This window comes from Anopheles merus, chromosome 2L (genome assembly GCF_017562075.2).
Source record: "Anopheles merus strain MAF chromosome 2L, AmerM5.1, whole genome shotgun sequence".
Taxonomy (NCBI): domain Eukaryota; kingdom Metazoa; phylum Arthropoda; class Insecta; order Diptera; family Culicidae; genus Anopheles; species Anopheles merus.
Window position 1 is genome coordinate 42,412,388 of NC_054083.1, and position 144,179 is coordinate 42,556,566.

A 144,179-nucleotide genomic window follows, 5' to 3' on the forward strand; every position below is an offset into this window, starting at 1 on the left:
TAGGAAGAGGCCTTTTTAAAGGAGGAAAGGAGGCAGTGGAGGTCCTCCCGAAGAGGTCCCTAAAAGAGGATGGAAACGGGTTTTTTAGAATTACATTGAACTTTTGCATAAATCTTGGCCGGCACGAATTGTTCGCTACGCTGTTTTGGAAGGGGTGTAAGAAATGTGTCGTTTGGCCCATTTGTCGGGCACCGAAATCCACCCTTTTCTCTTCCTCCTCTCGAAGATTACGACGAGGCGCGCGTACAACGTACTGCGGGTAAGAAAGTTGCGCCATCCCAACCTCCAATTTCACTATTCAGCATTGTGGGTCAGCAGTGCAGTTGATTCCGCCCCATACACCCACCCACCCACCCCGCTGTACCGCGCACGTGCGGCTGGACTCAGCCACACACACACACACAGCCGCACACACACGCTGGCGCACTGGCGGAAGTATTTATAGTCCCGCTGAAAGGCATAAAAATAAAGTATTCATTCGTGCAGATTAATTTATGTAATGTAATCATTCCGGCGGCAGATTAAGATGTATGCAATTGGCATTCCCAAGGACCGGATCGGGTCGGGTCGGGCTGGGCTTGGCCCGGTGTCTGGTGGAAGGTGGATGATGATGGTGTGCAGAAGATTCTGCTTCGTAGTCAGCATGCCACAGCACGGCCGCTGTGTTTATTGCCGGGCCACACCACTGCAGTGAGCAGTTGCGTTTGCGGGCGCTATGATTTGATTTAATGCCGCATACGCGTGACACACTTCACTTATCATCGCTCAGCCAGCATGCTTAGCGGAGCGTCTAGCGGCAGTGGTGCAACTGTTTACTATTCGACGCTGCCGGTTGGCAGTAAAAGTAAAGGGAAACAGAAATCTGGCTGTGCGATACGAGCAAAACGCAACATAAAAATGGAGTTTCGATTCATCCCGAACAAAACAAAAACAAAAACAAAGTCAGCAAAAACAGACAACGGCAGATCCGATTGCTTGTGGGCAGCCAACTGAAGCAAAAGTTGGTCGTATGTTGAAAAGCGACGAAACACACACACAAACACAATTACCGAACCGAGAACAAAAAATAAGAAGAAAATTGCATCTGTCTAAGGCACCAGGTGAAGGGAGACAGATACAGAGATGGCGAGCGAAGAAAAGCGCTACCGTGCACTCACACACACATACACACATTTGCAGAAAGTTTATTCATTTTCCCGATGTCAATCATGAGATTAGTTGGGCGGAAGCGAACGGTTGCAAAGGTGGAGCTGGTAGTTCGGCCAAACAGTGACAAAACGTACGCGGAAAGCCAAACCCAATGCCAGCAAAACTTTTCGTCGCCATGCTGTTTGTGGCTTTTTTTTTGTTTTTTTGTGTTTGTGTTTGCTCCACGTTCGGCTGAGGGATGTATGATCGGGGCCTACACAGTTTGGGGAGCATCCGAAAGAGCCACAACCCCTGCTGGCTATTTTTCTGTGCAATTAATTCCGTATTAATGTGTGTTTAAAAGTTTGGTGCAAACAAAACAAAGCGAATCATTTAATACATCTGCATGGATCGGTTGCTTAAAGTTGCGGTTATATCTGTACGAGAATGCTCGTCATTCTCTGTGCGCGATGGTTTACGCTGTGTCAGTGCGGGCTTCAGAAGTGGCAATGGCATCGCCAGGGTGCCACTCCCTGGCTCCCTGGCAATGGAGCAGCTTCTTAGCGCGGTAAGCACACGCTCGGAATACGTAAACAGCTTTGCCGATGGTGGTGCTGCTGATCGAAGATTGAATATGGAAATTTTTGGGAACACAAGCTGTGCTGCGGATGTGGTGGGAATTGGGACTGAGGGCAGGGTTTTTGGGGAGAAGTTTTCTCACAAACTTTTGTCCGTTGATTAATCGCATTAAAACGACGTGAGAAATGCGTGTGCTCTTCCGTGTCCTCTTTTCAGGGGGTTTTGCACTAAAGTTTTGTGGCAGTTACTGAATGGAGTGAAACATTCTCCTTACAGCTAAGATACTACTACTACTACTACTACTACTACGCTAAACGTACTTATAGTGATGGTAGTACCAATGATGGTGGTATTGCACTAAAATGCGCCCCGTACGATAATTTAATAGAAATTAAGTTGTTCAAGTGTAAGTGTGAAATGGTCTCTGGTCTTTTAAAAAGCGTTTAAAAGTTTAGCGGACTGGCACCGCGTTTCATAGTGACCGAAAAATCCATTATTTTGTGAAATGTGTCAACTTTTTTTTACAAAATCCTTAGGATTTCGAAAGGACCCATATTTTTGTTATTTGTTTAAATGATCACATAACAATGCATTTTTTCCATTTATTTTATGAAATCTGATTGACCATTTGACTAATATATTAGAATATTTTAGTATGTTTTAATAAAGTGCCATTATAGGTACACGGAACAGGCATGATCCTATAGTGGTTATAGTGTTTAAATCAGTAAAAAATAGGACATTCAAGATTTTTTCCAGGATACTTTTGACGGGTCGTATTGTTTTCACTAAAATTGCAATGATTTTTCTATATGCATTTTACCAAAAAAAAAAGGTTAAAAAATTGCATATTTAGCTGAACGAAAAATCGACTTCAATTCAAATACATCCTTAGGCGTCATCCATTAATTACGTAACGCAAAAATTGCAAATTTTTGACCCCTCTCCGCCCTAGTGTAACAAACTGCAACGTTGGAAGAAACCCCACCCTCTCCCAAATTACGTAACAGATGGATCCCATTCCCTCACTATAGCTTAATTTATAGAACAAAATATGTGTTTTTTTGAGTTGTTCTTTTTTGTACTTTATTGTGGTATATTCACTTTTTTGAAATTAATCAAAACAATTACATTGTATTTCATATAAAGAAAGATTGTCTCATGCAGCAATCAAATTCAAAAGGATTCTAATATCTTTCTGATCCTCTATAAATGTGTCCATATTTCCAGAAATGTTTCTTTAGCTTTAGATGTTATATCAGCATCAAATTGATTATTCTATTTCACATAACATGTGATGTTTCATATGTTACACATGTATCACAAATTAAGAACAAAATCGGTAGTGTTTGTAAGAGTTTCGGCTGCATTTTCGATGTATTTAAAAAATAACGACCAATGATGAACTCTGACGAAAAAAAAAACGGCTGACTGCATCAGCTCCATTTCCAATTTGTTTGAAACAAATTGGGTCTGTATGGAGCTGGATTGGTATTACACAAAGCGTTACAGTTGATTCTTGTGCCATTTTCTCCCAATCGTGTTTCATCGCTTGCGAATCGCTAGCTACCATCATCAAATGCCTGCCTGTACAGGCGAGATCTTTTTTAGGCCAGCATAACCGTGAAGGTTGTGAAGTCACGAAGAAGAACGCTCGTTTATTACTGATTTGGTATTCAAAAAAAAAAATAAAAATTTGATCATTTTGTTTTGAGATACGTAACAAAAGTTTAACTCCCTCTCTCCCCTAAGTAACAAATCGTAACGTTTGACGACACCTCCTCTTCCCCCTATCAGCGATACATAATTGATGGATGACGCCTTACCGTGTGTGAGTTGACTACAATTGTTATACAGCTTTTTAGTAAATTTTTTGATCAATCAAATTTTTACGATTATTCAATGAAATTAGATAAGAATCCAATGATATGGTAGCAAGCCTCACTATCCAGATGAAAATAGCTTCTACAACTAAAGGAACGCAATACGATTGATATAGGAGCTATTCCACCATTTTAGGTACAATGAAGCAGTCACAAAAATATGTACTTTTTCGTACATTTGTTGCAATGTGTTAAATTGGTCACATATTTACTTTCCTCATTCTTTAAATTAATTAAATCACAGTTGTAGCACTACAAATTGCACCACTTTTGGTAAATACCCTGTTTAAAAGATACAATTCAAGCAATAACATGGTGTACATAATCTTACCCTCAAAGCTACGCTCTGCCCCTTTCTGTTCAGTATTGTCAAAAACGAAGCACTTCCTCCCTGTCGTTTTGTGCCCAAATTAAGCTCAAACCTTGCGTGCGTGGCGTGCTGTAATGAGCCGTCAGCCTCAAACAATTAGGTGTGTAATTTTTGTCACACATAAATGGCTAATTTGAGAAAAAGATTGGCATCGTCAGAACGGGAAGCAGCCAATGGGAATGTGTGTGTATGGTGGGGTGCAAAATTTTGCTCCAAAACTTCCCAGAACGTGCTCATAATATTACGCGCAAAAACCCGTGCTGGGTTTCCTACGGCAAGCGTTTCCCCTTTTTCCCCCTCTTGGGTGCTTCGCTGCATTTCGCAGGTTCGTAAATTTCAGACAAGATATTTTCTCATTATCCACCTCCCTGGTGAAACTTAACGAACCCGCGCGGAATAGTAGATAATTTACTCGACACCGCTGCCACGTTAGAGGGCACGATACGCGCGCCCCGGTGGTGCCTCGAGAGCGTCCAGGGAACGGTGCAGAGTGTGTGGCATGTGCTCGGTGGGATAAAATTATTTCTTAATAAACCCAATCGCTATCGAACGGTGTGTCTGTATCGGTGTGTGTGTGCGCGCTAGGGATTGGAAGCTTTGGGTAGAACGCGCGACCTCCCTTAATCTTAATTAGAACCCATTCAAGCCATGCTTCCGTTCGGTAGCGCTTCCTTTTTAGCAGCGCGCCAACATTATGCCCCTGGTTTTGGGATCGATTTACTAATTTTGTGCTCTCTCGAGCAGGGGGGGGGGGGGGGGGCGATGGTGGTGGGACACAATATTACACCCATTGTAGCGCCCAAGTGATTCGGTGGTTGTGGAGCGAGAAAGCACACTGCGCCGGATGAAAGATCTTTCTATCAAGCGAATTAAGGGTGTGCGGGGTGCCGTCTAATTGTGTGCAAGAGGAAATAGACACAGAATGCCAGAGGAAGAGAGAGAGAGAGAGAGAACGAGAGAGAGAGAGAGAGAGTAAGAGAGAGAAAGAGAGAAGAAAACGGCAAATTTACCCATTTGCGCATTGCCGCATCTAGCAAGCAATAGGCAACGGGTAAATAAATAACACGAGCAAAAAGAAAGAACAAACCCAAAACCAAACCCCTAAAACGGGAACCTACGGAACGGGTGAAAGATCACGGTGTGCACAAAACACATCCATTGGCGGTGCGTTCTACTACATCACAGGGTTCCGCATTCGCTAAGCTGGTAAACCGCACCGCAAACTTACACAGCTCAGCTCGATTTTCCACTCCCGGCGCTCCACAGTGCGCTCGGTTCGCCACTGCGATGCAGAGTCAGCCGTTGGCAGTGTGCACCTTACCTCACCTTACTGAGCGGACGCGAGCGCAGTGCTGCCGGTGAACGGCAAAAGGTGATGTAAAATATTCATTTCAAGCGCTTCGTTTTTCGCCCCACACCCCTTAACGCCCGGGGAGCGATGGCGAGGACTGGCTGTCAAAATTGCTGCCGCTGCCGTGTTTTATCGGTTCATTCATTCTTTTGCCGCTCATTTGCGCACGGAGGCAGAAGCAGTGGGGCAGCAGTTCTGCAATCGAGGTTTTTGTTGTGCAAAAAAGGTCAAAGGTCGTGCCGGTTGGTGGAAGTGTGCTTGCAGGAAGTGTAGGTGAGATGATTTGAAGGGAGCCTTGGTGTGTGAGTGTGTTTCAATTGTGAAGTAATGTTGTATTTACAGTTGGAAATAAAGAGATGGATGTTTTAGTTTTCGGTTCTAAATCAAAAGATGTTTTTGCAAAAATTGAAATCGATCTAAAACCGACCTAGAATAACATGCAAAAGTAATAATTTAAAGATTATGTTAAATTAAGGGAGCAATTCCATTTTCCCCGTTAATCAACCAGGTGTTTTAATGTGCAAGTTGTTGAGGTAGCACTGTTTAGACACTCTTTGCTATTCCCTTTTTGAAGAATTAAATTACTAGAGTGACCTTCACCGCGTTTGGGCTTGTTGTTGTGCGATAAATCCCTCGGAAACTTACTCCGCCGAAGACTTATCTGGCGAGAAAATCGAATGTAATCAGTAAAGGTTTCATCCCGTCCCATTGACTCCCCCTGAGCCTTCACAAGTAAGTGTGAGCTGGAAGTGTTCCCCTTGCCAGTGATGGGAAACAGGGGAAACATAAAACCAATGGGGGTGGGTGGAAGTGGAAGTGGCTCTTTCTCTCTCCCTCAAATGTCTTTCGATTCCAGACGTAGGTACGGCACTTTTAATAACTTTCAAATATTACCACCGAGCATAAATCATATTAATAATAATTTATTGCTAATTATTATCGCTGCCGATAACCCCGGGGAAGGGTGCCAGTATGTGTGTGTGTGTGCTTGTGAGTGAGAAAGAGAGAGAGAGAGAGAGAGAGATACAAGGGAGCTAAAGGGCACCAGGGTGGGTGAGTGTTTTTGTTAGCAAGATGACACAGTGACAGCTTTATCGTTTTGGGGGTACGGCGGGGAACGGGAGGAAGGGGGAATGATGGTATAAAATCCAGTCCCTCGGTCGCTCACACACAGCCTCACTCACACAAGCCAGGGCTGTGGGGAGGAAAGTGACCAAAGTTTTGCTGTTGTTTCATCGATTCGAGAAGTGTTGTAGTTTCTGCGATGATGGAGAAGGCGAACGCCTTCTCCGGTTATTGCTTCTCAACTTACCCCCCCCCCGTACACCTTCCAAAACCATCACGTAACTTGAAAGATAGGTCGTAACGGGAACCGCTGCCAAAGCGTCCCCGCACATTCGCCGTAAAGCACCGGGCGTCTCCACCGGGGCGTTCACCGTGCGCCCCGCTTTGATGGCAACCGTTCCCGGGTACCCGGGGTCATTAAGCGTGGCGATTCATTTGAAAGTTTTGGAATAAATTTGCCAAAAAAGCCGTTTTTGGTTTTCATCAATTTTTAAAAACTTTCCCTTCTTGCACGGCACACCTCGCACTGGGGCAGGTTTTTGAGCGCGACACAAAAAAGGTCACAGGGCTGTGGTGGGAGACGGGCCGAGAGTTACGGCAGCAACATCAACAGAAGTGCGTAGTAAATGCGCAGTTCGATTGCAGCATCGCAGCAGGAACCCTTTCACCCTGCACGGGCAGCACTTAATTAATCTTTCAAGTTGTCGTGGCAGTTAATTTGCCTGCCTTTCCTATTTATTGTTCGTACACGTTTTGATGATTTACTGGCAGTACTGTATTCAAAACAGTTCAATTTGTTTCGTGCTATGAAATACAAAAACCACTTTGCACTACTTTAAACTGTAACGTACGATAAAAAGCGGCAGTTTGACGATGTACATCGGTTCAAAGTTTAATGTTTAATGCTGAGCCGCGAACCTCGTTATCGTTGCTCGTAACGCGGCCCGTCAATGATGAGCCCGACATCAACGGAGCATTTATTTAATCTGTTTGTTGAATCACAAACCGGAAGCTGCTTGTTCGTAAAGCAAAAGGAGGATGGGATGCGCGGTAACCAGCACCAAAACCAACCAACCAACCAACCAAGGAGCAGCACCAGCAGCATAAAATTCGCTTAAATCCGTTTTATTTACATCACACCTTTGAGCTAGGGGAAGCAATGAAAAGCCGTGCTGCGGTTTGAGGCATTACTGCCGGTGCCGTAGATTTCCAGCCACAGCTTCCCATTCCCCTTCTCGATCCCATGTTTTGGGGTCACCCGGGGAACGTTTTCTTTTTTTTTTGCCCGATGCCCTGCCCTCTATCCTGTCGGCAACGCTTCACCGAGGTGGGGGCAGGTGGAGGGTTTTTAATATCCTGCCCTTATTAACCATATTTTTTGGCATCAATAATGAAAAAGGCTGTAATAAAATGAAGGCCCCGATGCGCTGCGGATGCGGGGATGCCCAGAGCTTGGTGGGTTTATGCGCTGCGAAACCAAAACGCTTCGCGGACGGTGTGGTTGTTGGTTTTTTGTTTGTTTCTTGTATGACCGATCTGGTTGGTTTGGCGATGGTGAAGATTACATTATTGCAGCAAATTCGGGCAAGAAAGTGTTCGGGTGGATAGTTTTTTTTGAGGTTGGGCACGATTCACAAGAAGCTGCAGACTACTGCGGTGTTGTGATCGTGGTTTTAGCGGCTGCTGTACTGCTGTTAATGGGTTGAGCGCGGTATGGATAGAGTTTGTAGAAAGATGCTTTGAGAACAACTAGAAATACCTAAAATTCCTTTAAGCTTTGTTTTGTTATGCTTTGTGACGAATTGTTTCATAAAAATGCAAGTCAAAGTTAATTTCCTAAACGTAAAACGAACCTAAAATGAAACCATCAGTTGCTGCTTTGCTCCAACGGCCAAAGGTTCCCAAGTAAACCTCGAAATAAACCGAACCACTCCACTGGTCGTCAGCAGTGATCGGTCCAGTTATTTATTGCTGCTTCAAATCGACGAACGTTGGCTGTAAAACGGTACGAGGAAATAGTCATCTGCCCGTTGGACTCCCGTGTACCCACGGCGAGTGGGGCCGGGGTCGGGCTCACGCAGATTTCCCCCGACGCTCGTCACGTCGAGCCGGCTAATATTGGGCTGCCGGCTCCGTCACTGATGGCTGCTGGCGAAGAGGGGGAAAGAGTGAAACCGATTGCTCGTTCAACACCGAGAGTTCGAGTGCGCACAAGTTGTGGGGAAAAGTGTGAATTTTGTGACCCTTGAAGGAACCAAAAAACCAGCAAAAAAAAGAGCTCCTCAAGCTTTTGCGACCCCGCATTTGAACGTCTCGCGTAGGTTGACAGCCAATTCACCAGGAGCAGGAATCCCTAGGAAATAACTCGTCCGAGCCATTTTGCACAGTGAGCATTAAAAGTGAGCCCCGCGCTCCGTTGTTTGGTGTTTACTACCGGGCCGAGATGCTCTGCCGTAAATGAAACAGCCGCTCTCCAGCAGCATCAGCTAATCAACCTCAGACGCACCACGGCAAAAAGGGCAAAATCGGTAATGCTAAAAATCGAGCACCACGGTTTCGGGCACGTCGACCACGGCATTGGACGTTAAACTACAACCCACCGCCCCAGCAAATGCGGAGCAGTGCTGGTTTATGGCTGCGGGGTGAGCGCTGGGTCGTAAAGTAACTTTACAGCAGGTGAGACGAGATGCTGCTGCTGCTGCTGCTGCTGTGTGCGTGAGGCTGTTTGGGTGCGTAGGTGCAGCAGCCAAGGCACCGGGCAAATACACACGCACACGAGCGCAACTGCTCACTCTGCAAAGGACCTCCGGAGCTCCGTGTGCGCGTGTGTTTGTAGCGGTGTGCGAGAACAAACCCCTGGAGAGTAAGAAAAGCAGGGGCAATCAACAACAACAGTGAAATGAAAAGGCGAAACAAAAAGAAACGTTGAGGGGGGGGGGGCGTACAGAACGAGAACAACAATACGAAAGCGCTCGGTCCTCGCAGCGGCCCCCATACCCTACTCCGTGCGTGCAAGAATAGGTCAAATGACGTTTACCCGCTACGGTTAACTTGTGCCTTGCGCCCGTGTGTTCATCCCCCAGCATGGGGCATCCCTGGGATTGAGCAACTCTCTTGGCCTGCGTACTGGCCTTTCTCTACAAGCGCTCGACACACAGCATCAGCAGATTCGGTGTCAGCATCGTTTGCAAACATCCACACACACACGCACACACAGCAAAAGGGCAACAAAAGAGCGCTCCAAAGCTTTGCTTGTTCCGATCCGTTCATCCGCACGCGCGCTTGTGTTTGTGCTGCGAATCTATTTTCTGCTCAATTCCACCTGCCAGAAAAATGTATCCAAGAAGGTTGTATCCCACGGGTGTGTACACACACACACACACACACACACACACACACACACACACACATACACACACACACACACACACACACACACACACACACACACACACACACAGAAGAAGGGAGCATGAACAATGGGCTGGAAGTGCGGGCGCGCGGATTCACTTTGGCTCGCGACCAATGGCGATGGCGCGCCTGCGCTACCCTGGGAATCTTTTCCCTAGAACGCAACCAGGCCTTCCAGCAGGGATGCACACGAGCCAGCATGAGAGCCAGGGCGAGTGAGCGAGAAGGCGTGAGCACGAGCACAAGGTAGACGGAGAAAAGAGTAGTACAAAAGAGAGAGAGTAAGCGTAGGACCGTGAGAGCTAAATCTGGGAGCTTTTTATGATGGATGGAGTAGATGTGTTCTTTTTCTTGCCGTACAAGTTGAAGATTTTCTTACTTGTCTGTTTGTGTGTGTGCTTGTGTTTATAGCACGCACAATAAAAGAGAAGCAACATTATTCTCAGCAAGCATTGCAAAAAAAAAAACAAACAAAAAAAGCTCTCATGCTCTCCATTCGCCTCCACTTGGCACTCATATCGGGGGCGCTCATCCCGGGAAGCTTTCGCACCGTGTGAGTGATTTTGGTTGGCTTCAAAAGCTTTTCCCTCTTACTAAGCTATGTTTGTTCTATTTCTGCACGAGTGTCACACATCCACACCACACACTCACACAAAGCCGAGATAGGAGAGAGAGAGAGAGAAGGAACGTGTGAGAGAGCAAAACAAACAAAGCATGAAAAAGAGGACAAGATTTCTTACGTTTTGTTTACGGTGTATTTGCAAGGGTGTATTTGTTGGTATGTGCGCTACCATGTCTCAGGGGTCTCCGGGAGTGGATGGGATGCCTTTTTGGTGTTGTTTTTTTGCTATTTATTCACCCCATGCTTCGTTGTTTTCGGAGCTTTTGTTGATAGTGCATGTTGTTGTTGTTGTTGTTTCTACTGTGATTCCGTTCGCACAATGCTACTGTTTGACTTGCGTTTGACTGTGTTTGCGGGCTGTACGTCCCCATAGCGCTGCCGAGGTTGTGTCCGAGGTTGACGGTTCGATCCCTCAGGCGTTTCCAATTTCCAAGACGCAGCAGACGTCAGCAGTGCTGCTGGGGCGCTGGCTAGAACGCAAACACTAAACCGTCCCGAGCATCGCAAGATGCGTGCGTGTGTGTGTGTGTGTGTGTGTGTGTTTTTGCTGGCAAAGGGCCTTTCCATTGAACAGTAGCAGCTTGTGTGTCTGTTGGCTCACATACAGCTTCCGCTCGGTACGCCATTCATCGAAACAAGGGGTCGCGTTGGCTAAGATCGAGAAGCAGGGCTGACAGCAGAGGAAGGAGCAAGAAAAAAGAAGAAAAAGAAAAATACGCTCCCCAGCAGTTTATTTGCTGGAAGCTGTTTTTCTTTTCGGGGAGGTTTCGTGCTCTGCCACTCATTTCCACCCAGCACAGCAGCACCCTGCGTGAGGCGGTTAAAGCACGCACTGCTCGGTAGTAGCAGCAGCAGCCCACATCGCAAGTGTTTTTCATCTGCCCTCCTTCCCCCCAAACCCCCGTGTTTGACCCAAGTCGGAACGCGGGCCTTGCGAAGAGGGGATTATGCGCCGCGTATCGCGCGCGCAGCGCATGATGAATTGGAAATTGAACCGCAGTCAACCGCTCCGCGTGCCCCAAACGATGGTCGGGTCGGCACCGGGGGAGAGAGAGACTGAGGGCAGCACCCAGTGCGGGCTTAGGGAATGAATGCTTAAACATATTGTTCACACAGGCTGGAACGGTTGGGTGCGGTAACGGATTGGGGTTCGCTCGGTTTTTTTTCTTCTTCTGTGTTTGTCTTCGCTCGTTGGCGTTCTCTTACGCGCGTTTCTCTTTACGCATTTGTCGGCCAACGCAAGGGTGTCGGCCGTAGGCGCCAATATGTGTATGTAAGTACAGCAACGTATCCTCCTCTCCTTCCCCTGCTACCCATCAGCTTGCTGCCGTTGACAGGGTGGATTTGGCAGTATTGAGGAACGCTTCTCGAATACCCAAGCGAACCGGCATCGTTGGTGGATGTTTTGCTTATTTCGTCGGTTTTTGCACAGCGATTTTTTGTGTGTGCTCTTTTGAGGGCTCATGCTGGGGCACTTTTTTACTCATTGTTACTGTTTCATTTCTTTTCCCTTTTTTTGCGGTGGTCTTTTGCGTGGCATCAATGAGCGCAGCCTCGGTAGTACAGCGCGTATGCGTGTGGAGGTGCGGCTAGCGAACGAATGTGATGTTAAATGTGATGCATTAATTATGCCCTGTTTTACATGTGATTTATTGGTTCCGAGCGGTAAGGTAACGCTAACGGGGTTTGTGTGTGTGTGTGTGTGTGTGTGTGTGTGTGTGTGTGTGTGTGTGTGTGTGTGTGTGTGTGTGTGTGTGAGATTTACATTTTTGTCGTGCAAGTCGATGGACGGATGTTGGGGGTTTGTGGGAATAATTATTGTAATGCTACCGTAAATTGCGCAGTGATTTCGGAAAGGGAGTGTTGAAGCTTCCACCAAGATGATGGATGCGTGCAGAAGGGCACACTGCAGTACTGTGGAAAACAGAGGCAAAGGGCTGCTGGTAATGCAAAAATATTTTCGCTTGCTTAACATGATTGGAGGTATAACTATGTGAAGGATTTTGTTTTACGATTGAATTAATACAGTAATTTCTTTAAAAACATTATTGAACAGTATTTCCTTTTCAAACGCTTAGTAAAATTTAACTTTACGTTAATCATACAAGGAAGCACATATTTAATCAAATGTCTGAAATGCAATCCAATCCAATAACCTTGTGAAGCTCCTGCCATTAGGCTGTCTGCTATCGGATCGGAATTGATTCGGAACTGTCAACTCTCATCGCAGGGCACATCACTCATTGAAAGGGTTGTTTTCCCATTAAATGTTATCCTTTCATCGTTCCGGCACATCGTTCCGGCAAGACAACTCTATCGGCTACACTTTCGACTGCAAACATTAGTGTTAAATGATTAGAATATTCATAAATTCCAGCTAGCTCTGTATTTCGAATCGCACATACCATACCATCACGCCATTGGGTTATCCTTTTTATCATTCTGGTTTAGTTCTTCCTCTGCCCTTTTGGCCATACCGGGCATCATGCGTGCACGTGCGAAATCCATAACTCACGCCAGTCAGGTAAGCAGATACAATCAATTTGTCTAATAAAGTTTGCACAACTATTTCACAGCATTCGAAACGGCCTCAAAGACACACGCACACGCACACTCAGTAGAGCAACATTGAAGCGGAACTTTGCGGTGTGCTGTGTTCCCAGAAATCATTCCCATTCAGAAGAACGACCTGTCTGCTTATGGGCCGAAGCGGTACGAAGCCGAAGGGCTGGTGGGACCAAGGACGAATGGCGTGATGAATGCTATTTGCTTGAGCCTCAAGGAATTTCAGGATTGGCAAAGGAAGAAGAAGAAGAAGAACAAAACCGGGCCAGATACAAATACACAAGCTGAGGGGCAAGCAAAAAACTCCGTATCTTTAGATCGTCCGAAGCCGGAACACCGGAGTTCACGAGGCGCCCGATGGTATGAAACGGAAATGGAAATTAAAGTAGATTTTCCCGGAAAGCTCGTTACTGAAGAGCAAATGGTTTCACACCCATCCCCCCCCCTCCCCCCGGTGTCTCTTCCTAACCTTCTCTCTTGCGTGCTGGGCCGAAGAACGGTACAGGAATGATCAAAAATCGACTAGGCGGTTGTTTTTTGCTGCCGCTGCGTGTGTTTCTTTGGCGCTGTATGAGTGCGCCTGTCTACTGCTGTGGGATCGCACAATACACGCTTGTGTACGGTGTGAACCGGGCCCCGGATGCTGCTGCTGCTGATGGTGGTAGAGGAGGGAGATCAGGAGGAGAAGATCGGGAAACAGTGCCTGATGACGGGCGATGATGATGGTACAGCTGGCGTGCCCGGGCCTAGAGAGTGACGTTGCGTAGGCATATGCGAGCGTTAATAATTAATGTTGGTTATTAATAATTACTGTATCTACTGGAGCATCCAACCGTGCCCCCCCCCCCTCCGTGACCGTGGGAGTTGAGGAAGGGTGCACCCGGTGTTCCGGTGCCACCCGAACTCCTCCCCCCTCGGCGTGTGTCGGCTGTTCTGCAACATTCTGCACGGAAGAGGCTCCATGTTATGGGAGGGCTGTGCGCCCAGTGTGCAGGACAGCCGTCCCCGGATCACACGGTACAGCCGTGTCGGCTCACCGGGTGGGAGCACAGCAGCACTGTTCTCTTTGCTCTCTTTCCTCATCGCGCTCTCTCTATCTCTCTCTGTCTATCTCTTTCCCTTTTTGGAACAGGAACAGGTGGAAACATTGGACCCGTAGATGAAGTGAAGGGTCACCGTGCTTGTCATGAATATATTCAGCAACTTAGTGTAAGCTGCGTGGGGTTCGTGTCCGCGCACTTCACGCTTGACACCTGGTCCCGCATTTTTGCTGAACCCGGCCGCACGGTGGGAGCTGGCATGGACATAAATAAGTTAAAATATAAAAATGAAATAAATAAATTAACGTTTGTTCATTAAGTTGCATCTAACTACTGTACCGTAATTGCATACTTTATATACCTTTGAGTACAGAAAGTTAGCCATGTTGACGTTTGTACTGACCACTGAAGCAATCACGTGGTGTGATATGATGTGTTTCTGTTAAACATTATACCTTCAGTTATCTCTTCAGCCCAAGGTTTTTACTGTTCCGAATCCAGTTTACCTGCCGAAAATCAATGACGGTCGGGCTTTACAACTCAGTGAAGTGGGATGATTTTACGCAACAAACAGTTAACAGTAATGTCACACAAATAGCTTCAACCGATAGTTCAGTACACGAATCCTCACTAAGGTGGGGCATTTTACCGATACTTATTGGATCTCTCAATGATCACCTCGAAGCTCTGGATCAAGTTTAGTATAGCTATGAAGTTACTATGTTTCTATTAGTTAAGAATCTTCTGTTTTGTCGTCAATCTTGGTGTTGCTTCATACTTATTTTCTCATAATTTTTCTCAAATATTCTTGAATTCAGCAACAACACAATGTAGGTTCGAAACCCCAAACGTTTGTTCGATCTTACGATTTCGGATAATCTTTTCTTTCGTGTTTCGGTGTAACTTTTCTAGCGTTCGATATTTACCGGCGGTTGTGGCTTGTTCAGTAGCAAAATTAGAAGAGAGTTTATTTGAAGAACTACACTTATACTTATAAACTAGTCGCCCGTGCCGAAAGCTCAAAGCTCAACGAAACAATCTTCGCATTTCGATAAACACGATTAGATGACAGGGCTTCCATACCTGTGTCTCAACAACGTCAATAAAAAAGGCAAAATTATTGTATCGATTAAAATAACTGTAGCAATCAAATAATTTCCAAATGAACAGAAGCTCCAGAACTCTATAGAATCAATAAAAAAAGTATATGAAGAGCACTCGTTTTGATGAAATCATTCACCAAGTCATAACAAAAATAGTTTTTTTTAACAATCAATAAATTAAAATTTTATAAAAGCATTTAAGTTTTTATTGTAAATTTTCAGTTGTGCATACTGTTTTACTTAAATCAATGAATTTTTTTTCAATTATATAATTTTGAAATCCCCTTAACATCATTCAATGCCCAATGTTTTACCATTTTTTTACCCATAGTCCTACTGCTTGTTTCTCCAATCAGCTTCCCAGCGGCCACTGCCACTATCTTGGCCGGCCTTACATAAGCTCTCACGTTCGCAGCCAGCGGGATAAGATTGAGCAACTGACCAGCACAGTGCTTTGGTGCTGGAATGGTGTTTCCCACAAGAGGCAAACGAAGCAAACAGCAGCATATGCCACCGCCTCATGGTAGGCTTGATTGAAGGAAACAAAGCATTCCGCAAGGTGGCGACGGTGATGATGATGATAATTGTGTGCACCAAAACCAAAAAAAAAGAGAAGAAGGTATAGAGAATGATCGTGTTTGCCAAATAAAAAAAAAAAAAAAAAAAAAAAAAAAAACAAAAAAAAACATGAAACTGGATCAAAGCTCCCAGCACCGCAGCAAGCGTTATGTAGGTGAGCGTGCCTCCTGTGCCATGCGTCTTCGCTGCGGAGGTCCAGGAGCTGGGTGCCGGCACTGGAAGGATGATTTCATCACCGGTTTCAACACACTGGCACAAATTCCCGCGTACGCCTTCCACCGGCGGCCACGTTTCGTTGCGCGCAAGATTATTATGCAGGTTTTGCCTTTTAAAGCGATTTAATTTAACTCTCCATCCCCCGCGTGCCAGCGTGGATGGGAACTGAAGGGAGGAGGAAGAAGGGGGCGGGGGGCAAGGGGATACCCCAAAAAAGGCAACAAAACGTTCGCCCGTCGGTTGCGCCCCAATCCGGGGATGGTTTGGTCGTATCCCCCTTTTTTCAGGGTTGCATGGTTTTGAATTATGAAGTACAAAAGGTGATGTTATAAATTAATAACATCCGGCTGACTTCCAAGTACGCTTTAAGCAAGTGATCCTATTATCGCTGCCCGTGTATGTGCGAGCGCTCTTGCGCTCTCAGTGTGTGTGTGTGTGTGTGTGTGTCTGTGTGTGCATTGGAGTGTGCTGAAGTGTGGGTTTGAAAGTTTGCTGCCGCACTGGCTAGTCGCTCTTCTTGGCAAAAGCATACTTTTGCCGCCACCGCACAGAAAGTGCACAGTGAGTGGCAGGAAAGAAGAGGGTGGAGGGGGGGGGGCTGGTTGGTAATAAGAAGAGATGGGAAGAAGGGGTCGACATCTCGTATCTGCCACGGCGTCTGCCGGTGACAAGCGAAACGAATTGCGAAAGGTCGGTTGTAAGTCGGACGGTAAATTGGCAAGCGAAGGGAGAGCCAGCATGGACTGTGGCATGGTTTTGTTGGGGTATGCTGGTTGGGTGGTGCGACAAGGAGTAGGAAGCAGGGGTAGGTGTGGTCGCTTGCACATATGAGATATGTTTCGTTTGCGTTTTTCGGTGGAAACAGTTGATCATTTAATGTGCCAAGGGAGGCTGGCACCCGGAGGGTACTTCTGTTTGATGAGCATCCGTTTTTGCCTCGGTTGTGATGCTGGTTTTAAAGAAAGCGATGGAGTACAGCTCTGTGTGTGCGTGTGTGTGTGCAAGTTGGCAGGTTGAGTGAGCAAGGGCAAGTGGAGAGCAAGGAGTGTTTTGTTTTCGGGTTTCGGGTGGATGAAATTATCTAGCCTCAAGGAGCTTGGCGCAGCGAAGGACGATGGGGTACAGTGAGTGGTGGTTTTTGAATTACGGTTACGAAAGGGAAGCAATGTGGTAGATAGAAGAAGAACAAAACTCGAACCTGGGAAAAGAGTACTTGTGTTCGTGTGTGTGTGTGTGTGTGGTTGGTACTTTCGTGGGTGTGTTATACTATAATAAGCAAAATGGCTGTTGTTTGTAATTCAAATAATAAAAATATTTCAACATAATCTAAATTAGATCCTTCTTTATTTGTGTCGAAGAAAATGGCTCTACAGATTAATTGTAAATTTTTAAATTCCACAAGGTTTTCTGTCTTCACTAAAGCCCGGGTTACAAATCGAGTGACCGAGAAATTTTCCTTTTTTTGTTATATTTCATTTAATATTGATCACAATATGGCTTATCTTACACCAAAAGAGTTAAAACTCAATTCCTCAACGATTTAAGCTATAACAACATTTTAAAATAATAAATTAAATGAGTTTTTTGTAATATATTTTCTTATTATTATTATTATTATTCTTCTTCTTCTTCTTTTTGCTTTGGCTCAAACGTTGTCGGTCAAGGGCTGCATATACCACATGTGGGTTTGGCTTTCAGCGACTTATTGATCGCCTGGCTTTCAGCAGGAGAATCAGTTCTACATCAGTCTATCAGTTCTTCAGTTCAGTTCAGTATGGCAGTATGGTCCATTTGGGGCATGAAACCATGGCGGGCATGTTGTTAAGTCGTACGAGTTGACGACTGTATTACGAGACTGGCTCCAATTTTCAGTGATTTCTCATTAACCATTATTTTGCACCGTAATCTAAGCGGTTGATCACAAGTAAATGCATTTAATTTATTATTTCAATATGTTTATATTTACACTATTTGGTTGGAGAATTCAATATCCTTTCTGTTAGTGTACGATAAGTCATATTTTAATTAATATTTAACGAAATGTAACAAAATCAAGCCAAATTTCACGTTCACTTTCGCACCAGGTCTAAATTGATCTAAAGAGGTATGTTATTTAAGATCATTTGACAATTCACTGTACCACAAGAAAGCAAACAGTGGATTATGGAATTAAGAACACTGAAGCACAAAAAGTTCATCTTAAGTGAGCAATACGGTTCAATGTGAAGGTTGTTAAATTATTTATGATATAAACATAAACACTGTGGTTGAACGCATTCTTTTTACAATCAATAAAGCAGTAAGAATAAATTGTCCGAATTGGCAAGAAAGAAAAACACTTTAAATTCAATTGCATCATTACAGCTCATTACATATCATTGCAGGCGCACAAGTACAGCCATTACAGTCATTTACAGTCATATAAAGCGGTTTCCCTGTAAAAAGAAACATGATTTACAGTTGGTAAACAATGTTGCAAAAGATTTGATATTTCAACATCCCATTTTTTTTTCGACGGTGTGTTTTTTCTTCTGTTTTTTTTTTTGCTCAACGTTTTTACACTTTCTTTACAATCCATTGATCACTCCCGTTGACTGGGCGAGCTACGTATTTGCATTGGAAAAAAATAAAAAAAAGAAAAGAAAAGCTACAGCATAAACGTGCCTTCGTAAAAATTTCAACATTTTCTCCCCATCCCTTTCTCTGCAAAAAAAAAAACAAAAAAAAATGAATAAGAGGTAAACAGTTTTACGACCCGCTGAAGTGCGGGCCATTCTGTCGATGGCAGCGACCGGGTTTTTGTGCAAAGTGGGCGACATAAAATAAAACCCGTTGCCGGATGGGTTGTAAAATGAGAGCGTACAGTGTACGGCAATGTTTGTTGTGCGCGAACAATTCTTCACGAAAGGTGCAACAAACTTGAACACTTGGCCAGAAGCGAGGGCGCGATCGAAACGCCCGCTGAAGTGCAACAAAATCTTAACGATCGCTCTCAAGTGCACTGGACATTGGTCTGGCATGAGACAGCCGAAGGTCCCAATCTAGCCGCTGTAAGCTGTAAGAGACAGAGAGAGAGATAAAGAGAAAGAGAGAGAGAGAGAGAGAGAGAGAGAGGGAGAGAGAGAGAACTCTGATCTCTGGTGTCAAGAGCCACCGTTTGAAGTGTGGAAATGCTGAAAAAGGTACTCATCATCCACCGTCCAAGGGTGGGAAAGTGGGACGCGCTTTCAATCCATTGATTGGGGTTAATTTTAAAAGCTGCCGGAGGTTTGGATGGCGTCAGCACTTCTGCTGCCGTCCGTCCGCATCTTTCGTTTGGGGATGCCTTGGGAACGCAGGCAGAATGTAAAGCACGCAGAATAGAAGACGCTCCCAGCATCCTACCGATCGGTGACGGTCGGTCAAGCAGCGAGACGAAAACGATGTCCATTTTGATTCCGCGTCGGGTGGGCATCGAGGCATCAACAAAAAAAAAAAAAGGCGCACCGGATCGAGGGCACTCTGTATCGCACGAGTTGAGCTTGTGCACTGTGCACTACCGTCGAGGGGTTTGGAGGGCATTTTACGTTCGTCTATCGTTCGTTTGGCAAGCATTCGTCATGCCTAAAAAGAGCAAGATAAAGAAGAAATGGGTGAATACAAAAAAAGTGTGAGAGAAAAAACCAACCCGAAAGCACTCTCAATTAAACCACCCTCCGGGGGTATGGGCCGGTTCGGTTGGCGTTTTGGATCACTGCCAGAAGTTAATTGCAAAGATGTTCCGCACGGTCCTTTTCGATCCAACTGGTGCCGAGGGAGGATTTCATTTCAAGCCCCCCGTGCTTTGTGCATAAGGCAGTTCGGTGCTCATTTGTAAAGCTGGTTTATTTCCCTCCCCGTGGTCCTTTTTGGTGCTTTCGCCAATCCCTAATTTCCTTCCAAGCTCTTCGCTTTTGCCGCTGAAAGCGTCAAAAATCGTCCCCAATCGTGGCAGGGACTAGGGGGGAGGGGTGAATAATTTAACTCCCAAAAACTGCAACCGAACGAAAGACGCGCGCGTGGTAGGATTTGCTAGCCGTGCTTGTCGATGGTGCGTAAACAATCCACTTTCGGGGTTGAAAATGAAGTGGCAGCGTGCTCGGTGGACGGATTCATCACTCCCTCCCCACGGGCGGGGCGAGCTTTCAGCAAAAATCAACGCTTCCCATCCCAGCAGACCATCACAAAGGAATTGTCATTCAATGGCGGGCAGATGGCGGAGGCAGCAAAGTGGCCGCGGCGGAAATCGTTAGCATTAAATGAGTTAATTTAATTATTACCAATTATCCGGCGCGGGAAGAAGCGCATTTCGACGCCGTTTCGTTTGCGCCGGTTTGATGGTCAAAGTTACTTGCCCGGGTGATGGACCGGTCGACAAATGACTTGGTCTTGATGGGGAACGGTTGAACGATTGGTGTGTGCTGCGGTTGTTAGTCGGTAATTAAGTTGTCCGCTCAATCAAATGATTTCCCAATGAACGACGAAGCGAACGAAACAAAAATGGGACGCGCTGGGCGACGGTGGATGATTGCTGAAGTTGCCAACATTGTTCTTTTATTCGTGGAATTTATGTCAAGAGGTTGAAATTGGTACACTAGGGGAGGAAGAAAAAGTTGTGACATTGACTAGAAACAGGTAGGGTAAGAAGTGTAGGCGTAGAGCATTAATGCATCTCCGTTGAACGTACAGATTGTACTAAATATTGTTGTAGTAATTCATGCAATTCGAGCAAGAACTTGTAGTTTTAGAACAAACACAAAACACGTTGTAAAGTTCAAAAATACGTAGAAATTCTGAATGTAAAACAGAACTACAGTGAAATCTCCCTAAGGTGAATCTTCAACGGACCGTCAGCTTAGAGAGATATCCATGTTGAGGAAAACCGAATAAAGTTGTTGCTATAAAGCTTTCCAAGAAACCACCGAAAAAACTTGACATCCTTGAACGAATTTCTTTGTGAACTGTCGTTTAAAACATTTTCTTAGAGAATTTCGGCTGCCAAATCGCATATGCATCTTGTAGAATGTTCACCTTAGAGAGATCTTCATCTTTGAGAGACACAATTTGTATGGAATATGACGGGACCTTCAAAATATTCATCTTAAAGAAACAATTCAACTTGTAGAGACTACATCTTAGAGAGATTTCACTGTATCACCAAGGTCTTACAAAATTAACTAGAATTGTTTGAGTTTGCCCTTCAAAACTTGTCATATTCACATCTCCAATGACCAAGTCTCCTTTGCACGAAGGCTAATACAAAGCATGTCATAAATACTGCAGTTTGAATACACTATTATTACCTTATGCCTTCCCATCATTTCCACAAGCCACAAATTCGCCGGCGCATGCAAATGAGCTACACCAAATTAGTGGGTTAGTAAATTTGCTAACCATAAAATTACAATACCTACAATACAACTGAACCGTTTCGCACCAATCAGCGATGGAAAATCGCTTTCAGCACATAACCCCCCTGTCCCACAGGCATGAGTCCAGTGTCTTCGTCATGTCTTTATCGCCTCTCCTTGCTTCCAGCTTCCTTACCCTCCGCGTAGCTTTACGACAGACGTAACTGGGCATCGACACTATTCATGTCGATATTGTTCATTCTTGATGATTTGTGTGCTTGGGCAAAACGGTTTTGGTACGGAAAGCTCTCCCTCTCCCTCTATCTCTCATTCTCTCTTTCTCTCTTTCTCTCGTACACGATGTCTATGCGTGCGGGCTCTCTACCATCCGCCGACCCGCCACGCTGATGAAGATTGAGAACGATGAAGATTGAGAACGAACAAACCGTTTTGAAGAATGTCCTTCAAAACTTGAATGGTGTGCTCTTGGTGGTGTGTTGCGAGCTGGCCGAGGGGGGCGAATTGAACTGCTGTACCAGTAAGTCGGTTCGGGCAGGCAAGGAGATCGTGGGCACACGATAGAGATTGTACGAGAAATCCAAATCATCTCCGGCTTGCTAAAACCCAATTTATCACATCCCCGTAGACAATCCATCATGGGTAAGCAAGGGAACGCCGGCCTGGCAGCTGATGGAATGGACTGTGTGTGTGTGTTGAATTTGAGAAATGATTCATTTTGTGCCGTGTTTTTTGTGTGTCTGTGTGCTTTTTCTTTGTTGCTCCTGCGGCTTCTTCAGCTCGCTTTCCATTCCCTTGCCTTGCCGCTGCTTTATTATTGCCGCTGATCTGAGCGAACTCAAACTCGGCTGCCGATGGTGCCGACTGACGATGACGATCCTATTACGATGCGGACCAGGACCTCCCCCTCTCCCCCGTCCTAGTCGTAACCCAACAGAGTCGACCTAATTTTGTGAACTGCGTAGGTTTTGTATCAAACATACTCTCACTCTCTCTTTCTCTCTCCGCACTCGGTGCGTTTTATATTATTGCTTCCTTTCGTTTTTATTTCCCATTTTTTTTTGCTTCTTCTTCCGGTCACCCGCAGCTGACCTCCCTCGCAAAGGAGAATGTGAAGGGCCAACACCCCAAGCACGGACACGTTCATTATTTCACTTGAACAAAAACTAATAGCGCCCCACCGGTGGCGCTACAACAACCACACGCGGTGCCCGCTGGTGTTCTGTTGTGCCTCCGGGAACAGATTTGTGTCGCCATTTTCGTGTTTCGCTTATCTCTTTCTCTTTTTTTACCTTTGGTGTTTTTTGTTGTTGCAATGAAGAGAGATCGTTTGGATGATTTTGGGAAGCAGCTGTCATAATTGCTGCGTCCTTAATATTGCCCCGAAGCAGCCCGCTGTGGTCTAACTTTCCGTTAGCAGCGGGAGAGATGAAAAGCGTGTGCTGGGTTGAAGTTTCGCTTGCAACACCTTGACAAGCGGGAGGCAAAAGAAGGTCGCCGGAACGGCAGCGAAGTTCATCTTCGTTTGACCATTAAATACACCATTAAGGGGTCTCTGGTGAGAGGGAGTGAACAAAAGTGTAAGATAAAAACACACACAAGCACACGCTGGCGCATAGTTACCAAAGGTAAAGGACACGTTTCGAGTGAAACCTCACGCGCCAACACGGTTGGTGTGGAGAGAAAGGAAGCAGCATTTCTTTTAGCGAAATTAATCTTTCACCGGAGGCACGTTTTGATTACTGGAATCTTTTTCGATTCACGTAGTTGTTAAGTTGGTTTGCTGCCTTTCTGGGCAGCTGGTGGAGTGGAAAGAACAAGTTCATTTCATCTACAAGGTGAGCGTGCAGGATCGTTATGGCGCAAAAATCATTAAGGGAAAGCAAATTGTAAACACATTTGCTGTTGTATGGAAATGAAGACCGAGTAAAAGAAGTCGTTTTTCTACTTTCTGTAAAATAATCTTCATTTTCAGATCTGCTGCTTCAGCTCTAACGTTTGTATGTAAAAAACGGATTGTTTTTCGATTTTTCATGGGTTTATCATTACCCACACTAGCGAAACAACATCCCGTAGGGTCTAAAACAGATTGTGTGCGGCATTTTATGAATGTAGTATAAGCTTGTTCCAGCAACTTCAACATCTTGGCACAATTAGACAAAATTTGAAGTATCGAAAGAAAGCCCTGTTTCGAATTGGTGACGACCCCGAGTGACAAGAAGCTGGAAATGATGCTGAAAATGAAGATCGAGGGAAAATCGCATCCTCGCTGCATTTGGCTGATTGGCAGGTCGATGCAACTGGCCATACAGTGATATAGAACCTGGAATTCAAACATATCAGGAAGCAGAAATCGCATCCACTGGATTTGTAGCTGTAAGCAATGACGTCAAAACTAAATGCAATTATTTCAAGCGAATTTCGACACGACACCCAAGTACGCAAACCGGTGCAAAACACCCCAGCTGCGTTTCATCGAAAATTGCTGGACTGCATCATGTTGCAACAGCACAACTCCAACAATTTCTGAGAAGGAATTGAAAAAAAATCGAGATAAAACTTTAAATCATGCCTACACGCCTGTCTTTGTCCACCGCAGCATAAATTCCGAATAATTGACGAAAATCAGCTTGCAAGGTCGAAGATTTATCTTGGCTGGAACCATTTTTCAAAGGATGGAAAGAAATTGTTTTTCTTTGTTGATTTGTGCAGCAAGCCGAAAAAATCTATTTTTTAATGCAAAGGTTAGTCGTGCTTGTTAAGCTTCTAATTAGGTGCGCGTTTTAAGAGATGTATATAGTAAGTAGATTTTCTTATTAGAAGTCACATTTGATAGCAAGATAACTGTCATTCACCTCTAATTTTATCCTTCAAATGAACGTTGTGTTCAGAGAGGGATTTGATGAGCCTTACAATGGTATGAATGCATAATTGCTGCTATTGGTTGCTCGCTCCAGCAAATTGCCCCCTAAAGCTATCAAATTAAATTGAAAAAAAAAAAAAACAACCAAATAAAGCTCCTTTTTAACAACCTTTTCTAATTGAGATTGAACCACGTTGCATGCGAAGCACCATGCTCACCATAATAAGTGGCCATTTACATTCCCACCAAAACCGCTCGCTACCAGTGACAAGTGGACCGATGATAAGCTTAATGTTAGTTGTAGCCATTAAAGGTACCATTTGCTTCGAGCGCCAAACGTACACACGTTTTACAACTTCACTTCACATTCTTCACCTGGCGAACAGAAACGCCAGTTCGCCACAGTTCACTAATTTTCCATCCAGCGCTACTGGGCTTACATGGCAGCAGCAGGGGTGTTTAATTTTATTTGGCCACCTGAACACCTGAACGCCTCCATCTTCATCTCGCAGCTACCAGCTCCAGCTCGTAAATGATGCGATGGTGACATCAGTCTTTGCTACTAACGCGACACGCGGTTTTTGGCAGTACCAGTGCGGCCCACTTACTTGGCCGGAAGTGAAACGGCGTGGCACTACCCCGGGACTAGACTGTAAGATCTCATTCTACCTACAGCAAGCTGTGTGGAAGTTCAGCTTCCGTTTCCACTTTGCGCAGTGCGAGGTCCAGGTACCCTGCTGCCCTGCCGCGGTCTGTACCGAGCGCTTTGTAAAGGAAAACAGGGCGAATGCGCTGATTGTGCTGACTTCCGACATGTTTCAGCACGCGGAGCGTGGAGCCTCAAGCCAAAGGCACATCCTCATCGTCGTTGTCGGTTGGGATGGTACCGTCGTGCGGGCATTTGTTTCACCAAAACAGTGTATGTGTCTGTGTGACTCCAAAAACGCTTGCGAAACACCGGCCCGGTTGTACCTTTTCCCGTGGCGCGACAATTGCGTTTCACGTCACGTTTCTTCCGTCCATGATAAGATATAATCTTTATGTTTCCTTTTCAGTTATTTATTTTCCAATTTCAAACTATCGCTGTGGCCCTGCTGCTTGCCTTTTTTTCTCCCCATCTGCAAGCTACGACCATGTGTGTGTGTGTGTGTGTGTGTGTCGGTGTATGGCTTTTATGGTGCACACCGGTGTCAAGGTGGAGGGTGCAGTGAGAGGAAAGATCTGCGGACAAGACCCCTAAGAGATGGTGGGATGCTTTTTGGATGATGGTTGGTGGCCTTTTTTCCTTGTTGCTGTTGTTGTTTGTTGGTCCACCGCAATGGCCCCAACGTTTCGTAATCCAAACGCGTCACTGATGACAAAGGAAAACATGACGTGAATGACGATAGGGGGACACTCTGAAAGCAAGAATGAAGGAGCAACACAAAAAAAGCATCCACCACGCCGGAAAAGCTGCAGAAAAGCTGCGAAACACCCAAAAAAAAAAAGACGACCTCCCCGCTTGTGACGGTATCTTACAGGGAAAGCCGGGGTTGAAAAGAAAGGTCGTGTTTATGGGTGGTTGCTGTCTAGTTTCTTCCGTTTTTTGAATTGCTTCATCAAATATTGTGGCCGGAGGAGGTGGGCTAAAGCGTTCCTTCGATGCGCCAGTGGGTCGGCTCCGTTCGTCGGTCGGTCTGGCGCGGTGAAAGTGAAAGATAAGCTTTGACAAGGGATCCGGAATCCGCTCTCCCGCTCGCTGGGCGCCTCTCGCCCCGTGAGGTTAGACGCTTGACCGGGAAGCGACCGCGATGAAACACACCATTCCCTTTCCTTCCAGCACGAAAACCCTTTTTTCCATTTCATCGGTTCTAAGCCTATTGCACTTTTCAGGATGGGCTGGGGGTGGTGGTGGTGGTGGTCTACGGTAACGAGACTGTTTATTGAATGTTTCCCCTTTTCGTAATGGGGCTGCGGGTTTTGAGAGGTTTTTTTTTCTTCTTCTCTCATGTTCGCTCCTTTCTGCTTGTGTCTGTTTCCCCTTCTCTTTCTACCAAGCAGTGGGGGGCACGTGGAGAAAGGAAGTGTGTTTTGTTCTATAATTGATGGAATGATTTTTATTCATGGCGCTAACCGTGTTTCCGAGAAGAGTGGTACCAATGCTTCGGGATGTATATTTTATCCGGTGATATTAAGCCCCGGCGCTTGCCTCTTCCCCAATTGCCTTCCTGGCTGAGTGACCGCTGGTAGGGGATACGGATTAGGTATGACGATCGCCCGGTGGTGATAATGATTGCTGTTTATCATAATTATTTAGTGCATCATTAATTCGAAGCGTTGCGATAAACTCTGACGTACGATGCGGTTTGGTGCGGCCCGTCCAGAGGGGCTGGAGCTGGCGCGTTTTAGTAGGGCGTTGTGGGGATTGCTTAGATATGAGCTACAGACACGGGGTGCGTATTTATTGTTTATAAATAAAATATAATGCTTTTGGTGTGTTTTTGATATAGCTAAGTATTTAAGTTATTCTATGTTAAACAAATAAAATGAGCTCAATGGATTATGTTCCGATACAAAAATAATAACAACCCCCAAAACGAAGTGTATCAATATATAGTCAATCAATTCTTTAGTTTTTTTTCGTACTAAAATCCTTAAAGAACAACTTAATTTATTACATTAATTAATTTTTGACAGTTCGCATCAATTTTTGTCTCTTAGATAAAACCTTTTGAAATTGAAATTTAAATTTTGAAATAAAAATTTAGGGGAACCAACCAAAAAATCATGGGAACTGAGCGATAAATCGTGGGAAACCCTGTATGTCTGAGACTTTGTGTTCCAAACTTATGGAACTAATGTTACCTAGTTAAAAATTGCATTAATAGAATTCAATAAATAACAATTGTTTTGCCAATTTTGAAAGTTTACCCGCCAACAGTAAACAAAACCTAATCTAATTACAGAGTTGTCATTAATCCGCTCATAAATTTGTCATGGTTCCAATAAGAGTAAAAAACTAGTAAGAATAAAAAATGAATACCCTAGAGGCAAAAATTGATGCGCACTGTCAAAAATGTATGCTTTAGAGCAAAATTAAGGGGCGACTGTAATATGTAATTCAAGAATCGAAAAAGCTCGCAAAAATAAACAGTTTTATGATATTGTGAAGGTGCTACAGATGCTTGCTGCCATGCAAACTGCATATCATTATGCCACCATCTACAGTCAGCAACTATGCGAAAAGAAAGTTCACTATTGGATACAAGATAGTAGAAAATGGGGTCAGAATGCATAATATGAATGCCTTCCTAGATAAGTGCAAGAGAAATGGTGCACGTGATTTAAAACAACCTTCCCCGGAGCTATTTGTATTTAAATGAAAGTGGAAAGTTTATGCATGGAATTTCTATCGGTAGAAAATGGTTGAGGACGTTTCATGGTACATGAATAACTATTAAACATCTTTCGTTGTTCACAGTTTTTTCCTTCAAATAAACCTGCTTCTTTGCCTGATAAAACGCGTTCACAATGAGGTAGCATATAGGCTCAAAAGCTATAACGGAAGCTTTCCTTGAAGCAAAGCAACATAAAACAGTGCTTTTTAATAGTGCGTAAAGAGGGTGAATGTAAAGAACACCCTACGTCAGACATTGATGGTCAATTATAGTAAGAGGATTAACAAGGAAGCCGCCATCACTTGGTTTGCGGCTCTCATGCGTTGGCCGTACCGAAAAGGGGTCCAAAATGTCACACTCAAGTCGTTAGCGGTAGGCTCTTTTTTATGACAAAACGGAGCAGTGGACGAAGATTCCTACCAATCGAAAGACATGCGAATGGATGCGGTTTTTTATTTTATGTGCATTTCCATTTACTGCAAGCGCGTAAAAGTACAAACTCTCGGCTGTATGAAATGAAATGCTTTGCACGTTGAATAATTCATTTCATTCGCCTAACAGCCTATCTGGCCTATCAGCAAGAAACTGGCTCCGTAAAACCAAAGGCGGAAAAGTAGACACAAATGTACACCGAAACAGTTGATAAAGTTTTCTTATGGAATTCGATTTTATTTTCAAACGATCTCAACAAATTTTCGTAATTTTCTTGGCATGCTTTCGTCACCCATCGCGTCCGTTTCCAACTTCTCGCTTTTCCCCCACACACCACAATCAACACCTGGTGGGGACTGTTCTGTGTTCATGTTTTGTTGTCTATTTTTTGTTCTTTGTTTTCGAACCATTCGTCTCATTTCTTCCTGTTAACTAACGCAACAGTCACATAAAGTTGGCAAAATGATAAGCGTACACTTAACACAATTGGTTTGTTTTTCATCCGTGTGCCTTTTTTGGCACTTTTGATTTCTCCGAAAAGAATAAAAAGTGCTATAAATCAATCCCCTTTCCTGTATAGAACGAATCAATCAGCTTACCAACTAGCATAGTTATTGAACAGTTTTTGTTTTGTTTGTTTTGTTTTGATTCTTCCTTTTGCTTTGCTAGTTTTTCCTTTCTTTCTTTCTTTCTCTTTCTTTTAACTGTTCGGTTTCTCCTCTGGGTATGAAGTATTGTGTGTGTAAGTGTACCTGTTTTGTGTGTTTAGTGTTACAGTCGATCCTTACAGTTTTGACACGCCAAACTGCATCCACTCACCAACATTGAAGTTATTTTCCGCTAAACAGTACCTTTTTCCTTTCCATTTACTTCATTTGTGTGTTTTTCAGATTCTTTGCCGCGTGTTTGTCAGTGTGGTTGGTTTGTTTTTAGGATAAGTTACTAGTTACATGGCTTGATGTGGTTTATTTATTTCGTTAATTTATTCTTTCCTCTCTCTCTGTTTCTCTCCCTCGCTTCCTTTAATAGCTTACGTTTAGTTAATATTTTCTTAGCCTTGCTTACCTCTATACAGATTTTTGATCACTCGCTGTGTGTTCGTGTGTTTTAATGAGTTTAGTTTTGTGTGTTTTCATGGGGCGGCTTAAGGAAACAGTAGATTGCAGTATTTTTACACGCTATTCTTTTCCCCTTTTCTTTTCCGAGTTAAATTTGTCCAATTGTTGTTTCTGCTAACTTGTACGCTTAAATGTTCAAAAGGTTTTCAATTTGATCTCACTCTCACTTCAGCTCATTCAGCGAGTTGCCGGACGTGCTCCGGATGGGATTAGCCTATCGTTTTGTTGAATAAATGTACCCCAAAAAACGGAATCAAAACCATACCATCTCCTAGTACTTTGCTATATGCTGTTCATTCCCCATTTCGATGGGAGGTTTTGTGTCTGTGTGTGTATTTTTTAACTATTTCCCACTGTCAGTGGTGGTTAGTCTTCACGGTTTTTTTTAGAATAGAATAGTTACGGAGAGTTTAGTAAGAGAACGGTAGTTTGTTTTGCACATGCACACAAACACTCGGTTTTGACGTAGCCTTGGGTGTCTTTCCTCCCTTTTTTTACTTTCGTGCGGTGCGCTTTTTGATTTCAGTTTTTCTCGCTTCCCTCAATCAATTTCTTTGCATTAGTTTAAGTGATGATTTGATTTGAGCTGCATGTATTGTACCAAGATAGCTTGAAACGAACTAAGACGGTTGACATATTTTGTTGTTGCTGTTGTTGTTCTGTTTGTAGTTGTTCGTGTTGTGTGTTTGTATTAACTATTGACACTGTTTTCTAGCCGATTTAGTGTACCTACGTTACTGGCGCTGCAGTCTACCATCCCTTCAATGCGGCTCAGTTCTAGGTACCTTGTCCCACCAGCGCCCATTTCGATCTGTTTATGCGTTTGCAGCAAATGCTGATTACATTATTACCTACACCTCACCTCTGCACAGTCCGTTTGGTTTGTATTCTTAATTATGATTTACGATTTAACTACAGAGCAGACGGAATGGGGGGGGGGGGGGGGGGGGACCATTTCAAATTCCTCTTGCCCTATCTGACGCGTCTGGTTGGACTCGCACTGTTCACACTTACACATAATGTCCCATACGTCAGTGTTGTCTCTCTTATCTCTTACTAATTTGATTATCTCGGTAACGAAAAAACTTAACATCGTATCTTGTGGGGAGTGGGTAGTCTGGTGAGGAGTTTGGAATGGAACCGGAACCGAATAAGACTCTAACAAAGGGGTATATTTATGTATTTATCATTCCTAATCTATGTACACACATCACGCCAACAGCTCGCTCACTCATCTTCTTCTAGTAACACTGTGTGGCGTGATTTAGTTTTGCATAAGCTCCCCTGCAATGATATTTGAGCTTTCCACGAGGAGGGATAATAATCCCGTTTCCCCTCACACTAGACATATTGTGCTTACCCGCCCCGGGCGCCCGCACTCTGGCATGCTCATGCCACACGCGTGCCACAGTTTCGCGCCACAGTCCGAGCGCCCGAAACGGTTAAGAAGGAATCTGTGTGTGCAAACTCCTGCACGGGACCGCGGCAGCAGCCCTGCTTATAGGCAGGAGTTGTCGTGCACTACCGGAGGCACACCGCCGGGGACGTTTTCGCGCTTCAGCAGCGTGGACGCATCGTGCCGGCTGTTGGCCACGATCTGCCGGATGGTGGGCGCGTACGGTGGACGTCATAGGCGCAGCTCCGGCGGCTCCTTACATCAAACCTGCGTGTGCGAGTTGGCATGGATCGGGTCCGGGTCGGTGTGCGTGGCCGGCGTGTAGTACTAGAACGGGTACTGCAATTTAGTACGGTCCGGTTGCTGTCCGGGTGTGGTGATACGGGTGGTGGAGGGGATGCGCCTTACTTACCCCGATGCGTCCATTGTCGTACTCCCGGGCCGTCGGGGGCATCGTGAGCCGGTTTTTGGAGTTCGAGTTGGACGTCATCGTGTCGGACAGCGGGATGCGATTGCCCGATCGGTTCGAGCTTTTCATGCAAAACTCGACGAGCGCGACGGCCAGCGCCACCAGGAGGCCCCCGATCAGGATGTAGAAGATGCCGGCCACATTGCTGAGCGATAGCTCGTTGCGGGACGCGTCCTGCTTGTCGTAGTGTTTACACTCCGTCCGGTCGAACCACCATTTGTTGACCAGCTTCGTTAGCTCGCCGTTCTCTTTGAGCGACAGCACGGCTAGGTTGATTGGATCTCTGTTGGGTTGAGAGGTGAAACAGAAGGAGAGATGTTGAGAGGGTTTAGTGTGGTGTGAAGAGCTCTAGGTGTAGCCAAATAGAGCCAAACAATGAAATTGGAACACTTTAATTGGACAGAAAAGTTCAGTTGACTTGGATTATTATACTACAAGAAGAACTTGGGACATTATCCAATGGTTTAGGAATTGGTCGTCGTATCGAATGTTGTCAAAATACCAGGAATAATCTTACTTAATGGTAACTTCTATCCAGAACTATGGATAAATTGATGATAATAATCTTATTATCTCTTGTCCGAAGAAAACGTCTTGAACAAAGATCATGGTGAAGTTCTTATTCCCAACGATAAAGGGGGAAAACAAGGAATCACAAAAGGCTATCCGTCGGCAGAAAAATAACAAGGCACCCGAAACCGACGGAATCGCAGCTGACCTGGTAGAGTGGAGATGCACGTCCAGAAAACGAGATTCATCAAATTGTTACTGAGATGTGGGATAGCGAATAGATGCCTTGTGATTGGAATCTCGGCATCATCTATCCCATATACAAGAAGGTAGTTAGGTTAGACTGCAAAAACTACAGGGGTATTACGGTGTTGAATACCGCCTATAAAATATTCTCCCTGATCCTTCAGGATCGCCTTGTCCCGCACGTCGAAGAGATAGTCGGAAAGTATCAAAGAGGATTCCGAATCGTAAAATCAACCATTGGTCAGATCTTCACCATGCGGCAGATCTTGGAGAATGGCTGAATACAGACACGACCCATACCATCTCTTCATTGACTTCAAAGCCGCATATGATAACATAGCCAGGGTAAAACTGTATGACGCCATGAGCTCTTTTGGAATCCCGGTCAAACTGATAAGGCTAGTTAGAATGACTATGACCAACGTCACTTGCCAGGTGAGGATGCAAAACTCTCAGGACCTTTTGGTACCACCAAGGGTCTGCGCCATCTGGGGAGACTACGTGAACCATCTTCTATAAGTCAACCCAGATCCTGGGATATTCTGATGATAGACATCTTTGGCCTGCGGCTCTCTTATGTAGCAGAAGCCGGATTGCAGATAAACGAGGCAAAGACCAAACTGATGGTGGCAACATCAGCGGGCCTACCAATAAATAATCAGAATCTATGTAGGCGTGACGTACCTATAGGTAAACGCACTTTTGAAGTCGTCCCAGAATTCACCAATCTTGGGCCAAAGGTCAACAACGACAACAGCATGGAAGCTGAGTTGCGCGCAAGGATGCTGGCGGCCAACCGGTCATTCTACAGCCTGAAAAAGCAGTTCACCTCAAAGAACCTGTCGTGACGGACGAAGCTGGGACTATATAGTACCTATATAGTTCTAGAGGAAGATGCTCATAAGGATGCTTGGCCTCGTATGTGTGGAAGGACAATAGAGGAGCCGCTATAATGACGAGCTATACGAGATGTACGACGACCTCACAGTCCTGCAGCGTATCAAGCTCGCCAGGCTCCGGTGGGCTGGCCATGTTGTACGCATGGAAACGGAAGACTCACCCCGTAAAGTCTTCTTAGGTCGTCCACAAGGACAGAAGAGGCGTGGTAGGTTCAAAATGAGCCCCAATGAGCGGTTTCGAACACCCCTGAGAGATGCAAAGACCGCAAATCAGTTTTAGAGCCGGATAAGTAAGTATGTAAAGGAAAAAAAAACTAGGCCAAATTGTATGTCTGAAGGCAAGGGATAGAAAGATATTGGCTTCTAAAGGTAACTTTGAGCAGATGTAGCCAATGCGTTAATATCCTATCTCTTATCTAGCCACTTGAAATCAATATGATCTGTTTGTATCGATCATTTGCACGTCTTAATGTTAGTGATGCTGGAAGTAAACACTCTATTGTTTATAGTTGAAAACTTAGCCGACAAACAGTAACGACCAGTAATAGCATAAACAATCATTTTATAGCCATCATCCACTCTTTGCTGATTAGCTACAAAGAGCTGACAAGCGAATATTTACTCATTAGCTGACCATTGAGCGGCGAATAATGGCACCTGTTCTGCAAATGCTTGTTCCTCAAACAAATTAAACCCGCCCAGTGACACGTTGTCGATGCTACCCCGTGCCTACTTGTCACCATAGGCGTGCCAGTGAGCATTTCAACAGTACACCCCGGAGGCCATGGAAAGCACTATCCGTCATGTTTGCTTTCGCGCCGGTCCACCCGTCCGTCTGTCTGTCTGTCTATCTGTCTGTCTGTTGCCTTTGTGCATGCATATCACGGGCAGCGTGACCCTGTTAGTTCAACGCTTGCACTGGTGGGTCACGTTTCTGTAGTGGCTCTTGTGCTGCGCTTCCTTTCACCTACACTTTACAACGGCGTGCGGTTGTGTGTCTATGTTGATACCGTTTGACGCGTGCGAATGCTTCTTCACTCGAGCACTCGTCCAGACCGAGCTGGCCCACGGGGGATGCTGGGAGTGAAAAAAAGAAACACTTCCAGGTCCAGGATCAGGTGGTATGCAATTGCATCACGGCCATCGTCTCACATGTGCGCGCGCGGCAAGTGTGTGAATGTCAGCCATGGCTTCCGGCATCCATCGACAGTGGGACAACAGCACAGCGGTGTTGGTGTTGCTGTGCTGTCACGGACACTAGAGTACACTTCAGACGTGTACACAATCGAAGGAGCAACATGCCACGCGCTCCCCCCCCCAAAGGCGCGGCAGTTGATCCAACGGAACGGTGAAGATGATTTCGCAAGTGTCCTCTTCCTCTATGACCCAGTAGAAATCACGGCTGTGAGTAGAAAGGAAGCAAGCTGAAGCTGAAGAAAAAAAATCTAAACAAACGAAACCGTTTCTTATTCTTGCCGGCGCACTCTTTCCAGTAAAGGCATGGGAAAAAAAAGTCGTTCCCACCCAATGGGACCGACCGTGCACCGAGCGTGATTGCTAATTGTTTCAAAACACATTTCGTGCCCGGCGTTTGGCAAACAAACCAACGGCGTGCTGCGCCACATCCCATTCCCCGTTTGCGCTGGCGAAACGGGATGACGCTGCGCCTGGGTGCACACTTGCCCCGGCTACTTCATTATGCAGTAGTGAAAATAATGTCACACAGTCTCAATCTTCGTCCTGCCGTGACTGGGTCGTTGAGGTGACCTAGTCGACTCCGTATGCAGTGCCACAGTGCCCTGCCGCCGGCTTTGTCCCCATCTCATCCCTCATACGCTTGTGCGCTTACTGTTTGTCCTACGCCCTATTCTCTATGAGTGCACAGGAGAAGAAGACAAAGGAAAAAAAAACACACACCCGAGCACACAGCACAAAGCGCAATGGAGGAAAATGGGGTCTTCGTGCGGCACTAATGGGACACGGTCAGTTGATTTGTTTGAGCTCGGTGCACACTGCGCTAGCCTGCACGTACACACACACACACGTCCTTGGTTGGTGAGGTTTTTGTTTCGTTTATTCCCAACAGGACTCGCTGCTTTTTTGTTCTTCAGTTGCCTGCTCCATTGCTTCAAATTTTTATCATTTTGTATTTTCATTTTTCCATTGCTACGCTTTTTGTGACAACGTTTTCACATGCATTTCAGCAGATTTAATTTTTTTTTGTTTTTTTCTGTACCCATCCCAAGGGGGAGTTTTGCGTTTAGAGACCAATTTGCGTTAATATTCCTACTTGTTTAAAAAAACCGGAAATTTCACGAAAAAACTGCAGCAATACAGGTTTGTAAGACGCATTGGAGAAACGAAAAGTGGAATTCATGCCAAGAAAGCTTTACGTTGAGGCTTCGTGCCGGCACCGGCATGCCGTTGCTTACAATTTGTCGACCTTCGGGCTCGCGCACAACAACTGAGCTGCAGCGCAGTCAATAAAGTAGAGCAGTAGCAGCAGCAGCAGCAGCAGCACCCAGAAATAAATGCACCCGGTGGAGTAAATATTTTCACTTGTCCAAACTGGGGTGTTTTTTGTTGTTGTTCTGAAATTGCCGGCACCGCTCGCGTGCCGATTGCATTTGCGGTGACGGTGAAGGATTTCTTTTATTAGCGGTTTCATTGCGACAATTCGTCAATTTCGTGACAGTTTTTGAGGAAAAAAAAAGGGTTGCACATCGGAGGTAAAAAGAGAGAGAAAGAGGGTAATGTTGTTTATGTGAAAATTGGTCAATTTGTAGGGAGGAAATTCTTATCCTTGGTCGTAACATAGCAAGAAAGGGCGATGAGAGGGAACGTTGCGAGAAAGCAATTAAAGTGTAGTTTTTAGTTTTGAGCTTTCGAAAGAAAAACAAATGCATTTTTTTTTTGAATTTATGAGCAAAAACCACGCAACAATTTGGATCCGGAAGTAAATAATGGTATTTTGTTTTACCATTATAACTGAGAAATTTCCTTATTGTAGCAAGAGAATAGTTTGTGTTAGTCTTGTTTACAACATCGGTCTAATTTAACGGTCGTTACTGTAAAAAGCTTTTTCTCTTGTTAATCATGGTTTAATCAAACCATCTTCGAATGTAAACGTTGTTATTCACCAAATGCAAGATGTTAATCCAAATCAATCTGATATTTCATTTCCATCACAATAATTTAAATTTTCTTCAGCATGATTTTCAGCACTTCAATGGTCTATTGCCATCGTTTTTTCACCGGATTTTGAAGCCGCATCGCTTTAAGATTTGTAAAATATTTTGCAAATTATTGCTGCATATATGTTGATGCATTTTTACAAAGTTTTTTTTTCCATTTGGAAGAGGTAAAGATTTAGCTTTAGTTTGGTGTGCTGCAGTAAGCGAAAATAACATTATTGATTGCGTTATTTTCAGTTAAAAATTAATTGTTTTTATATAAAATTTGTTAGTGCATGGTTTGAAAATCCTGAAATAGTTTATAAGTCAATTAAATGGCTGTGGTGACGCAAAAAAGATGCATTTAAATTTAATCAATATAAATTTAATTTTTTTTTGTAAAATTTTTTATTCGATGCGGCTTCAAACCCACGGTAAAAAAACGATCGAAATAGACCGTTGAAGTGTAGAAAATCTTGCTGAATAAATTTCAAATTATTATGATGATCTTGAAATTTCAGATTAAGATGTGGATTGACATCCTGCACGCGAAGAAAGGCAATGTTTCCATTCCCAAATGGCTTGATAAAACCTGTAGTATATAAATGAAGCTACCTCAAATGTAGTTTTTTGGAAAAAAATCAATTCGCTCCACAAAGCTGGATAGAAATCATGAAAAGTGTATCTAAACATATATTTAACTTTTACTCTAATCTAATCTCTTCATCCAAAGCTTCAGCTTCGTTTCATGCATGCTTCCTCCCTAAAAGAAGCTTTCGCCAAGCTCCCTAAGAACAACCACAGCTTTAAATCCTTAAGCTTTCCTCAGCGCTACAAGGATCAAAGTTTCGAATAATTTCCATGAGATGGCGCTTCCGGTCTAAAAAACATTCCTCTGCAAGCTTGCTGCGTTGACGTTTGTTCTCCCCAAAACTCGCCGCTTCCCTTTCATTGCCCTACCGCACTGAGCATACCCCACCTATTAGCTCTACCAAATGTACATGTTTACACAGCAGCAAAAAAAAAAAAGAAGATGCCACTCGCTTGTGGCGTACCGCAGCGCAGCACCGAACGACAGCGGCGCGTGCACGAGCTTTGCTTACCTTAGCGGTGAACCCAAGGGCGTGGCAATGCCGAACCCTTTCGCGTCCAGGTTGCGGCCGACCTTCATCGTGTCGCACGGTTCCCGCTCGTTGGTGTACTCGTTCTTCGGCGACTCGATGAGCAGCGCGTACTTGCCCTTCGAGGTGCGCACCCGCCGGATGCCCTCGTCGTACGTCTTCACGAACAGGTGCTTGCGGGAGTTCATGTACTCCCACATGCGGCTGTACAGGGAGATTTGTGATTTCTGCAGCCACACAGAAACACAGCGGGAGTAGAAGAGAGTATTGAAATTAATGAGCTGCTGGAAGCCGGTACCCGGGGGGGCGGAAGGGGTGCGGCCCTATATCACCTACCCGGAAGAAGTCCCAGGTCGAGCCGTGTATCAGCGTGCCGTACTGGACCTCGGTTTGGGAGGCCAGATCCTCCGGGGAGTTGATTGGCGTGACCATGCGCTCGACCGTGAGGAAGGCGGCCAGGTTGGCCGTGTAGGAGGAGATTAGGATGAGCGTGAAGAACCACCAGACCGAGCCGACGATCCGGCCCGAGATGGAGCGGGGCGAGATGTCGCAGCCCTGCTGCATGAAGGCGCCGAGGGCGAACCAGAACGAGTTCAGAATGCTAAACTCATTTACCGTCGCCTGCGGCACTGCGTCCGGTTGCTCGCCTGACATTTCCGTTGGTTGGTGGTCGTAGCAGCAGCACGCCCGTGGATCCGCATTAGCCATAAAGTGTGTCACAAAGCAGCGGGTGAGTGTGAGGTACCGATGGTGTCGTACAAGGGAGCAAAGGGAGAAAGCAAAACATATGAGATAAGTTACGACTTTTGTGTGCTCTTGCACGGGAGATGTGCAGTGTGTTTTCCACCGGAAAGTGCGTTCACAACTCATCCCTAAAAAGGCCCGGAAAGTGCCGAATGGGAACTGTGCCGTGTGGCGCTGCATGTGTTGGGAAAACCTTATCCGGCAGTGCACTGTGCATCATCCCGTGAGGCAACATGGTGTCCGTGGCGCTGGAACAGCGAAATTAATTACCGTTATAATTAACTAGCCGCCATTCGAAGGGTGAAAAGCGTGACACTATGTACAGGACGATGCTGACACCGACGTAGCTGAACAGCACGCAGACCTGGAAGAGAAGCGCGAGAGCAGCAGCAGCAAAGACAGCATTAGCGTGGGATGTGTGTGCGTTTTTGGGGTGAAATGATGCTTAGGACGCGGCTCCATCGAACGGTGGCCGAGTGGTGTTTGATGACATTTCGTCGTCAGGTTGATCAAGGACAACGCAACACCGGCCGGAAAGTGCTGTTGCCTTGTTGGACACGCTTTTCGGACGGGACTCTCATTAGTAGCCCTCCTCTCTCTCTCTCAGCAACTACTTACCCAGATCTCTTTGGACAGTGGATTGAGGAAGCTAAACACACTCGGCTTCTGTTTGACCGGCCGCTTGATCATGATGGAGATGCCGAGCGACATGAACGGTTTGCTAAAGTCGATGACGCGCTCCCGCTCGGACGTGATGGTCATCGGGGCGATGGCGAAGTCGGCCTCCTTGCGCACCAGCTCGCCGACCATGCCGTCCCAGCCGCCCTTCACGTCCGGGTTTTCCGAACCGTACTGCCCATCCTTCACGATGCGCAGCTCGTCTGGTCATTCGTTGGGGGCAAAAACAAAAACAAGAAAATCAATTTGAGCAATGTCGCTTCCCGTTTTGCTCTTCTTCACGGGATGGTAAGCGTGTTATTTTTTTTCTCTGCGGGTCAAACATAATGTGGATGGAAATCGGCAAGCGTGAAAAGAGTTTTGTCCCCCGTTTGGACCGCGACAAAAAAGATCTTCAAAAGAATGGGAGGGGAAATGGAGGAGCAAGAGCGGGCATTAAACTTCAAAAAGGACATCCGACCTTCTCGGAACGTTCAGCTCGGGATTGTGTACGCTCTCGCCTGTCTGGAGGGGCTAATTTGAAAGTTTTCAAATATAAAGTTTTTCATTACGGAAGCATCCGCATTTGCCGGCTCTGTTCCGCTAGGGTGAAGGATTATGGTTAGGTTTGGAGTGTACGATTGCGGTCAGTTCTAAGGCAACCCGGAGGGGGAAACTATCACGATTGTGATAGACAAAAAGCATTTCTTGGGAAAGGTTCACCGTTCAAAGGAACCTGCCAAATTAACCTTAATGCCAATAATAAGCAAGATTTCATGACATTTGGGTAGGAGTATTTCAGGCGAAAGCTTTAGTTGTTTGTGTAAGCTTCGGGAAAACATAACCATGCTCAGCACGCTTTGATGTTAGTGGAAACCATTACTCAGTGAAAATACAAATATGGCATTGGCAGCAAAAAATGCGAAACCATCGATTGTGTTTGTTTTAATTAGCATCACGGCACGCATTAACTGAGTTCCGATTGCACAGTCAAGGGGGAGCTTCGTTTGAATTGTCAAGCTTTCTGAGCACGATAAATATTGACGCATCACTGCATTATTGTTTCAGAGCATTTGTTGGGATAATCTTCAGGCTATACTGTGGTAGATCCCTGAGAGGATTCAGTTAAACCATATAAAATGTACAAGGTTTTGCAATGTTTAAAATATTATAAATTTGCATAAAACAATATGGACTGAATTGAGCCTCACTGAGTGACGTCAATATCGCTTGGAATGGAAAAAGATATCGGTGCTGTCAAAAGTTACAGCCTTAACATCTTCAAGAACACTAATTACTGCAGCTCTTCAAATGACTAATGAAGAGTCCACCAAGACACCCGGGCTTGTCTTGGAGTGTTTTGCTGTTCGCTTGAATAATGTTTACAGGTCCAACCTCAAGCCGGTACCTTTCCCATCCCGAAAGCGGGTGTTTCCAAATTGTCTCACAAACATGGCCCTGTCAATAGCGAAACATGATGCCCAAGTTTACATTCGCCCCACACCGCAAGGCAGGGCGGGACAGGTTGTACAAGCTGGAAATTATGTCAGCCCATGGTCCCTTTTTCACCGAAAAAGCATAAGACCCGCAGAGGTTAGGTATGTGCGTGCGGGAGTGTGCAGGAGTGTACGTACAGTTGATGCCGAGTTTTTTCGCCACCAGCTCGGCCAGATCCTTGCAGTAGCCCTCGAAGCGCTCGTTCGTCTCGAGCGTTTCGCCCGGTTCCGGCTGCCGCAGCATGATGTACGGCTCCTCGATGATGGTCGTCACGATGTAGGTCTTGTTCCGCTCGTAATGCATGTCCGTCTTGAGGCGGGTGTACTTGGCAACGACCGGCGCCAGTCCGCCCTCGTCCGACCACTCGGCCACCTTCACCATCGCACTGTTGACCGTCATCTCGACCACGTGCAGCGTGTAGTTTTGGCGTTTGCCGTCCTCGTTGAACCTAATATCACCGGTAAGGCCCGATATTTCCACCTGTCGGGAAGCGGGGTAAGTAGCGTAGTTGTCGTAAAACACCGTCCAAAGGTACGCGGCACCCAATGTTGTTTGTGGCGGAGGATGTTGTTTGTGTGTGCGTTGATGGCCCAATGCCACACGATCCATTCGTGGTGGTGGTGGTTGTAGTGGCGGTGATGATACCAATAGACGGAAAGGTGTAAAAGTTGAGCCATTTGCAAGAATGATAAATAGGAAACAGAGAGAGAGAGAGAGAGAGAGAGAGAGAGAGAAAGAGAGAAGGAGAGAGTAAGCGAGATGGAGCGAGAAATAACAAACTGATATTAGCCGGCATTGAGGCTGCGATTTTATGGCAGCAAAGGAAACCAAGCCCGAACACGCAACAAACGCAGCGTACAAGCATGAGGGCATAAATAAAGACTGGCAGCCATAATAATGTATCTCACGGGTTCATAAATCCTGGCTCGATCTGGCTGAGCTGTACAGCGAGTGAGATATTGAGCCAAAATATAGAATTTTATAAAATAAAAACAAGTAAGAAACAATTTCCAATTTTACAATTCCCAATGAAGAATAAGAAATTAAGTAGAAAATGAAATCATCTCTCCCTGCACGTCCTTTCGACCAGATAGGAGGGAAAACAAATACATTTACAGGGCTTACCTTGCGCAGATAGCGTGAAATTTTATCACCATGCTCCCACGGCGTGACCCAACCCTTGGAGGTGTTGCAGTCGAGCGTTCGTGTCCCGTTGGCGGGCAGATTAAACGGCTGGCCCCGATTGCGCATCGTGTACGCCCGGAACTGGTCCGGCTTTTTGCGCATAATCTTGGAGAACGCTTCCACCAGCACGAACACGGCATCGTACATGAGGGCGGCCTGGGCCGAGATCAGTTCCTTGCCGGCGCCCTGCGATGTGGTCGGATCTAATCGCTTCCATCCATCAAGAAACTCCTTGACGTACTTTTTGCTCGTATCGACGATCCGGAAGCCGGTGATATTGATTGCACCGTACTCGATAACTTCACTCTCCCAGCGATCATCCATCACCTGGTGAGAAGGAACAAGAGACAGAGAGAGAGAGGAAGAGGGAGATAAATAGAGATAATGGCAGCAAAACACGCTACGGATGGAGCGACAAGAAGGATGGTAACGATTCACCTAGAGTTCGATTGGATTGCAGTGATGTTATTGCTATTGAGGACATTTCGATTTGAACTTTGGCAGACAAATAAATCTTACCGAACATTGGGAGATTTGGGTGCAAGTTTTGAGAGGTTTTTGGTGATGTTCAAAGTGAGGATTATTTTCAAAATGCTTAAAACAGAAGGCACAGCTTAGAAACATATAGAAAAGCAGCATAACTTCAACAAGAATCTCTCCATGAAACATCATACACATCGGGCTAGAAAGAGAAGGAAGTACAAGCAGTGATTCAGACAGCAGCATCGATATCAAGTTAATGCATGTAGCCGTCAGCAACGTTATGTGCATGAGCATAAAGATAATAGATAGAGCCATCGTCGGATGATGTGACTTGCAAAACTCGATGGTTCGGAACCTCCGATCAGCTGTCAGGCATTTTTGGCAGTTGCACGCGTGGTGGAAGAGGAGAGGAACCGACACGGACGAGCAGACTGTTTATGTTAAATCCTATAAATTGACTGGCGTGGCAGCCACTGTGACGAGGTTCAGTTTCCGGTTCTATTAAATTGGTGTGAGCCCACCCGTTGAGCTTCGAGGCAGAGCAGGTTTTGAGCTGCACACACTTGATTCACGTTTTGATTTTCGATCCAGGTCAATATGAATACCGGGAAACGGGGAATATCTGCTCCCTTCGCCAATAGCTCTTTAGTGAAATACGAAACATCGATCGAATAAATCGCAACCAACATGGGGAAGAGGCGACATGGGCAGCAAAATGAGAAAATGGGCCTTTTTGGAAAACGTTCGAAGCTGGTTTGAATTGATCCAGAGTTCAGGCTTAACATGACTGTGAGAGAAAATTCGGAGGAGCTCTCCAAGTCACGAGCGAAAGCCAGGAACCGTAAAAGTTAGATAAGATGGTAAGTGATAGATGGAATAAGCATACAAGATAAACGGTACATGATCAACGAGATGGGTCGTTTGGCAGTTGTTGGTTATGGCCGTTTTGGTAAAGCACGGTAAGAACCCAGTCCAGTAGCATGATACGCAAGGTAAAGAAAGGAAAGGACAGTAGTTTCGGGAAATACAGAGTTTGAAGAAGAATGTGTAAATAGTAGGAAGCTATTTTTGAATATTTTCTTATTTTTAAACTGTTTGAAGTGTTTCTTATCCACTTATTTTATCTTATCCATGGCGATCCATGACGATCTTATCCATGATGATTATGAGTCAATGAAACTTTTACAACAATAAACAATAAAGATTAGGTATGAATAGAACCAATTCGAAATACCAGGCGTCTCCATATCTCTACGAACTACTAGGCGTCTCCATCAGAAAACAAATGTTTGAAATATCAGTTTTCATTTGCATAATTTGCATAATTTAGTAATTGTTTGACTTTATGGTTAATATTTAAGGATTTATAAACATGCAGAAAAGACAATCAAAAAAATAAAACAGAAATTTTTCCTAGAACTTGGCCAAATTGATCCATAGGACTCTACAGCCTTGAATCTCGAAGACTGCCAACCGTCGAAAGCCGTTAAACATGTTACCAGACGAAATCTTCACCTTTGCGATGCTTTCCAGTAGGAAACGAAATGGCGAAACATCGACCGAAACCTTATTATTCGCCTACAACAGTCGGAATGATTGAGTAAAACATGGTCCCGGTCGGGCTTCGGTCGACATTGATCGCTTGTTGGGCAACGTTAGCAGTCGGGAAACAGTTTGCCTCGCCATGTGTTACCTTTACCAACCACGATGAAAGGAAATCGGGTGTGCTTGGGAAGGGGTGTAGCTCGGTTTGTTTGCGAAGCTTGTTGTGGTTAACCACTTTTGGCTGTGTTTCTGGCTGTGTGTACAAGCACATCGTGACGTGACGGTGTGGTAACGAATTTGGAAAACCCCTTTCGAGTGCAAGGTAAACGGGCGTAATATATTACAGCCGATGACGATGACGATGAAGGTGGTGGCCTTCCGTTTGAGTTGCAGGCGTGATTGCAGCCCAGCAAGCAAACAATAGGTGACCGCTACCGTATCAGTGGACTGATTGGCATACATATTTTCTGAGTGTGTGTGGTTAGGGAGGAAAAAACACTACGAAAGCTTCAACTGAACCACTCGGAGGCAAGTAACGAGCATTAAGAGCTTGAAATACTTATCTAGCCTCAACTATTTGCTGTACAAAACTTTGTTGCTAGCGTACCCTTACTCAAGGACTGCATCGAGATTCCTGCTTTGAAATGAAATGCAAATAACAAATTGAAGCTGAATAAAATTCAATTTGTGTCTAATGCTACCGAGTGGCATGTTTTTCACAGACCACACGTTTTTCTGGTATGACTCAAGATGGAGTAAAAGCTGTCGATTGTACACGTTTACGGAACGAATAATACACCAGATTGGTAGTTCGTTAGCACAAGTGCAGTCATGTAAAATGGTCGAAGGTTTACAGCAAATAATCTGTTTGAATGGTTGAATTTGTTGGACATATTACGGCAAAATGGATGCAAAAATGATTCCTACATGCAATAACCTTTCCCAATTTGCACATTTGTAAAAATAGGTGTCTATCCTATCTAGGTAGAAATCCCGGAATAACGAGAAACCAAATATTCAATGTGAAAATGATGAAGAATAATACAGGGATTACATGGATTAAGAAACCATACACTGCACATATTACGTGGAAGGCAAAAGAACATTGTTCATAAAGCCAAACTACGCTACCGAAAGTCATCCCTATTATCCTCTTGCTCGTGCTAATACTGCTATAAAAAAAGGCCACCAACCTGATGAGTATTAAATTTCATTTTGTGGCTTTGAAATGAGCGAAGAGAGAACGGCATGAGCTTCGGGGCTGATCATCGCATGTAAAAGCTTCCAGCACACATCCACCATGGAGAAGGTTAATGAATGAAGCATCGGTTTCAAGCTCGGTCTGGATGGATGGATGCGGCCAAAAATAGCTACCCGCATGCCGTTGACGCAGTTCAGGAAGAGTAAAACAAACGTTAACAACTCCCGGTATATCCGGTTTCGCATGCATTGCAGGGCATTCGCTTCCCGAAAAAGGTATACTGAATGGGCAGATTTATACACAGAGAAATGTTGACATACGCCAGGAAAGCATGAACGCCCGGCAATGTTTGGTGAGGGAGTTTACTCTTCCCTGGCATTGAAAGCTAGCTCCTTGTTCCAATGACGCCAGAATCACAGGTTTGAATGCAGATTGCTCGTCCAATTTTGTGTTTTTACTGAAAGAAGAGTTATGCAGTGATACATTAATGCATGCAAATAAGCAATAAATGGTTTAAAAATAGAATAATTCATTCATGCTGCTTCCTCGGTTAGAGTATTGCCATGACCTTCGATAATTATGAAATCCAATTGAAGCATCAAATATGACCGAGGCAATTACGAATATTCCTCATTGCAAGATAGAAATCCTTTAAAGACCTCGCAATATCCAGCATAAACGCACCTGTTTCAACTGAAGTTACAAATGGGTCGTCTGAAAACTCAACTGGACACACACAACGCACTCCGACTTTGTATAATATTCTCTTTCTCATGCTTTCATTGATCATTCATGCATTCATCCAATCATGCAGTTTGGATTGGAAGATGTGAAGGTCTTATCTCAAGGTTTAATCGGTTGATCTGTAAGACAGTGTGTCAACGCTGTGTCCAACAGTTTACTTGAGTGATTTTCTCGCCAACTTTAAGCACTCACATCACATTGGACCAATACGTTTGACACGATTTGAACTGTGTATTGAATCAATCGCAAACAATAAATCTTCAACAAATCACATGTAAGCCAGCCACATCAATCCTCTTCAAGCCAGTTGAGATTCTTCTCCAATTCACGAGACAAAATATGTAAAACCAGCCATTGTTTGAGTGGCAGTTTTGTGGTCGACTTTTTGATTGCCACACTCTGCTGGCTGCCATACTGTTGGTTGCACTCTTGGTGTTGCGTTTGTGGTAGAGCTAATCACCCCGTGTCGTGTCGTTCTCATTATGTTGAGCCGAAACAGCTAATTCCATCGTCTTGTGGATGGAAGCAAGAGACGCCAATGTACCTTTAACAGCTTCCACGCGTGCTCCCCTTAGCGAGTGGGTGTGATTCCTCGAAAATGCCGGTACTTATGTCTGATTTTCAGTAACGACACTGAGCGGTAGAAGAGGCACACTAAAATGACAATAACTATTGCTGGCCCCTCCAGAACGCACACCATCGTCGGTTGCTTTCCATCGAAATCGGAGGTAATTTCATGCAATGTTAAACAGGAACGCTGCGCCAGACAGCCAATTGCGTGCGCCCTTCTTCTGCCCAAAAGGTGAAACACTCTGGCAACACACACACACACACACACACACACAGACCAACAATCTCATAAAATCCATACGCTTGATAGTGTTCGCAAAGAGCATTCCCTTCTTCTCATCTTGGTCTGCTTGCTCGTGATGGCTTTACAACGTCTACCGGGTTCTTGCAGCGAAACTAACGCCTGGAAACGCTATAAAGGAGAAAACTGCTGAAAAGCTCTCATCAATGACGTCATCGGGCGTGAAAACGGCATTAAATTTGATTTTGATAGCTTTCAGGGGATGCATTCGCACCGGCAAAGTGTTGTGTCCGGAGTGCTGTAACGGGCTGTATGTGTGTATGTGTGTATGTGTGTGTGCCCTTGAGTAATTTCAACGGTCGGTGGATTAAGCTGTACGGTTGGTGGAAGGTTGCTTAAGTGGAAAAGCACGAAAGCAGTAATACTAGTTTTACTGCCCACTGCCAACACTCGCCAGCTTCTGCTGAAAGCGCCGTGCGGTCGAATGTAAGTTCTCGAGCCTTGATTACCTTCGAGAGCAACTGGATGGAGAGGACTGCAGGGTCATCGAGGGTGTCTTTGGATGGCAGAGAGCCACACCAGAGCAACAGAGCAATCACGGGTGCCATTTCGAATGGTGCATTGCTTCGTTTCATGCCCGTGGGAGCTTGTTTTACTGTTGTGCCATTCCGCCAACATCAACAACAACCCTTTTTCTGGACGAGATTAATTTCACGCCACAGAACGAGGATCGGGGAGAGATAAAAGAGAACAAAAACTAATCACTGCTTTCCATTATTAAATCTCAGTGTACAATCACCAGCTGATGGGTATTGGAAACAGTGCACACTATTCTCTATGGCTACCTACGCAACTTGCCTAAGATCTACAGCAAAATCTGATATGTAAATGTGTTTGGCTTCTAGTGAAAAGAGGGATGCTATGAAACGGACTACAAAAATAACTTCATGCGATTGTAAAGAACGAAACACTTACCAACCCACTCAGCAGATAGTGGTAGGTGCGTTTGCCGAGCGTGATGTCCCGGACGTGACTGACCACGATGTCCTTGGCCAGCTCGGTGCTACAGTCGAGGACGATGTGCTTCCGGGACCACCGGTTCAGCTCCTCGATGGTGCGCAGAAACTCAATCGCATCGCTTACGTTCGCTATCCGCTTGACCGTCTCGACGTGGAAGGTTTCGTTCCCCGGCCGCAGTCCCTGGTAGATTTGTTGCAGCCGCAGCAGGCCTGTACGGGAGATGGGGAGAAGAATTAAGCACGTGAGTGATGGCGGAAACGCATGACGAACCCAAGAGCGCTGAAACCCGCTGAACGAAGGGGATCCTTGTGACCTTTTTTTATCGCCCGATTGGTAGTATTGCTTACGCAGGGAGGAACCGTAAGGTGATGTTAATTGACAAGTGTAAAGGTAAAAGTGTCCTCGGCACCGGAAAAGGCTTCATGTGACCCATTTGGATGCGTATCCCTCCAATCAGCGCCCGATGGGCTTTGCTCCGACACGCTGGGCTTATGGCTCAAGGGTGACAAATGAAAATTGGCATACCGTACGTACGGTGAATAAATTGTATTGAATTAAAGCCTTAGGCTCCGTTGTCTCTGGGACTGGTTCTGTGCCAAGCGGTACAAAACTGCAGAAGGACTGCATAAGGATAAGCTGAAGAAACCAGACAAGAATGAACTCAGCCCACTGAGACTGGATAGAAATAGGTCGGGCAAGGGAGCTTCTTGAATAGCGACTCGGTGTTGCTTCTTTCTCCTTTCGTTCCAAACCCACTTAAACTGACTTGGAAAAGGGAAGGAGAATTGAGAGAATGGAGACTATGACGGGTGACTCCTGGGAAAGCACACAGCCAACCTCCCCGAGATAGCTTAGCGAAACCTGTGCTAGAGTTGTGTAAGTGGAACACTTCTACCAAGGACGGATAAAACTCCAGTTTCAGCTTCCGGAGCAAAACTAGCATCACCGCTCTTGATGATGGTTCTTTTGCTCCTGCCATTACCACCAATGCCATTAAGAAGAGGGAATGGTGAGGGTGAGAGGGACCGTGTGTGCAAGGGAGGAGAAGACAATAGATAGACTTTAAGTATGGGTGGATGAAATGTGGATGAAATGAAGAAATAAAAGAACGTTCTAGAAAAAGGTACAAGAGTGCATTGAAATGTTACGAGCAGGGCTGTTTTCTGTCATGTTTGTATGTTCTATCACCATCTTACAGTGCATATGTTGTGAAAGTTTGAAACCTAGAAGGATTATAGCAAAAATAATGAAAGTAAAAAAAGCCATCACAAGGAGCTGAATTTAGTTCTTGTGTAGCATGAATGAAAACTCTCTAGCATAATGAAACGAAGTTTACTTCCGCCGACACGAAACCGTTCCAGCAGAAGTAATGCAAACTTACACACATAATATTCGAGCCGTGGCCAAATGAAATAAATTAAATGAAATTGAATTAAAAGTTTGCAGAGTACGACAACAGAAAAGGGTACGCGTGGCCTTTACACGGAGAGCTTTTCCTATCTCAAATACTTGTCAGCGTGCAAAGAGAATGTGGTAAAAGGGAATGTGGTAAAAGTAATGAAAGTAGAAAGAAAATAAGTTTAAAGAACAGACCACGTGGGTTTTTCTTGCACGTGCTAGGACAATGTTGACGCAAAGAGGGCTTGCGGTTTGACTGGCAGTGTGAAGGTTGTAGGAAGAACAATTTTAAAGCTTCCTTTTAATGGATTCCACAAATTGAAGCTTTAAGCGACAGCTCTCACCCCGCGAAGAAGCATTCGTTTGGGGATTTCACTTGAATTGTTTTCCGTTCCAAACAAGCGTTTTTTTTTTTGTTTCAATTTCGAAAGTGCAAAAATCTGTCCCCAACATCGGGGCCAACTTAATAATGTGTTTGATGTAGGGGTTTTTCTCAATTAATTAGGTGATTTTCCCTTCAAGAAGGCGACGGCAAACAAACACCAGCAAAAACATCAATCACTGGCATGGTTAGGGCAGGTATGTTTCAGCATGCCGCACGAATGCCTACCTACGTGCGAATGCGAAACCCTTTTCCGAGCTGTGTAATTAAGATGAAATTGATTGAATCGGGAAGCATCGGCAAAAAGGGTGCCCGAATTTTTATCGAGCGTTCCGGGAAGGATGCAAAGAATTAAGCGTGAATATTTGTGTGCGGGATGGTGGGCACCGCGTGGGCAGCGTTTGCGAAATAGTGGGATAGTTGAAGCTTTGCTTAAAATTTTTTCAATTTTCTTGCGTTTTTCTTTCACGTTGTCTTTCCTCTTTTTTTCCCTTTGAGCAAAGTAAAGCGTGAAGGTTTCAATGATTGATGAGTTTCAGCGCACCGCGGGTGGATCAATGTTGATGGTATTTAATTTAAAAAATTCTTTGCCTAACTTTACTCCGGGAAGCCTAAATACTTTGCTCGGGTCCCGGTATCGATCCGATCATCCGTCGATGATTGTTTTTGAAAGGTAGCGAATGGGGGTGCCATTTCCAATCAATTATGTTGTTGAAGCAGATACAGAAGCCTCCCAACTATATAGAGCTGTTTAAGCACATGGTAGATGACAAGTAGAGTTTATTTCTTCTCTGAATGGGAATAATGATTCTGGATAGGAAAAGGAATTGTGTAAATTCTTGTTTGAATCCAAATAGGTGACATATATAGTGTCAAACTAAATCCAAGCATTGGAATATTAACACGCTCTGTGGTGTTGTAATTTCAGGAAATTTGTGCCCTCAAAACCATCCAGCCAACAGCCAAATGTGTATTGAACCATTCGCCGTTCAAGCTTGGCTTATCCGGGAAATAATTTGGAGCCCTTCAATGGCATGTATTTCAGCAACCACACCGTGTAACCGTGCTACAAAAGCGGTCCCTTGGTGAGTCTCATATTTCGTAGGAAAAGTGAGAACACACATACGCAGATCCACAACAGTTCGGCGAACAGGGTGCTCTCACAGTTATGCTAGTGGTTTGTGCGTTCCCCTTAATCCGGCTTTCTCAGCTTTGACACTTCGTTTAACACCTCGACACTAGCAGCGGAGGGAAAAAGCTTCCCTAACGAACGGTCCTCCCAAAACAGTGCGCCATGAGGTGTCAATGATAACAGTAGAATGTGTAAGCTAAGGGAAGAGTATGTGTGTGTGTGTGTGAGAGAGAGAGAGAGAGAGAGAGAGAGAGAGAGAGAAGCAAGCACACAGAAAAAAGTAAAGCAGCACCCCGATAAAGCGATGGGCTAAAGTTTTCGCTCGCAAATTTTCTTTCGTAGGAAAAAGCACACTGTAACGAGGGCTTAGCGTTTTCCTGCCTGCGCGAACTGGCGGTTGGGGGTGTTACGGATTACGGCGAAGAAGTATTGCGGGATTAGGCGTGCGGAGCAAAACAACAGATGAATGGGGATGGGAAAGAGCTTATTTATTCGGTTGGACGACATTCTCATACTAATTACTTCATGCGAAGGGAAAATAACGAGGGGGGAGTGGTCATGCGGGACCATGGGGGTGGGTGGAAACTGTGCCCAGAGCGTCAAACAGAAAGGCGTCAAGGTGTAAGTGTGTCGTTCCTGCATTGGTACGTGTGTGAGTGTGTGTGTGTGTGTGCACGTCCGCTTATTGTGTTCTGTGTCTGCCAATGGTGATTCCGGTGTGAAAAGTTGTCCCTTGTGCTGGTGTGTAACTTCCTGAATGTCGTCCACTATCTCTCTTGTTCTTGCTCTTTCCATCTCTCTCTCTCGCTCTGTCTCTCCGTATGAGTACAGACAGTTGCATATGGTAGCATTGGAGCACCGTTGCATAATGCACACGCCGACCATTGCTTTATCTCGGCACGCTGTCATGCATTAAACAAGGAAATGATGTACGAACCCATTCAGAAGGAGCCCCGGCTGAATGTGTAGTCCAGAAGAGCTTCTATGTTCGGGTGCGTTTTGTGCACAGTGCTGAGAATGTTAAAGTTTCGAAACTGCCACAAACCGGAGATTATGGTCGGTGCCTGTGGTTGTGGCTCTGTCTAACTTTTGATTCTGATCCACCACTGACTGGTATGATGCTCGTAATTTTTGTCGTTTTTAGGCATTATTTTATAATCTATTCTAGTGAAGTGAATTTTTGCTTTTTCCTGACACTGAGCTCCTCTAAGGTGAAAGCAAGGTTCAAACAGCATATTGTCCATTTATGCTAAACCTGTGGGAAACAGCACAGAGATGGTCATTCTTCAGTGAAAATTCGTACGAAAATGTTCCCCATAAATCAAAAAAGCTGTATCATTATCGTTTTAAGCCTTGCAACACAGGTAGGCCGATACACTTACGTAGAAGGAAATAGAGCACCGAGAGCTTTCGTTGCATGCGCTCTTATAATGGAATCTAGAGTAAAGATTAAACACAGCCCCGCAATAGACATTCGGGGTGGAAAGAAGGTGTAATCGCATAAGCTCTACCGTTGGAACAAATTTGCATACCGAGCTGCTGCGTCGAGTATGCTCTACGTTGCATTGTTTTTGTTTCATTTCGACCGCTTCCCACACCAACACGCTAGCAGATGGTTGGTGCGAAACGTTTGAAATGATTACAAAAATATGACAAATTAAACTTAGCGGATCAGTGTGGACTTAGGAGGTCCGGTTGAAGCTTTGTTTGCTTTGGTCCTCTATTTCCCGCTGATGTGCTCTCTTGGTGTGTCTGCCCGAAACGATTATGTTGCAATAGAAGCCGAGCATCGTTTCGTAGCGCAAGTGGGTACGAACCTTATCTCCCAGCGGTTACCCCGTTAATCCCGATAGGTACCCCGCTTGCTCGGCTTCCGGGTTGACTGCTTCCGCGCCATCGGCCGGCGCAAAATGCTTTTCGCTGTCGTTTTCGTTACATTAAATTGAGCAAACGAGCGAAATGTGATTCGTTATCTCGATCGCTTGCTAAACAGCGTCACCCGCTTTGCGCTGGGTCCACCGAAACCATCAGCCAAGTTGCTTCTTGGAAGCTTTTCCCTTTCAAAACGTGTCATCCATGCTGTCAACCGTACGAAAGGAGCATACCATTTTTTTCCATTTTTGCTCTTGTATTTTCTTTTCGATTCACCAGAACCGAACAAGAAAAGAGGGAAATCACATTTCCCCCTTCGCTGGGCTGGGTATGTATTTTCCTTCCTTTTTAACGATTTGTTTTGCAGCATAAAACCGTTAAACCAGATCTGCCCGCTTGTGTTTGCCCAAGCGAAGCAAAAGCCCGTGCGCAAAGGCGCTGCTCATCTTACACTTCCAGACTGCTACGCTGACCCTGACAACTGTGGACCAGCAGGTCATGGGAAAAGGGTCAGCTTATTGCACTCCCAGTTGAAGTAGATGGGGGAGGAAAAGGCTTTTTCGGGGAAAAGAGAAAAGCCGAATGTCAACATAAAATCAACACTCCTTCTCATATCGTCCCACTGGTGGCCTGCGGGGTACACGCCTTTCTCGAGTTTCGTTTTCGGCGGAAAATGTTGAATGTTTTGGGCGAACTGGTGCCGCACGTTCGATATACATTTCGCACGGTCCCATTACCAAGGGGGGGGGGGGGGGGGGGAAGATGATGATGTGTGGTCCCGGGTTCGCAAAACTGAGCTTTGTAGTAGTAGTAGTAGTAAAAGAAATCGAAACCAGCGCGTGTGTGCTCGCTCGCAGCGCGCTCGCATGACCGGGCTGAACAACGGTGCCCCAAAGGCACACGATATTGGGAGCAAAATTGTATCTGGTGCTGAAATAGGAACCGCCACCAACCGCCATTGGTTCGGGATGGACAAACGCGTTTTCTTTCCGGCTTTGTCGGCTGAAGAACGATGATGTCCATCAAGAACGTGCTGTATCAAAACAGGGAAGACTTTTGCCTGGGAAGTGTCCCTTCCAGCGCGGTGAGCCTGCACGCGACATGTGCTTTTGTCCTCGGGAGGTGTCCCTATATATTCGACCCCTCCCTTGCGTTGTGGTGAAACTTTAGCTCCTGTGCTGTGCTCGTACAAATAGTGCCAAATTTAAACAAACTCCAGCATTCTAGGACCAGAGAGACTGTATCTGCAGGACCAGTGGGAGAACACTTTTCACCAGTGGACTTTCGCTGTTTGCCATTCACTGGTGGGTCCACTCGGGTGAAAGCGCTTTGTCGCTTTGAGCAAATACTCCAAACCGTCAGGATTTCAGAAACAGAAGCACCGAAATCGTTGGAAAATCCGACTCCCAACTGCTTGTTACTGGTCCCCTGGGATTCAACAACAACGGCTGTAAGTCTGCTTTTGTGCTGCTGCTGCTGCTGCTGCTGCTGTAAAGTTAAACACATCGTGTACGCTCTGTTGGAATTGGAGAAAATAGTTTTGTAGCTGCACGGCTGTGGGACATTATGGGACATCAGGGTGGAGATCGGGTGGATCCCAGCATCACGTGCGGGATGTTGTTTGATCTACCAAAACGGGGCAGAACAAAAAAGGCTCCACTAGGGCGCAGCGGTTTTAATTAAGTTATCTGAGTGTTGCGCGTTTTCGAAGCCGATGGACGCGTTAATGCACCTCTTGCTCGGGACGGAAGTACACGGTCAACGCTAAATGAGATCCATTCTAAGTACACGGACTATTCTTACCCTGAAACTTACGGCCAAACGTTGGACGGCGTCCGATGGCTCGTTTTATTAAGCGGAAACCCGAAGCTGCATCTTCCGTTGAGTGTGTTTTCTGTTTGTTTTCGATGTGCCTTCCCGATGGCGCTCAAAGACGCTCCAAACAGCACAAAGGAGAGGAAGAAAAAAAAGCTCACTGGGCGGAAATTGAACCGGGCAGGATTTGCAGCAGCACAGTAATGAAATTCCTTTACCGTTCAATTTTGCCGTCCGCAGCCCAAGTGTTGCCATGGACCGGTACGGTCGAACTCTTCGCGCGATGGGATGGGATACGAACGGGGCAGCAAAAGTAAATGAAACGATCAATAATGGTGTAGTGTTTTTGGGCGTCGATTCAGATCAAACGATGCGAAAAAAACACACACACCCATAACCGATATCGTGGTATCAGAGGGAGACTGTTTAGGACCTTAAGAAATGTATTATTTTGCTTTAAATTTTTACACGACTTCAGCGAAGGAATGAAACAGCAGAGCTTTCTTCTCGTTGGCAGTGCATGTGAGGCAACCTTCTTGGAATGGAATCGATTTAAAAAAAAAGCAACAGCAATGTGTTGTTGTTGATGGATAAAGATTGTCGTACAGTTCCGTAGAAAGCGGAATGGATTCCGTGAAAAATGTTTTACACGTGTACAGTGGAGTGCCTATCAGAATGAGATGTACTTTATCAGATCCAATACGATACAATGCCTTGGAATTACATAGCCTTAGTTAGATGCCAGTTATATTTTATTATATCTTGTATACTTTAATTCATTTATGTAATTCTCCAAAGTTTATTTTATACTGATAGGAATACACAGAACAAATGAAGGAAGTAAATAATCTTACGAAACTTAGTATACAAGACAAACAACCATTGGCAAAACAATTTTAAAGCAAAAAACTTTCCCCAATCATACCACCGGCTTTTGTCAACCAGCTCAGTGGCTTTTCTTTTACGAAACATTCGCCCAACTTAATGTCTTGCAAATCCACTATCTCTTCTCCTGAGACGGTGCAACGGATTTGCAAACATTCAAAGTGAATTTGCTATCAATTGGCTGCCAGTTGCATGTTTTGCCCTCACACATGGACCTGCTCCATTTGACTGTTTCGATGTAGTTTCATCGCTTTCTTGAAGGTATACTGAACTGTGTGACGGCAGGCAGAGGCACGTGCGATGTGACACGAGACACTTGCTTGGATGAAGGATGCTCCCCAAATTCTTCCCCTGGATGTGAACCTGTGATGATACATTTCGACACGATGGGCGATGCGGTTGATTTGGTTGATTTAGCACAATTGAGTTATCTTGGGTTTTACTTTTTGTGGTACATTGCATACATTTGTACTTCCATCCACTCGGGTTTTGTATCGCTGTATAGGAGTACCGTGGGGAGATGATTTTGTTTTGCTGCGATCACTGCAGCAGTGAAGGTAGCAGTAAGCACAAAAAACTCGTTGATAATGTTAAACTTGAATGATTTTTGAACGACAGTACAACAACAAAAGGGTAACTTTTTTTTACAAAGTTTTTATATTTGATGTACTTGTGGTGAATGCATTCTTGCTAGCTTTAATCACCTTTTTCTGATGATAAAACAATCGATGTTGGCAGAGGGGGACGTAATTATAAATGATAAATAGGAAAGAACAGCATGGTATGATAAGGCTGTGAAATTAAAAATAGAATATTCGAGGAAAATCCTCTTACATTACAGCACAGCACTGCGAACAACAGTCTACATGTTATTGAATACAGAGAAATTCAAATTGGAAACATGCACTTTTCAATTTAAAAACTGTGTCATTCGAAAAGACATTTCTTATTATTTAAATTAATGAGATAATATTAATATATTTATATTATTTTCATTAAATATTTAAACTCACGCCTTTGTTTAACTTCCTTTCAGGAGAACGAGAAACTTTCTCCAGCCTTTCCAGTTCGCTTCGCTTATTCCCTTTAACCCTTTTTTGCCAGACAATTTCTAGTCGTCCTGCCATCGAAGCTCTCGCGTCCCCTCGCACTCTGTAATGTTTCGTAATTTGCACAACAATTTTATGACATCATTCCTAGCACGGAGAAACGGGTAAGGATGTTCCCAGCCCCCCCAAAACCCGGCTACAAATTTCTGCACACCCCACCGCGTGCGCTACGCTGGTGGAATGCTGGTCCAAATTTGTGTGTGTCCGGTGTGTGTTGCTGTGTGTCGGCGCTTTGTGGCTGTGGCCGAGATCAAAAGCAGCCAGCCAGTGACCAAAGCACGAAGACATCGTTCACATTCATCGACACGTAATCTGGCATCCTTTGCCCTCGGTCAGTGTGGAAGTGTGTCCACATTTTGTTCCTTTTCCTCCGTCTTTTTTTTTGGTTACTGCTTCTGTCAACCGAGAATTTTCACCATCTTGCTGAGACTGTTGCACGTTCGCTGTGAGATCGGTCACAAGAGCACACACACACACACACACACACACACACACACACACACACCTAGCTACATGCAAACTTGGCCATGTTCTGTGCTCCCAGACAAGCGGGTGGGAGACACACAGCAGGGCAGTGATTTATCTAGGACACACCGTTTGCCTCCGCGTGGAGCCGCGTGGTTTTGATCTTGCCCACCGGAATGCCAAATGGGTCCCGGTAATGGGGAAAGTTTACAACGCCCACCGTACCACCTTACACAGACAGCCTTTGCCGCGTGTGTGTGTGTGTGTATGTTCACATTGCCAGCAAGATTGAGGTAGATTGGCAAAAGAAAAATATAGCCTTTCACCAGCGGGGCTGCGGTTTTGTGGCAGATCGAGAGATTCCTGACGCTGTCTCGTGTCTAATCATTCTTGGCCGCTTGATGCTCTGAGGCTTCCCCTGGTTCCAAGCCAGAACAAGTTTTCAACAGCATGGGGGAAACGCAACGTACAAACGGATGCCAACCACGGCTCCTACCTTGCTACGAGCGACCGAAACCCGAAACTTTGCCAGCGCAAGTATGTGGTGGATGGTTCACTCGCAGCGCTCCACAACCCTGTACGCGTTGCTTAACATCAAAGATGTAAAGTTTTCATATTATTATATTTTCTGATTACCCGCCCGTTTCACAATGCCGCTACGCCTGCCCGGGTTCAACGGTTTGCGTGAGGGTTTTGGTACGGCAACGAAGCGGTTGAAAGGCTGAAAGTATTTGTCAATGGGCTCTTTACGCCTTCCGTGCGCGTATATTAAATACTTAGGCTCCTGGGGTACGCTCATGTTCAGGTTTTTTTTGCCGACCTTTTGCTTCAGTGTTGCTTTATGCGTAATGAATATTAAGAGCGATGGTGAAACATGGCAATAGGTACGAAGAGGTTGCAATCGGAAAGAAAAAGGGAGGTTCTTTCCCAGTACTCTCAGTACTTCCTATAGAGCGGGTGTGTGTGTAAGCTTCCGGGGAAATGTTTGTGGAGAAATACATGGCACACAATAAATTGGCATTCTTTTGCGAAAGCGTGCTGTCGGTGTGCTGTGAATAAAAGAGTTTTGCGTAGAAAACTTAATGCTTCACTTGTGCGCACTCATCACGGAAGCGTTTAGCGGAAAATGTGTTTGCCTTAGAACATCCTCCGGAACGGTGTTTGCAAGGTAAAGGTACGCATGTTATGGTGCGCAAATAAGACAGCCCAAGACGCGCTACGTGAAGATGAATCAATTTAACGATGATTTATTCTGCCGCTAATGTCAGAGGATGAAGCAACAGCCAACCAGCAAACCGGTTGGTACTGCGCTATTTGGGCTTATCAGAACGTTAGTTTTCTCTTTTCAAGCACCGCCACAGTGAAGCCACCTCACGGGCGTGAGTTATGGGTGTGGCAAGATTAGGCTGGTGTAAAAATTTGCATAATTCTACACCTCGAGCCGCTCGCTGCTTACGCCAGAAACGTGACGTGAGTGATGGTGACGTGGAACCCTCTCCCGGTCTTATCGGCAAACGGAGCGGAGCAATAAAAGTTATGATATTAAGCACTTCCGGGTAAACCAGATAGAGTAGAGCTTCACACCAACACACTGACGCACAAACAGCCGCATACGGTAGAATGTAGGCCGTCACACAATTTGTAGAAATTGGACTCTATCAGCCACCGATGATCTTGCTGTGTCATAAAGTGCGGGGACGTGTTTTCATTACGCGCGATTTTTCCTTCCCCACTAAAGGGTCACCACCGTTGTGTGGTAGCTTTTTCGTTTATTGAAAGAAAGAGAGAGAGAGAGAGAGAGAGAGAGAGAGAGAGAGAGAGAGAGAGAGAGAGAGAGAGAGAGTTTTCCCCCTGGGTTTTGGGGGGGGGGGAAAGCAGTCAGCTCCTAACAATGTTTTGGGGTGGTACATAAATCATGGCAGTGATATGTTTTACATAAAACTACTATAAATATTGCAAAATGATGGTCTGCCGTCCCACCGGTACTGGGAAGTACTATCAGCGAAACACTCATCGTAACACCGGATTGACTGACTCGTTTCGGGGTAGTTGTGGCAAGTGAGGATTTATGGAATGTATGCTACAGCATCGGGGCGATTTTTTTCACAGCAACTGGTGCGTTATCAATGGAATATCGCTTTTGTGTCTTAACGTTTCAATCCCGACATTGATTCTGGGAAGCGTGTTTTGTCTATAGTTTCACAAAAAAACGAAACAAAAGAACGATTGCAGGAAACTTTTATCATCGGAAAGATGAATGTGGCAGACATTGTATTGACTTTTATAAGGACAGAATGTGTTATTGATCGCAGATTTTATGGTTTTCTGTATTGAAGGTAGTTTATGTTGTAGCTCCTGTTGCTATAATAAGATGGAACGGTATAATATAATGATATTGTAGCGCCTGCAAGATAGGCAAAACGCGCGCAGAATAATTATAGCTAGCTAGGTTTAAATTATACACATATACACTTACACACATACACATAGTTAGATTTTTATTATGCATATATATATTTACACACATACATCTACAATTAAGGTTACACGTAGGTTAGAATAGAATAGCATAAGATAGGAAATAGGAAATAGTAAAATAGGCGATAATTAGGATTAGCCAATGAGGAATAGGATTAAGGAATTTTGGCGCGAACGAGTGAGTATAAATTAAGGATAAGTTGAGGTTTAGGATGATTAACAAAAGTCCGATCTAAGAGGAAACGCTGCCCGAGTTAACATAGAAGAAATAAACTCCAAGTAACTACACAAATTCAAGCCACATTATTCTTTTGGGTAGTTAGAAGATTTCATATCACCACATGGCGACCGTGACAAGTGTGAAACTGTGATGCAAAAAAAAAAAAAAAAAAAAAAAAAAAAACTCGCGTAAATACGAAGTTAATTCGCGAGTGCGTAATATTCCTTCCGGTCAGAAGAATATTCTAGTATCTGCGTTGATGTTTAGCGTGAAAGAGTGAGAGAGTAAAGACGAGAGTGAAGCGCAACGCTACAATTGTACGATAATTCGAACTATCGTTATTCAAACGCAGTGATAAAATATAAGGGTTTCCTGCAAAATCACGCAAATTGCACAAAAACTCCTGTCGGGTATCGTCAACGAACCAAGGCGCAGTGAAAGAGAGAGTGTATCCCGGTTATAAAAAAAAGTGGCCAGGAAAAGTTAAATGAATGCTAACAAACATTCGGTGTTAAAAAAAAAAAAAAAAAAAGAGCAGCGATAGTTAACGGGACCGTGCGTAAAGTGATCTAAGTGCAGTGACCTCGATCGGACAAGATTATCGCACGTACGAGTAAGCCACATTTCGTACCATCGGCGATAAGCATCACAGTTTGAACCGGCATGACCTTTTGCGACAAGTGACCAAGTGTCGTTTGCACGAGAGAGACATAACGTTGTTGCGAGAAGAAGGAAGAAGCGACGGCGAAGCAGTGAACTGTGAGAGAGCGAGCAGCGATTTGCAGTGGATAGGAGCGACGGTGCAGCAGTGTGCTGTGAGAGAACGAGCAGCGATTTGCAGTGGATAAAGCGAGATAACGCTATACTTATCGATCGGGCAGCGGTACACGGAGTAAGGATCAAGCGAAAAAAAAAAAAGAGAGAAAGTAAGGTAGGCTACACACTCAATATAGTTGCAATTTACTCATTTAAATATTTTTTGTAATTGCTCAATTAAATTCTTTTTTATGAAACGTACAATATTACCATTTTCCATTACAATATGCACATACTATTGGGGGAGTTACCATTGGGTTAAAAAAAAATAAAAAAAAAAATAATTAAATAAAAAAAAAGTAATATTACCATTATCTGGGTATCAAAAAAAAAATTAAATAAAAAAAAAAAATATATATATATATAATATATAATACATAATATATATATATATATATATATATATATATATAATTACTATATATATAGCAAAACATCTCGATCACATCTCATTCAATGCTCTTAAAAATTAATCAAAATACTATAAGGCTTAAAAATATTGAAAAAAAATTATCGTGTGATAGAAAGTTTCGCAGATGTTTGCTTGATCATTACAGCGGTTCCGCTAAGTTTTGTTTTGATAAGATCAAGTATTACCTAGATTCAATTCAGGAAACTGAACCCGTTTCAGAGCTAAAACGAATTTTGAAGGAAGCGAGTGACATATACGCCAATATCCAATCGCGCATACAATTTCATCAAACAAACAAAATTCAAGTTAAGTTTAAAACTTTGGCAAAACTAGCTATCGTGTTCAACCGTTGGAATCAAAACAAAATGGAAACTTTCGATATCAAAACAGCCACCGCTTTGGTGCAAATATACGATGGCAATACAGATGGTTTGGAAAATTTTGTGGACTCTTCAAATTTATTAAAGGAATTATGTCCAAAAAATCCACAAATGTTGGTAAAATTTTTAAAAACAAGATTGATAGGAAAGGCGCGTTTAGGACTGCCGCCTAATATTGACGATTTTGACTCGTTAATAAATGATATACGGTCCAGATGTCAAGAAAAACTTAATCCAGATAAAATAATAAGTCAATTGAAATCTATTCGCCAGACGGATACTAAAGCTCTTGTGATGAGGTTGAATTACTCAGCACAAAATTAAAAAACGTTTATTTGCAGTTGCACATTCCCGAAAAAGTTGCAAATGACATGTCATTAAAGCATGGGATTAATGCTCTGATTGAAAAAGTTCATAATCAGGAAACAAAAATTGTTTTAAAAGCAGGTCAATTCGCATCTGTTTCAGATGCTTCAGAGAAAGTATTAGAAAACGAAAGGAATAGCAACGGTTCACAAATATTAGCCTTCAACAGAAACTACTATGACAATAGAAAATTCGTTCGTAATAAATACCCGCCGAACACATACAATAGATTCCAGCCAAACACAAATAATAGATGGTTTTCCAATAGATCTCCTCTTGGTAATAATCAGGCAACTAGCAACAGATTCCAAAACCAAAGATATTCTAATAACTCTTTCAGAAAACAATTTCCAAATACAAATACTCGTAGAGTCTACAATACACAAGCTGCAGAAGAGGAACATTTTTTAGGGGTACCACAGGCGTTAGAAGAAATCATTCAACCTACAAACGATGGTCAACATTAGCGATAAACTTAAATGCTAATAACTTTATCAAAATTAAAGTAGAAATGGCAATGGGTGAAATAAGCATATTAATTATCGACACGGGAGCAGACGTGTCATTGTTCAAAGTTGATAAAATAAAACCAACACAGCAAGTCTACGCGCAAAATAGGATAAACTTAACAGGCATAACAACCGAATCGGTATCAACATTAGCAACTACTAGCACTAATATAACATTCGGAAATGCTTCTATTAACCACACTTTTCATATCATTCCTGCAGAAATAGATATCACAGCGGATGGTATTTGGGAAGAGATTTTTTCACTAAACATAGATGTGTTATAGATTATGAGCACTGGCTTTTAAATTTCAATTGTTACGGTGTTACAATCAGCCACCCTATTGAAGATAGTATCAATGATGGTTTCATATTGCCTCTACGCAGTGAGGTTATCCGAAAGATAAATTTGCCCGACCTCGTTGAAGACTCTATTGTCCTTGCGAGCGAAATATTACCAGGAGTATTTTGTGGCAACTCTGTGGTATCAAAACAAAACCAATATGTAAAATTTGTAAACACCACTGAAAGCAATGTGTATATTGAAAAAGATTCATTTAAACCACAGATTGACCCGCTGAAAAATTATATTCAGAAAAATTTAAAATTTAAAAGCACTAAAGCAAATGAATCTAAAATAAAAACATTATTGAGCAAAATCGATAGTCAGAATGTTCCTAAATATATAATCCCTCATTTAGAAAAAATATTATCCGAGTACCACGATATTTTCTGCACCGATAATGATCAAATCCCAATTAATAATTTTTACGAGCAATCGATACAATTGAAAGATAACGTACCATGTTACATTCCGAATTATAAGCAAATATATTCTCAAAGTGACGAGATAAAAAATCAGGTTGATAAAATGCTTAAAAATAACATAATAGAGCATTCGGTTTCTCCATATAATTCACCAATTTTATTGGTACCAAAAAAATCTGGAGATAACGAAAAAAAATGGAGATTGGTAGTAGACTACAGGCAGTTGAATAAAAAAATAATGCCTGATAAGTTCCCACTACCTAGAATCGATGATATATTAGACCAATTAGGAAGAGCAAAATATTTTACTACTTTGGACCTTATGTCCGGGTTTCACCAGATACCTTTACACAAGAACTCTAGAAAATATACTGCTTTCTCAACTTCTTCAGGCCATTATCAATTTACAAGACTCCCTTTTGGGCTGAATATAAGCCCTAATAGCTTTCAACGGATGATAACGATAGCAATGGCGGGACTTACTCCGGAGAGTGCTTTTGTTTACATAGATGATATTATTATAACGGGTTGCACAATGCAACATCATCTAGAAAACTTAATGAAAGTATTTAACAGGCTAAGAAATTATAACTTGAAGCTAAATCCAGAGAAATGTAAATTTTCCAAAACAATGTAACCTATTTAGGTCACAAAATAACAGATAAAGGCATATATCCCGATGAGTCCAAGTTCGAAACGATAAAAAAATACCCAGTACCAATAAATGTGGATGAAGTTAGAAGGTTTGTAGCGTTCTGCAATTACTATCGCAAGTTCGTTAAAAATTTTGCTGAATTGGTAAGACCGTTAAATAATTTACTAAAGAAAGGAGCTACATTCACGTGGTCTAATGAATGTCAGCATGCTTTCGACACTCTTAGAAGAAGCCTTGTATCACCTACTATATTACAGTACCCAAACTTTGAGAAAGAGTTTATCATTACTACTGATGCGTCCGATGTAGCATGTGGCGCTATCTTATCGCAGAAAACAGATGGTAATGACCTACCTATTGCATACGCGAGTAAAAGTTTTACTAAAGGAGAGAAATCTAAACCGACTATAGAAAAAGAGCTAACAGCAATACATTGGGCAGTAAATTATTTCAAACCTTATATTTTTGGAAAAAAGTTTAAAGTACGAACCGACCACAGACCATTGGTATATCTATTCAACATGAAAAATCCTACTTCAAAACTAACACGCATGAGGTTAGACCTGGAGGAATTTGATTTTGAAGTGGAATTTGTGCAAGGAAAAACGAACACAGGAGCTGACGCACTATCGAGAATTGTCATTGATTCAGACAAGTTGAAGCTTATGCAAAAGAATAATGCAAACGAAACAAATGATAAATCACTACTAGCAGTGAAAACAAGAGCAATGACAAGACTGAACAATTTCAAGCCTCCTCCAGAATTAAACGAAGATGAAAAAGATTCCATAACTAAACCTACACTTTGGCAAACAGAAAACCCAACAGAAGTAAACAAACTTTTGAAAATCCTGTCAAAAACAGAATATGGCAAAATCAAAATAACAGTTTTCAATAATAATTACAACAAGGAGTTAGGAAATACAACAATTCATTGTTATGAAGATGGAAGTCAGGCGCTAGAGTCTGCTCTTCTAAAAGTACAACAAATAGCAAAAGAATACAATCGTGACAAAATTGCAATTTCATTAGAAGATCCCCTATTCAGGCAATACTCTTTTTACACCATAAAGGAAATCGCAGATAATGCCATTTCCGGTTTAGAGATCATTGCTTTTATTCCACCAAAATGGATTTCAAAAAAGGAGGAAATAGCAAATATTTTAGAAAACTATCACATGTCACCTTCGGGAGGACATGTCGGACAGTATCGATTATACCTCAAAATTAGAGAAAAATATAAATGGAAGAATATGAAGGAAGAAATTAAAAATTACGTTAGAGGCTGCAAAGTATGCAAAGTGAACAAAATCGTAAGACATACAAAAGAAAAAAGTGCTGTTACGACTACACCTTTAAAGCCTTTCGAAGTAGTCTGTATAGACACAGTGGGTCCCTTGCCGAAAACCAATAAAAATCATAGATACATCGTTACAATGCAATGTGAACTCTCGAAATACATTGTTCTTATTCCAACAGAAAATAAAGAAGCGAACACGATAGCTAGGGCCATGGTTGAGAACTGCATATTAAAATACGGGAGGTTTCTTGAGATGAAATCGGATCAAGGCCTTGAATACAATAACGAGGTATTAAAAAAGGTAGCGGAGTTGCTGGGGATCAAGCAGACTTTTGCCACTGCCTATCACCCAGAAACCATAGGTTCCTTGGAAAGAAACCACAGAACACTCAATGAATACTTAAGAGCATTTACAAATGAGCATGGTGACAATTGGGATGATTGGCTAAAATTTTACGAATTTAATTATAACACAACACCTCATACAGATACGAACTATAGCCCATACGAATTAATATTTGGAAAAAAAAGCAATTCTTCCCCAAGATTTATGCCATGGTAATATTGAACCAGTATACAATTATGATGCATATTTTAATGAAATTAAATTCAAATTGCAAAAATCAAACGAAATAGCGCGTAAAATTTAATTGAGCAAAAAGAAAGAAGACAGATTAGAGCAAATAGTAATGTAAACCCCCTTATCTTAAAAATAGGAGATGCGGTTTATCTAAAAAACGAAAATAGAAAAAAATTAGATCCGATATACTTAGGACCGTACATAGTAGTAAAGTTAGATAATGTTAACTGTACAATAAAGAATACAAATACAAACAAACTAAGTACAGTGCATAAAAATAGATTAATTAAGGGATGAAAAGCATACGCTTTTCATTTCTAAAGGGGGGAGGTGTAGCGCCTGCAAGATAGGCAAAACGCGCGCAGAATAATTATAGCTAGCTAGGTTTAAATTATACACATATACACTTACACACATACACATAGTTAGATTTTTATTATGCATATATATATTTACACACATACATCTACAATTAAGGTTACACGTAGGTTAGAATAGAATAGCATAAGATAGGAAATAGGAAATAGTAAAATAGGCGATAATTAGGATTAGCCAATGAGGAATAGGATTAAGGAATTTTGGCGCGAACGAGTGAGTATAAATTAAGGATAAGTTGAGGTTTAGGATGATTAACAAAAGTCCGATCTAAGAGGAAACGCTGCCCGAGTTAACATAGAAGAAATAAACTCCAAGTAACTACACAAATTCAAGCCACATTATTCTTTTGGGTAGTTAGAAGATTTCATATCACCACAATATAAAGAACATAGTCATCGTACCAAATCCAAACAATTCAGTGTGGCAACTCACAAGAGGATAGACTAGAGTCGAACCTAGACAATGAATCTCTCAATTTAATCTCGCAAAGCACCAATAAGTAACCCTTAGGTTTGGCATTGAACATAACTCTAGTCGTTTATTTATAGTTGTAAGTAGTGTCGGGTTTCATGACTGTTTCGATGAGATTCATTCATTTGAATATTCAGTGATGAGTGATTCAAATCTTGAATCGACTCTTCAAAGTTTCATGAATCTAAAGATTCTTCTTTTTCTTCTTCTCCAAAGATTCATGAATCTAAAAGATTAATAAGTCCAATAAAATTCGTATATCCTCAGGGATTCATGAGTCTTTAGAGATAGTTAGAATTTGCAAAATAGTTAATTTGCGCGATCTCACCAAACAACATCCTCAACAACTTAAACAACGTCTTTAACCCGTCGTGGCTTTAAGCCGCGCGTGCACCGTCGCCCCGTAGCAAAACAAACTATCCGGCTGCATGGACTTGCCAAGAAGTCCCGAAAGCCTGTAAAACCTCAAGCTCTATGAATTTTTGGAGATGTATGAATCGCATGAGCTTCAAGAAACCCTAGAGATGTAAATCGTTTTAAATTCATGAATCTTTCGAGATTCATATGTGTTTTGAGATTCATTTCTAATGATACAAGAATTTTGATGAATGAAGTTTTGAGATTCACGAATCTATGCAACCGGGACTCAGATTCATTGGATCATTTCAAAGATGAATTAGATTAATCCAACACTAGTTGAACGTATAACCTTACAGCACAGAGTACAATTGTATCTTACTTGTTGTTCATTATCCAATTAATTCCTGTCAGAAAGCACGGTAGTAAACCTGTTTAGCGCCAGCATTTACGACTACGCTGTATCTCCTATAAGTCCTCATCTACGCATTGTTTCTGCTGAAGCGTTAATCACTATCACTCCCCAAGCATACATTTCCCTTCAATTCTCCTCCGACAGCTCCCCCGCCCCTCCCCGTTAAACGTAATTTATGCATTCCTTACGCTAAAATGTTCGTGTACCAACTGGTGACTGTCATCACTTCAAAAGTCATCACACTAGCGACTTGACAGCATCAAAAGGCTCATGCATGAAGAGCTTTTGCAGAAAGAGACACTATAGAGCATCCTTTCAACACTCAGCATTACACTCATTGTAGCAGGCAAGTGGATGCAGATGAATGCGGGCCCGCGGGTGAGGATGAGTGTATCACCCTGTGTTAATGCCATTTGTGTTAAATGCTCGGCACGGTTTCGCGCAAGCTAAAGGCAAGACCAAGCACAAACACAAAGAAACCAACGCCGGAACTGGAAATGTAAAGCGCGCCGCTACTACGGCGTATATGACACACACACACACACACGCACGGACGCACAAATACACCTGGGCAAGCAAGTGTCGTATGCCCGCAGTTTCTTCCACCCAGCGAAGCAACAGTGCACTGCACTTTGCCACGGTCCTGCCCGGTTCGGTGCGCGCATTAATGTTTGCATTTGTTCTTGGGCCGTGTTTTCTTTTCATCTCGTGCCAAGTCTAACAATCCCGGCTCGCTGGGTAGGCTGCGCTCGCGCCTTGAGTCCTTGAGAGTGCTACGCCGCGAATGAGTAGCAAAACACAACAACAACACAAACAAACGGATAAAAGCACCCGGGCTCCATAGCTGTAGTTTTAACATTTGTAGCATGCTCCCTTCGCTTGCAATCCTTTTTTGCTTCCGCGAGCGCGAATGAAAAAATACTTTACACTTGGAGGGGTTTTTATTAAAGATCTTTCTGCCGTGGTGGTGGTGTGATCTTTTTTTGTTTTGCCATTCTTTATGCTGAATTCAGCCGCTGCTGGATGACTTTTGCGTTTGGGGCCTTGGAACGACTGAACTTGGCCAACGAGGATATGCAGCTGCAATAAATTTTATTCGAGTTTTTTTGTTAGTGTGCGCGCATGGAAAGTGCAGAGAGAGAGAGAGAGGGAGAGATAGAAGTGGATCAACACAGCTGAGCCTGGAATGATCCCGCGGAAACTTATCGCTCGAGGATGGATGGTCATTTTTTGTGGTTGGCAATTCAAACAAGAATCAAGCCCGTTTAGTGCTGCGAGAAAAATGCTTCACCAAAAAAAAAAAAAAAAAAACAAAGCCTTGAAAGCAACGAAACAAGTGAGCAGAAGAATCACGAGGCTTTTTGTACGAGGTATTCGTTGTTAAGTATTTTGTTCACCAGTTGTATTTTTTGTTGTTGTCTGCTACTCCACACCTTAAGTTATGCAAAAATATCCAACCTGACCAGCACACATTGAAGCGTTGCTTGTGCCGCTTTCTGGCGCGCGGGGGAATTTAAAAGTTTTATCACCCTGCCCGCACCAGCGCAGCACACGCAGCAAGGCAAAGTTCGTCTGGAGCGGAGCGTGAACAAGAAAGCACACAAAAACATTCCTACTTAAAATGTACGCACCGAGGGCGAGGGCGTACGCGAGGAGGCGAAGTGCAGTGATTTTATCCTGCTGCAAAGCGCAACGCAACTCGGTACAAGCGCAGGCAACGGCAGCAATCGGAACGACGGAAAACGACGTTCTGCCTCTTCCGGGACCGTGTTTCCCGGCGCAGTGGCATTTCCTGCTGCAGCAGGACCGCTTCTATCTTCCACCAACAGCACCTTCTCCAGCAGCGCTTTCCCACTTTCGACAGGGGAAATGAAATTTGTCGACTGACGGAAGACTTGCAAACTTCGGTGTGCACCGGGAACAACGCAAAGGGCGGGGACGAAATTGCAGTAAACCGTGATGAGTTGGCGAAGCGAGTTTCGTAGAATATTAAATCCGTGAACAAGCTGCAGAAAAGGGTGGGGTTGATGAACGGCCATCCCTACCATTTTTTTCCCCCGATGTCCTATCCCAGGTTGTGGCACCAGTGTTCCGAGCGACGGGCTTAACTGGGTCGTTGCAGTGGCAGGAAAAAGGCAGCACGCTTGGCAATTGCAAGAAAATTATGCACCCATCTCGAAGCCTGTCCTCACCAGGCGAGGAACGTTTCTTTTTCCCTTCGTACCGGATTGCAGCTTCTGGTGCGGGCTGGGATTTCATTTCCACTTGCGTTTGCACGTCAGACATATTCTATCAGTCTCGCGAGTCATAATATTTGCACCGGAATGTAGCACAGTAACGTCGGATATCATTCGCAATTAAATCGAGCTAAAATAAGCAATTTCAACCAACCAATTGTTCCAATCAATCGTCGATCTTCTTCCCACAGTACGTAATGGGTGGGCGAAAACGCATCACGAGCGAATTAACCAAATGTTCTCCAAATTGTGATGTAAACTGAAAGCATTCCGAGTGAAACTTGCTGGCATCGTGAACAAATAATTGCACCCGTTAGCGTTCTGGCACCTTTATCCGGAGCCCCGATTTTACTGGCCCGATCGATACTGGCAAAGCTAGTTCCGGGGGGGCAGTGAAATGATGAAACAATTATTTGCTTCTCTCAATGGATTTCACCCTGCCGCACGCAACGCACCTTCCGGGAAATGGGAAAATAAACTTTCGTCGGTGCTGGGGTGTGGTACCGCTCGGTTGCGGGCGGGTTTGTTGATTGTTCGGCAAAAGTTATGCGAGTGCGGGCGGTGGGTACGGGAGTACGGACGGCCGTAGTTTGATCGCTTTTTGCTGAAGGTATTAGAGAATATTTATTGAGCAGCATGTATTTTTAAGGCTTTTGGTGTGGTTTTAGCGCAGGAAAACTTAGCCTCCCCTCCACCCCTCCCCCCCCCACCCCTCCGTCCTCGGTGAAGTTATGCAGGAGTCGATTGAAAGTTGCTCCATTGAGTGGTTTCGTTCGATTGCAATTGGTGCAAATCGGGAGGGGTGCAAATCCAGCTGCTGGATGCAGTTCTGCTGAAGGAAGAGCTTATTTAGATAGGGCAGTCTCTGAGTCTACGAGCACTGCCGCTTTGTCTTTGGCTGTGTGGTGTGTTGAGAAAGGCTGCACATGACATGAATAAAATAAGATATCAATGAAGCGGAGAGCAAAACCATACGGAGACGGTGGTTGATGATGATGAAGAAAATATTAGCTCCATATGATACAACGTGCGCATAGCACGTGCATTGAGTAACATGGAGCATTTGTGATATGTACTTCTGCACTATCAGTTCGGAGAAGTGGCGATGAATCAAACTCTAAACGTTATGGTGTTAAGATGTGTATGCACAAACTGCAAATAATGCTTTGTAGGATAACGATTGGGAGTTTTGATTGAAGATTGGAATTGATTTTCTTAGTAAAACAACAGTAAAATACACACAACATGCAGTTCCTGCGAAGAGCAATGTAAGCAACAAATTTCCATTTAATCTTTTGGTTCATATTTCTCTCCTTGGATTCCTTTTACTATCATCATGCATGCACAATGAACTGAATCAGGTCTCATGTCTACTATGCAAAAGATGTTGTTCCTAAAAAGAGGGTTTTTTTTTTGGAGATCACTTTATTTTGACTGTGTTCGTGAACAAAACGTGTTGTTGTCTATTGCTGATAGCTAAAGTTAAAAGGGCTATCCACAACAAACTCTTGTTTTCTCGTCTAGATGCTTCGCTTTGCGTGCTTTGGATGGTAGATGTTAGAGAGAAGGGTTTTGATTGGCTGCTTCACTTCATAAGACAATGCTGGTCAATAAGGACTACTTTAGAGCTACTGTTCAGAGAGTGAAGATACTTCTCCATAAGGATTCTTTTGGCTGCTAAAGCTATCGAGTTTTTGGATCGTTTAGTACTAGGAAAACTGTGTTTTCAATGCCCAGACAAACAATAAACATGACTTGTTTTGCCAAAGGAATTAGGATTGAGTATGAAAAGGAAGAATTACTGCAGATTGATTTTCTCTAAATATGTTCAATCGTTTATTTAGTGTAATATGGTGGATGTGTGACTTGACGTTCCAAACAGTTGAGTGAATCCACATACTAGCATCAATTCTTCATCAGAACATCACCGTCACGTATTGGAATTTCCCTAAGCTTTCCCTACTCCACCTTCAAAACCATCGCCGGTGAATGGATGGTACGTGTGAAATTGTTAATCCTATAAATTCCTTCCGGAGTATTTTCTGCGACAAGGTTCCACATAATACGGTACGAAAAGTCTAATCGTGGCGAAAAATATCAACCCAACGCGATTGACACGTTCCTTCCCCTTCTGACGAACGACGGCTCCAATGATCCAGTGCAGTTGTCGATGCCCCCGGGCAAGAAATGTTTCCCCAATCACCCCAGCCACATTCACCGAGGCACTTACCGTCATGCGAGTCGTACATGTAGATGATCCGATCCCAGCCATAGTAGCGCACCGTATCGATGATGGCCTGGTAGTAGTCGGGCCGCATGCTGATGGCAAAGTCGAGAAAGCCGGACGAGGGCGTGAGGACCTTCTCCGGGAACCAGGGCGTCACGAACGGCATCTGGAAGGTGTTGCTGTACGAGTGCAGCGTGTCGAAGGAATCCGGCGAGACGGCTCCGAGCATTGCGAACACGCCGCGCGAAAATTGATTGCAAACTGTGGCGAAAGGGAATGATACGAAGTGTTAGTAGACGGTTGATCAATTTACCTCCCCAGCTTCAGTGGGCTGAGGCAGTCAAGGCTGATCAAAAGTTAGCTGAAGATACATTTTGATGCGTGAGTAAATGAAACAACGTGGAAAACATAAAATGAAATGGGTTCTTGTGATAGGTTGGAGCATTTCTTTCGGGTGGATAAGTTTCCGGAGTCTCAGGTGCCAGAGTTATAAGCATACCGGGATATAGGGAGATAGAGCGAGAGAGAGAGCGAGAGAGTAATGTTGTATGACAAATTGAATTATTATGCCAACATAGTCTCAAATGAGGTATTTTCCCCGTACGCAGAATTGTTGTGATCATCAACCTACTTCCATCATCGTCATTGATCACAAAGATCGAATGACGTGTGGAGATGTGTTTTCGTGGGACATTCTCAGAATGTTAGAAACTCGTTGTACGAGCTGCAGTGGTAAAACATAATCTTATTATCACAATCGCGTTTCTCTCACCCATATATTCCGTTGCCGTATTCTGGAAGCGATGGAAGCTGTCGACAATATCATCAACAACATCAAAAAGCCACCATCACACCACATAACGTACTGATGAAACCATATTGGATGTCTCCCGGGCGGCTTCCACCCAGTGCTGCCGATTGGATCGATTTTATCGAATTGACGGCTGTGCGTAATTTGGCAGTTTGATTAGCGAGATCATCATGCCGTAGGCTGGTTAAGGTATATGTTTATGCAAAGATGTTGATGATATTGCATGGGAGTGTTATTGAATTATAATGTAGGAGCAACAGCATCGATGCCAGGATCTGGTTGAAGGAGTTGATGTTATTATTGAAACGGTTGTCTATACAATGTACTGCTATGGTCTGGTACACCAAGAGCTCAGTCGTGAAATGTATAAAAATATACAATAGGAGAAATTAAAATTTTAACTCTTTTGATCGCACCATAGCCTTGAAATAAAACAAAAGAATTCGACACAACTCTCCCTAATTGCGTTTGCTCGGCAAACCGTCCGAATCCTTCCTTCGTGCGCTTGTTATTCAATTAATGCAAAACATGAGAGGCCTTAATTCAATTTCGTTCTCTTTTCCACCAACTCCACGGCGTTTGCGGCACAGCACATAGCCCACACCACGGTATCGGATATTTTCATTGTCATAAAATGTCCTCCGTCGTACGTATGTACGCACGTACGTAAAGTGTGTTGTTGTTACTCCTTTTTCGTGCCTTGCTCGGCCGGTTGCGTTACGCTTCCAAACACACACACACACACACATCCACGCAAACGCAAGACAGAAATTGAAGAATTAAATTTATTTACCCGCGCCTTTTGGCTAAACATTGCCACACGTAACACGCCTTCCGCCGATGGCTCTGCCTTTCCTGACGGGTTCCCGTCCCTCGACAGAGAGCGCCAAATTCTCATATATTTTCATTATTTATTATTGTTTTGTTTGCTGAGCGTCTTAAGGCTGGCGGGCGCGCGCGCACACATGAGAACGCTAATGCTAGCTGCTTCGATTCATTGTGCCGTCTTTCGCTAGCGAACTTGGCGATGGCATTGGATGCTATATTTGGGCTGCGAATGTGACGGTTTCAAAGACAACAGCGGTAGGAGCTCCTGTTTCGCGGGAAGAAAGCGCTTCCCTGTCAACCGTTTCAATGGTGCCGGTGGTGGTGTAATTGGAAGAAGGTTCCCACCCGTAACCAACTGTGTCAAATTCTTGGCAACGCGCAGCTCGCTCGAGGGGATCCTTTTTGCGTAATGAGCCTGCTGGCACAAAATAAAGACGAATATATGTGTGTACATTTACAAGAATGATGAAGATGAAAAGAGGTTGGTATACCGATTGCGCGTCACTGAACACAAATTACGCAAAGAGACAAAGGTGGCGCGTGAGGCTCCACGCTCACAGTGGGGCGGTTGTGCGAATCACTCCAAACAAAATTAGTATTGTTGATTTTCCACCGCTCATCAACATCATCCTCAGTGCGAGAAGCTGTGCCAAGCGTGAAGCCAGCCTGCTCTAGCTGTTGCTTAGTGGTCGATATTAAATGCATGTATTTGTTTGGTGCCGTTTAACGCTCCAAGCGTTACGAGCTATGCACACAAACATTTTGTACTATTTTCGACGCACACTGACTCGCGTTGAAAATAAAACTTGATGCCAAAAGCTCTGTGTCAATTTGCACTCAAAATTATGCTAGAATCGAACACATTATCACCATGCTCTGTGTTTGCCCGCGCCAAACATTTACTTCCCATTGTGCAAGCTTGGTGGCTGTTTGCGTCCCAACAGCGGTGTGTTTTCCAGCCACAAATAAAAGCGAATTGAATTTTCCCGGAAACGTAAAGCACGCCAATTTTGGGAGGGCGGCGTTTCCTTTCCGCTCAATTTCATCGCTGTTGTTCAAGACGGACCCTGACTGTCTTTAGGATGGAACTGGTGTAACAGGAAATTGAATTATTGTTAATGTATTCTGAGTAACTGAAAGGTGAAACACGAAAACGCGAAACATTCGTGGAATGTACTCCACCCGCAATACTCACTCAGCTTGGAGAGCTTGAATGCATCGGCCGTGTTGATGACGTCAACGTACGCCTGCAGCTCGAACCGCCGGGCCGTCACGTTGAGGTTGTGGTTGAGCATCGCGAACTTAAACGCAGACTGTATCTCATCGGTACCCTGCTCGAAGATTGCACCTGTAAAGAGTAAGAAATACAATGAAAGAGAGAGAGAGAGCAAATAAGCGTGTGAGAACAATAATTAGGGACGATCAAACTGAGCGGGCATTAAATCCTCCTCCCTTGGCAAGGAAACCCCTGTCAAAACGGAAACAATTGCCCGCGATGAAAAGCAGAGCACCAGCTATTTGCTGTTAAATTTGCCGAACGAAGGAAAGGAAATTGCCTCCCCATCGGCGATGGCGTCGTCTGTTGCACAGCGTTGGACAGCGCAACGAAGCTTAGCGCGCGGAGCAACGGAAACAACGGCTACAATCGTTCACTTGTGCCCTGTTAATGCTGTAATTGGAATGACAGTTAATTTGATGGTGCCTTCTCGATGGGGGCTTCCGTTGTTCCCGGCACCTAATTTCGTTCATCAGCGAGCTCATTTCCATTGGCGGTGTTTTGTATCTGTTGCTGCTGTAGCTTTTCGTGTTACGCTTTTTGCGATTTCCTGCCATTCATTTCCTGCCCAAAAACACACGGTACGGAAACAATGAAACGCTAAACAGGCTTAGCAGGTCGGGTGGAAAATCTTCAGCAAACAATTACAACAAAAGTCACTGTGTGTGTGTGTCTAAAGATCAGAAAAAAACATACACAAACACACATACATTAGCGAAGTGTACCATCCTTCCCCTCCCCGAGCGGTAGATGGAAATGGTTCAACCGCACTGAAAACAATTTCCGGCTACCCAAATTGAAGGTGTTTTTTGAGGGGTGAGCATTATACGGGTACGGAAATGGGTGAATTTAGGACGCAATATCCTATTACGGGAGGATCGGTTGCGTTCGGTGAGACCGATTGTTCAGCTCGCTGGCAGGTTTTGCGTCGCGTGACTGAACGAACCGGCCCGGAGAGGATATTTGCGTGACGATCGGTTTCACTTTTGGCGCTACAGGTTTTGGCGCACATACATACGGTAGGTACGGTGAAGTAGGCTTTATGGCCATCTGGTTTGGTCGCTTGAACTTGAAAAGGTAGAAGTCGAAAAGGTAGCGTTGGCTGGAATATCAAAGTGACGGCCAGTTGATTTGAAGAGGAAAAAGTTATAAATAATTCATGTTGGCTGATTATAGTTTGATGAAAGTTACTGTTTTATGTACTCTAATGAAGGAGTTTTTACTGTAATACACCTAACATATTTGTTTTAGGTTGGTTTTAAGTTGAGTCATGAACGTAAGTTGAGAACTGAACTATCAGCGGATATGGTAAGGGACATGACTTCTGTTACGCAAGTCCTGATGTCTTGGATTGCCTTAGGTATCTTCATATATAGCTGAATCTTTGAAATTAATTGAAAATTTCGGACAAAGTTATAGGGACGATCGTTTCCGTTTTCTGTTGGTATGCTAAAATGTCAACCTGTCAGCTGTTTGCATTATATAACAGTTTTTGAGCAGCTATCTAAGTCAGTATAATATACTGGTGTGCTTATCCCACGGTGTATGAATTTAGAAGGCTGATTTTTGTTTTGTGTATTCGTCAAGCCCCCAGAAAACTTGTTTGAACAAAAGTTTTCACCCATCCTGCCAAAAAGTGATATTCAATTTTGGCTATAAAAAACATGCTATGAGACCACCTGGATTACATACACTTTGATTCCAGATTCCACCACCTGATCTCTTTAATGCACCTTGGGATAATTGTACACAACACCGTGTTTTCGAGCAGGTACTCGAATCTAATTCTAGCTTTGAGGCTAGAATAATCTAGACTTAAAATTGCAGGCTAGTTTTATGTGTGGTTTTGTATGGAGTGATGACTTGATTTCAGCCTTCAACTGTCAAACTCCATACAAAAAACTGACTAGAATCGTGAAGGGCACAAATAGAAAATGTATTAAAAAGCCAGAGATGAAGTGAAGTTATAAGCTAGGTTTATGGAGAATGCTCTTACCAAACAAGGCTGCTTTATCAAACATAAGGGTTTAGTTTAAGGCTAAGAACACTACTTAGTACCTAGAAGCGCCATAAAAATATGAAATATATAAAGATATTGATTGGAGTTGAGCTCAGATCAATTTGCAATGTAGTGCTGACGACTGACGAGGACTCAAGTGTGCTTTACCTGCACAGAGTTGACGCGTTATAATTAAACATTCAATTTAGCAGCTTCATCAAGCATTAAGTGTGCTGAGCAGTTGCTGAAGAGTTGATAACCTCTAAATGTATAAACAACTGGCAGGTTAACGAGCCTGCCGTAACCGTTCCGTAACGACCCAATCTTCATTAAAATAATCAACCCAGCTGTACCCACCCCGAAACATAATTATTACTTGATCAGTGTAACAAGTTTGTCTGCGAAATGGCACTTTCCAGCGGCAAGCGTCAAGCAGCGGGAGAAGCAGGGTCGGAATTCCAGCAGCGCAGTTTTGGCGATGGATGAACGGGAATCACTCGGCGCGGGTAAACAGCCACAGCAAATGCAGCTCAAACCTTTGCTATTTAGAGAATTGATTAGCTTCTAAGTATGCGAAGCAAACTCGTTTAATCTTCATCCACCATCATTCCCAACGAACGCGGCCACAAACAGAGCGGAACTTTAAGCGTAGCATTGCGAGGGTATTGTTTGAATTGCTAGCAACCGCGCTTAAAATTCCGCTCACATCGACCACAACGATCGACCTTCGGTGTACGCGAGCTCGCTTTTCAAAGGTCGCACACACACACAGTGCACACCGCATGTGTTTGTGTCACGCAGAGGGCGATAATTCACATAAAAATGTCCAGCTCCGTGACCGGCAGTATAGCACTTGCGAGAGATATCCGTTTCCTCGGGGGCAATAGTTTTACGAAACAGTGCACCGAGAACGAGAAAGGGAAATAAAATATGAGAAAAAATGGCGTCCCACGCGCTCCTCGCTTTAAACGATCGTGGGCAGGAAACGGACAGAAATTAATTAAAATTTTATCCACCGCTTACCGGCCCGCCTGATAAAGAATTCAGCTCGAGAAATGGAGGTTCGTTGATACAGATAGCACAGACAGTGCAGCCGTTTTCGTTGGAGCTGGAGACGGTGGTTTGTGGATGATGAATTTTGCAACACAACCACCGTTCGGAGGAGAATCCGTGAGAATCGGTCGGGTTTTCCCAGCAGTGCCGTGGGGTCGGCCGTGACGTGACCCCTTGGAATGGTCCTAGATGAATGTTCTAGGTTCGATGGGAAGGGAACAGGTCGATGGGGAATTTGCGGAAGAGCAAATGGAGTCACGATGCCATCGGTTCGCGCCGGCAGCATCGACAGCGTCCCGCTCGGTCGAAGAGCTTGGTTTGCTTGAAACCCGAAAACCTCCAAGCCTGGAATGGTTATGAAAATTTAAACAGGTCCGCTAAGTGTGCTGGCGCCGAATAATAATTTTGCAATTAAGCCACCATTAAGCGCTAATGCTGCTGAATTGCCTTCGGTTCGTGATAAGAATTTAATTAGTGTACCCCGTTGTGGTGGTGAAGCTTTTCAAGCAGCTTCGGTAGGCTTCGGATCGGAAATAAAAGCGATAAGCTTGGGCTACTACAACCGTTGGGGCTTTAAGATGGAGTCGTGTACTGATCAATATACACATTTAAATTTAAAAGGGAAATACATACTGTTCCAGGTCAGAGACTTCTTCACAGAGCCAGAGTGGTATAAAAATGCTACCTCTTCACAAGAAACACATTTACAGAATTAGGTGTACTTGCTAGCGTCCACTCGGCTTGCTGATTGTCTTAGTACATTGTCCTTCCTCATGCGTTTGCCCCGCTGAGCCCCCTCCAATAATTGCTGTTGTTTTGGAATGTTTAAGAAGATAATTTAATTTCACAACCCTCCAGAGTGCAGCCCTGAAGCCGAGCGAGTCGAGGGGCAGTCGAGAACGAGCTAAATACTTAAGCCATTATCATTATCATTTCAATGGCTGCCGACCAGTTGCTGGAATTTGGTTGCGTTCGAACAAACATTCTGCCAAAAACATCACCAGCAGCAGGCAGAATAAACAGCAGAAGCAGTAGCAGCATGAACAGGACGCTCATTTGCGTGTCTGTATTTGCTTTCGGGATTAGAGTGATAAACCTTTTATTAAGGGTGAATGTAAACAAACGGAGCTCTTAAGCTGCAATTTGAATAACTATTAATTTTACCATTTTCTTCGAGATGGCCTGGGGGCGCGTCCTCGGAGAGAGAGAGAGAGAGAGAGAGAGAGAGAGAGAAAGGGAGAGGCAGAGAAAGAGCTAGAGGTTGCGCAGAAAACGGCCAAGTGGAAGGCAACGTTGGCGTGGCCGTTTGCCTTGCCGTGTCCACTTAATGTTTCGAAGCTTTTATTGTACCGTTAAAGAGCGGTATTCGCAGAACTTTACCATTTTTGACCTGTGTTTGACTTTGGGGACTTTGGGGCGGAGCGTTCTTTGGTGCGAGATGATGATGATGATGATGGTGTTGGAGACTGATTTGCTGCCAGTCACATTCAAATTGTGCTCGTTCGTAGAGTTTACGATCTTTAGCAGATTAATTGTTGTTGGCGAAGAATCATTTGAGAAGTGTCCAGTGTTTGCTGTAACGATGCTTGCTTTAAGGGGGCTTAAAGCTCAAAAGCTATAGTTGTAAAACATTAAGTGACGATTTGCGATATCGCTGTTTTGCTGTATGTATTTTAATGGTTGTCTAAAATTAAATTATAAAAACACTAAACATATACAACTCTCTGTTCAAAAAAATGGAGTGTCGTTCTAATTCTAGCCAATTTCAGCTTCACCGGAGCTGCGTTTCATTTAATTAATAATGTTTTCCCTCGCATTTTAGGAAGCTTCACCACCGTTCAAAACCCCATGCCGTGCCACAAGTGAGTAGCCGCCACGCTCGCCGTAGTAGAAATCCAATTTGCGTGACATCAGCCCAAATGGGTTTCGTACCTGGATCGATAGAACCCATCGGCTGCCCTTCCCGTGCCGCCTCACCAACAAAAGCCGGAAGCTACGGAGCCAATGAGTCACAAACTGACCAAATTTCCTTCCTCCATCGTGCTACCGTGCTACAGCGTGCATGGGGCCAATACTCGGGGCGCATCGCGGGCAGCATCTCACGGTCGCTCCACATTATTCGATTATATCATCTAACGGATGCGCATTTCACATTAGCTATGCTGGGCTGCCCCTGCTACGGTGTACGGTGGCAAGCGAGCTCCCAACCAACCAACAAACTCCGGACGATGGCCGGCGTCCAACGCTGGGGCCCGGGCTCGGATGGCGTCATCTAATTGAAGGTGATTTGTTGAGATAGCGTCCGTGGTTCCGGGCGCGGCTCGAAACGAATACTGGCTCATAAAATATTCCTACCGTATTAGGTATGCCGGGAAATTTCCACCACTAGGAAACAACGAAAAAACACGCACACACACATACACACACATACACATACACTCTCGGGTCAAGCTTAAAGGTTAGTTAGTGTTTCGGCGCTTAAATAGATGCTGCTGTGGTGGCATCTGCCGCTGTGCCGCTGCCCGCGCGATGAGTGATGTGGGGTTTGCAGTAAAGAAACCTGCTTCGTGGATAGAGTTCAAGCTCTCTGTACGCTTTTGTTTTGACGGCGAGTTTTTTGGAGCGCGTGGGCAAAGCCACTTCCACGATAAAATGCTGCTCCTACATTGTTGTCATCGGAGCTTGGCTGAATACTTCATGATTACCGGTGCCAGCGTCTGTGAAAAATAAGCTCAGCTGGTTGCTAATTTAGATTGATGATATTTAATTAGTTGCACACGTCTCTCCCTTTTTGTACCAGCATCATCTGGAGTTTTCATGTTTATGTTGGATAAGCACGTGATGGGGCATCACATGCGAACGGGGCATATGCTATGCTGCTTTGATCTGCTCGGTACACACAAACATGGCGTAGGCAGTGCGTGAATTTGCTCTCAGCTCCTCGGCTGATAAATGCTGCATACTTTTTCTGATTGTGTCCTTGAAAGATGATGATGTGAGTGGGAATTGGGCATCATGTTTTGCTCCTTATCCCATCCGTCATTGTATAATAAAAAAGGCACACAGAGTTTAGCGAATGTGATTACATCGCTTAGAATAGTTTAATCTCCAATCATCAGTAGTTCATTGTCGATGGCTATCAAAAAAAAGGACTGCCATAAACTACCACCAGGCGAGGATCAAAGCTCACTTTATAAAGCAACACAGTGCCTCGCTACATAATAAAGCAGTGAAACACAAACATTGATTTTCACAGTGCCGAAGGTACAAAGTGTCGCAAAAAAGAAAACCCCCGTCGCGATATTTACAGTAAAGTGCTTCAATAGCGGCAACCATTTTTCAAGCGGCAACCATTGTGATTGGAAATTTTCGAAGCTGTGATTTATCTCCCCCGCGATGCAATGAAAGCAGTGGAAGGAACGCGAGGAAACTCGCCCACGAACTGAAGAAGGTGAGTTGCCTTTCCCAAGGTGATGAATTTCATTCGCTTGTGAAAGCTTTAAACTATCGGGTACGATTTTGGGAGCTTTTGAATGCAAGATTAATGGGAGAAATTGGTAACGCGAAAGAAACTGCTTTGCTTTTTGGGCGATAAGAAAGATTGCTGGCTGCGGGTCTTAAATAACACTTTAATAAAGTGGCAAAGTTTTGGGTGTTAGTTTGCAACAAGAGTGAAAAAAAACGTGTCTTTTTATTGCACTGCAGGGCATGCATTTTATGGCAATTGTAACCTTTTTGCGTGAAAAGAAAAAATCGCTACAGTTATAAAACAGAACGAACAGAACGATACATATTAACCACCGGCTCAACATTGAACGTGAAACAGCACACGCTGTGCACGTTTCAAAATCTCCATTGAACGCATCATTGCGGAAAACAAAAGTGATTAAAAGTTTTCGCAATTAGTATTGCGTTTCCTCCGTACTGTTTATCATCATCCCGGCACCCCGCTCCGTAAGCCGCTGGTGAGGCTCTGTTTTGCGTTCGCTCGCTCGCCGGAAACACGTGTTGAGAGCTTGCGAAAATGGGTGCGGGGAAAAGTTTAGCGCACCATTGTGTCAAACATCTTGTCTTATTTGAATCACCGAACGTGTAGAACAAAAAAAAAAAGAAGAAAGAAAGAAATTCAATTTTATGGTACAAAATCCCTATCCCTCCCCCAGCATCCATCTAGCCTGCGCTTGCGCTAGGTCGAAAGTTTCCGCAACGCTTCGGGGCGGCAAGACTTAAATGGCACCATTTCTATTTACGGTACGGACTGTACAGCAAACTGTACAGAAATAAATCGTAAAAACCGGTGGCGGTGCGCGAAAACCGTACGCAAATAAAACGCTGCGGAGCGCAGGAGCACAGGACGAAACAACAACGGCCAGCCAGAGGAAAGGCAAAAACTTCCAGCGGCAGCAAGGAAAATATGAATTAAACAAAATATAAACACTCATAAAACAAATCGCGCTTTGCTGTGGCTGTTGTGAGCGGTGCAATGATGTGACGGCATGACGGCGCCGCTGTATGTCTGTGTGTGCGGTACAGTGGTGTAGGGAAAAATACGACAAATGAACGCAAAAAAAAGAACGCGCGCTTTGTGATGGCATTTTGATTTATTTTTTTTTGCTCCAGTCTGGTCGTTCCGAGTTTTTTTTTTCTTTCTTTCTCGGCTACTTTAACTTTAACGTTCGCTCACGATCGCTCACAAAGCACACCGGTTTGCACTGGGGGGAAGGGTTTTCCACCATCCTTATTCGCTTATTCGCACCGGCACCGACGACTTTTGCCCTCTGATGGCGGTGCAACCGTGCCGGGAGCGAAGGGTTCAGAGCGGGTTAGAATTATTTAAACGGCTTCTCTCCGTCACCTGCTGCTGTTTGGCTGGCGTTTGAAAAGTGATTGAATTCCGTTAGAGATGGCGGTTGGTGAATATTGCATAAATTTCATCACGTTGATCCTTGGGACCGCTGCCACGGTGAATGCAGTGAATGCCATTTTTTGCTCCCTCCTCTGCAAAGGTTTCTTTCGGGGGAAAATCGTCACCCGTCTCGGGGATGCAAAATTTAATTGAATCTATTGAGTTGATTGACCAGCAATTTTCTCGAACCACGTGATTGAAAGGGATTGGTTTTGGTGCGGAAAGACGGGGGGAGGTTGCACGCAAAACCTTGCAAATCATTTTCAATAAATTGAACCGGGTTAAAGCTTTGCCAGTTTGGCTTGGTCGTGGGACTCAAGCACGCTCAATTGTTTCCGTGAATTTTATTAGATTTATCGACATCCGGCAACTCAATTGAGTTGAGGTATTACATGCTGCAAAATGATGAACACAACTTTTCATTTTGAATTCGTGTTTTCAACCGTCTTTTCAATTCGAAATGCATGTCTTTGTTTGTAGCTTAAAATTGAATTTCCATTCCAAATTGGAAAAAAACGAAAGCATGCATTCTTCATTTCCTAAATATTTTCCATTATATTGTTTTTGAAATGCCAGTTGGATTGATTTTCGATTGATTGGTTTATACATTTTTTACTTTCCTTCTCTTTCCCGTTGGAAAACAAAGCGCAATAAAGCGGCTCTGCTGTCTTCCCACACACTCACACACAGAAACCAAAGTAAATCAATGTAATGGTATTTCGGTACACACAGCATCACTGCCCTGTCCCCTCCATCGGATCCATCCAGCGCGACGATAAACAAATCCAAAGAATGTTGGATTTTAGTAACAAATGCCAGTGGCATCCCCCCCCCCCGAACAACAGCAAGCAGACGGTAAACAACCTCGTCCAGCACGTCACGAAAGACATGTCCGTATGCCGATTGTAACCCTTTCTCCTGGCATTGGTATTGCAGCCTTTATTTGGTTGGCTTTTGGAGGGCGGGCTCTATCAACGTCATCTTGCCATCGCATTCCGGAGCGATGTCAGTACCAATGCGGCATTGGCAGATCACTCACACACACACAGAAACAATCGAGAAACAGGCTCGTGAGAATGCGGCCAGCGTAACATGAATACGATTCCGATTGACTGCGATTTATTCGGTCGTTAACGGGCCGTAACGCGGGCCAGTATGTGTGTGCGTGGAGAGAAAAGGAACAAAAGTCGACCTAACTCGTTTACGACAGGGCGGGCGTCCTTTCTTGCTAGTGAGAGATATTTGTGTACTTGTGCAACCAGCTTAATGTTGATATGACAATTGTACTGGCATGGTTGGGCATCGGTGCTTTCCATCCAACACAGCACTGGCACTGAATGCGTGCGAGGAAGTAAAGGTAATGATTATGATAAAAAAGACAAGAAAAACAGTAGGGCCTTTAACGTGTTTGTATGTAAAAAAAGAGGACGGAAAGCACCGATAAAGCAGCACAAAACAGTGCGGAAAGTTAACGCAACAAAAGCAAAGTGTGATCATAAAAACCAGGTTTACAGCAAAGCGCAACGATGAACCGACACCGTTTGAGCGGCTCGACGCTAACCGGGCGCTACACTTTATCGAAAATTGATTGATGTTTGGCACAGGGGCGTGATGGAAATCGCTTAAATGGAAATGCTTTGCTCCATCCAGGTGGAAGGGCCATTCACGCTTTCACCCTCCCCGTGCGTGCGGTACTTTATTTTTAGCACTGCGTGCCTGCAACTTACCAACTACTGGCCAAAGCAAACACAAGCATCGGTTTGCTGGCAATGAGGTTGAAAAGGTTGGTTCGGATAACGATGGTGAAGTGTACAATGGTTCGTTAGCGGGGTTAACGATTGGATCTGCCCGCTAGCGTAGCAGTCGGCGAAAGGGCATTTGCTTTCACTATATATTTTTGTATTGACATTGTGCTTGTTGGTGTAGGTAGTAGCGTAAAACATGTGTGTTTACTACAAAGCAAACAGTCAGAGGTGGAAAACATTAAAGTAGATGAAATTGGCATGCTGTAATCACTGCAGTAGAAAAATAATTTAACATAATTAGCGACTCAATGTGATATTTCAAACAGAATTTTCAAATATGTTTTACTCAAGGACCATATCCAGCAATCTCCTGGGAAAGTGGATTTAATATCACATTTTCCATAGAAAGAGTCTCTTTACGGATAAAAATACTTCTGAAACAATCGTTCCTTTTTGCTTCAAAATACTTTCCTATCTGGTTTGTTTATCCACTGCTATTTTGCGAGCAGCAAACAGGGAGGGATTTTTAAAAATTTCCCATCCAGTTACAAATTTTTGCACACTCTGCCACCCATTGCATACACCCATTACAACACAAAACGCAAAAGCGGAACAAAATGAAACCAAACTAGTCGGGGTGTTTTTGATGTGGAACGTTGGTTCGCGCTGCATGTCCGTAGAAGAAAGTTTTTGTTTTCCACTCGTTAGCCTGTGTGTTAACGGAAAGTAGAGGCAATCCACTGCCAAACACGGTGATAAATAGAAGGATTGAACAAAATGTACGTACCATCACCGTAGCCAGCACTTTAGTGGCGGGGCTGCATTGAAGTATGAGAAGAATGTTGCAAAAAATTAAGCCGATTACTGTAATGTGTAAATCACGTTTATCCGCAATGAAGTACCTCGCAGGACGCACATCATGCGATGTTTCATCCCGAATGTGAGCTGTTTTCCTTTGGAGGAAACGGTATAGAGTGTATTTTAATGTTTTAGGTATTACAAATCGGTTTAACACATGAAGTGTGTGTGTATTAAAGTAAGCCACTAGCATTGGAACTATTGGATATTTAATGCGTTACTTATAAGACTTTGTTGTGAAGCGGAAAACGGCAACTTTCCAATGAGATGTGTTTATATTCCCAACAGGAAACTTTCCTATTTATAATATCTCTATCAGTTTCTTGCGCATCGCTCACCGGCAGCAAAACCGACATGCAGGTAGAGCTATCTTTCTACTACCACAAACAGAAACACCAACACCAAAAATTGGCAGGCGGTTCGGTTTGAAGTTTCTTATCAAACTAGTCACAGCAGCGACGAAGCGAACCGGCCTGCTAACGTCAGCCCTATTTGTAATCTTAATTAGTGCGATACTTATCTTGTCTGCGCAGTTTGAAAGCAGTTTTTTCCCTGCTTGTGACCCGGTTGTCCGGGTTTGAATATTTCGTCCTCCCTCCGGGACCCTACGACCCCCTTTCCGAACCACTCACCGGGTCTCTCACGAATAGATTGAAGAGTGTTTCTGTGACACTCTTGACTGCATTCGAGCAAGACCGCCGGACAGGGGCAGCAAAAAAGCCGGGCGAGCCTTTTTGCCCTTTTCTACCGCTACCCTCAGTCGCGCAGCCGCCTCGCCACGAGATTGTGGCATGTTTGCTGCTAACCGGCGGGGAACAAATTTCTGGGGAGTTACTGCTATCTATCTATTGCCGCTTTCCATCGCTCCGGTGGACGATTATCTTGGTGCCCGGTGCCTTGTATCACTACCACCAGGAAAGGGCCCACTTATTTGCGTCACTGGATCGTTTGGAGCGAAGGCAAGAAGCTGTGCGTGTGTGTGTGTGTGTGCTGTTCGCTTTTTCTGATCTGCAAACGCGCCGGAGCAACTGTAAGCAGCAGCGAAGCTGGCTGGTGGCTGGGAATGGTTGGTTGGAAAGTTAAAAAGTATCACAAATCTGTGACGGTAGCGCGGCCTGTGGTGTAGATGTAAATAAGCACTTTTTATCGCTAGCTGAAAACTTTCAAGCATCCCGGGATTTGGAGGGGCAGGGGGGAGTGTTTTGCGCCAAACGGAAGGATAACGTTGCTGCTTCGGAAGAAAGTTTTCGGCGGCGTAACGCCAACGGTTGCCCTCTCCATTTGGATGGCTGTATCGGGGCAGCAGACAAGCACAGTTTCTTCTCCACGTTGCTGTGATAGTTAAAATTCCTGCTTGCCTTGAAATAACCTTCCCTCCAATTGGCCCAGCGAGCGTGGAGCGTTGTCGTACGGTCGTTGTTTGTGTTGAATAATTTTGCGAAAAAAGAATTTCGCAATATGCAAAGTCGGACTGTCTTTTTTTCAAAATGGTGCTTTGTGAATAAATTTCAAAGCAATTTATTTCAATTTTGGTTTTTGCAAAGGATTGTCGCCGTCGTCGCAGGAAATGTGTTGTTTTCCAGCAGTCAGCAGACGCTTTTGTTATACTCCAAAGGCATTTAAATATGAACAGACAGGATGCATAAGCCTTCCGATTCGATGGGCCGCTCTCCCTCCGGGCTGCCGGGGCCGAAGTTTGGGCAAAGTATGATTTAATTAAAAGATTACCGCACATGTTAGCCACAGCCACGAGGCTATTGAATTGTCGGTGATTGAATTTAGATAAGATGGTTTCAATTAAAATAATTCGCAGTGAGTGATTTACTGGATACTGTTACAAACGAGAGAACACTCTGGCACGCACATAAGGGATTGAAGTGAACGAGTGTTTAAAATCGCATTTCAAAAAGCTAAGCATTCGTTTGAACTTCGCACGAAGGAAACTTTATCTTCAGGATTAATTTGTTGTGCCGTTCAGAGCCCGTGTGCGTTCACGCTTGTCATAGTCAAGCAACTAAATAGGCGCAGCTCCGAGCTTTACAAGTCGGATAACCAAAACGGTTCCATAATTAAATCGGTAACATTTGTTTGTCGAGTTTCCTCCTCGCCCCCTCGAACACCTCGGAGGATGTGGTTTTAAGTGTGTAAATTATTTCAAAACCAGCTGTCGACGACAGTGTCAAAACCGGGGCATGTTCGGCGAAAAACGGAAGACACCGGCACAGGAAATTAATTATAAACAATCAATTCTACATTCTCGACAGCGCGCCGTTCCTGCAGCTTTCTCGAGCAAAACCGATTCCCCAGAAACAGCCATCTAGTTTGATGAGTTTGCCGCGGCACAACCGCACCGTGCAGCGTCGTCCCTGCCACTGCTCGCCGGCTGGAAATCGGAGGAAGTTTTTAATCACATCAAGATGTTGAATTTAACCAAATATCCGCTGCTCTGAAGCATGAAGCAATGTGTAAATGGATTGGAAGCGGGAATGGAGTGGCGTGGTGCGTTGAAGGCGCACCATTCTGGCAATCGAAACCGAAACATACCGACAACTTAAAGGCTGTTTTTTTTTCTCGGCAGTGTGTGTTTGTGTTGGTTGGGAAAATGTTTGGTTTTGTTTTTCGCGTTTTTTTTGGTGGTGTTTGGGCTCAAATCAAGCGAAAGTAAGTGTTATGCTTCAGTTGGAACGCTTTAGCTGCTCGCTGTGTGCTGTGTGGTGGTGATTTGTAGACCCAAAGTTCTGATTGTTATTTCAAGGCTTTTCTTTTGCTCGAGAAGCACCACCAACGCTGCTCAGGACAGCTTAAATCGTGCAAAAATAAAAATTTCCCTCTCTCCTGTGCGCGCTTTGTGCAATCTGATCTTTATTCCCATTTTCAAGGCTAAACGGACATCATTAATCCATCCGCAATAAGTAAAGGAAAAAAAGCGGATAGCAAAGTTTGAGCAGCTCGAACGGTTTCGAAGCGGCTTTTTTCTTATCACAGGCAAGGTATTTTAACGCTTTGTTGCAAGCCCCACTTGGGCTTGGTGTTGCTGCAACTTTGAAGAACTTTTTATCCCGTTGCTTTGGTGTTTTTTTTGCCTTTCTTTTAAATTCTTTAATCTGCTCTATCCTTTTACTACCAGCAGGCACGGTGGGTCGAGTGTGGCATATCGATTCGCCACTGTGAAACGATGAAATTGAGTCACACCACTAACAAAAAGTGGCAAAAATGGCTTGAAGTAGCACCACTTTCTCGTACAAAGTTTGCAATATGAATGCCGTTCCCGTTGCGGCGGGTTGGGCTGTGAAACATAATACCTTATAAGAAGAACGGGGGAAAACAGTGGAAAAGTACTTTAAGCTTTGAGAGTTTTTTTTTGTTGTTGCAGCGTAAATGAAACTCTTTTCTGAAAATGTTATGATTTTCTCTTTTTTTAAGCACAAAAATATTATCTCGTCTACGAAAAAAACGAGACCTAGGCCGGCTATTCTTCCGGCCTGTTAAAGATCTAAGCGTTTTATGGAAGCTTTTTTTTCGACCACTGGGAAACGGGCATGAAAACAAAAAGAAAAAAAAAAAAGCGAATCTTGAAACCAGATGCCTAAGAAAGAATTCCCCTGAAAAAATTAACCCTGCATAATTAAGCCGGACTTGGTTCTGGCTCTAGGAGAACCCACGTTTTTTTTTTTTGCCTACTCGCCTCTTCCCTAATGTATCATAACAAAGCGAGAAGAGCGCGAAGGCGAGACCTTATTCAATTGTCTTCATCAAGTTTCAACCGAATTAAAGGTCTAATGATTTTAATAATCATTTGATTTTTGGAGCCTCTTCATCTGTCCACGCTCCGGGTGGGGGAAATGCCTTCCAAGCGTTTCAAGAAAACAAAAGAGTACGAGTTTGCTTTTGAATAATAATGTGCATCCCCTGTTTTTTCGTCCTGCATTCAAAGGGTGAAAAGGCAGAAGCAAAAGAGGAGGCAAAAAACTGGCAGAAAAGCCCAAATTATACCCCAGCGTACATCTTGCTACGTGAGAAAGCTGAAAGACATTCCCGTTTTCCCAAAGGATAAAATGCAAAAGCTGCTCGGCCGACAGCGCTCGATTGCGTGATCAATTTTCCACTCAACTTGAGCGATTCTGTGTACATCATGCGTGCTTGGTGCGGGGTGTGAAGCATACCGGCTGAATACCAGCGGTGAAGACACGACCGAAAAAGCACACCGTGTGCCAATCCGCACGTATGCAAGGAATAAAGCAATCGGAAAAATGTGTCTCGGCGACACAAAGTCAAAAGTGCATCAATGCAGAAACTGCAGCGTGTGAATGCTCACATACAAACAGCAAAAAAATTAGAAAGTTCACTACAAGGTACACTACGACTTGCCTAGAACGAATACACCTACACAGACAGTGGTGCAATTTTCACAAAAAGGCACATCATCGACAAGCTTCACGGTCATTGGGCTGGTGGGAGGGGGGCTGATTGAAGTGATGACGGTGACAGGCGGAAAGCGGGAGCGAAAACGGGGTAAGGTGTTATTTGAAAGCATGTACCAACATCACACGTATTATTCGGGGACTCGTTGAGACGGACGGATGCAGTTGGAGGGCAGGTGAAAAAGAATGGAGAGAAAACAGTAAAATTGATGGATTCCTGCTCGAATAAAAAGGCTGCTGCTGCTGCGGCTAACAGGCGACTCCCGCATGCGAACGTTCCCGTACGATCGATTTGACATTGATGAATGCACGTCAGGGCCGACAAGTTCGACCTATGGCAAGAGGCGCTCATGTAGAATGATGTAATTTTTGGGAAGGTGAAAATTTCGAGCTCGATATAAAATCACTTCAAAAGGCTTCTTTCTACGCTGACGATGCTCGGCAACAGAGGATTTTCGGATCGTTAGTCGCTAGCCGAAAGGTCGATAACAACCTTTTCTTGTGAACAGACACCAAACGCATGATTAAAAAGCGCATTGAGAGAAGATATGTTGGACGAGCAACAAAAAAAACTTCCTACGTTTCGTCTGTACGCACCAGGAATACTAATGCGAATGATGCGCCTGCTGTTGCATGGTGAGATTCGTTTTGGCTTGGAAAAAGTGTGCCATGGACACGAAAAAATACCACCGGCAGGACGACAAGTGTCAAAAGAACGACCATCGCAGTGTATCGCGTGCAGCACAAGGATGTTTTTCGCTTTTTGACTGTACAATCAGCAGCAACACGGTACCCGTGTGGAGTGTACGCAAGTGCGAGGAAATCGATGGTAAGAAGCATGCTCCGGCTGTCCACACTTGCGGATATTTATCGCGTACGCTGAAACTCATCACAAGATCGTCCCATCGTGAACAGTGTGTGTTTTTGTGTGTGGAGCGACCTCAGGCGCATACCCAAGCACATCCGATGCCGTATTGGAGCGTTTGGGAGTGTCCGTGTCCCTGTTTTTTTTTCTGCTTAGCTTTCTTGCCTGAGCGGGCGCACCAAAAGCTGCCCATGCCTGATTTCATTTCATTGCGCGTGAATGCGTTTCCAAGGGTGCAACCGAGTGTGACAGCTTCATCGAGGTTGCCGATATGCTCGTCGGCTGCGGTCGAGTTTAATAAGCGGGTGTATTGTTCGGCGAACCCCTTTTTTTGTGCCACCGGGGAAGGCGCTGTCATCGACTTTAAGGTCATATGGTTTTACTTTAGTGAGGTTTTATTTTTTTTTTTCGGGGGAGAGCCAGCATTTCAGTATTTTACTTAAAGCAACTGGTTATTCGCGTAATATGCCGCAAAAAAGGGATGCGACTTTAGGGAATGAAACGCGTCCAATTTTGGTTTTTTATACTATTTTTCCTTCTCTTACTTTTTGTGAATAAAACTGCAGACGTCTTAGGCCTTATTTAGCCTGCGATACGATGACTATCTGTACTGTATTATATTCGATACGGGATGTAAGGGTTACTATTGAGGTTTCCATTTCTACAACATTGGACCGCTTTCAGTGTCTCAAGAGCTGCAATATCTATCATGAGTAGTTCCTAGCGTGTTATGTACCTCCATTGGACCGTTATTGCGTTAATGTTATCCATCACTTTTTGGAGGACATTTGGACATTTTGTAAAGGGATAGTGACGAGTTTCAACCTAAAGTGGACGGCTTATAACCGAACTAGCAAGGATCTAGAAAGCCAATATTCGCCCTGGATAATATACCATTCCCCACTGAGAGAAGAACCCAAAAGATAGGATTCGGGATGTGTCCAATATCGCAATGAAGTGTCTCCAAACTATCGTATGATAAAAATAGCTTCCAATCAATTCCCAAAAACCCTGAATGGTACCTTAGCTATCGATTTAAAGTGCCTTCAAAACCAGACTAGCTACAGCCAAAGAATAGAAGCGATCCTTCGTCAAAATCGTCCACACCTGCAGTGAAAAGGATCCTTGCGTCAGTAACATCCCTCACCATTACAGTACCGTGGTCCGAAACATTCCGCCTACTTTACATCGCTATCCGGCAAACAGTTGTCCACACCTCGTTCGGACGCTGCAAAACCACGCTCGCAACCCACGAACGAAACACTTACCTAGCGGGATCTTTTCGGTCGGCGGCTGGGCGTTCGCGCTCACCGGCGTTTGCATATGGCCGAGGGCGACCAGCAGCAGCGCGGCCGCTAATGGGAGCATAATGGTCGGTTTCGATCTTCGCACTACTCCTGCCGGCGACGCAGCATTAGTAGACCGCCGGCTGCGGGAACTGCTGTTGGCGCTCGTGCCAGTGATTAATTCCATAATTATCGCCCGTTATGCTTTCGACTTCCGGGACAGTGGGGGCTCGTGCGCCAACAGGGACGTACACTCATGTACACAAAGAGAGAGAGAGAGAGAGAGAGCAAGACACACGCCCACACGCGCACAGAGACACACACACATTAGTTGAGAAACACACACACTCACACACTTGGAGACTTTTTGCTTGTTTTGTATGTACTTTCGCTCTTTCAGGATATCAACAGAACACGGAACAACGATCGTTGTCGCTGTTTTGCTTTTTTTCTTCTTTTCTTCCCGCAGACTACGGCTGCATGCCGTTGGTGGAAAGTAAATCGCTGCAATCACGGCACACCCCTCCACAACACAATAGGGTGAAACTACCACACAATGCACAGCACCGGGGACAGGTTGTATTTAAATGTGGCGATTTCACGATTGCTTGCTTTGCTTCCGCTTTCCGCACCGAACACTACCGGCCACTCGAATGAACAGCTTCGCTTGTGGAGCAGCTTGGTTTCCTGCCCCGTTGTTGTTGTGGTAGCTTTATTTAACTGCTGCTGATGCGTGGTAATAAATATTGCTTGCCTTTCAAACGATGGCAACGCAGCGACATGATGGCCTGCTTTGGGAAGCGTGAGGGAGAGAGAAAAGAATAAAGAGAGGGCAATGGGTAACAGTTTAATTTCAAGGGGTTTGTTGACAAAAATAAGCGAACAAAGGCAAGGTGGTTGCTGTGAAGAAGTTTCGCCACGGGATGAGAGTAACAGGAAGGCTCGGAAAAACAATTTCCTTCCCAAAACAAGGTCTGTTGTGAGGCTGTTGTGAGGCTGTGAAGATGCAAGGGTTCAAAAATTCAAATCGTAAAAATTCTATTATTTTATCACTCAAACTGTGCGTTGGCACCGTTCGTTCGCTCGTTCGCTCACAAGGCAATCCATAAATTACATCACCCGGGCGTTATAAATCGTTTGCCACGATGACATATTGATTTGAATAAAGCACGCGCGCGCGCTATCGAAGCCAAGGTCCCGCTGGCTTAGCAGCCAGCGCCCTGACTTTTGAGTGTGCGCTTGCTTTTTTTTTTTATTCTTGCTTCTTTCCTTCGTCAAGCATCAAACGCCTACGAACGATCGGGCTGTTCCGCGGAACGAAACGAAAAGCATCGGAAAAGCCTTTCTTGCCTGCCGCTCAACCGTAACCGCTGCTTTACGATTCCGGGCCGTCGAAAAACACGTCGCGCCGTTGTGCTGTCGTAGCGCTCTTTCTCCCTTCTGCGTTTCTGCGTTACTTTCTTTGCGTTTGTCTTAGGGCACGGGTTTTGGGAGTGAGTGTCTCTGTGCGAAGAGGGAAAAATCGATCGAATTTTCACTTTTCGGCAATGGTTACACTGTTTTCGTCAACCGGTGTTAGAGGGAAGTATTTTTTTCTCGCTCTATTTATTTTTGGCGTTTATCACGAAATCGAGACTTTTTCACCTCTTATCGCGCACTTGTGAATCGAATTGCGTGGATTGATTTATGTTGCGCGTGGGATGAGCTCCATGCCTTTCAACACTGGCAGGGGGAGGGTTTTTTTTTTGTTTCATGTTTTTTTTTGCTGCCAAAATTCGGGAAAGGCGAAATTGATTTTATTTAATCGTGAAACCGCACAACATTAAGCGGAGCTGGCGCAGCATTGCAGAAACTATTCACGGACATTCACAAAATCATTTAAGCGCGTCGAAACTTTTGGAGTTAATATGCTCCCCTTCTTCTTAGCTAGTACGGTAAACCATTGTGTACTCGTTTTCACCCTCCAATCAAACCCATTCCACGGCCACCAACGCTCAATCACGGCGCCCACCTATTAACGCGAGCAGGTGAAAAAGTTTACTGCCCCCGCGACCTCTCCCCACACACACACACACTCTTCGTGCTGCTGCTGTGTTGCAAAACAAACGACCAACTTTTCCACTGGACTGGCGTTTTTTTGTTGTTGTTTTGTTTTGCTCCCTTTTGCCGCACCTTTCACTACATTTTAATATTATCCACCGGGAGCAGCGACATTGATAAATGCCGGACACGGGCCACACAATCACACAATCATCAAACAACATCGCAGTATATCCTTCGGTGGGAGGGGGAGTGAGACGTACACAGTCGCACAAATACACAACAGCGAGATAGACAACACAGCAAGCACTAAGGATGGTTGCCAGCAAGACCGCAAGCAAGAAAAGCCAGTGATTTATTGCCTTTTCACGTACAATTTTCAAATGCTTTCAGCCTGATTTAGACGTACGTAGAGGGCGGCAGCTCGGCACAAGGGGATTGACGAGTGCCGATGCCTGCCTGCCTGCCTGCCTGCCTGCCTGCCTGTTGACACTTGCGGGCTTTTTGCATGAAAAATGAACCAAGCAAACTTTGGCCGACCAAAACCGCCGGGAGGGATGTAAGCACACAACGGGGTAGGCTGCTCTTTTTATCCCGCCTCATCCGGTGCTAAGCTTCCGTTTTAGCATTGAGCGGGTTTTGCACTTACATTTGTTTATATCACTTGCGAGGTACAGGAAGCACACGCCGCGGCACTGCTAGATAGACGGTGGGCTTTACAGCCGGAGCGCCACTTTTACACGGAACAACATCCCGTACGTGATTCGTTTTGCTGCCACTGCCACTGCTGCTGCTGCTTTTGCGTCACTTCCGAGAAAGGATCACTCGGTACACTTTCCAATTTTCTCTCGCTCTTTGAAAATGGGGACCAACCTTAGCCACTGCACCGATAGGTACCATTAAAGCAGTCGCAATCAGCAGTCACCTGTGAACGTGGCCTAGGAAAACGCCTCCCAAAACGGCCTTCACGTCCTTTGCAGCCTGGCTCACTGTTTCTCCTTTTCCTTTGCCTGTTCTTTTTTTTTTTGGTTTCCTCCCACAAAACGCTTCCTAACATATCACTCTTTCCGTTCCGGTAGCGAAACAACCGCTTGCCTACGCGCCCATCGTGACTGACGTCTGGTTTAGTACTAAGCCAGCTGCATCCAAGGTAGGGCCCGTTCGCAAGCCACCGCGAAGGTACAGCCGGGTTCGGGTCGTCCGTTTTGGTACTAAAACAGGGGAGGCTGCTGCTTCGTAGTGGATGCTGCTGGTGCTGCTGCCGTGGTTGCTGCATCCAGCAACCATGCGCTGAGAGAAAGAAGGATCCCGGGATGAGAGCTCCCGCACTGAGAGCGGCGTGAGATGAGCGTGAGAAGGGAGGCGAGACGAGCGTGATGGTGTGTGAGATGAGATAGGGCTCACGCGTGGGAAGAGAGAGAGAGAGAGAGTACGCTCTGGATTAGATCTCTTGGAGGCTCGCGACACTGATGTACGTGTAAAGCGAGTAGAAATTGAGCGAGAGGTTGGAAGGAAGCATAAAATGAAGCAAAAAATAATGAAACTGTAGGTCAAGAAAAATGTGTAGTAGTGCTGATAGTAACAACAACGAGAAGGACGACTAATAATGGGGTACTCCACTAGATGGCAGCAGTAGTACCAGTTTTGAAACAACTTGTCGATATACTCTTAAATTAAATTCTAAAAGGAAAACATTGAAGATGGTATACGTTACGAGTTATCTTAAATGTGTTAGTATCTATAGGAATTCCTCCTTTAAATTCCCTTTGGAGGTTTCTTATGACAAACTTAAGTCCGTTTGCTTTATTAACTATCAAGGCCTGAAGTAGACATCTTCTACCACATCATATCTACGGGTGTAATTGAATTCCCTTTTTTCACATTTCTCCACACACAACTGAATGGTGAAAGGATTCATCTGGATTTGACAGGTAGAATGATATACGCTACGTGCGCGTCGTTTCGAATGAAAGAAGCTTCTGCCGGCGTATGAAGCAAGGCACCAAAAGTTAACGGTTCCCAAATATGTATTTTTCATACCGAGATACTGGAGATACTCGCACGCTTGCGATGCGTAGAGTTATCAATCAGGAGAAAAAAAAGGAGGAAAAATCCACCCGGAACGGTTTCATCTGCAAATCCTCTGCTGTGTAAATAATTCTCTTAATCGAGCAGTGTATGATTGCTTCCAACCAACGGGGGAGCGTGTACACACACCAAAAAAAAAAAAAACACCCTGCCACCTCCCTTTGCTGCACTTGTGGCTCAATCACGAGTGACATTCATAGGAATGATTTTTCCCTTTTTCCTACCTTCGGGAAACACAAGAAAGACAACTTTTGGCATGTTTTTTTTCTGTCTTGTTCTTTCCTTAGCTCCTACATGAAAGCCTCCAGCCAGGGCGGAATAATTCACTGCCACCCAAAACGATGATGGTACAAGAGAGATAGAGAGCTACAACAGCAGCAGCAGCAGCAGCAGCAAGAAGAAGAAGAATAAAAAACAGTCGAGACCTAGCAATCGGTACGGAATCTTGATTCGCTTCCGTTTGGTTACACATTCCTGGGAGAAAAAGTCGGCAAGAAACTAGTACCGGAAGCTACGAAAAACTTCATCATGCGCGGATATTGCTCCCAATGCTGGGGGCTCTTTCAGGCTGGTCGGGCCTTGGCACACGGCACCCGAAGAATGGTCTACTTGCCATACAAGCACACAGCACATAGGTGTAGGCGGAATTGGAAATATAAATTACGTGCACGCCTCGATAGCATCGGCCCAGGGAGTCGGCTGCTGCGCGCGCTCGCTGGATCGCCCGTTACCGAAGGAGCATTTGCATTTTTATCTGGTACCCGCGCGCACTTTTTATCTACTATCGTGTCGATATTTCATTTTCATATGCATATTATGCGGTTACGGAAGTTCCGTACTGCCGTGTTTTGTAGTGTAGTTTTGTTGTTGGGAATCCGGGGTTGGTTTTTTTTCTCCGGCTGGTAGAGAACTGTAACAAGCTTAAATTGTTCGGTAAAAGCGTACACTACTGTCTACTGTACTTCCTAAAAACGTTTCATTTTATTGTTTTATGAGTTTCAAGTACTTCAATACAATTTCAGTTAGTAAATTAGACTGTTCGAAAAAGTGTACCGTATCAAACTCCAGCAACACGTTATCCATTATGCCTTTGTACGACACGAAAAGGTCTTGCGTCTCGTATTATTTCCTCTCAGGAAACATTTCATTTCCGTTTCTTCTTGACCGAACCGGCCGCGTGACCGTTCAAAGAATCCTGTAATTGAACGGTGCCAACAAGAATCTTTTGCGAAGCAACACACACACACACACACTCACAAAGAATGGTTTTAATAGCAAAAAAAAAAGAAGCACGGCAATAACGCTCTAACGGTCACGCTTTAATTGTTGTTTGGGGAGCCGCACGGCCGCAATATCAAGCGGAACAAATAAACCAATTTCTGCCGAACGCATTCACGCATGAGTACACCTGCGAGTGAGATGACTATGGGGCCGGAGAGGAAGGTACTGGCAACTGCCAATCGGCTGCTTTGTGATGTTGGTGTGGAGCAATCGTAAAATTTCGCACGATCACGAACGCTTAAAGTATTTCTGTATTTTTTCCTTCTTCCTTTTGCTCCTTGCAGACGCTACACTTGAGCATTCGTTCCAATGCATCATTTTTAGCGACCCAAAAGTGCTCTCGCGGGTATGGTTGAGCGTTTGGTATTATTGCTTTTCATTTGCAGTCGTAATTTAGATGTAATAATGCTAATAGAGTGTTTAAAATGGAAAGGAAAGCGCTGCAAAATGATTTATGAGCAGCGCAAAAGGGACAGCGTTGAATACAAAGTTATTAATTTCCTCGAAGCACACACTCATTAATTATACGCTACCTGAGTGCTGTGTATAAGACCAAAAGCAAAACATGCTCTTGTTTCGGTATAATACAACAAACGACTTATTGGAAAAACAAATTCTAGTTGTAAACCATATACAGGAAAGAAAGGAAACAAGCAGCTAATTGGAAAATTTGTTGCACGAATGTTATTCGTTTCGGTTTAAAGCCCCAAAAAACCTGATGGACAATTACTTTCACAAAACCATTAAAAGGAGGTTTAGATTTTTCGTTTCAATTTTTAATGAGCTTGAAGCTTTTTTCAGTTTTTTTGTACCCTGTATTTCAATAGTGATTTTGCCGTTCGGACTCCAATGATCGAGCTTGTTTGCTCGAAGAAGTTGGTTTTGTGTAGGAACTCTGACATCTGTCACTTGTACTTTTTCGCAGAATCTCTGTTCCCCCACTGCACTTGTAAATGTGTTTGCTTTCACTTGGCCATGAGTTTTTGCCTGTTTATTTTGAGGAAAAGTCAAGCAAAGCTAACACGCTGCTAACATTGCCAGCGTTCTAATTTGTGCTCCACGCTGACAACTTTTATTTCGCGCAAAGCAAAGCACAGCTTGGTACCATGTTCGTTGTCATGTTTACTGATCGATTTAGCTTGAATCAGATAGCAGCTTGTGCGGCAGCGGCAGTAGCAACAGCAGCAGCTTAAAATATATCCACCAAAGCTGCACTGCAATTGCTTCCGACGTTGGAGGAGAGAAATGTTTTATCCCGTTTCATTAACACCAAACAAAAGGCGATGAAGCTTTACATACCTCCCCCTTCTCCGATAGTGGATTGGTGGATTGGATAAAACAACAAGCAAGCGCAAAGCCATCGATGGAGGGCTTGGTCGCAGCTCAAAAAATGACTTTCAAACCGATTTGCATAACACAGCGAAAGGCTTTCTATTATATTTGCTATTCCACCACCCGTTCGTTCCCTCGTAGCGCGGTGATAATCGTTCAGCTTCCGTGTTCCGGAATTGTATCCGCTTTCCCCCTGGCTGGGCCCGGGCAACAGGATCCGATCCCGATAGCAGCAAAGGGTTGATTTCATCGCCCAACATTGGAATCAGCGTGTCTGTGTAATCACAAAGAGGGCACAATCGAAACCGTGCAGGAGCAATGGGAAAGAAAGAAAGCGTCACGAAAGTATGCCTGAATGTCTTCGGAAACTACCCCGCCCAATCCAGCCGATTATGGGCGTCAACCATGCCCACGGTTGATCGCCGATCAAATAGAATCGGGCTGAGCAGCGCGCGGAACGGGGACTTTTGGGAGGACATTCTTCTGCGCGGGGGTTCTCGATATTGGATTTCGAGATCAGCGTAATTTGGACGCTTTCTGTTACGCAGATTCGCGTAAAAGTTTTTTCATTTGCTCGGTAGGAGAGTGTTTGTGTTTGGTAAAAAAGCTTTCGTCGACGCGCGTGGGGAGGAGCTGATTCCTGATGGTGATGATGATGAGGATGATGCTGGTGATAATGATGACTGTGAGCAAAATTTGGTTTGAAAACACTGCTGGCCGTATATTAGACGTGAAATGTTTGTTTTAAAAAGAAACTTTTGCTCATTGCTTTGCTAACGAATTTTTGAGCTGAGTGTAATCAACTACGATCGGAACCAGATGGTGAGGTGAGATAGGTGATGAAGTTTTGTTTGGAAAACTTTGAGAGGGAATGAACTAAACAGATTTTCCATGCAACGGAGCTTAAACATTGGTGGATATTAATGCATCGATGCCTTTTAAACGTTAGATCAAGCAACAGATTAGAACTTTCCTTTTCCACCACACTTTATTAAACTCAATTGAAGATGAGTCTGTCCTTTTCTTAAACAAGATTGTTCTGAATGTCACTTGTAGTGTACAACAGATACTTCTTGATAATAATAGCTCAAGACCATGACGTTCCATGGCGTTTCTTTTTCCTCAAAAGACCTGTTTTATCAGTTTATTTAAGAAGTATATTGGTAAACTAACTACTCTTCAAAGAAGCTGGACGGAGTAGCTGCAACGTCGACCAAATTTTACTAAAAAGGTTGCTTTTGATAAGCTTTTTCAACACAACGTTCTCTACAATCTTTTGCAATCGTTCCATAATTCCACCAACCACACTAGATAAGCTTCCCTTTACAGCCTTAGCCATTAGCACCACTCCTCGATGCGTCTTAATTTTACGCTACAAAACCCCACCATTCCCCGGGAAGGGGGGTGTTTAGTTGCTCCAGGCAAATGCTTTTTGCGCAATTGGCCACACATCATTCCGCCCTGCCTGCACAATCCCCCCGAAAGTGGATTGCATCGCTAACCGCACGGCGCGTAAGCTAGGGTGGGCACACCATTTGCTGATTAAATTTGCTGCATGCTGCAGCGGTAATATTTCTAAGCTTGCAGCTGCAGATGGGCAAAGGAAACTAAAAAGCAAGACAAACAGTTAACAGAAAATGGCTCATTTGCGTGCCCGTTGAAAAGGTCTACTCTTACGTGCACCGGCTCGCTTTGCTCGCTCATGTTAGACAGGGGAAGTTAATTTGCAACCTCGTTACCTCGTAGTTTTTAGACTGTTTTGTTCAATGTCGGTATGCAGTTTTCTTTTTCGTTTTTTTTTTAAATTTTGCCCGTTTTTGTAAACCTTCCCGATTTTTCCCGCTCCATCTTCAACAGTTCATCTGAATTGTTCCATCGAAGTGTGATGCTCGTTTAAACACTCCGAGTCAGCTGATACGGAGCAGCGCAGCGCCATTATATCGGTATCTGTCAAGCGAAGCGGAGCCTTTTTCTTCTTTCTTTCGTTTCCATTTTCCACCTCTCCGGGTCAAATCAAAGCGAACGGCAACGACAGCACGATGGGCTGCAGGGAAATGATGGTTTAAATGAATGCCTTTTCAGTTGGAAACATTTAATGACTGGCAAACGCACGGGGTTTTTGTTGTTGTTGTTGCTTTGCTTATACAAGCGTGTGTACGTTCTATGTTTTACATCTGAAGCCCTCTCTATATTTCTCATTCACTTTGCCATTTTAAATAATGATTGTATCGTAACGATTGGAATCGAGCTAGTGAATGTTGATGAAGCCGAGACAGCTTTGAGCGAAGAATGGTTTACAGTAAAACATATGCTGGGATCTTTCCCGTTTGCAAAGGAAACGACTTATGCAAACAATTTAAGCTTTATAAAATTATAGAAAAAAAAACAGCACATTGTGCAACATGAAAGAACCGCACCGCCATCGTAACAGCCACAGCTCGGACAGTAAGGGCCCTTCTTTTCATCTCGTATATAATTTATTTTTCTCGCTTTTCCTCTGTTCTTTGAAAAGGGGTTGAATTTGCACCCACCCACACACACACACACACACACACACACACACACACACACACACACACACACATACACACACACACACACACACACACACACACACACACACACACATACACACACACACACACACACACACACACACACACACACACACACACACACACACACACACACACACACACACACACACACACATGTATGAACGACACGCGTTTCAACACTTTGCAGCAGCCATTTTCCCAGCCGGGTGTGAGTAAAGTCATCTTTTGTGCGCAAAAGTTCACACGGTGTATTTTTGTGTGTGTGTGTGTGTGTGTGGCCTTTGTCCCTTTTTGCGATCAGACAATGCATGCAAAATGGCTACATAATCGGTTTAAATTTGGCACACTCTCTCTGTGGCGCTCTGTGCTGTTGGGGCGAGTGGACCTGTCGCTTGGTTGTTTGAACATTCAGGTAATGTTGCCGTGAAAGTCAGACTCGCGGAAAAGAATGGTAATGGAGAGCTAGCTATAAAAGGAAAGAAAGAAATACAATGTAATAAACCGTTGTTTTCTAGCTGATACGAGGAGTTTTTAGGAATGGTACAATTCCGAGACAACAGACACGAGTATGGGCGTACGTGTTGAGCGTATAAATCACTTTGCAAATCATATTTTCTTGTATCATCATGCCGTAAATTTCGACCAGCTAACGAGAGTGTGTTGGAAGTTTTGGCTAAATTTCCAGGGGACAGTTAAGGAATGGGATGTAGCTGCCGGTTGAATATGCATTGAGCACAATTACAATTCCTCCGCTGCGTTGAACCTGGAAGCAATATCAATGATTGAAAATTAATGTTTTGTAAAGGGCAGAGACAAGATTGATTTTAATATTGTTGGCTATGGATTTGTGTCGAAGTTGGGATGAAAATTTGTACAATTCAAACGTTAGCAACGGTCAATTATCTGTGCGACACATTGGAGTTAGTTAATTACACGTTTAATAATAAAATACCTGTTTTAAAACGTTTTTATGTCAATCCCAAGCAGCCCACTACGAATGTTTGTATTTCCCTATTATAATGCATTTCCCTTTTTCCACTACCAAAAAAGCGGAAAACAACAGCTTGCATATTCAACATTTCTATTACAGTTGCGTCACACATTTACGGCCGAAGGGAATACTCTATTTATTCTGTTAAAGTCAACCCATCTTATTCGCGGAACGACATGAATGCTCTCCTGGTTGCCTTCCACCACCGCCCGACCGCAGCTGTGTCGTGCTGGTCGTTATGGTGGTTAAAGTTAGCGGTGGCAAACGGTCCCGTATCTGGTCTCTGGCATCTTTTTTGGCAGGCGGGTGGTTTTTTTTTCAATGTTTCGCTCTGATTGCCACACACACACACATACGTACGGATGTACCACAGCAGAGGAGAAACACACTCCTAACAAAGCACACCGTCACACAATGTTGAGCTTACACCAGAAACTTGCGGTGTGTGAGCTCGGGCACCCGTGAGGCAACCGCACCGAGCAGCAGCAGCAGCAGCAGCAGCGCCAGGGAAGGCATCGGGAGATTGGAAATTGGATTATTTTTATTTCTCGTTCCGCTCCTTTCTGCTTCACGTTCGCTTAAAGCAACACTCATCAGCCCGCCGTGGGAGTGTCTTTTGGCGAGTGGAATATGGTGAGCAACATAAAAAGGAGAAAAAAAGGAAAAAAGAACCATAAGAGGAGTGAAAATTTTCCATTTTCCACCATTAACCCGATGCAGGGCCCGATACCGTAACCCGAGCCGGCTCGCGAACCGGGACGGGACTAGAGTGCATTCATCTTTTCTATTCATATTTATGGCTGCACTCCCTCTTGCTCCGTCTTTCTCTCTCTCTCTCTCTCTCTTTACTCGCGTTGAGTATAATATAGTATTATTGTTCAAACATAAACATAATCATATTTTTCCGGTCCGGTACGATTGCATTTACTATCATGGCACGTACCCTGTAAGTCGACGCTGTCAATTACTGGTTTAATGGTGACCGAATGGCAATGGCGGAGCAGCAAAGAGTTGGAAGTTGGATGGGCTAGTGCTGTGTTGGAAAAGGCTTCAACAAAGCGTTGAAATGAAAGCTACAATGTAGAAAGGACACTACTGTTTAACGGACTGTAGAGAAAGTTACTTCACCTTTGTGTGTAAAAGCTTTCTGTTTTTGTTTATCTTAGCTTGTTTTAGTTGGTCGTAAAGTAGCATTGAAGGTGTTGAATCGTACGTGGAAACACCATTCCTTCCTGAATAATCAAATTTCCATTATGATTTCACAGAATTCCTATAATTGATTGAATAACAGCACTCAATGCATGGTTGCAATGAAACAACATGCTGCGGAAATACATCCCTTGTTATTCGTCTGACAGTTTGAAGGGCATAAGTGACAGAAGAACAATAGCTTTCATGTAAGCTGTAGCCTGGTTTCGTGCCAGCAAGCTATTTTAATGAGTAACATATGCACAAAAGCATTAAATGATGCCTCATCGACATAAACAGAAGTATTGAAATTGATCAACATGTAGTTGTAGTTGTGATTAAGTCCTGCAATAACGCTAATAATCATTAGCTTAAAAGATAATACTCTTTTTAATGATATTGTTACATCAAACAACACATGCAATCATTATTTTCAAAATTTTTAATAAACAGATGTCTTACTAAACTATTCGGAAATGATCGAAGATGTGAATTGAACCGAATTTTAAAACAGTACAGCCTTGTATCGAACTTATAACTTCCATCGAACGCGAGTAAAAAAAAAGTATTAAAAAGCTGACAAAGGCTGCACCCGGTAGGCTAGTAAATAAACGATCAAACTTTACCCATTAAATGCGTATATGCTCAAGCCAGCACACTATAACCAAGTCCTGTGTATGGGAGCGAGTTTAAAGCTAAAGTGCGAGCAGCGAGAACGATCCAGAAAAGTTGCTAAACGTTGAGGTGGTTTAAGAAAGTCTCATTTATTATCACTTAATAACAATAAAAGTTGTACGCCTCATATGGCTAGCACCGGCAGCGAAATAATGGATTAAGCACTACGCCCGATGTTGCTTTAAAGGAAATAGATCATTACTGTATTTTTTTTGCTCTTCTTCTTTTTCTTACTGTCTCACTAGCCTCATGTTTTAAACATCACACGCAACAGCAGCATAAAGTTGCTGAAATCATTATTATGCTCGCGCGTTTCCTACCCTTTCCTGCACGCCAAAACCCCCCTTGCTCGCTCGCCCTCTTGTACGGATTATATGAATGCAGGATAAAAATGATCATAAATTATGAAAAATATGGATATGTATGCATCGCACAGCGCCCCACACAAACACACACACACACACATGCTCAGAAAAGCGCCATAATGGCTTTATTTAAAAGGAAATTGTATCATTACCGCTGCGTGATTGCTTTTGCTCGCAGCAAAAACACGAACGAAAAATGGGAGGATATTGTCACTTTTGTTGTTATAAGCGCATGAAATATTGATGGTTAAATCAGGTTTATCTTGCTGTCATTATTTGGAAAGCGCTATTTAATCAGTAAAATATTGCGCTTTAAACAAGCGTCATGCTGTGTATTGGAATTGCTTCGTTCCACCAGCATTCGAGCTACCCAAACAGTTAAGATAATACTTTTCAATAAAAGCTGCAGCACATTTGGCGCCAATCGCTCTGGCAGCGCGTTTTCATCCACTAACTCAACCTTGCTCGCTTGGTGTGAACTAATCCATTATGCACGACCGTACGAGCTGCACTTGGCTTGGTAGAAACTGCAGCTTGTGTAAAGTGAGCGACGTTTCTTATTGCATCACACTTGAAACTTTCACCATATCGGTACTTCATCATTCACCATCACCATGTCGGACGATGTTCTGCCGGCAGATGGTGCAACACCATCTTCGGCACCGGGGCCGAGGGAGCAACGACTGTAAACCAACAGTGAACAAATTTGGTGTCAGCTGTGCACGTGTAATGGCAACATACACGTACACACATACACACACAAGCAACAAAATGTTGATCCGCTGATAACGTATTTGTCGTCCCCGTTAGCACCACGTACCCACGGCGTGTCACGTGATGTAGCTGTCACGTGTGAAAATATATTCCGCACGCATCATCTTTCATGGCGCTTTTGCGGAAAACCAGCACGGCCAGGCACAGCACACAGGCACGGCGCTAGCAGCAGCAGTTAAGCTGGCAATCCAGATTACTTTACACCTCAAGTCAAAGACTTAACATTTCCGGATTTTAACCTCCTCTATCGTGGAAGGTGTTGCTTGTGCTGTTGCGAGTATGTGGCAGTACTGCGCGCTGTTAGTTTCCAGAGCACGGAAAGGATACTTGCGATCTAGGACGGGAAGACAGCACAGCTTGGCGTGGAACATAATCCTTCTGCACAGTGACACGTTTTTGTTTCCCGAGCAAATGATGGCGGGGTGATTTATATGAATACGTGCATACCTGCTCACCTGCAATGATGAGTGATGGTTATTTAAGGGAGTGTGTAGGAATATGCGAAGGAGAGTAATTTAAAACTTCATTTGATGTTATTTTACTGAAGCAATGGATAGCGAATAGTTGGCACAAGTTTTCAGTTCAGCTCAGTTTTCTGTTTACACAAGGAACATCATGAGGGAAGGATGATGAACGTTTTATTTCAGCTGAAAACCAACACAAGTTTTGCAAAGTGTGTTTAGTGTGAACAACAACAGAAAAAAAGATGACAAACTTTGCATAATGAAGCTCGTTTTACGCCAGGTGACAAACAGCACGCCTAAACAACGCACAATTAATCACGACCTCCGGTTACCAGATTTACCTTAAAGCATTTCCAGCAACTTGTTTGACGTTGGCACCAGAAAACCTTTTTCACACCTTTCCCCGAAAAGGACCAGCCAGAGGCTTGGAGTTTCATTACAGCTTCATCCCTGTTAACTGTGTGTTTGTGTGTGCGCGCTTGAGATTCATCATCGGTAAGCGGTGTGGACAAATCTAGAGCAAACGATATAAATTGAGCTGTTTTTTTGAGCGAAGCATTTGAAAGCGCAAACGGGAAGGAGCGAAATTAAAAACAAACGCTACAGCACGTTCCGCTCTGACATTTAAATTGACACGCTTTGCTGAATACTTCTTTGCAGTACAGTTTTCAAAGATACGAAACAATGGGTTTAGTCCTAGAAACTGTATCGCCGGTTTTCGATTTGAACAAAATCCGGCGTGGCAAGGAAAGCAAAATGTAACAAAAGGCGGTCGCTGTAATGAAGCAATTTAAGCATCATCAATCATACTGTAAAAATATTTTTCTTATCTGTTCACCCAGTCCACAGTCCGTACTTTGAGGACTGCTTAGGTACAAACCTTCGACGAGTCCCGATCTGCGTTAGCTGCTTCGTTCCATTCACAGAACGGTGCTCCAGTTCAGAGCTCGTCGTTTGCTCATTTGTTTTAATATTTTCATATTTTTCGCACGTGGCTCTGGCTTCCGTGCTTCAAAATGGGTCGACACTAGGTACACGTACACAGTCGACCATCGGGGCTGCCGAATGTCTTCCTTGCTGAGAGCATCCTGTTAGAAAGGTTCAGCTCAATGCCTGGTGGCAAACGAACGTCTTTCTACGGGAGCAAAGCTCCACACGAATCCGGACTGCAGTGCGGTGCCTTTTACACAATCGACTGATTATGGAGACGTGACGAAATTTTCTCATTTCCTCCACTTAAGCATTCATATCATTTTTCATTCGGTCGTTGGTAGAGGAAATGAATGCCAGTCCTTTGCCACTTCATCTTCATCACTACCAGCAACGGCCATTTTGCGACGGCCATTTCGTCAAACCATTTCTCACTTTGCGAAACGTCAACGCTGTCTTGTCAACTCTTCTGCTCGCTGTTGACATTCCTGTTCGGTGGGTTTTGCATGAAGGTATTATGTGTAACCTTAAAAAAAATGTACATGATAGAGTATCTCGTTTTGTCGCTCGTAGATTGGAGGTTGAACTATCTTTTAAATGATTTTTGAGAACTTCAAAACTAAATTTTAGTAATCATTCACTATGATACTTCGTTTTAAGCACGTGTCTCCTCTTTTTTCTGGTCAAAATAGTATTGAAATACTGCAATAAAAATATCAAAAATCATTTCATTAATCATTCCATGCACCAAACACCTTAAAAATAATGGATTTCAATTGGGTTATGCAAAGCTTAACGTGATTTGTTCATACAAGAAACTGCATTCGTCAAAACTACAACTTTCCATTGCAGAAAGCGGTGGAGAAATCTTTGTAAAATTTCATGAAATATTCATAAGCTGCGGATGGTAATGAAAAGAAAGACAAATATTCGCCTGTAGCCCCTCACAAGGCTGTAAAATTCATTCAGAACTCTTTGGTAAAAGTATACAAAAAAAAAGAATAAAATGACATAGCACCATGCCACTGGTCTCGCTATCTTAGCATTCATTTATGCAATGCGACATTTTTACAAACTTTTCCATATCGGTGCTCAAAACGTGTTACCGATTGCCGCACTGGAGAAAATTTTAAACTTTCCTCCTGTCTTATGGCTGCTGCAATGAATTTGTTTGTATGAAAGCCAAGAATTGAAGATGACTGTGGATTGTGGGTTTTAAAAAATAACATTATAAAATCATAAAATTTTTATTTGTGAATAATACTCGGAACAAAGAGGCAATGCTTTCATAATATGATAGATTATCTTCAAAAAATGTCAATGAAAAAGACATTGGAAAAAAGTTTAAATTAGTAATTGCAAACAAGGAAAGGATTGAGCATCACAGTTGAGTCGTTCTTTCCCCAATTTTGAATAGTGTTTGAAATTATCTGGAAAAGAGATGAAAATCGTTCCCATACGTGTCAAGAACTTAAAAAGCACATTTGATTTTGTACGGATGAAATGCTTAGCAGCGAATAAATGCTGCACCTGAATCCAATAATATCAAAAATTATTGAGTTTTTCGACCGTGTGAGGAAATTTAACCTTTTTGATATCATTCGTTAACACTAACCATTAAGGCAAGAGAGGGAAACTCATATGAGGGGTTTGAATAAAATCAGCATCATAACAAATGCCACTTCCAGCTGAAAACTTTGCATCAATTACGCATTCTCGTTCCGGAACCTTGTTTTAGAAAATGTGCAACGAGCGCACATCGTATTTTACATCGCATCAGACAACTGTTCCGTGTACAGTCAAGCGTGATATTGTACCGTTAATTAGACCGTTCCGATAGGTATGCTTGCTTCAACGAACAGCCAATGCAGAAGTCTATTGTCAACAACCAGCCGTACTGGAAATAGAACGTCAGTTGTATGCACTCGTTGAGTTCATCATTGCTAGCAAAATAATTGATTCGTGGATGATTTGGCATGCAAAATCATTGCAGCGAAATGAAGCATAGTTTACGTGACCATGATGTTATTAGCTGACAGTTAATACGGGTGAGCTTTTATAAACTTAAATGGTTGAGGTATTCATTCATTAACAACATATTCACTGATACCATACAATTGCGTTGGTTTTATTGTGTAATTTTAATGATGAAACTTGTGCATTTTTTGAGTAGGATATCGTCAATTTCAATAAACAGATGCCTTAAAATAAATGAATGCGCTTTGTATTTTATGTTGTGTTTTTTCGTTTGAACCAACTAAAACGTTGATCCGATTAAAAATTAAGCCATGATTTTGGTTGTTGCTGGTGTGTGGCGTATCTCAAAGTTTTCCAATTAATTTCTACTTTTTAATCGGATGTTTTGTTCATGGGTGTTGTGCCTATGGAAAAATTGCTGTTCTAAAAACAAAACTCTTCAAATGAGTTAATGCCACTTACAAGGTAGGATTCTTTTCCTTCGCTCCGTTTGGAATGGTTTCGGTTCAGTAAGCAATAAATATAGCTTACTTTGGTGATACAGCACGTGTGTCGATGGTTGCAGGATTTGCAGGATGCTTCATGTAAGAGAATTTAATTCTCTTCTAAACGAAGCACAAACAAAACCTTTCGTTACTTAGTTATAAGAGTTAAGGAAAAAGAAGCTTATATTCTAGTGCTCCTGATAAGCTATTGAACTTTTTTAAACATCTACTGAACCAAAAAGCCGTAATTAATCAACACATTGGAGCAGTAAAGATCTGATTTGGAAAAGATTAATGTAGCGACTTACCTTACTAATACCTTATTAATATGACTGTAATAGAGAAAACCATCGATCGAGCAACGCATTATCTTTCTAGCACCTTAATGGTTGACATTCACCACTCTCCTCTTGCCAACAGCATGCAACCGTTCGCGGAGCAATCAGTCAACTTATTAAAGCCATCTGTCATTATGCCAGCTAACGTACCACAGCCCACCATCATCGTACCATCCATTAGAAAGTTTGGCGTAAATGATCATAAAATTTTACAACTAAGGTTCCAGCTGGTACCGACCATTGTTGTAAGTCAAATAAATTGAGAGTCTACCGACCTGGAAAACTCACGCAACAAAGCACTGATCATTTGTAGCCAAATTCGGGTGAAGGCTGGGAGGCGCTTTACACTGTGAAAATTTGTCATACAAATTATTCATTATAGCTTACAAGCTGTCAGTCAATTGAATGCATTAGCGTTAGCACTTTGTCTACGATGATTGTAGCCTGAATGCTATGGAATAATAAAATGTTCAGCACCTTTACTGATTGAAGGTAAGGTAGAAGAAAAAGGTAGATGAAAAAAAGAACAAACCTTCGTAAAGGAAACGATTATTGGATAAGTGTTAGGTTCATGCTCAAGGAAACAAAAGCATTGCTAAAATGCAAATTTGAATTATTGTTCATGATCTAGTTCAGACACAGGATAGTACAACATATCCAATTCCAATGAATTTACGTGCTGTCAGCAATGTAACCGTTCCCTAAGCCGGCCAAGTGCCAATTAAGCATCACGTATTATCTTCTAAAGTGCTCATTAGTTGAGAATGATGGACGAATTTGATATTATAATGCCAACAAGGTTTAGTTTTTGTGGCGAAACGAGGGTAATGTTTCTTCTAGATGCCTTTCACGTTTCCTTGAAATCTGGTACGTCAATTAATCTGCAAAGTTAACAAGCCGGAGGGAAATAGTTAAAGCAACGATAATTTGCATGGATTTCTCAAACATTGGTGCTTCAACAAGGGAAATGTAAGTTAATTATTCAGCTGTTGTGTAGCCATAGAACGATTTTTAAGATTATGTTCGGTGACTTTTTCACTCTTTTTCGTTAATTCTATTTTTCTATCCACAACTCTCTTTTGTTCTCTCTCGCTTTATGTTCAACTGGTCCATCTGATGGTTAATTAATCTCGAATTGCTTTTATTTTAAAATGAAACGCATCGTTAAACAACTATATTCATAGACAATCGCAACCACGTGATAACCATGAATATTAAAGCAACCATTTTTCCGTCTGAATAGCAAACGGATTCATTTTAAAGAAGAAAAAAAAACATACACTAGCAGTTCATTTAGTTTTATGACATCAGGCAATATTTTATTGTTTCATTTTTAATTTAAAGCAACGCAGCACACCAACCGAGAGTAACGACCCGTCCAATCAAGATGGGCGTTGATTGTAACCTGAAGCGCAATAATTACATCAATCCGATTCACAGGAAGCAAAACAAAAACGCGCCTGTTTGCTGGAACTTGGTTCGTAAACCAACTATTGTAGAAATATCTGTAGTGGAAAAGGTTCAAAGTTAAATTGTTGTACTTATGTAGAATATGTATAAATGTAACTGGGTTCAAATTCTATTATATCTTAAGAAGAATAATAAAAATTATCCAAATGAAAGTTCATTCGATTCAGTCGTCAGTACTCAGAAAATTCCTTGTCAGAAGAAAATTCCTTGTTGCAACGAATTTCTTGTAGAATTTCTATTATAATGTATATGCCTTCTTCTTCTTTTTGGCTCAACAACCGATGCCGGTCAAGGCCTGCCAACCCACTTGGGGTTGGCTTTCAGTGACTTATTGATTTCCCCCCATAGCAGGATAGTCAGTCCTACGTATGGCGGCACGGTCTATTTGGGGCTTGAACCCATGACGGGCATGTTGTTAAGTCGTACGAGTTGACGACTGTACAATGAGACCGGCTTAGTATGTATATGCCACAAACTTCAATTTTGGATGTAGATAAATATATGCAATTTATCAAATTTTAAACTGCCCTAACACCGGCTGATTTCAAACGAAACTCACACCTCAGAAAAAGGGCAGTGTTACACTGTGGCACGTAATCGGAAATAGCATTGATATCGGAAGTGCGAGCTTGATTGCGGTTGAGTTTAAGATCTTTCGCCAGCATGTCAATTCTTTTTATGGTGATTTGTTACCTGATGTTTTGTCGTCATTTCCACACCGCCAACAACATCCAATGTCACACTAGCAGAAGATGCTCACCAAATCCACCCCGACATTACGACCTTTCGGCGCAAAGCATTCGAAAACGACTTTCAAATCATCACGTTGTCGCATTAACCGCTTTTCCGCAATTTGTTCATCTTGTCTACGGTTCCGAACGTCGGACCTGTCGTAGGAAAGTCCCTCCCTGCACCAAATTATCTGTTTCCGACCGTTCGATTTTCGTTTTTAAGTTTCCTTTCCCATTTTCGGATAGCTTTCATCCATTGCGTGTTTCGCCCGCATCTTATGCTTTCTTTTGCCACCGAAGCGTTTCTAGATCGTAGATTAAGGCGAGTTTGTGTTCTGCCGAACCTGACCGAAATTACAAAAAGAGGGAAAAAGAAGGTCAAAATGAGGGACAAAAACTGAGTGAGATCCGTGGAAGGAGAATCTGTATGATTCGTCGAGAAAGACGGTTTCTGGGAATGTTGCCATCACGTGCGCTATGAAAGGAAACTCAAACGAAGTCCTGTCCAACTACCGATATCAATTCCACTCTCTTCCATTGTCCATCTTGGCATTGCAGTTTCTACACAACGGTTCGCATTCTGTCTCTTTAGCTGCTTTTGCTCACTCTGTACTACCTTGCTAGTAATGTTTGATGATGACGATGTTTAGCCCGAAATTTTAGATGGAAACGCATCTTGAAGGAGTAATCAAATTTAATATAATTTCTTACAACGTATGCAGTTGAAAAGTTTGTGTAGATTATTTGCTTAAAATGGTAGAAATTCAAAACTTCTTAACTGAACCTAAAAAAATCTACTGTAAACTCAGTTAAAAATGTATATTTTTATATTTCTCACCTATGAATTTCTTTATGAAATGCATGAAAGGTTATTTATGTATGGAGTGAATGATATTTACATGCCAGCAGCCTCTTCATACAACAAGCATTTTTCTCAGAAAACATACAATGGTAAGTGCATGGACAGAAAAAAAAACCTCGTAAGTCACCCACTTCAAAAGCGTATTTTTCGTTTAAATTCCACGCTCACCGTAACCTGCCACCAACAACAAACTGCACTTCAAAACGATCCCGGAGAAAAAAAAAACTGCAACTACGCTGGTGTAATGCACAAAAAGGGAATGATGTTGATTTTATCTTTTTTGTCACTCTTGTGGTCAAATGCCCTTTAGCGATGGACAAACGCTTGGACGCTGGGAGCTCGCGAGCATGACAAAAGCCACACACAGACAACAAATCAAATGCACTGAAGTTGTTTTCAAAGCGAAACAAACCACTCCTGCTCGACTTTTGTTTCCCATTTCCTGTTGTTTTTTTTTGTTCTTCTATTTGTAGTGTGGCAAATCCCTCTCACAACGATAGTGGAGTGTCCTGGGAAACAGTATGAAATGTAATCCAAATAACTGTTTCCTGGTATTCTCAGCCTTGAACGTGAAAGTTCTTTAGTGATGGTTAGCGTACGTCCTTCCCAACGCTTTCAGTCATGTTTTAGCGTGTAGACGCCTTCGTATTTCTTAAAACTATAAAATGCACGTGTATTTCATAACAAGGACAAACGCTACCTAAAACATATGACCTCCGAGAAACAGGATGCAATAAAGTGAAGAGTTGTCATTTGTTTCCAGTGCGCCTCACAATTTTATTGACAATAGATTTGTGTTCCAGTTTCGATGGATTGTCAACTGATTGCTCGCCGTACTACAAAAGACAGACATTGATTTTATGACATTCCTAGTTCGATATGCTGTGAGGACTTCTCTATCACTTTCAAATTCATTGCCAACAGGCACATAAAGGTTCACTCATGATGCTGTACATCACATAGTCGATCAATTGTTATTTGACTTCAGCAGATTCAGTAGATACATTGGGTTTAATTGCAATTTGTAGCTTCTGAAGCAATATGTGATAAAACTGATGATTGTTTTCTAGTTCATTGTATTGGAGCTTTTCATCCGTGCTGTCTACAGTCCTCGAAGATACATTTAACGATGGATGAGTTATATATCTTGACTAAAACGCTGATTTCAACCGTATCATTTATTCGAAACTCCGAAATTCTCTGACTCATTCCAATGTTCAATGATACAAAAAACCATTGTATGGATGGCAATTGCAACCAGAATCTACACACAACAGCTAGCCCATATGTTGCTCCTTTATGTAATGAAACTCACATTGGAAGCATGAACTAAATTCGAACACTGCCGTCTTTACACCGCACTTGACAGGCAAACCCATTCCCAAGTCCAATCGTCTCCAGTCAATTGTACCAAGTATAAGCACTACTCTGCTCCGAGAAGAAGCTTCAAGTCCTCTCATGAATATTAATTGAACCAACATGTACATATTAGTTTTATTATCATAGTTATGATTTCCAACCGAGGCCCGATCCCGGTCAGTTAGTCTCTGGTGTTGCGTATCGTTACAAGATCGTATCGAGTAAAGTTGAACTGTCCGATTGCGTGATGGACGGACTAGTTATTGCCTTAAGTGACTGCCGGAGAAGCGGTCAATTGGAACGTTTTACCTTCTTCATTTGGTATTGATTTCCGATTCCAGAAAATGTTCCTACAAGTTTTCCTACGGGAAATAGAGTTTGTGATTGCTGGTGATAGAGCAAACGCACTTGTAAGGAGCTTTGTACTTGTCGGCTGATTCTGTGTGAGTTTCATGTGGCATGTTATTTATATGATAATTCCAGATAACATGATGCAGTACACATGACGATAGTTAAGCAATTGTGTTCGATGTATGTTGAAGTCGGCTAAAGGGACCGCTAAAAGTTGATAAAAATGTTGCTGGTTTACACAAAAGTATGGTAAGTTACTTAAAGTAATAGTACACACTTTTTTGTAATTTATGGATCCATTTAATGCATCTTCTTCAAACCAATCTTCTCCAGAAAATAACTCATGTTAACAAGAAACAGATTAACCTGCTTTTGTTGAATAATGTTCACCTCAGCCCTCTTCTTCAATAGAAACCATAACTCATCTACTACGCCATACAACATCGTAGCGCAGAAGGAACAATAAAGGTTGCGTGTTGTGAGCCAAAAATGATGAACTTTTTCTTCCCTCTGGTTTGATTTACTACAGAAGAAAACGGGAAAATGATTAACAGGTGGCGTAGCACTTCAACCACGTAGCAGATCAATGGCACAAGTGTTGTTCGGAAACAAAAGAAGCAAAATGTGATGATACAGCGTGATCTCAAATAACGCAAACACATTTTGAGCCATCCAATCTCGTTTCCTTCACGATTCACAGGATGCTGACTGTTTGAATGATCCCAATTCATCATTTGTATACTTTGAAAGTCCGATTGAATGTTGTTGAGCTGCGTTCGCTTCCATTTAATCGCGAATTGTGTTGTTTCCTGCCGACCAATAAAGCATCTTTGGTTTGCTACCTTTTCTGCATGTTTAAGCAGTCCATCTCCATTCAATGCAAACATTCAAATACTCATCAGCAATGGGGATGATAACTGGGAGTTTCATAGCTATTTTGAATTATTAGCTTACCGATTGTTTCTTCGAATGCTGCGCGTGAGGCCAAGTCAAGCCTGCAAGGTGAATTATGTATTCAGCTCAGGCAGTGGAACGAAAGCTACCGGAACGCAAATGGTTACATTGAATGATGATCACGTACGAAATAATCCTTTTTCTCAAGAAACTCTGTTATGATGATTTAAAAGCTTATTCTACTGGTAAAATATTGTTTATCACTATAGGCGTATCATCAAATTAACACCATTGCAGTGTACTGAAAGAATCTTTATGATACTATTTTAACTATTGCGTTCATTAGATTGAAAGTAAGTTGTTTAAAGTTACAGCAAGGATATGAATGACCCAAAAAGATATCAAACACTAGCTTTTCACAGACAAAAGCATTAATGGTATCAACACCCATTTCGGTTATCAGCACATGATGTTGATGTTATTTCACATTTCCCAAGTTCATCCACACATGTGATGAGCGATGACCCAACATACTGCACAGTGGCACGTACTCTCTCATCACAATGAACATACATACTGCCCTCTTCGTTTGGTTCTAATTTTCAGATAGATTTACCATTCGAACCCTTTGTAAGGATTATTTTACATGTAAACTCACAGCTGGACGTATGTTCCTCTCCACATTCGACCAACTGGTGCGTTCCAACGACAGAAATCTGTTTTCATTAACATAATCGCATTATAACAGGTGGCAAAGCAATAAGTACATTCATTGCACTGTTTAAAGCGAGCGATTTCAATCCTACAACCGAAATCATAACAATAGTATGAGTGATAGATGAGAGACTTTTTCTGCTGAAATCAATAAAACAGTAGAGTTTTATAGCATCCCTAAGCAACGATCGATAATTGCAGCTAGCTGCCTTGAGGTTGAACGTGTCCAGCTTTTCCGAGTACCCTTATGTGCTTGATAAATGAAACAAATCGCTGTTCCACGTTGTTCGTTTTCATTTAGAATTACGTCAGCTGGTTTTCCACATGAAATATGTTGACTGCACTGTTTAAATTACCAACAAACAAACGGAGGTGCAATAATTCCCAAGAGTCTCGTTTGAAACAGTTATTTGCGTTGCTATTTTCTAAAAACTAAATACTATTTTCTAAGGTTATTTTCGGGACTTTAATGATACTGCAACCTTCGCCCAATAACTACAAACACAACATGGTATTTCCCTAAACCTCTCCGATTGGATCTGAGCTCACTGTTCATGTGAGAGAAAATGCGCTTATCGCCCTCATTAGGCGTATCGTCACCGCAACACAACACATGACAGCGCAGTTGACTGTGTCTCGGTTTGAGGCTAATTGCATTTTGGCTAATTTGTACCCGTTGAATAGTGTATGAGCATTCGGGGCCAAGCAAACACACGACAATACAGACGAACGAAGCGATGGCCAGCACAACCGACACCGAACAAACAAGTGATAGAAGTTGTTGGTTTACTATCACTGCAGAACAGTTGTTGCTTCTAGTCCACCCAATCAACTGTATCGTGTGAAAGCTTTAAGAAACATCTTCTCCGATAAATTTGGCTAACCTGACTTTAATGAAATTGTTTTGGAACAGTTTTAAAGTAGACAAAAGGCAATCGTTCAATTACAACATGTTCTCAACATTGGCCTATACTTCCATTCAGGATATTTATGATATGCCTTTTCGAATGTCAATATTCTAATTGACCATACCTCAAATGGTGCCAATTCTTCCACAACCACGAATCATTCTTTGTTACTGCCGTCGTGCGTTGTGATTTTGTTCTTGCTCCTTCCATCCCCATCCTTTTCCTTGACACACAACGGCCCCGATACACAGCAAAGTTTGATGGAAATCGTCTAAAATTAATTCAATTTCGCTTAACTTTTCTCATTCCCTGTCAGAATCTGGATAACTGAAAAATGGCGACCAATGAAAGAAACAGCGAACACAGACGAATCAGCAATGCAGAACAGAACGAGACCTGGCGCAGTTGGGCAGTCAAGTTGGTGCGACGGTTTTTCTTCCGCAATCTGTACGATCTGAATTCGGCACAATTAAGAATCTGATTGCTGGTGGCTTCTGTCCTCTGAAATTGGCGTGCAAAATTCAATTTCGTGAACTTTGCCTATGCAAAGGCTGTTCTTTGTTTGCAGTCCAGTCGCCAAGTCAAGCGTGCTGCTTTCGCTCGGTGTCGCTGAATCGGGGAGGAAACCAAGCAAATAATAATGAATGCCTCGCTGTAAGATCAGTTCGGCGCACCAAACATAATAGTCAATTAGTATGTTGAGATATAAAGCTACATACATACAATTAGTTCTTAACACAAAGTAGAAACAGTGAACTATTTCCGTGAAGTCTTTGCTTCTTTCCACCTCGTGATGATGTGCATACTATCGATTACTTTAACCGCCACTTCCAACGATTGCTTGCCTGTATTATATATCATCCTCTCGTGACCAATTATTCGTCATCAAGCCACAACGTCGACCACAGCATTCAAATTCCTCTCCATCGTAGCAATTCATCATCGTCGTCATCGTCGTCGTGTGCCAGTGTCGCATCGCATCTGCGTCCGTGTGCGGTTCCGTTACGATGTTTTGTCAGAAGTCAGACACTTGCTAAACCTCTGGAGCTGGTCGTTGATGGATGACGTGAGATGCGACGAACAAACTCGTGAAACTGGTTCAACATTTACCTTTAAAGTGTAACGAACATTTCATTGTTGTTTTCATAGTTTTACTGAAGGGGATCAATTTATTGAATGAAAACTGATAAAACTCATACAGAAAAATACTGATCCTTTAGGTTAACCATTCGCTTATTATAAATCATTTCTGACATACTAATCCGAGCACTTTCCCAACAATCCATGAATAATGTATACGCAAGATAAAACCTGATCCAGGCTGACCATCAGAAAGCCAGGAAATAAACACCAGATACCTCCTCACTCTTCAATATTGCTTGACCCGATCGAAACCTATTACGGAATTTAAGGTCAATGTGGTCCATTTGACATTGGATTGGTGCTTTCCGTGTCGGTGCGTCTTTGTTCGTGGGTTGTTGGAGAATTATTGCCGACTCATCGCAACCGACGACAGCATCTTCATTTGTTGTCGTATCACTTGCATGCCACGGATGAGTGGGTTCAGTTCTGACCAGAGCAAATCAGCTGATTGTGGTAGTTTCCTTGAAAGAGAGAGAGCCAATGGTTGTATTCTCCGTAGAAACGAATGGTTCATTACAAAAGTCTCTCTCTCTTCGATATGCTTACTGGTGCAAACTGCATGAGCTTAAGGAAGAGAGCTCAGAACGAAAGCTCAATTCATTCGAAAGCTTTCTTTCTTTTGGCTGGCTGAGTGTTCAAGGTAAGATAGCTCAGGATGATCATGGATGAACTCTTCAAAGATGTAATTCTTGTTAAAAAAATTGAAACGGAACGAAGAGAAATAAAAGTCCTCTGCTTGAAAAAAAAAGAATACGCAAGTTATTATTTCTCGAATGAATTCAAACATGTCTTAACATCAACGTCAACTATGCTACTATGTAACTATCCAACACTTTAATTACAAAAACTCATCCTATTTCAGAATATCTTACCCACACTTCCAGCGTTAAATAATCACCACAACTACACTTTGCGCAAACAACGAGTATTCTCTACTCATCCGCCTTTCCAGTATACACACTGAGCTGCTTATTCCACACGACAGACTGCTTGCTCGTATGTCACGCCAAAGTTTATTTATTCTCTCCGACACGCTCATACCTCCAAACACACACACACACACACACGTGCATTACGTGCTAATGTATGGCACATTCCTGCGAAGCAATTGACGAAACTTTGTGTTACATCAATTATCACCGTAATTACGTTAAGTTTAATGGGATACATGAGCGAAATAGCAGCGAGATAACTCAACCGTGAAACCGGCGTAGTTGAAAATGATGAGAATATCCACATAGAAGGTTGTTGTCGAAGCAAGCTTAGACGCTTCACTCTAGAACATTGCTTAGAAGGCCATGCCATGCTTATCGTTGTCGACTATGATTGTCTTTAAAACGGCTGCTGCATCTTACATCTTGCTTGAAGTGTTCAGATTTGGTAGCTGAACAAACTAAACAAAAGTTTACCCTTCATCAATATAACAAACATATATTACCATACGAATAACTGAATATAAAAACTGGTTCAACTATTAAAAGGCTGAAAACGATCTTTTCTGCTAACTATCATATCCATGGATCAGTTCATGAATGCTACGAGAGCTTCTAACGACCAGATAACTCGAATGGTAGTTATTTGACACCAATGTCATGCACCATGTTGTTGTATTGAATACTGAAAACGAATCTCTTTCGGTCTACTACAAGGCGTCAGGTCGCAATGGCAAAATGTATCCTCTTTCCATGAACTTTTTACCCGCCAACCGACCGACCACGTTTTACATCCGGCTGATGATTGCCGATCATCCCGCCACAGTAGCCAACGCTAGAGCCTATGTAGCGTCCGTCCAACCTGTTCCAGCTGTTGTGCTCCACATTCATTTCAATTTCCGGCTTACGGTAGTCATGCAAAGCATCGCTTACATCCATCCTGCAAAGGATCAGAAAGTCAGTTAATTGCTTCGCGTAAATTCGGCTGCAAACATTGCATCTGATTGCGTATTCGTAGAATTGTGTCCAGTGTGTTGGGGTTCTCATCAATCTGCTGGACTGGTTCGGTCAAACATCAGAATGAAACAAATTGTTGGGCATTTCCGTAGCCCGCTGCATATGGGACCCCGTATTGTAGATCGTTCTGGGAAAATTATTTACTCAAATTCACTGAGCTTTCAATTTGACCAATTGAAGTCGTTTTCTCTGGGTAGAATGAGGAATTTAAAGAGCTCACACAATTTAAAAGTGACTTTCAAAGACAACGTTGTTAAAATATCATTGTTCAAGAGCACATAAGACTCATGCTGTTAAAACGCTTCATGTGTCCGTGCTTTAGAAATTTACAGGAAACACGACACAAGCATATTTCCACCCAAAACAAGCCGGCTGAAAGGCGTCATGCTGGCCAATGGAAGCGTGATTGCAACATAGCCTCCGTCGAGTGAACACCCAAAATACCAACATACTCGACTCTGGAACATCCACACTATCACATCGTTTGCTCAGTTTGTGTAAATGCTGCATTACACCGGTTATTCCGTGGGAGTACGCGATGGTGTATAGCGAACGCGATGGGAGATTTTAAATGATACCACCTATCGCGTCGTACGGGCCTGGGCAGGATATCATTCAGAGTGCCGGAAGGTTCAGCGTGGCGATCTAAACGGGACGGGACCGAGGGACGGAGTTGGCTAGTGGTTGGTTGCGGGCTAGGCGTTTGGAGACTGGAACTCCGCAAATTGCCTTCAATATACACAACAAGTCCCAACACTGGAATATTAATATTGCAAGTAAAGTGTGTGTTATTTTGAAACTACTATATACAAACAGGTTTAACAAGGCAAGCTTGAACATTAAATTATTTGATAGTTTCTACTTCATGACTACACTAACCCCATGCTTGTGTGATATGTAAAGAGATCCGTTGAAGTTCTTCATCCACTCTAACTAAACGCCCCAGTATTGTCTCGTAATTCTTCCTTCCGCTAGAGTCCTCTTAACAACGTTCATCAAAACCAACATCACCATGATAATTATCCCATAAATAAACACTTTTCCTTCAACGAGCAAGTAAGTGCTAAACAAACTATTTTCATTGAAAATTCTGAGACTTTCCGAATCAGCTTCCTTCTCCACTTCTTAAACTCGTTCCAATAAAACCCGAGGACTCCCATATCCTTTCCTCGGACAGGGGTTTCTTCTGGCGGTGAAAGCACTTTGGGTCGTTCAGCACCCCCAAAACCCCAACGGAAGGAGACTACGGACCACGAACATGTGGCCCTACATTTTCCCTTATTTCATACCCCTTGCCCTGTTTAGTCTTTGTTTCGCATTTTTCCCACCCACTTCTCAAAGAAGCCTCGGATAGGTGGCCAGTGTTCATAGTTTTGGCTCCCGAAACCGTCCAGCGCCCAGTTTGCACACATACACGCTGTACATAATGGATAAAGTTTTATCGTCTTTCACTCTACAGCAAGCTCTGCTCATCCAGCCGGAAGGAGCTTCTGCCGAATGTGGAACGCTTTTGGTTACATTCGCGAAGCAGTCTACCGGTCTCTCCCTTGACTGGGCTGAGAAAAAGGCCAATGAAGGAAGACATTGCCACATCGAAGGAGGAATGGCCGCCTAATACATACGCCCAGTAGAGGAACGGAAGACCACGGACATCCAGTGGACGGAGCGAACACTATCCAGCAACGTTCTCCCAACACTCTGCCAACACAGACACACAATGATCTACGTGAGGCTGCAGTGATTGTGTTGCCGAGAATGAATATAAATATGATACCTTCGAGCTATAACTTTGTGCGATGCAGTAAAAGTCAACATCACTCATTTATCGCCGGCCATATTTTCAGCAGCAATGTTGAGGATATAACGATGCAAGTTTTATCAACCTTCTCAACGATAGAGCCTTCTCATAAACACTTCAGCTTAAAGGAATCGCTTCTCATCAAGGTCGTCGGTGATTGATTAAATCAATAACTTCATAAATTACAGCACTGATTGGCTTTGTATGATTGACAGCACATTTGTCTTGACACATGCCAACAAGAAATGAAAAACACAACCACAATTTACATAACAAAACGTTTCACCAGAAGAAAACGCAAATTGCTTGAAGAAATCGTGCTTACTCTGTACACATCACAAGAAGCTTGCCATCATGTGACATGACAAGCCAGTCTGTCACAAACACACTCAGCCCCAGCCCCAGTGGAATTTTAAAACTCCTCAACACACAATTATTCTGCACACATTCCACAATCATCGATGCGTGGTTTTCAATACCAACAGAAAGCTCAAATTCCCTAAAACGCCAGCTTTAATATCCCTCGCTAGCTAATCTCTTATAAACGGACCAGCTACGAGATAGCTCCAAAGGTCTTTTGCTGGATTTGATTGATACACGAGGCCTTACGCAACAGCCAGATCTTTGACTTGGCAACATCATCGCTGTCAAAAGCGATGTCTGATGGATATTGCAATTATCTCAGTTACGAAACGTATCGCTCTCTTGTCAAGTGTATCAGCCATTTCATCTTCAAACAAGGCTAGAGCTTACACGCCAACAACGCTTCAGCATCGAGATTAATCGCTACAAATTCATCAATCATCGCAACAGAATGAGCCGTTCTAAGCAGAGGTCCTAGAACAAGGAGCAGTTCTTTTCGGATGTCAAACTTGAGATGCTTAGAGAGGCATTACATTGTTTTGTACGGAAAAGTCTTTCTTTATGAACAGTTTTGTCGTTTGAACATATTTTTCGATTGCAGCTCAGTGCGCTCGAATAGAAAATTTAAGCATTTAAATGAAAAGCGTAACTTCGTTCTGACCTAGGATGTCTGAGCTGTTGGTCCAGAGCAATGCAGTTTCATATAGAATTTCGTCACATCTGGCTCACGTTCACGTGTGGAAATGTTTTAAAGCATCATCAAGCTCCATTTTTCTACACCCTTTGTCCTTCCTATTATCCCTAAAATTTATCGCACAAACAACGCCATTGATGCACATGCTCCCAAACAAAACGCACCACTGCACCAGCGCCACTGCTGATCGCAAGAGACCCATCAAGAATATTTATGCAACAAGCAGGAAAAACTTTCGAACCCCAATGGACAACCCGTTTCCCTCACTGGATCGGACAAAAACTGCCCGCTAAACTAACTTGTTTGGATAGTTCGCAAACTACAGCGAATAGCCGCCAGCCGGACAAAGTGTTGAATGTGCCTAGCTCAATCCCCACACCCAGATGCACTCACGAGACGCACGACGACGGCATGGCGGACGTCGGAGGGGCTAAATTTATTCGAATGGTGAAATATGAATTTATGATGATACGATTCTGCAGTAATTATTTATCTAAGTGCGGCCCAGCATGCATACGGAAGCAGCATATGATGAAATGCTATGTGTAGCCGAATGAGCCGCCACGCACGTTGGTGGGGCAAGCGAGGGCATTATACTCTTTTTACTGATGGAGCTTACGGGGCTGGTGGCCCGTGTTTGAAAAAGGACCTCTGGATGAATAAATCTTCCTGCAGCATCGAACCGGAATATGTTATCTGTTGTGTTTGAGCAAGTGCATGAAAACGAAATGGCGCCTACGAACACAGAAGGGCAGAAGGGCTGGCTGGTGGTTGGGAGGGGTTAGTGTTGTTTTTGTTTTGAAATAAATCGATCGATGCCTCTTGAAACGGCGAACCCTTCATCCGACCGTCTGGCCGATTTATCAATCGACTGAGCAGCGCCGAAGTGATCAATCGAGGCGAGCAATCTATGGGCGTGAAATAGAAATAAATCGATTAATCGTTGCATTTAGCACAATTCGCGAGCAAAGTTTCTCATCGATTGAATCACTTGGTGAAGTGTGCGTTTGCCGTGAAATGAGTGGTTAATAATATTTGTACGTTTATTTCTGTATAATGCATTGTGTAATGAAACTGTTGCGCATTCCAAATCATAAGTATGGTAAATTGCAAACTTTGTTACTTTTACTACTGTCATTTGCTCCCAAAATACGGTTCTTCACAAATGACTTTCATATGGAATGACAATTTCAATCACATTTTGCCAGGTGCAACCAGTGTGACGATCGGTAATCAGCAAAGTTCTGTTTCTGTGGAGTATCTCAACCGAGACCGGCGTATTATGTGTCAGTTTGGAAACCCACCACAAGCTTATCCAGCAACCGCACCACTTCGCTGCAAAGTAAATACAGAGTGTCCGTCGCATAATGCAAGTTTACAGAAGCGCATTCAGAGGTTCGACGGGGAAAAAAGAAAACTGCTTCTTGTAGACAATTTTGTTTGTAACGCTTCCGTTACTTAGTGAAGTTTTGTCTTTGTTTTTATCCGCCGTTCCATCTGTGCGCTTCGTCACAGCTTATGACTTTGCCCCCGTTGGTGGAATGAAAGTTTTCGCACGACCCGTGCGCTACCGTGGACGCTACCCACGTGAATCAACGGGTGCACGGATGAAAGTTTTGAAACGAACCATGCTTTTCTTGGCATGTTTTCGGGATAATGCATTCAAACTCATATAACGTGACTTTTTGACAATTCTGCAAAATTCGTTGGTAAATTAAATTCATTTATGATTCATTTAAATATATATTTTATATTTTGGAAGCAGTGTATAGATCCGGAATGAATGGTATCCCAAACACTATACTTTACTTTGTTTGTTCCAAATAACGATTATTTTAATAGCTGCTGTTCGCGTTTATTGGTTTCAGATAAAAAATGAACGTAGTATTGCCTTATTAATTTGACGTTATTTCATAATATTTGCTAATTTCCAACCCATCAAGAATCCCGGTCACTCTCTAATTTTGTGCAATACTAATGCGTGGTTTACAGGAACGTTGTCAAAAATGTAAAGGCAAACAAATCTATTTGGGGTTATTTTATAAACAAATTTCGCTTGTAGAAACATGATGGTAGCATGAGCCGGTAGCTATTTTGCTGCTGCAAATATGTTTTGTGTATCGGCTTCAGCGCAAACCTTTCGTGCCCAAACGGTACATAAAAAAGTGGTGATCGGGCTAATGGAAAACTTATGGCGAGTTCGTGCGGTACCGGTTTTAGTGTCGGTGTAAAATCAATCCACTGCTCAGTGGCACCCCCTGCCCTCGGTGTTGCGGTTAACACGCACCAAACGACAACCACCACAACCACTTACGGGGCAGTATGAAGTACTGGCAGCTGCGATCCTTCCACGAAATGGAACAGATTTATGCGTTTTTTACTGCACTACCAAACAGCAATGGACGATTTGAGTGGGTTGGTTGTGCCTTAAAATCTCGATCGTAAAATAATTCCAGCAAGGTAAGAGCCACCTGTGCATAAGAAATTACTTTCATTCGGTATTGGACTAAGGGAGTGTTAAGGGAATGAAAAAAGGAACGAAACAGGTTTTTGGGCAGGGAATGAGAATGCTTCCTAAAGCTGGACAGAGAACCGGAAAACACAAACAATTCTTTCTGTTGAAACTGGGTGAATTTTAAAACAGGATGGTGAGAAGCTGTACTTATTTTTTCCTTAGATCTTTATCCGGAAAATTTGCGAATCTTTGTTGATTTTGATTTTTTATTGCTAAAGAGAAAATATTTTGTAATTAACTCACAATGTATTAATTTTCCTTACTCATAAAATACGTTAGCATAACTAAGTTTAAGGACAGGAAGATAAAAAATGGTTCTAACTTACCTTTCAAACACAAAATATTACATTTTTTATCATGCATCTCATCTAGGTATTGGAACACAAAGTTTTGCATCCATACTTTGAAAAAAAAAGCACCGAAAGTCATACTGAGCTAATACCTAGACCGTAGACCACTCATAAGTCTTTTACTGTCTGCAAGGCGCAATACAATCAAAAGGCTCCTGCCAATCATCTGAAACCGCTAGCACAGTTTCTCGGAACCGCGAGAAAGATGAAAGTAATCATGGTTGAATGCGTAATTTACATTCCTTCATTTCCTTTTAAAACCACCGCAGGAACAACCAGCTGACGCCGGTGTAAGTGACGCAGTTGCGGCGGGCTCGGTGAAATTACGAATCAATATTGGCTTATTGGCTTATTGAAATAAAACATTCTTTCATCTTTCATCATTGCCGATCAATCATTCGTAGGAAATAATTTCCCATACCTCCCGTGGAGGTCCTTGAACATTCAGCTGCGTTTTGTTTCCGATTGCGCGTTCGATTGCCCTTCCCAAACCAGCTCTATTTCGTTTGAAGAATTTATTCCTCTCAATGTTTCGATAGGTTTTGTTTGCATGTTTGTCTGGTGATGATACTGATTGATTATGAAGAGACTAGACGAAGCTCGGTGGTAATATTTGGGTATTTTAAGAAATTTATCACAATACTGTATTTCAAATAAAAGTGAACAAACAAACATTACATGTTCAGTACATCCGTCCAGATGGCATCAATCTAGTACGACATTAGGTAGAAACACGATATTTTCAACCAAAAACGAGCAACATTCGACGTAGCTTTCTTGGGCATAGCTTTTTTTCTAATTTGAAAACTTTCGAACCATGCAGTGAATCTTCTAGGTGGCTTTTTTCAAGCTTTATTTTGCGTTACAATTTCACTGCAGATGTCTCGCTATGACATAATAAAATATTTTCATTATCTCCCTGACTGGTTAAATTATCATCTTCCCGCGAGAAACAACACGTAAGACACAATATAATCTATTGATCCAACGCACACGCTCAAACCGTATTCTTTTAAGATAACCAAACAGTGAGCCCAATAACAACACTGAGCTAGGAGAATCGGAGAGAAACAGCAAAGGAGCGCATAGCTCACCAACGGCTATGAGCAGCGGTGCGAGAGTTCATTCCAACTATTTTACACTGATACAGAGCGCACAGAAAAGTGTTTTCCCCAAAAAACTTTGTTTAAAAACTTTTGTTACTGACTTTCAGGATTTCTTCGTTTACAATCACACCCGTTAGATGCAAAGAGACAGGCGCAGTGAAAAGCACTAATCGGGTCTCTGCACTGTGTTTTGTTCACATCAGATGGATAATGTGTCCTTTTGGCTTTCAGTTTTGTATCCACGCAAAGGTTTTCCCTTCATTTTACCATAAAAGCATGGTTCGTTTCAAAACTGTCATCCGTACACCCGTTGATTCACGTGGGTAGCGTCCACGGTAGCGCACGGGTCGTGCGAAAAACTTTCGTTCTACCAACGGGGGCAAAGTCATAAGCTGTGACGAAGCGCACAGATGGAACGGCGGATAAAAACAAAGACAAAACTTCACTAAGTAACGGAAGCGTTACAAACAAAATTGTCTACAAGAAGCAGTTTTCTTTTTTCCCCGTCGAACCTCTGAATGCGCTTCTGTAAACTTGCATTATGCGACGGACACTCTGTATTTACTTTGCAGCGAAGTGGTGCGGTTGCTGGATAAGCTTGTGGTGGGTTTCCAAACTGACACATAATACGCCGGTCTCGGTTGAGATACTCCACAGAAACAGAACTTTGCTGATTACCGATCGTCACACTGGTTGCACCTGGCAAAATGTGATTGAAATTGTCATTCCATATGAAAGTCATTTGTGAAGAACCGTATTTTGGGAGCAAATGACAGTAGTAAAAGTAACAAAGTTTGCAATTTACCATACTTATGATTTGGAATGCACAACAGTTTCATTACACAATGCATTATACAGAAATAAACGTACAAATATTATTAACCACTCATTTCACGGCAAACGCACACTTCACCGAGTGATTTAATCGATGAGAAACTTTGCTCGCGAATTGTGCTAAATGCAACGATTAATCGATTTATTTCTATTTCACGCCCATAGATTGCTCGCCTCGATTGATCACTTCGGCGCTGCTCAGTCGATTGATAAATCGGCCAGACGGTCGGATGAAGGGTTCGCCGTTTCAAGAGGCATCGATCGATTTATTTCAAAACAAAAACAACACTAACCCCTCCCAACCACCAGCCAGCCCTTCTGCCCTTGTGTGTTCGTAGGCGCAATTTCGTTTTCATGCACTTGCTCAAACACAACAGATAACATATTCCGGTTCGATGCTGCAGGAAGATTTATTCATCCAGAGGTCCTTTTTCAAACACGGGCCACCAGCCCCGTAAGCTCCATCAATAAAAAGAGTATAATGCCCCCGCTTGCCCCACCAACGTGCGTGGTGGCTCATTCGGCTACACATAGCATTTCATCATATGCTGCTTCCGTATGCATGCTGGGCCGCACTTAGATAAATAATTACTGCAGAATCGTATCATCATAAATTCATATTTCACCATTCGAATAAATTTAGCCCCTCCGACGTCTGCCATGCCGTCGTCGTGCGTCTCGTGAGTGCATCTGGGTGTGGGGATTGAGCTAGGCACATTCAACACTTTGTCCGGCTGGCGGCTATTCGCTGTAGTTTGCGAACTATCCAAACAAGTTAGTTTAGCGGGCAGTTTTTGTCCGATCCAGTGAGGGAAACGGGTTGTCCATTGGGGTTCGAAAGTTTTTCCTGCTTGTTGCATAAATATTCTTGATGGGTCTCTTGCGATCAGCAGTGGCGCTGGTGCAGTGGTGCGTTTTGTTTGGGAGCATGTGCATCAATGGCGTTGTTTGTGCGATAAATTTTAGGGATAATAGGAAGGACAAAGGGTGTAGAAAAATGGAGCTTGATGATGCTTTAACACATTTCCACACGTGAACGCGAGCCAGATGTGACGAAATTCTATATGAAACTGCATTGCACTGGACCAACAGCTCAGACATCCTAGGTCAGAACGTAGTTTGTCTTTAGCGCTCATTCATTTCAATACTTAAAATTTCTATTGGCGCGCATTGAGCTGCAATCGAAAAATATGTTCAAAGGACAAAACTGTTCATAAAGAAAGACTTTTCCGTACAAAACAATGTAATGCCCATCTAAGCATCTGAAGTTTGACAACCGAAAAGAACTGCTCCTTGTTCTAGGACCTCTGGTTAGAACGGCTCATTCTGTTGCGATGATTGATGAATTTGTAGCGATTAATCTCGATGCTGAAGCGTTGTTGGCGTGTAAGCTCTAGCCTTGTTTGAAGATGAAATGGCTGATACACTTGACAAGAGAGCGATACGTTTCGTAACTGAGATAATTGCAATATCCATCAGACATCGCTTTTGACAGCGATGATGTTGCCAAGTCAAAGATCTGGCTGTTGCGTAAGGCCTCGTGTATCAATCAAATCCAGCAAAAGACCTTTGGAGCTATCTCGTAGCTGGTCCGTTTATAAGAGATTAGCTAGCGAGGGATATTAAAGCTGGCGTTTTAGGGAATTTGAGCTTTCTGTTGGTATTGAAAACCACGCATCGATGAATGTGGAATGTGTGCAGAATAATTGTGTGTTGAGGAGTTTTAAAATTCCACTGGGGCTGGGGCTGAGTGTGTTTGTGACAGACTGGCTTGTCATGTCACATGATGGCAAGCTTCTTGTGATGTGTACAGAGTAAGCACGATTTCTTCAAGCAATTTGCGTTTTCTTCTGGTGAAACGTTTTGTTATGTAAATTGTGGTTGTGTTTTTCATTTCTTGTTGGCATGTGTCAAGACAAATGTGCTGTCAATCATACAAAGCCAATCAGTGCTGTAATTTATGAAGTTATTGATTTAATCAATCACCGACGACCTTGATGAGAAGCGATTCCTTTAAGCTGAAGTGTTTATGAGAAGGCTCTATCGTTGAGAAGGTTGATAAAACTTGCATCGTTATATCCTCAACATTGCTGCTGAAAATATGGCCGGCGATAAATGAGTGATGTTGACTTTTACTGCATCGCACAAAGTTATAGCTCGAAGGTATCATATTTATATTCATTCTCGGCAACACAATCACTGCAGCCTCACGTAGATCATTGTGTGTCTGTGTTGGCAGAGTGTTGGGAGAACGTTGCTGGATAGTGTTCGCTCCGTCCGCTGGATGTCCGTGGTCTTCCGTTCCTCTACTGGGCGTATGTATTTAGGCGGCCATTCCTCCTTCGATGTGGCAATGTCTTCCTTCATTGGCCTTTTTCTCAGCCCAGTCAAGGGAGAGACCGGTAGACTGCCTCGCGAATGTAACCAAAAGCATTCCACATTCGGCAGAAGCTCCTTCCGGCTGGATGAGCAGAGCTTGCTGTAGAGTGAAAGACGATAAAACTTTATCCATTATGTACAGCGTGTATGTGTGCAAACTGGGCGTTGGACGGTTCGGGAGCCGAAACTAGCAACACTGGCCACCTATCCGAGGCTTCTTTGAGAAGAGGGTGGGAAAAATGCGAAACAAAGACCAAACAGGGCAAGGGGTATGAAATAAGGGAAAATGTATGGCCACACGTTCGTGGTCCGTAGTCTCCTTCCGTTGGGTTTTGGGGGTGCTGAACGACCCAATGTGCTTTCACCGCCAGAAGAAACCCCTGTCCGAGGAAAGGATGTGGGAGTCACTGGGTTGTATTGGAACGAGTTGAAGAAGTGGAGAAGGAAGCTGATTCGGAAAGTCTCAGAATTTTCAATGAAAATAGTTTGTTTAGCACTTACTTGCTCGTTGAAGGAAAAGTGTTTATTTATGGGATAATTATCATGGTGATGTTGGTTTTGATGAACGTTGTTAAGAGGACTCTAGCGGAAGGAAGAATCACGAGACAATACGAGGGCGTTTAGTTAGAGTTGATGAAGAACTTCAACGGATCGCTGTACATATCACGGTTAGTGTAGTCTTGAAATAGAAACTATCAAATAATCTAATGTTCAAGCTTGCCTTGTTAAACCTGTTCGTATATAGTAGTTGCAAAAGAACAAACAATTTACTTGCAATATTAATATTCCAGTGTTGGGACTTGTTGTGTATATTGAAGGCAATTTGCAGAGTTCCAGTCTCCAAACGCCTAGCCCGCAACCAACCACTAGCCAACTCCGTCCCTCGGTCCCGTCCCGTTTAGATCGCCACGCTGAACCTTCCGGCACTCTGAATGATATCCTGCCCAGGCCCGTACGACGCGATAGGTGGTATCATTTAAAATCTCCCATCGCGTTCGCTATACACCATCGCGTACTCCCACGGAATAACCGGTGTAATGCAGCATTTACACAAACTGAGCAAACGATGTGATAGTGTGGATGTTCCAGAGTCGAGTATTTTGGTATTTTGGGTGTTCACTCGACGAAGTCTATGTTGCAATCACGCTTTCATTGGCCAGCATGACGCCTTTCAGCCGGCGTGTTTTGGGTGGAAATATGCTTGTGTCGTGTTTCCTGTAAATTTCTAAAGCACGGACACATGAAGCGTTTTAACTGCATGAGTCTTATGTGCTCTTGAACAATGATATTTTAACAACGTTGTCTTTGCAAGTCTTTTTTTAAAATGTTTGAGCTCTTTAAATTCCTCATTCTACCCAGAGAAAACGACTTCAATTGGTCAAATTGAAAGCTCAGTGAATTTGAGTAAATAATTTTCCCAGAACGATCTACAATACGGGGTCCCATATGCAGCGGGCTACGGAAATGCCCAACAATTTGTTTCATTCTGATGTTTGACCGAACCAGTCCAGTAGATTGATGAGAACCCCAACACACTAGACACAATTCTACGAATACGCACTCAGATGCAATGTTTACAGCCGAATTTACGCGAAGCAATTAACTGACCTTCTGATCCTTTGCAGGATGGATGTAAGCGATGCTTTGCATGACTACCGTGAGCCGGAAATTGAAATGAATGTACCAACAGCAGCTGGAACACGTTGGACAGACGCTACATAGGCCCAAACGTTGGCTACTGACGCGTAATGACCAGCAATCATCAGCCGGATGTAAAACGTGGTATACAGTCGGTCGGTTGGCGGGTTAAAAAGTTCATGGAAAGAGGATACATTTTGCCATTGCGACCTGACGCCTTGTAGTAAACCGAAAGAGATTCGTTTTCAGTATTCAATACAACAACATGGTGCATGACATTGGTGTCAAATAACTATAATTCGAGTTATCTGGTCGTTAGGAGTTCACGTAGCATTCATGAACTGATCCATGGATATTGTAGTTATCAGAAAAGATCGTTTTCAGCCTTTTAATAGTTGAACCGGTTTTTATATTCAGTTATTCGTATGGTAAGATATATTTTTTATATTAATGAAGGGTAAACTTTTGTTTTGTTCTTTCAGCTACCAAATCTGAACACTTCAAGCAAGATGTAAGATGCAGCAGCCGTTTTAAAGACAATCATAGTCGACAACGATAAGCATGGCATGGCCTTCTAAGCAATGTTCTAGAGTGAAGCGTCTAAGCTTGCTTCGACAACAACCTTCTATGTGGATATTCTCATCATTTTCAACTACGCCGGTTTCACGGTTGAGTTATCTCGCTGCTATTTCGCTCATGTATCCCATTAAACTTAACGTAATTACGGTGATAATTGATGTAACACAAAGTTTCGTCAATTGCTTCGCAGGAATGTGCCATACATTAGCACGTAATGCACGTGTGTGTGTGTGTGTGTGTTTGGAGGTATGAGCGTGTCGGAGAGAATAAATAAACTTTGGCGTGACATACGAGCAAGCAGTCTGTCGTGTGGAATAAGCAGCTCAGTGTGTATACTGGAAAGGCGGATGAGTAGAGAATACTCGTTGTTTGCGCAAAGTGTAGTTGTGGTGATTATTTAACGCTGGAAGTGTGGGTAAGATATTCTGAAATAGGATGAGTTTGTGTAATTAAAGTGTTGGATAGCTTTGTAGCATAGTTGACGTAGATGTTAAGACATGTTTGAATTCATTCGAGAAATATAACTTGAGTATTTATTTTTTCGAGTAGTTGACATTTATTTCTCTTCGTTCCGTTTCAATTTTTTTAACAAGAATTACATCTTTGAAGAGTTCATCCATGATCATCCTGAGCTATCTTACCTTAAACACTCAGCCAGCCAAAAGAAAGAAAGCTTTCGAATGAATTGAGCTTTCGTTCTGAGCTCTCTTCCTTAAGCTCATGCAGTTTGCACCATTTGCTTATCGAAGAGAAAGAGACTTTTGTAATGAACCATTCGTTTCTACGGAGAATACAACCATTGGCTCTCTCTCTTTCAAGGAAACTACCACAATCAGCTGATTTGCTCTGGTCAGAACTCAACCCACTCATCCGTGGCATGCAAGTGATACGACAACAAATGAAGATGCTGTCGTCGGTTGCGATGAGTCGGCAATAATTCTCCAACAAACCCACGAACAAAGACGCACCGACACGCAAAGCACCAATCCAATGTCAAATGGACCACATTGACCTTAAATTCCGTAATAGGCTTCGGTCGGGTCAAGCAATATTGAAGAGTGAGGAGGTATCTGGTGTTTATTTCCTGGCTTTCTGATGGTCAGCCAGGATCAGGTTTTATCTTGCGTATACATTATTCATGGATTGTTGGGAAAGTGCTTGGATTCGTATGTCAGAAATGATTTATAATAAGCGAATGGTTAATCCGAAGGATAGATTACGATATGAGTTTTATCAGTTTTCATTCAATAAATTGATCCCCTTCAGTAAAACTATGAAAACAACAATGAAATGTTCGTTACACTTTAAAGGTAAATGTTGAACCAGTTTCACGAGTTTGTTCGTCGCATCTCACGTCATCCATCAACGACCAGCTCCAGAGGTTTAGCAAGTGTCTGACTTCTGACAAAATATCGTAACGGAACCGCACACGGACGCAGATGCGATGCGACTCTGGCACACGACGACGATGACGACGATGATGAATTGCTACGATGGAGAGGGATTTGAATGCTGTGGTCGACGTTGTGGCTTGATGGCGAATAATTGGTCACGAGAGGATGATATATAATACAGGCAAGCAATCGTTGGAAGTGGCAGTCAAAGTAATCGATAGTATGCACATCATCACGAGGTGGAAAGAAGCAAAGACTTCACGGAAAGAGGTCACTGTTTCTACTTTGTGTTAAGAACTAATTGTATGTATGTAGCTTTGTATGTTGGTATGTATTGTATGTTTGGTGCGCCGAACTGATCTTACAACGTGGCATTCATTATTATTTGCTTGGTTTCCTCCCCGATTCAGCGACACCGAGCGAAAGCAGCACGCTTGACTTGGCGACTGGACTGCAAACAAAGAACAGCCTTTGCATAGGCAAAGTTCACGAAATTGAATTTTGCACGCCAATTTCAGAGGACAGAAGCCACCAGCAATCAGATTCTTAATTGTGCCGAATTCAGATCGTACAGATTGCGGAAGAAAAACCGTCGCACCAACTTGACTGCCCAACTGCGCCAGGTCTCGTTCTGTTCTGCATTGCTGATTCGTCTGTGTTCGCTGTTTCTTTCATTGGTCGCCATTTTTCAGTTATCCAGATTCTGACAGGGAATGAGAAAAGTTAAGCGAAATTGAATTAATTTTAGACGATTTCCATCAAACTTTGCTGTGTATCGGGGCCGTTGTGTGTCAAGGAAAAGGATGGGGATGGAAGGAGCAAGAACAAAATCACAACGCACGACGGCAGTAACAAAGAATGATTCGTGGTTGTGGAAGAATTGGCACCATTTGAGGTATGGTCAATTAGAATATTGACATTCGAAAAGGCATATCATAAATATCCTGAATGGAAGTATAGGCCAATGTTGAGAACATGTTGTAATTGAACGATTGCCTTTTGTCTACTTTAAAACTGTTCCAAAACAATTTCATTAAAGTCAGGTTAGCCAAATTTATCGGAGAAGATGTTTCTTAAAGCTTTCACACGATACAGTTGATTGGGTGGACTAGAAGCAACAACTGTTCTGCAGTGATAGTAAACCAACAACTTCTATCACTTGTTTGTTCGGTGTCGGTTGTGCTGGCCATCGCTTCGTTCGTCTGTATTGTCGTGTGTTTGCTTGGCCCCGAATGCTCATACACTATTCAACGGGTACAAATTAGCCAAAATGCAATTAGCCTCAAACCGAGACACAGTCAACTGCGCTGTCATGTGTTGTGTTGCGGTGACGATACGCCTAATGAGGGCGATAAGCGCATTTTCTCTCACATGAACAGTGAGCTCAGATCCAATCGGAGAGGTTTAGGGAAATACCATGTTGTGTTTGTAGTTATTGGGCGAAGGTTGCAGTATCATTAAAGTCCCGAAAATAACCTTAGAAAATAGTATTTAGTTTTTAGAAAATAGCAACGCAAATAACTGTTTCAAACGAGACTCTTGGGAATTATTGCACCTCCGTTTGTTTGTTGGTAATTTAAACAGTGCAGTCAACATATTTCATGTGGAAAACCAGCTGACGTAATTCTAAATGAAAACGAACAACGTGGAACAGCGATTTGTTTCATTTATCAAGCACATAAGGGTACTCGGAAAAGCTGGACACGTTCAACCTCAAGGCAGCTAGCTGCAATTATCGATCGTTGCTTAGGGATGCTATAAAACTCTACTGTTTTATTGATTTCAGCAGAAAAAGTCTCTCATCTATCACTCATACTATTGTTATGATTTCGGTTGTAGGATTGAAATCGCTCGCTTTAAACAGTGCAATGAATGTACTTATTGCTTTGCCACCTGTTATAATGCGATTATGTTAATGAAAACAGATTTCTGTCGTTGGAACGCACCAGTTGGTCGAATGTGGAGAGGAACATACGTCCAGCTGTGAGTTTACATGTAAAATAATCCTTACAAAGGGTTCGAATGGTAAATCTATCTGAAAATTAGAACCAAACGAAGAGGGCAGTATGTATGTTCATTGTGATGAGAGAGTACGTGCCACTGTGCAGTATGTTGGGTCATCGCTCATCACATGTGTGGATGAACTTGGGAAATGTGAAATAACATCAACATCATGTGCTGATAACCGAAATGGGTGTTGATACCATTAATGCTTTTGTCTGTGAAAAGCTAGTGTTTGATATCTTTTTGGGTCATTCATATCCTTGCTGTAACTTTAAACAACTTACTTTCAATCTAATGAACGCAATAGTTAAAATAGTATCATAAAGATTCTTTCAGTACACTGCAATGGTGTTAATTTGATGATACGCCTATAGTGATAAACAATATTTTACCAGTAGAATAAGCTTTTAAATCATCATAACAGAGTTTCTTGAGAAAAAGGATTATTTCGTACGTGATCATCATTCAATGTAACCATTTGCGTTCCGGTAGCTTTCGTTCCACTGCCTGAGCTGAATACATAATTCACCTTGCAGGCTTGACTTGGCCTCACGCGCAGCATTCGAAGAAACAATCGGTAAGCTAATAATTCAAAATAGCTATGAAACTCCCAGTTATCATCCCCATTGCTGATGAGTATTTGAATGTTTGCATTGAATGGAGATGGACTGCTTAAACATGCAGAAAAGGTAGCAAACGAAAGATTGCATTGATCGGCAGGAAACAACACAATTCGCGATTCAATGGAAGCGAACGCAGCTCAACAACATTCAATCGGACTTTCAAAGTATACAAATGATGAATTGGGATCATTCAAACAGTCAGCATCCTGTGAATCGTGAAGGAAACGAGATTGGATGGCTCAAAATGTGTTTGCGTTATTTGAGATCACGCTGTATCATCACATTTTGGTACTTTTGTTTCCGAACAACACTTGTGCCATTGATCTGCTACGTGGTTGAAGTGCTACGCCACCTGTTAATCATTTTCCCGTTTTCTTCTGTAGTAAATCAAACCAGAGGGAAGAAAAAGTTCATCATTTTTGGCTCACAACACGCAACCTTTATTGTTCCTTCTGAGCTACGATGTTGTATGGCGTAGCAGATGAGTTATGGTTTCTATTGAAGAAGATAGCTGAGGTGAACATTATTCAACAAAAGCAGCTTAATCTGTTTCTTGTTAACATGAGTTATTTTCTGGAGAAGATTGGTTTGAAGAAGATGCATTAAATGGACCCATAAATTACAAAAGTGTGTACTATTACTTTAAGTAACTTACCATATCTTTGTGTAAACCAACAACATTTTTATGAACTTTTTATTTTATTTTATTGGTCACTCTAGCCGACTTCAACATACATCGAACACAATTGCTTAACCATCCTCATGTGTACTGCATCATGTTATCTGGAATTATCATATAAATAACATGCCACATGAAACTCTCACTGATTCAGCCGACAAGTACACAGCTCCTTACAAGTGCGTTTGCTCTATCACCAGCAATCACAAACTCTATTTCCCGTAGGAAAACTTGTAGGAACATTTTCTGGAATCGGAAATCAATACCAAATGAAGAAGGTAAAACGTTCCAATTGACCGCTTCTCCGGCAGTCACTTAAGGCAATAACTAGTCCGTCCATCACGCAATCGGACAGTTCAACTTTACTCGATACGATCTTGTAACGATACGCAACACCAGAGACTAACTGGCCGGGATCGGGCCTCGGTTGGAAATCATAACTATGATAATAAAACTAATATGTACATGTTGGTTCAATTAATATTCATGAGAGGACTTGAAGCTTCTTCTCGGAGCAGAGTAGTGCTTATACTTGGTACAATTGACTGGAGAAGAAATGGTGTAAAGAAGGCAGTGTTCGAAATTAGTTCATGCTTCCAATGTGAGTGTCATTACATAAAGGAGCAACATATGGGCTAGCGTTTGTATGTAGATTCTGGTTGCAATTGCCATCCATACAATGGTTTTTTGTATCATTGAACATTGGAATGAGTCAGAGAATTTCGGAGTTTCGAATAAATGATACGGTTGAAATCAGCGTTTTAGTCAAGATATCAAACTCATCCATCGTTAAATGTGTCTTCGAGGACTGTAGACAGCTCGGATGAAAAGCTCCAATACAATGAACTAGAAAACAATCATCAGTTTTATCACATATTGCTTCAGAAGCTACAAATTGCAATTAAACCCAATGTATCTACTAAATCTGCTGAAGTCAAATAACAATTGATCGACTGTGTGATGTACAGCTTCATGAGTGAACCTTCGTGTGCCTGTTGATAATGAATTTGAAAGTGACAGAGAAGTCCTCGCAGCATATTGAACATGGAATGTCATAAAATCAATGTCTGTCTTTTGTAGTACGGCGAGCAATCCGTTGAGAATCCATCGAAACTGGAACACAAATCTATTGTCAATAAAATTGTGAGGCGCACTGGAAACAAATGACAACTCTTCACTTTATTGCGTACTGCTTCTCGGAGGTCATATGTTTTAGGTAGCGTTTGTACATTGTTCCTTGTTGAGAACGCGTGCATTTTATAGTTTTAAGAAATACGAAGGCGCCTACACTCTAAAACTTGACTGAAAGTGTTGGGAAGGACTACGCTAAACATCGCTAAAGAACTTTCACGTTCAAGGCTGAGAATACCAGGAAACAGTTATTTGGATTACATTTCATACTGTTTCCCAGGACACTCCACTATCGTTGTGAGAGGGATTTACCACACTACAATAAGAAGAACAAAAAAAACGACAGGAAATGGGAAACAAAAGTCGAGCAGGAGTGGTTTGTTTCGCTTTGAAAACAACTTCAGTGCATTTGATTTGTTGTCTGTGTGTGGCTTTTGTCATGCTCGCGAGCTCCCAGCGTCCAAGCGTTTGTCCATCGCTAAAGGGCATTTGACCACAAGAGTGACAAAAAAGATAAAATCAACATCATTCCCTTTTTGTGCATTACACCAGCGTAGTTGCCCTTTTTTTTCTCCGGGATCGTTTTGAAGTGCAGTTCGTTGTTGGTGGCAGGTTACGGTGAGCGTGGAATTTAAACGAAAAATACGCTTTTGAAGTGGGTGACTTACAGTTTGGCTTCGGGTTTTTCTCTTTCTGTCCATGCACTTACCATTGTATGTTTTCTGAGAAAAATGCTTGTTGTATGAAGAGGCTGCTGGCATGTAAATATCATTCACTCCATACATAAATAACCTTTCATGCATTTCATAAAGAAGTTCATAGGTGACAAATATAAAAATATACATTTTTAACTGTGTTTTTTTTTTGGTTCATTTAAGAAGTTTTGAATTTCTGCCATTTTAAGCAAATAATCTACACAAACTTTTCAACTGCATACGTTGTAAGAAATTATATTACATTTGATTACTCCTTCAAGATGCGTTTCCATCTAAAATTTCGGGCTAAACATCGTCATCATCAAACATTACTAGCAAGGTAGTACAGAGTGAGCAAAAGCAGCTAAAGAGACAGTATGCGAACCGTTGTGTCGAAACTGCAATGCCTTTCAAGATGGACAATGGAAGAGAGTGGAATTGGTATCGGTAGTTGGACAGGACGTCGGTTGAGTTTCCTTTCACAGCGCACGTGATGGCAACATTCCCAGAAACCGTCTTTCTCGACGAATCATACAGATTCTCCTTCCACGGATCTCACTCAGTTTTTGTCCCTCATTTTGACCTTCTTTTTCCCTCTTTTTGTAATTTCGGTCAGGTTCGGCAGAACACAAACTCGCCTTAATCTACGATCTAGAAACGCTTCGGTGGCAAAAGAAAGCATAAGATGCGGGCGAAACACGCAATGGATGAAAGCTATCCGAAAATGGGAAAGGAAACTTAAAAACGAAAATCAAACGGTCGGAAACAGTTAATTTGGTGCAGGGAGGGACTTTCCTACGACAGGTCCGACGTTCGGAACCGTAGACAAGATGAACAAATTGCGGAAAAGCGGTTAATGCGACAACGTGATGATTTGAAAGTCGTTTTCGAATGGTTTGCGCCGAAAGGTCGTAATGTCGGGGTGGATTTGGTGAGCATCTTCTGCTAGTGTGACATTGGATGTTGTTGGCGGTGTGGAAATGACGACAAAACATCAGGTAACAAATCACCATAAAAAGAATTGACATGCTGGCGAAAGATCTTAAACTCAACCGCAATCAAACATGAACTTCCGACAACAATGCTATTTCCGATTACGAGGTCAGTTTAGCACTTCTTTCTCCTAGGATTGCTTTAATAATGAGATCAGTCGGTCAGTTTAGATATTCGAAACTGGGTTAATTCAATTTTAAGAGGAGCGTTTCTCTTCAAGTTTTTTGTGTTGAAGGAAGATGAAATATCTTTGTGGATGTCATGTACATAATACAAGCAACAGATTAAATTGAATTTTTTTTAACATAAACATTACTTGCTTACTTTCTTATCTGGCGTACAACCGCTTTGCGGTCTTGGCCTGCCTCAGGAGTGTCCGGAAACCGCTCACGCTCTCGCGCTTTTGATAAGCATACGGTATTATTATGAAAGCACGGAAATTATAAACTGTAGAAAATGTTGAAATTATATCGAATAAAGGTTTTGAACATGTCCGAAACCGCTCACAGTATTGCGCCTTCGTCCGGCAATCGGTTATCCCGGCCTTAATCGCGGACGCCTCAACTCATGTGTAACTTCATTTTAATTGGTGAACTGCAGAATTATTTTATCTTACCGAACGCCATGTGATTGCTCTTTGTTCGCTTAACAGTCCCTTGCGTGTACACCCAGGACGTTCTGCACAATGTTACAATTACTTTTCTTGCACACAGTTTTATTTTCTGGAGCAGTGGCGTTGGATTATTGTTTGGACGTAGTTTCACGAATTTATTGAGTATGCAATGCGGATGTTCGCCAACGGACGATTAGAGAGGCTGTGCACCAAATGTACTACAGTCGCAACGACCAACGAGTTGGGTAGAAATTGGACCATTAAGAAACGAATATGCTTTGCCAGGGAGCAATGGTTCGCAAATTAGAGCAGACACCTGCAGCCATTAAATAGTTCATTTTAGGTGCGGTTTGCTGTTGCAAGAAATGTCGGCTGCAAATGTTTTTCAACGCTTCATGTTGATTATTGTAATTACATATGTAATTGAGATATCTTATAGTTTGTCACGAACAATAAAAAAATTGATGTATGTTTTTCAATAAGGTTAAAGTATGATCTATGCTTATCATAGAACGAGATAATACATTTTCTACATTTAAAAAAAGGAGCAATCCAAACAAAGAAATGGTTGTGGCGCAATATTTTATAAATGTTAATGGCAACTGGTTTAATTTGAGTACATCTGAAGTACAACTTATTGCAGATAAGGATAGTTTAAGCTAATAAATGTATAAAAGTCGTATCTTATTCATTATAAGTGGCACGCAATCTACTTTACATCATGTACTACTAATCCCTCCTTGTTGAAAAGGCCGTACTAGGGTTTATACACTCCATAATGAAAGGTTTGCGTTTAAGAAAATGGTTGAATTTCATCCTCGGAGGCCTTGAGTGGAAACCGTCTCCGCTACAAGTAACGTTCTCCAATTATTTTTCATATTTAATTTAAGTTCTCATATTCTTCCAACTTCCTCTAATGAGCACATGGTGAACCAGGGAACTTAATAGCCCTTTTTGATACCACGAGCAAAATGTCACGAGCCTGTATCAAGCTTACAGCGTCCACATCAGCCTACATCCCTCATTAAGATGTGTATTCTTCGAGTTGAAAGCTGATGCTGACACTGAGCATGGACCTTTTCTGAATGAAGGATTTCTCATCATAAGTATTTTGCATGAACAAATTACACGCTTTAGGAAACATAGTGTACACACTCTTAATCATTCCTTTCTTCAACACACTAAAGAAAGTTAAGGGGCATGATGTCATTAAGATCGAACAAAGAGCCATTATTTGCTTTAAATACGTGTATTCATGCACATCAGTGTATGTAAAACGATTGCGCTACAAAATGGCTTTATAAACGAATCAAAGTGATTGGATTTGCTTTGGAGCGTCGTAAATGGTTGCTAATTAACTTTACGTTATCTGAGGTTTACCGACACGCACGCCAGTTGACCAGATTGTATTCAGAATAAAAAGGTTAATGTGGTGCAATGTACGTACTTCTCATTAAAGCCATGATCACCACCTGGTGTCTGCATTTTGCGAGAATCCTTTCACGATTAATCCATCGTAAATTATAAGCAATCTACTTAGCAGTAGATAATTGATTTATTGCATTTTAATTAAGACTTGTTACAGCTAAATTTGCATACTAAATGAGATTAATGGATCGCATAAAATGCAGCAAGACCATTGCTATTTGTTGATTTGTATGATTTTACGTTACCGTTTACTGAAAGTTGGTTACCATGAAATATTCCTGAAACTGATAAGTATTTTGCTGGTCAGGAGTTTTCACGTCGAATGCTATTAATTGTTCAACGTTAAAGTTTTGAATCAATGTTTGACAGAGGGATGATAAAAAATGTACTGAAACGAAGACACAAAATTTTGGTTGTATTGCGTTATATTGTATATCGTCTAGAGATATTTTTTATACAACAAGTTTTAGTTGCGTATTTGGATCAAACTAAAAGAAATCATTTCAACACAGTGAATTGAATAAAAACTAGGAATGTGTTAGTTTTTGGCAGTGTCTTTAAGTGATAAAGACTTTCATTCATTCATTCAAACCTTTTCTAAACGTATGCTAAAAGAAAGGATAAACTTGGAAAGAAAGAAACGAAATGTTTCATTTAACAAGGAACAAGGTGTATTGAAAAACATTTTTGGATACCATCCAGTTGAACTTTTTGTATTGGCTACACATTTGGCTACACAATTAGTTCATGCATCGAAAAGAGCTTGCGGTAATAAACAGCTACTGGTGAAACCATACTGCAGATGATGAAAAGCAGAAATCTAAAAAGCTACATTGCGATGCCAAATCTATTAGGTGTGCCATTCAAAATAACAAACTCTGTGAATTTCTTTGGTATGTTTCTTTTTATTCTACGGTAAAATCAAAGCCAACTCAAGCGTGCTGACAAAAAGCTTGATGTTTTGGTCTTTGTTTGTTTCATCCATAAAAGCTTTAAAAGACGATCCAAATACACTCCCTTTTTTTTCAAAAAGATTCGCAAGTCCAACTGGAGCACTGAGAGTCACTCTGTAGCAAATATTAAACCATTGTACGCGTAATAAACTGTCGGAAGTAATATTAAGCAACTAGAAGATAAAATTCTTAAATTTAAAAACATTTTGGATTACATGCATGGTTCACGTTTTGGGAGCATTCAATAAGTTATTGTTCCAATGCCAAAAACTTTTGAAATCATATCATGCGTTTAGGTTATACCTAAACCATTTAAGCCTTTGTTACAGAATTCGTGTCGTCGTTTAGTTTTCCATCCCACGCGTTTCCTTTACCGAAATCTCTCTCGATAAACTAGGTTGAGCATGACAGTCGTGAGCCATGAGAGCACGTGTTCATGTGCTACATTTGAGGCATGATTTAGATATAATCCATCGCATCGCCATAGCAACGTACAGCACCATTACAGTCCGTGTTGGGAAAGGGTGAACGTGATTTACTGTCACTGTTACTATCAAATAGATTCTACGTTTGCTGAAATATTCACTGTAAAAATGGCAGCCAGTGTTTTGTACAAACATAGTTTTAAAAATTGATTGTATTCCGTATTTGACAAATTGTGTGCCGCAGAAGCTTGGCTGGCTGAGCTGGTTTTGAAATTTTCTAGAAATTTAATAACAAATAAGTAAGAAAACAAATGAAAGTTTGCTTTTATCTCCTAGAGGGTTTGTTATATATTTATGAACTAAAAACTCTTCTTTATTGTCCTTATAAATATATCTATCCAATCCGTTCCAATCAACAAATGCAGGAGATGTTGCATAGTACGGAAACATTTACTATTCGTAAACTATATACGGCCTATCTAACACATCGAATACGCTGAATAAAATGCTATTACGCCCTTCTGTCATGCAGCAAGCATTTGATTATGTTGCGATGGGAATACATTCTTTTAAAATTTTCTACATCTGGATCGGCTTATGACCTGTACGAGCTTATTTTCTGATGTCATCCAATAGCAACGTATCCCATTGGCATATGATGGAGGAAACTAGCGTGATTATCATATAAATTGCATTTTTCTGATGTGATGCCACTGACTGACGGTATGTCCGTTTGCGGGACTCAACTGACTCATTCATTCAACCGGTCTTGTTTTAAAATAATCTTTAAATGAACTTGGAAAATAAACTATTTTTGTTGAACAAAGGCTTTTAAAAGCTTTTAAAATGATTCATTATATAGGTGTCTATAGGTGAGTGAAATCAAATTGAGGTTCATTCAATGAATCCAGCTGGAAACAATGGCAGCTTTATTTAAACAACTTTATTACAATCGATTTCAAGAACATGTTCATTGAAAAGGTAAAAAAAGTGTTGTTTAGTTAGGATCGTTAGTTATTTAGCTAATAATATTATGTTTTTTATTTTACGCAAACAGGTACAAATTTCAATAATATAATGATAATACCAACAAAAACGCAATTTAGATTGAAAGGCCAAATGCATGCGCGTAGCAACTTCATACCGACTTCATAACAGGAATTGAATACAATTACGTCATTGATTCTATTATTTTGAAATCCCCTTCCATAAAATTGACTCGATTTGCACTACCATGAACCAATTGTTCCGCACATGCGGTTGTATGCTATAAAGGCATGAAATTAGAACGTCCGATATCATATTTGCATGATTATGCACGCGAGCACTGGTACAACAATAGCATCATCATGTATCGCCATGGAAGACATCAACGTTGCATTTGGCACTGTTGTGTCCGTAAGCTAATTAACGGTTGAATATCATGTAGACAATCGTCGGAAACGCTGTCAAATTCCATGTACATGGTGTCAATTAAATTATTGGAACCGGTGATGTGTGATTGAACCAATCGTGATATTATAAAAGGGTTTGTTTGCATTTTTAGAAACCGCATTATGTTGGTATTTAAACTCATCGCACGAACGCTTTAAAAATACTATGGCCTATACTCATAGTGTTCAACAGTATCCATGTTTACAACACATCATGCTCCCAACAATAAGTGTTTAGATCTCCTTAGACAATGTTTCACCGGTCGTTAATTAGTTGACCAGAAACGTGTATAATAGCTTGGTTCAGATAGATACAATATACATATGAGGAGGCCTTTTTGCTTGCTATGGGTGTCTGAATCCTTGAGGGCGTCTTGCCGGTGTCACAGTGCTTATTCGAGGTAAAACAGTATCAATGACTTAGACATGAATGTGAATACTTTATCGTGAAATTAAACATATTTGCGAGCATGCATCTATTCTTTTAAGCATGTATACCATTCCCATAAGCATAATTATTTTATGTTATGCTCTTAAAACAACGATGAATAAGAGTCTACCACTCTAAAAATAATGCTTCAGCTATTCCATTGCATGAAACATAACATCAGTCTGCTATTGTTTGCATTCACCAGACATTTTATTACTTTTATTCAAAACATGTCTTACATAAATTCCGTGTATTCCCCATCTAATGTAAGGGAGAAAGGGTAGGGCAACACGAGGGAGCCGACCAACTACCGGAAGAAATTTCCATGAGCTGAAGCGCGGGCAAAGCGTTTAGGGTGCAACATGCAACGTTTGTTTGGTGTTGTGTGTTGCGTAACGACGTGCAATCGTGGAAAAAGTTTTCCATTTTTGCTCTGGAACTAGTAACCATCATAGCCCGTGCAGGGCCCTGTATATTTGGCCTGCTCTCCATTTTGTGATGCGTTGTGTTGATCGTAAACATTGTTCTTGCACTGGTACGATGGTGCAGTATAAGTGAGAGTTTTTTTACAGGCCGTTTTGTTTAGCTTTGTACATATTTTGTACTGTACAATTTTGCACATATTGTTATTTTTGGTACGCAAGCTCGAAAGGTTCTTCAGGCATGTAGGTGAACTATTCAAACAATTGGGTATGGAAAAAGAAATCGTAAAAAAACTATACATCGGTGACTGCACTTTTGTTTAGTTTCGTTCGTTCAAAATCACCTAGATGTAGTAGAGGATAAAAAA

General features: G+C 43.0%; 1 protein-coding gene and 1 long non-coding RNA gene across 10 annotated transcripts; both read right to left on the reverse strand.

The window, feature by feature from the left end:
- Positions 1 to 28,182: 28,182 nt before the first annotated feature.
- LOC121592488 (glutamate receptor 1-like) lies at positions 28,183 to 93,648 on the reverse strand. Of its 9 annotated transcripts, none has more exons than XM_041913981.1 (13): positions 93,155 to 93,648; positions 90,448 to 91,256; positions 73,252 to 73,404; positions 70,421 to 70,678; positions 46,746 to 46,999; positions 40,927 to 41,313; positions 39,939 to 40,281; positions 38,266 to 38,528; positions 37,918 to 38,011; positions 37,240 to 37,550; positions 36,886 to 37,130; positions 30,898 to 31,237; positions 28,183 to 30,824 (listed from the first exon to the last, which is right to left on the reverse strand). In XM_041913981.1, the coding sequence occupies exons 2-13, from the start codon at positions 90,650 to 90,652 to the stop codon at positions 30,813 to 30,815; spliced, it is 2,865 nt and encodes a 954-aa protein (XP_041769915.1). In that variant the 5' UTR covers positions 90,653 to 91,256; positions 93,155 to 93,648; the 3' UTR covers positions 28,183 to 30,812. The 9 variants fall into 9 exon arrangements, with proteins under 9 accessions (XP_041769915.1, XP_041769911.1, XP_041769912.1 ...); XM_041913977.1 differs by having other exon boundaries at positions 28,183 to 30,812; positions 90,448 to 91,253; positions 93,431 to 93,647; XM_041913978.1 differs by having other exon boundaries at positions 28,183 to 30,812; positions 93,431 to 93,647.
- A 22,746-nt stretch (positions 93,649 to 116,394) lies between these two features.
- On the reverse strand, positions 116,395 to 117,389 carry LOC121594115. The gene is made up of 3 exons (XR_006004900.1): positions 117,256 to 117,389; positions 116,930 to 117,115; positions 116,395 to 116,844 (listed from the first exon to the last, which is right to left on the reverse strand). It is a non-coding gene; the product is annotated as an uncharacterized LOC121594115 (long non-coding RNA).
- Positions 117,390 to 144,179: the final 26,790 nt, after the last annotated feature.

Bases quoted from the DNA above. Each gene is read 5' to 3' on its own strand.
- LOC121592488 (XM_041913977.1), bottom strand. From the start codon at position 90,652: ATGGAATTAATCACTGGCACGAGCGCCAACAGCAGTTCCCGCAGCCGG. The intron at 38,529-39,938 runs GTACGTACACTC...ACGAATGACCAG, and splicing joins GAAAAAACTCGGCATCAACT to ACGAGCTGCGCATCGTGAAG. The intron at 31,238-36,885 runs GTAAGCAAAGCT...TCAACCCAACAG, and splicing joins CCCTTGGGTTCACCGCTAAG to AGATCCAATCAACCTAGCCG.